The sequence below is a fragment of the Amphiura filiformis genome, chromosome 3 (genome assembly GCF_039555335.1).
Source record: "Amphiura filiformis chromosome 3, Afil_fr2py, whole genome shotgun sequence".
In the NCBI taxonomy this organism is placed as follows: Eukaryota; Metazoa; Echinodermata; class Ophiuroidea; order Amphilepidida; family Amphiuridae; genus Amphiura; species Amphiura filiformis.
Genome location: NC_092630.1, coordinates 45,054,353 through 45,161,942, shown reverse-complemented (window position 1 = coordinate 45,161,942; position 107,590 = coordinate 45,054,353). Strand labels below are relative to the sequence as shown.

Below are 107,590 nucleotides of genomic sequence, written 5' to 3'. Positions count from 1 at the left end.
AACCCCCAAATTTCAGTGTAAAAGCTACGGAGCGTAAAACTGTCTCATTTGCATAACAAGGAATCATGTTAATAAGAGCCAACGCCCTTTAAGCAGTATGCAGACTCCGAGTATTAGACATACAATATTGTATGTAACATATCTACGTTATTTAATCTATTTGCCATTCTATTTCCAGTAATGTTTAAGTTCTAACGAATGTTTGATGACGTAAAATCGATAATATGTTACGTATAATATCTAGTAGAAATATATTATCGATTTTACGTCATCAAACATTACTGGAAATAGAATGGCAATAGATTAAATAACGTAGATATGTTACATACAATATTGTACGTCTAATAAAAAATCTGCATACTTTGAACTTGATTCTATTATTGACGAAAAGATTTATTTATAAATGTAGAGTTCAAGAAAGTAACCCTATCTTTAATGATTTTAAAAACTGGGTTTTCTTCATTGAAAAAGTAGAGAAGGAAATTGCAAATAAAAAAGATACTTATGGTTATCATGTAAAGAAATGGGAACCATTATTAATATTAAGATGCGTTCTGTCCAAAAGATGTCAGAAAAAAAGTTGTTTGTAATAATTTTGGTATCCTGTTTGATGGTTGTTTGTAAACTTGTGTGTTTTATTTTACTTTGTATGCAAATAGAAATATTAAGGTACATTGTATTTACTTTATGATATTATTGTATTTGCATTTTATGTAATGTTCTTTGTGAGTTAAAAAAAATAATAAAGACCCTCACGGGCTTTGAAAGACAAAAAAAAGTCTGCATACTGCTTTATATCAATTTAGTTGATTCCTGGTTTGTCATTATCTACTCATTGAATAGACATACTCTAATTTCACACTATTCATTTTTATGAAAAGAATCTGTACTCATTTATTTTTGATCCCTAACTATTCATTTTGATTAGGTATATTATCACTTTGAACCGACAAAATGAATAGTTATGGAGGCATTATGAAAGTGCTCTAAACATGTTTTAAACAGATTAATTGAGTAGAGCATAACACACTTATCTATATGCCTTTTGTTTGAAGCAGATCGGACATACGGTTTTCAAAATATATCAATTTATATTTTCTTTATATCTTATTGTTTTTATCTATAATCAATGTAGTTAATGAGCTAAAATGACTGGAGAAGCTCATTAACATATAATTTTTACCAATATTTTGCTAAAAATCCATGCATAAATGTTCAAGGTACTCTTATTTTGCATACTTTTGCCTTGAAACTTGATCAAAGTGTTCCTAATGTGTTCTAATGTTTTATATAATGAAGCCGCCCCCTAATTTGCATATTTGCTTAATTAATTAGCATTTATGCAAATTAGCTCATTAATTATGCAAATATGCAAATTAGAGGGCGGCTTCACTATATAATACATTAGAAACACTTTGACCAAGTTTCAGGGCAAAAGTATGCAAAATAAAAGTACCCTGAAAATTTATGCATTGATTTTTAGCAAAATATTGGCAAAAATTACATATTAATGAGCCTTTGAAATCCTTTTAGCTCATTAACTATATTGATTATTGACAAAAACAATAGGATACAAAGAATATATAAATTGATGTATTATGGAAACCGTATGTCCAATTTGCTCCAAACAAAAGGCATATTGATCAGTGTACTTTACCCTACTCAATTAATCTGTTTAAATGATGCTCAAAGCATTTCAAAAAAATCACTAAATTAAATCAATGTTTTTCATTTTCTTAACATTTTGGATAAATGTAAGTTCATTTCTTTTTGTTTTACTTCATTCCTAATGCTTCTACAACTTTTGGATACAAAATACTTCTATGATATAATTTTATCTAATGCTAAAAATTCATCTTCAAGGTGCAGAATTCAACAGATTTTTACCAAATATTTTATTTGGAATTTTCGCATGTAAAAACATGTTTTGATTTTTTGTAAATACCTGATAGCATTGCACATATGTCTAGCATATTCTACTGGTCTGATTTTTTTAATGATTTTTTTTTTTTTAAATCAGCAAGCCTGTAACAAAGACGTTAATAGAACAACGTAATTTCTTCTTCGGAACGACTCAGTTCTTTGAATTACTGGTTGAAAACTACTTATCTTATCTCTCTACATACCTGATAACTGGAAAACAGTTTGAACGTTTTTTTTTTATTTTTATTTTTTGCACTGCTGAACCTTGAAGACGACGATGCTACATGAGTGGGACTCCGAAAATAGATGATCAAGCTGGCTATTATAACAATTGTCTTTCGTGGCAGAATACAAACATGAATCCATGATGTATATACTTGCACAACAAACATAAGCAGTTGTCTGGAAATTGTAATCAGCGCAGACTTCAGTTTAATAATGTTTCTTTTTGCTTTCCTTTTATGATGTTTAAAAAGGAATTTAGAAACAATGGATTTTGTAACCAGCTAAAACAACGACTGACCGGATATGTTATATACTTCATGTGCTTTAACTTTAAAAATAGTAAAATAAAGTTTTTTGTGCCAAAAAGAAAGTTTTGCTTGCGTCAATAAGGACGCCACAATCACAATATTTTTTATTACGCTTGGTGATCATTTATCCCTATTATACAAAGGAATTCATCCGTTAAAATTTCAATAGTGCATGAACAATGAATGAAAGCAATGCATTGAGTACCCTGGCAACAACCATAAACATTTTGCTTAACAATGGGTGAACCCTAGCCTAGTGAACCTGCTGAATAATAGTTGGAAGTTCCCGGTTTCAAAAACAATCAAGCTAAACAAGAACCAGACAAGTCAATTGCAGAATAACTTTTGTTATGGCAACGTTGGGCATTGTCAGGTAAGACATGTAAGAAGAAAGGTAAAGTTCAGTTTCACTGACTCTAAAATAATCTTCGTATCTCAATGACCGTTGGAAATTGACATAAGGAAGAAAGTTTGAATAAGGAAGAAAGTTTGAATTACCGATGATTAAATTCTGAAATAAGTAAAACGTAGAACTAAGAGTTTAGAAAGTAGACTAATCGGAACAATTCAAAATGTATGTAGAAATAAGATGTTAGAAAGTAGACTAATCGAACGAACGCGAAACGCATAGTATTAAGACAATAGACTAATATAATAAAAGCAAAATGTAGTACTAACATTTTCGAGCAAGAGCAGCATGTCACTAGAACTAGGATCTTAAAAAATAGACTAATCGAGCAAAAGGGGAAAAATAGTACTGTATAAGATTTTACAAAGTAGACTAAACGAGCAAAGGCTAAGCGTTGAACTACAATTAGATTTCAGAAAGTAGATTAAAACGGACAAAACCAACATGTAGTAAGATTTTTAAAAGTAGATTTGGAAAAAACAAACGCAAAACGTAGTAGTATTCAGATGTTAGAAAGTTGACTCGGACAAAAGCAAAATATTAGGAGTGATAGTCCTAAGATCTTAGAAAGCAGACTAATCAAGCAAAGACAAAATTAACTAAGATTTTAGAACAAAACGAACAAAGGCAAATCGTATCAGTAAATAGACAAACAAAAAATGCAAAGCGTATAGTACTAAGATTAAGAAAGTAGACAAAACCACGAACAATAGCAAACTGAATACTAAGATTTTAGAAACCCTTTATGCGAAGTGGCATTGTGGCCTTTACTCTAAGGATTGTTCAAAAACAGAAACCCTGTGATACTGATCACTGAAAGCCAAACTGGAGTCAGTGTGACTCTAAAAGCAGAGTCCAGCCACTTTGTGACTCTATGTCTAAAATGACTCCATATTGGGAGTCATCTGACTCTCATGAAGAGTCATAAATTTCTTGACTCCACGGAAGAGTCATCGTTGATGACTCTACATAGGAGTCATTTTAGACATAGAGTCACGTTAGTGGTTTGACTCTGCTTCTAGAGTAACCCAGACTCCATTTACAGAGTCACCCTGACTCCATTACAGGGTCACTCCGACAGTTCGGAAAGAGCACAAAATAATGATACATATAGATGTACATCAAGATAAAAATTCAAAGTATATAGCTACCGGAATAGGATACTTCACTTTGAGTTTCGCACCATATAGGCGATCGTCAGACAATAGGATGAAGAAATTTAGGCTGAACCACCATCCCTTAGGAATGGGAGAATATACATTCCATGGTGTCAACAGCCAAACTATTACAGAGTCTGACCCCTTGAAGAGTCATACATTTCTTGACTCCGTCGACGACTCTGAATGTAGAGTCAATTGACTCTACGGGTAGAGTCAACCGACTCTCTTGTGGCAGTCAGGTGCTAGTTGAGAGTCAGTGCTAGTTTACTCCACTTAGAGAGTCACTCTATTCTGACTATCAGTGATGATGAATAATACTAAAAGGTTAAAAACGATAGCAAATGATAATTCCAAACAAACCAAAAGGGAGGAGAAGAATGGAAATGCTCAGTAGGAACTCATGGACAACTGGCCGTATTTGGAACTGGAGACATAAGAGAGTGGAAAAGATTGGAACTGCGGTCCTGCCTGATATGACTAATGGCAAAATACCAAGCAAGCAAGAAAGCCGTAAAGCAAACAAGCAAGCAACAATAATTTTTAGCCGGAAGAGGAACGTCTTAAAAGTGGTGTCCAAATTAGTTGGGGCTGAAAGATTTCCAACATTCTTACTTGACTTTTTTTGTTAATTCCTCTCACCAAAAGCTTTTGGTCACTTCCATAATTATTCGTTTACGTATTATTACCCCCATACCAGGGTATAAATGCGTGTTTTCTGGCATGGTTAGTACAATCTTAGGAGTACATGACAGATCTTAGGAGTATATGAAATACTCTGTATTAAGTGGTGAATTTATGGTGATGAAGTTAAGCATTTTTTATCTTAATATAATTTTAGATTGTATGTGTAACGCTACAGATTTAGCTAAATTGGTTCACATTATATCATTTCATTGTCCTTTTTTTACCTTAAATGGTCAATATAATTTTACGAACCTGTGGACTCCAGGGTTATCAGTTATAAATATATTTTACCCGAATTACGTCAGAAGATCTCGGGCAAAGTTCATCTGTCAGACCACTAAGTTGCAGACTGGCCAGATCCGAAACTTCCTTTTAAAGTAAATAAAAATTGACAATAGGGATACAACGTCATACAATTCACGCTACAACGACAAAAAGCTGCATGTACTATACGACCTTTGGAGTCAGTCACACTATGGTCCCTGGGATATCCCCTGTACTGACGCACAGAGACCAAAATAGTTACCATGGAAGTACCTAGAAATAAACAGATTGTAAATAGAAACGTGTAAACAGAAAGAGTATATATTATATGAACTGTCATTTTGAGCTGTCAAATTACGACGCTGTCTGACTATAGAAGGAACATTAAATTATCTATCCTGGAACAAATTGGTACTTGTCCTATATCATTGACCATTAACCGTATGTGTTGACATTATTTTGACTACAAACAACTTGAAGATATTGGAGTGCGTTTTGGATTAATACAGCTGACTAGCGGTAACAAATCAATTATGACATCGTCAACGGTAAGCTTATCCTAAAGGACTAATGTAAAGTTTCGTATGTTCAGTTTATAATATAAATGATGATTTTGAGGAGATTTGTGTGCAATTAGCTTACCTGTAATTGTAATGGAACAATAACGTAATTGGGAAATCTACCTGGAGATTGTCTAATAGTGGAATTTTGAAGGTTTGGGAATATGCAAAATTGTAAAAATAAAATCTCTATCGCGGATCTTATGTAGACTTAGGAATTCTAAGAAATGTCTGCGTTGAGGATTTTTTTTAAAGAAATGTCTGCGTTGAGGATTTTTCTAAAGAAAGGAGATATATATATTATTTAATGGGACATTGAAAGACCGACGAAAGGTCTGATGGTTCTTGTAACAGATGGAATAAAATGTGAACGTGAAATAGATCCTACTATATAAAACATTTTTTGCAACGTTCCTCTCTTACCAGATAATATAATATTAGTATATTAACGTCAATTTGTGTGGTAATCTTAATGTTTCAGAACAACTACTCGTCTACACAAGATCAATTGAATCAACTATTAGAAGAAAATGAAAAGTTAACGTCACAATTAAAAGAAGTCGTTAAGATGAACACACATTGGCAGCGGTATGATGCACAGAGGGAAGACCATGTCCTTAAACTTACAACGACCATTCAAGATTTGAAATATCGTATCTCAGATCTGGAGCGCCAACTCCAAGAAAGCGCTACCAACAACAGAATCGAGGTTTCCAAGACTGATAAGATCTTAAAGCGGGTACATCTGAACGGCGAAAGCGCTGCCGAAGGTGGTGCTAGACCGAGAGAGTTAAAGGGGCCAGAGTCTTCTTACGAGGAGCAGGAAGATAAAATAAGTATTCTGACGCAACACATACATGAGTTGAAAGAAAAGAATAAAGCGTTGGAAAAGAGCAAGACCACAAAGGGAGTTCATAAAGAAGACGAATTGGCAATTCTTAGAGAACAGATTAACGTCTGCGTTGAAGACTTCAAACAGGAAAGAAGAGACAGGGAACGGATTCACGCAGAGAATGGGAGATTGAAAGAACGATTGGCAGGGGTTGAAACCCAGATTATGACCAATGAAGAACAGGTATGTGTCGTTGTAAATCTAATGGATTGGGCTTTTCAAGTTGAAATCCATATGAAAGGTCATCATGACCTTAACCTCCCACAAAGAGTGTGAATTTCAAATGGGGTTACGTGTATGGGTGACTTCATTTGAAATATATACCACTTGTGTGGGAGATTAAGGTCTTGTCTTATGGATTTCAAATTGAACAGCCCATTCATCTTATTGAATTGAAATGCGGGGTGTTTGGCAGGTGGAATTGAAAATGAAATGAACGCTATTGGAAGCCACAATGATGGTCATCATTTAGCTTTTGGAATTCGACTCGTGCTGTAACCATTCAGCTGCAATTTTATTTTCGACTGTGCTCTCCATCATATCTCACTTGTGTGTGAAATTAATGTGGAATGGTCCATTCTCAAAAAAATATTGCTGATTCCATTCATACTAAATTTATTATTAAAATGCTTGGGTCTTCGCTTCAGCCCGTGGTTGTATTTACCATTATAATCACGACTGTTTGTTTTGATGTTTTTGTTTATGTTAAGAAAAAAAACAATTGAAAAGTAAAAAATTACAATAACTTCGAATGAACACGTACACCGTGTACAATAATTATTGTTACATAGAGTATTAAGCAATCTGTAGAAGTAATAGCTTTGTTTTAAATCAATTGAGCAATGGTGCGTTATTTACTTTACTTACTTTGTTGTTTACCTGCAGGTTTTTATATATCAAGAGCAGATAAAACGTCTTCAAGAACGTTTGAGGCATCAGCCATCTTCAAATGGAGCAAGACTATCCTATGATGAACCGTGCTGTTACCCCGAAGATCGACCAAGACACATGGTAAGAGCAAATGATCACTTTGATTAGAAGGCATAATTAAACCAAATCCTGATAATAAATTCAAGGGAGTGATTCTTGCAATCATATACAAATTACCTAAATTTATCAATTGCATCTACTGATCATTTCAGAATACTAGTATTTTTAGCATTAAAAATTGTTCTTCGCGTGCGTTTGTTCGAAGCTTTAGACATTTTACCTTGACTGTAAGTTTTTGCGCGCGTTTGTTTCAAGAAAGTTATTCTGGTCTGCCAACAAAAACGTCAAAACGTTGTTGGTGTTGGGGCAACGTTGTCGGATTGGTTTATTTTGGATTTAAGAGAGTGTTTTATTTTAATTGAAGTCCGAGATGCATTTAAATTGCATATATTTGTAAATCCCAAAGCCAGCTAACACCCTCCGACTCATTATTGATAGATTGTGATTTCGCCTCCACTACATCAGTAGGATCAGATGTGTTGTATATCAGTACTTTCGCCAACTGTGGTACATTCAAGCTGATCAGCTATGTGATTTATCTTGAGTCCAAAGTGGCAGGCAACATATTCATATCTATCACTGTTCTTACGCGTTAGGAGAAGGAATTCAGGTACTTGGTGTCTCGCCCTAGTTCTGGTCTCAATTGACAATTATGCCATCCTTGTTGATCATGTTGATGCAGTCGATTGGTTCTGAATTGTACGGTCTTTGATACCCTACTTCGTCAGTTGCTCTTAGTCTTTTAAGCAGGCCGCTTTTAATCTGGCTGCTTTCCACTGGATTTTCTCATTCCTTTGTTACCTCCAGTTGTTTCCTCGCCTCGTGTTTACGTGCATATTTTATCCATTTATTTCATTCCATAGATCTCACAATCTCAACCCAGGACTGCCCATCATCGTCCATTACATTATAGTAATGATTTCACCGAACTACCAGGAGATGTGGAGATAGATGGTGACATCGATGAACCTGATGCGAAGAAAGGATTATATCCCAGGAATATACCCGCAGAAACCGGCCATAAACATGATAAATCTCCGCACGGTAAAGAAGAACCATTGGAATGCCCCAGATGCCTTGCCTCCTACCCAATCAGCAGACACGCAGATCTTCTCACTCATATAAATGTATGCTTAATCTAGCATACAGGTGTGTAATATAAAGTCAAATCTATTTATTTTGTGAATTGTATTGTTTGTTTTTTTGTTGCTATAAATCACAACTTGTAAGTAACATTTGTTTATTTATTTATTGACGTAATGTCATTTTATAAATAGTATATCCTTAATTTATTTTCTATGCAGATTAAAATGTATTCTTAAGATTATAATATATTTTTATATAGATACACCTCATACCGAACAGTAGGGGATGTGCGTGCGAGCTGTACTTCTGAGCTTGGATTTAAGATGTCATTCGTTGACATCGGTAAAATAAATAAAGACACGGTGATCCAAAGTCTCAAGGAAGATGCAAATTCGAAAGTTCCATTGTTCCATTGGATGTCCTTACGCGTATATTGATTTGTACACTAAGCGTTCTCAAACAAGAGAACTAGCTGCTCTGCATTAATTTATAGAACATTAAAATGCAACTTTTGATTTCGTTCCTTCGTTGGGATTTCGATCACCGTGCCTTAATCATTTGTTAATTCTAATCCGATTTCAACAAATGAGATCTTGAATCCGAGCTATACCGGTATTGGCTGCAGGTTTTAATATTTTGTTTGTTTTTAAACCGGTCGGTCCGGGCGGACATACGGGTCCTGATGGGATATTTGTCTTCGTTTAGGATTATACGAGGGTGAAAATAACTGGTACCTTAATTATTTTGCTGTCTGTTTTAAGCGTTCCTTGCTTAGATATGTATCGAAATGTTTAATATCCAAAACAACAAAGAGTGCAATATTTTGACTTATTTTGACAAATTTCCACTAATATCAATGCAACTTATCCATTATTTATTTTAACGTGTAAAAAGAATTTCAGGAATTTAGTTTGCTCTTAAAGCCATATTATAACATTTGCAGCGGAAGACGTCCTCAATATCAAAATTCTGTGTTTTTAATAATTATAATGTACTTTATTAAACTATCATACCCTACAAAAATGTAGTTTAGTCACAATCCGAGATTTTGAATTAAACGCAGGAACCGTCGTTTTATTATTACGATGGAAATATTAGTTGAACGCATACGCGATGTTATAAGTACTATATACCGTACGACACACATAGAGGATCGTGTCGTAACACAACCGAATGGAGTGACACGCATTGACGACATCGGCACTGGTAGTAAATTCCAATTTTCTTTGCTTTACCTCAGTTGTTCAGCTTAAAATTAAAAGGGACATATCTGACAGTAAAAGCTAACATTTTATGGAAAAGAAATACTTACTCTATTTTTTATGGAAATGTTATATCATGGCTTTAATGACTTTATTGCATTATGTAAATAATATTACCCTAATTTATTGACTACTCAGACATTCCGTATTTTATTAGATTACAAATAGCATAAGTTCGTGCAAGTGTCGGGGTGTGTGTGGGGGTGGGTGGGGGTGTGTGTGTGACGGGGGGGGGGGGTCATTTATGCAAGTTTTGTAACACGGGACAGACGTAAATTCGTCATGATTACAATAATTCTGTCATAAATATAGTAATTCTTTACGTAAAGGCAGGCAATGGTGGGTCGTTGGAAGCTGACGGCGTATCAATAAAAGGGGGTCTTTCGGAGCTGCGAACTGTCAAAATTAAAGATCTTTCTTAACTTTCTGATTGAAATACGCCTAAAGACAGGAGTGAGAAGAATGAGCAATTTGAGGGTGTGTTAGAGGTTCATTTATTTATTGACGTAATCATCATAATGTCATTTTGTAAATTATATATTCGTAAAACATTTATATTTCCTATGTAGATTAAAATGTATTCTTAAGATTATGATATATCTTGATATACACGGACTTGAGGTGTGAGCAAGCCAAATTTGTGTATGAGTGAAAGTCCTGTGTAGATGTGTCACAAAGGTTTTTTTTTGACAAAATACTTGACGCAGCAAATGGCACAAGGACAACCTATGCGTGTAAATCCATTGCAGAGGTACATGTATATCAAACTAAATCTGTTAACCCAAACTTGAAACCACACACGAGAAAATGACAATTTCTCATGCAGGAATTCGATTTCTCTGATCATGCTGATTCTGACTTACAATGTGGAAGTTAGTTTTTGGCAATGATCTTTCAAAGCAGCAGTGAGAATTGATATGTAATACACATAGATCTTATTGCAGAGAGTATAAGGAATTCACTTACTATAGCACTCATTGCTCAACAGATGTGTGTCAAAATGTTTGAAAATCGCTGGGTAGTTCTTGACTTTGACTTCAAAAACTACAAGTCCAAAAAACCAAGATTGCAATATTTTGATTTTATTGTGTAATCACCCTAATTTATTGACTGCTCACGTTGTGTGCTTTATGCTTGTATACACGTGTAAATCCGTGCATGTATCATTTTGCGAGAGAAAAGAGGTGCGTTTGTGCAAGTTTGGTAACCAAATTAATCTACTGATTTGTTAATGCTTGATGTATAGCACACGTAAAATCGTCATGAATACAATGGGCTATTCCATTTCAAATCCACACTACCCCTGTAGAAGATTTTGGAAATATCTTCCATAGAGGGAGTTTGTTTTCAAAATGTAATTGGTCAGGGTCAATCATTTTGATACCCATATTCCCCCTGTATTATGGCTTTACCTATATCTTCCACAACTGGAGTGAGTGTTTCAAATGGAAGGTTACCCAAATGTCTATTATATTTGAAACTCATACTCCTTCTATGGAAGAGTTTCGCTAAATGTTCCACAGGGGTAGTGTAGATTTTAAATAGAACAGCCTAATTATTTCGTCATAATATAATTCAAACAGAAAGGCAGACACTTTTGGGTATACTTTTCCAGCATTCACTAACACGATACGGTAATGCATTGACACGTATAATTATTATACTCAACAAATCATTTGGATTTGTGAAAATTTAAAAACAAATGTGAACTCTACAATGTTTTGCCTTAATACCTTAAAGGCCAATTCAGCAATTTACTTAAGTAGAGATATTAGCTACGTGTATTTGAATATAGCGTCAACTTTGTCGATACTGCTGTTTTCTTCGGATTTTTTTTGCCAAATTTTCATTTCAAAAATACTCATTGAAGACTTATCCTTCCCATTTATGTAATTTAGACACAATTTTAATTAAAATGGTACCCAGAAGTGAGTGCAACTAATTTGAAATTGGCACTGCACACGAGAAAAATGAAAATTTCTGATGCAGAAATTCGATTTCTCTGACAACATGTTAGTGTCACTTGGTTTTTTTCACAAGCTGACAAACACCTAAGTGAATTTGCGATATGGTGTATATACTTGTGTAGAGTCTAATGACCTCAAATATTTCGTTCCAAGTTCAAGTTCAAGCGGTAGGTACTTTTTTTGCCACAAGTCAAGAACCAATGTTCATCGACAGATTTCCACTAAGACGGATGGGTTGTGTTTTAAAACTCAAGACTATTGTTTTTGAATAATCATTACTCTAAGTATTTGTCAAAACGCCGTCAAAATCGCACTATGTAAATAATATTAGCTTATTTTTGATTGCCTATGCAAATATTCAGAAATGCAAGTTGCGTTATAAAATGATGTTGGGGTATGTTCGTGTGTGTAAGTATTTATATTGCGAGATGGGGGGGGGGGTGCGTTGATGTATGTGTGGAAGTTTTTTAGAACAAATTTGTATGTTAAATAAATATTTGACATCATGTCAATTATCTAACGCATGAATACAATTGTGTCTATTATACAATGTTGATCAGTTTGATAAGGCAGCTTTCTAGGATTGCTATAAACTTGACACATCTTGTGATTTTTAAGAAAAGATGTGGATGTTATTTTTTGCCTTGATGGCTTTAGTAGTACCATAAGCGAGCACAATGTTACGTTGCAGATCCTTCACACAATTTGTCACATTTTACCAACGTTTTAGCTGAGGGGTAAATAACGCATTTATACCCACACTCGCCAAAATGTTTCCAGCGCGACACATGTGACTCTCAACAATTGACAACTAATTACCTCAGGCGACGGTCACTGTCTGGAAAGCTGGACTGAACATGGTCGTCAGATGTAACTAGCTCCAAATATGTGTCATAACTACGGTCATCTTAGATTCAGGTCAATTTATTTGTAAACTAAAGCTATATAACGTAATGAGATGCCCACTGTGATGAACGTAGACGTACTACAATAATATAATAAGATAATGCTAAATGTAAAACGCAGTGAAAGGAATGCGAATCTGATAAGTATTATGATTCGGGAAAATGCCAATCTGTCATGCAGGAATTTGATTTCTATAACGTCATGCAAAATACCCCAGTTGAAATAATGCATGCGCATGACATCAATGTACAGTTCAATAGACGTGATTGATAGATTATGTATTCGACTTTAATCAACCAGGAAAATGAATTTCATTTGTTCATCACAATCGTATGATGTATAAAGATGCATATATACTCCATCGCCGAGCGACGAGCGATTGGTATTTAACTATTGAGCAGCAGATTAACCAGCCTTTTAGTGTGAAGGGGCAAATCCATTTGTAAATTAATTTTTCGCGTCCCATTTTCAGTTATTTTAATGATACTTTACCCTTTGCCGTCCCCATTTTCACCCCTGAAACTTACTGTGGTGGCAGTTTAACACCCCTGGCTCCCCCGGGCTACGTCTAAGTGAGGTATAGCGCACTTTTCTCAAAGCCACAAGAAGCGCCCTACCTCATTAAAAAGAGACCAATCCCTTGTCGCTTAGCGATGGAGTATAAATTCAGCTTAAAGGGTAATGATTTTCATGAGAACACTTTGACATTTAATTGCTAAATATTTATTTGAAAAGAAGCTGTATTCATATACGTAAACATTGAGGAAGTACTAAGCACTTTGTTGTGTTTCATTTCGTCAGTTGACTTCCATCATTATCATGTACAATCGCTACATTCCATTTTTATCTACCTGAAAAGGGAAATCCACAAGGAAACAAATTGGGTATTTACCAAAAGGATAACACAGGGAAACGTTTACACGGAAACGATTGAATGCTATTTCGTAATTACTGGGCAAATACGTTTGAAAGAGTACGGGTTTACATTTAGAATAAATTTGGTACCAATTGGTACCTCTCAGGCTAGAGATCAGGTTTGAGTTGAACAAATCCTATGTAAGTTGTAAGTAGTATTACAAGTAAATTATGGAAGTACTAGCATTATAATTAAAACCGTGTCATTTGCATGTTATTTGTATTCCTTTTTTGGAGGTGGGAATTTATATAAGAATATATCATGCCACCAAGTGCAATAAACCAATCTAAATAACAAGAGAGAAATAAAATTATTTTTTCAGAAACAGAACCACGACGTATCGACTATTGTCTTTTCTTCTAACAAAGTTAACTGTATTTGGGTTAGGTAAAGTATTTTCACTGTAAACATGGTAAAGCAACAAGCTCAAGTATCATCAACTGATTCCCATTTGTGTTTAGTATCCAATGCTTTAGAAATAATGGTATCTCTTTATTACTGCTAACAACTAACTAGTGATTTTCTGTCAATTCGAGCTCCGGCATACGCCTTATCCACATGATAAATGCGACTCATCTTTGACTTAACGCTTGCTGTACAAATTCCAAAATGAAGATGGACGAGTCCCGGTGAAGAGAATGATATTTACTCAGATGATGAATTGTTTCCTCACCTCAAATCAATGTAAATTACTTCTAAGACAACACAATTTGTCACATTTATATTTCCTCAACAAACAGTTTGACCACTCTCCTTTCCCATCTATCTTTCAACATCCATTTTTAATATTCTAATAACAATGACAAGCAATCTTTCAAATGTACTTCATACAGATAAGTACTTTGAAATAATACAAACTAGTTCAATCAGAATACTGCTTTTACAACTAACTGTACCTTATGCGTTCACACTCGTTAACGTTATTTATCTGTTCATGGTCTATATTTGCATTTATCGCGTTTACTATTTATCTGTTTAATCACCCGAAGTCGAAGATTGCCTTCGTTTTGCTTGCAACACTTTTTCGTGCCTTATTTGGAACATCTTGGAGATGTGTTGTGCTTATATAACATTTACCATGTTTACAATGAAAGCCGTTTTCTATACGTTTTAATGAACTACGTCTGCAAACTACGTCATATAAAAAGATAATAAACGACTATGTGCACTTTGATAGTACCATGTAATGTGAATATCAACAAAGTCAAATATATTTGAGCTAATCCTTGTACTGCTTTAAATATGCAATAGGGATTCATTCATATATTTTTATGACTATTCGCTGTCGTAGTGCACGTTAGTAACCATTGATTACTGCTCCAAGCCTAGACTCATACACCTATTCCGAATTTTGATCTGCCATAGGCTTTGTGTTGTGATCATTTCGATCGGTGGTTCGTAACAAAGAAAGCGTGATCCAGTTGACCTAGCAACAATCATATTCTAACGTCATGTTCTAATGTACAAGATGTATACATACCAGAACATCTTGTGATTCTTATTTCATCAAAAATAATAACAATAAAATAACAAATAACATTATTAATCTAGATACGTCGCGTTTTCAAGGCATCGATCTTAATGTTTATGCCCCGCTTTCGACCAATAGCGCGTGTAAGTAGATTAGTATAAATATACGCGGTGCGTAAAATGTGTGCCCGCCGTTTTCGGACTTACTATAACATATTTGCAAATTTACCTCAAGTGACCCTAAGATGACTTTTGACTTCACATCTGTTGATATCACACATGTCAATGCACCCAATGGTTACTGTGTCCAATGAAATCAATTTATCAAAGGATGCGGGGAAATCAACACAATAAGCCAAGGGTTTTTATTTTGCACACACAGCTCAGACAAAAAAATATATCGGAGCTAATTTTATAGTCCCCCTTTCCAAACTTCGTTTGGCTGCGGGGACAAATTGAAAATAATAGTCCAGTATGATAATGGACTTCAAGAATAGTCTGTCACAAACTTCACATATCACTTTATCAAGACGATTATTTCACTATTGATATAATAATACCTAATTAATAATACACAATTTTCATATTACTTATCCTGTGGCTTATGCCCAGTAATGGACATCGGTGGTGAAAACATTTAGTAAGTATTACTCACGCTTAATTACTAACACGCATTTTGTTGTTTGCATATTATGGACATTAACGTTTATTAGTATTTGAATAACGCCACTAGAACCACATTAAAAGCAATAATCAAAGTGCATTACCAAGGAGGATTAACATGATTAAACTGATATATAAATACTCCGGCCATCAGCGATGGGCGATTGAAATATGACCGATGCAATGATAGCATTGATTTCCAAAAGATCAAGAAACGATGCAGTTGATTGGTCAGTTTAAATCGCTCACCACTCACGTTTGAGACATAGTAAAGCAGAGCATAAGTGATAACCAGTAACATCATCTGAAAATAAGAGAATTTCCCCGGAGAATTTCTTTCAAATTAGGCATTGTGTACCTGTTCACTTAAGACTCACTTTAACCGCGCCTGTATGTCAAGGTTGATCATTACGTGACGTTATTTGAAAACTTTCAGGAAAATTTGAAAGGAAATGGAAGAGTTGTGAGATGCTATCACCTTGGTCGATTGCTTCTCTTTATGTCAATATTTGATTTGTCTATAAATAAAACACTTTGCTCTCAGACCACGTATTCTTCACGGTGGTGATACCATCTACTATTCTACAGGATGAATACTCGCCCCATCTCCTATTTTGTAGTATTCTGTGCCTGGATTCTGTGTTGACAGTGTTGAAGTGAACGGAAGCAATTTGGGTATCTAATGTGATCGAATTTACTTATTCAGCTTCATTTTATTACAAATTCTTTGAAATTCAAAACTTGTGATTGAACTGACTTATAAGTATTTGATTTTGGTCGTTGGATGAATTGCTATTGGTTGCGAGTATCTCATCACAACAGGATTACGGTTAGCATGGAATTGGAGTATTGGACTACACATTATTTAGATTATCGCCGATTTTGTTCTAAGTGTAATTTTGGGTCCGAACATGCTGCTTCGAAATGTTGTAACTGAATTTCACTGCTGATATCATGGCAATTACGGATTTGAATCATACTTCACCTGTTGGTAAGTTTCTTTGCGTTATGTATTAGTTCTTTTAGATGTTCATAATTTCAGAGTACTGATAACAAGTACACCAGGTTATTCATCTAAGGTTTGATTAAAACATATACAATACAGTACATGTAGGTAATCAAGTATACATTGTGTCATCTGTCATCAAAAACTACAATAGCAAAACATTTATTTCTAGCTTATAACAGTACCTTTTTTCAATTTCTTTCTCTTGCTTAGATAACGGAGGATGTCGGTCTGGATTCTGGTATGATAACAAAACCAACATTTGTCGAAGGAAAGAATACGAATATCTTGACTGGGACGATGTGGCGTCAACAATGTTTATCATAGTATCCTTCCTATGCATTCTCATAGATCTCTTAGTATTAGGTATCTTCATACGCAATCGTAAGACACCTGTTGTGAAAGCTGCAAATAGAGAACTCAGTTGCCTCCTCCTGGTTTTACTTCTATTTGCTTTTCTTGTACCTCTTACTCATATTGGATACCCTACTGTACCTCAATGCATCGCTCATATTGCGATCCAGGGACCACTCTTGACAGGAATTCTATCAATTTTTTTAGTCAAGACGCATCGAGTTCTCATCATATTTCACGCCAGACAACCCGGAGTGACTTCGCGACAATGGTATCTTGGACAACGTCTGCAAGTTTTGGTTGTCTTTACCTTGGTTGTTGTTCAAATTATACTTGTAACAGTTTATATAAATCTGAATCCACCAACTGTCTATGAATATGGCAAAGATGATATTACGACCAAATATGTGTACATTGAATGTAAATATGGTGGTGCAATAACGTTTGGTTTAACATATGCTTATGTAATAAGCATAGCGGGACTTGGTTTCATTTTTGCTCTACGCTCGAGACATCTTCCAAGTAACTTTCGCGAGTCACGCCACATTGCAGCTTCTTTGGCGACTACACTGCTGGTGTACGCTGCCTTGCTACCAGCAGCTCCGTTGACACACGGTCGTGTAAACGCCATCCTGACAATCATCTCTCTAACAATATCACCATTGGGCCAGCTTACTTTCTTATTCTTTCCCAAATGTTATATAATACTGTTTTGTCCACAAAGAAACACTATCCATGAACTTCGTCGAATGACGTTGGCCCATATGCAACGCAGATCACAACATAGTTTGAACTGTCAGCCATCCATGCCACACTTTAATACAATTGACAGAATTTCTGAAGAGGACACGAATGACGGTATGCAATGCCCACCTTATGCTGCTTATGATTCACATAGACATGAAAGGCAACATGGTGATCCAAACAGGTCTGTTGGTTTCATTGACAACGAATACGCAGCTGCAACGGACGACTCTTCTAATACTGATTCGCGTGAAATTGTGAACATAACACTCCATGCGCAGGCAACATTTGAAGGTATTAGTGGGTATGGCATTCACGGTGTTGATAATCTTGCCTTCATGCATGATGCTCCTGATATTGGTACTGAATCTAATTTTTCCAACAGGACAATCAAACAGCAGATGCGTCCAAGGTCAATTTCTGCTGAAGAATCATCCCAACTCAAAGAGAAACATCAGCCAGAACATGAAAGTGTAAGTAAAAGGAGAAGTGAGCCTTCTTTAAATAACCTGTCTGCACAGCCTTCTACTCACGAACTTTGTGTTTTTTCAGTAACTGGAACTCTTTCAGCATCTGCTACATTCACGCGCACGCCACCACAAACCCGCTCTGTTGGTAAGACAATGCATTCACAAAAATCTAGAACAAATGCCGTAATCATGTCTTCTCCTAAATCAACAACAAAAAGTGCCAGTGTACCTTCTCCAAAAACCGCAACAAAAGTTATATCTATAACCTCTCCGAAAACTTCAACCAAAGTTTTAAGTTTTCCTTCACCAAAAACACAGAGGGTTGTAGAAGCTAATCCTACTGATTTAGAAGAACACAGAAAGACTTCTTTTGAGGGACGAAGCTTGCAAGAAAATATTGACGAAACTATTGCAGCTTCTCACATAAAAAATTCGACTGCGAATGATAATCATGATAAAACAGTCAATGAAAATATTAACAATGAACAACTAGATAAAGGTTAACGTACATATTAAACTAATGCGTCTGAAGGATGTAAGGTAGAAGACAACAGTAATAGTCGTAGTGACCCTACAGACTTTTTATTCGACGTAAAATATGATGTAACATATCTACGTTATTTAATCTAGTCCCATTCTATTTCCAGTAATGAGTTCTAACGAATGTTTGATGGCGTAAAATCGATAATATATTTCTACCAGATATTTTGCGTAACATATTATCGATTTTACGTCATCAAACATTCGTTAGAACTTACTAGAAACAGACTAGATTAAATAACGTAGATAATCGGCATGTTACATCAAATATTCTACGTTGAATACTCGCAAGTCTGTAGCGGCCCTAATACTAGTAGAAGGCATATCATGACACGAGCTGTATTCTGTTTGATATTTTGTTATCTTTGGCTTTATTCAAAGTGATTGCGTGCATGAATATATCTTCAGTCATGTCAGTAATCATGGCAATGATTGATTGGTTATCATTCTCAGTAAATATTAGTTATTACCACAATGGGTGCAACAACCTATAAGCACTCAGATTGTTAGTCACTTGCTGGCTGTTGAAATGATCTACACCTTTTCAATTTGAAATAAATTTTCTCGGCCAAATATCATGAATATAAAAAGCAATAATTTTCATTCTTTCAGTAAATATCAGAAGAAAACCATAATGCTTGATACTATACTTTTATTTTGTTCGCCCATGAGCTTTTTTTTTTTTTTTTTGGTCAACTTTTTAGCTTGTCAAAAAATATAATTCGCTAATGAAAGACATTTCACAAGTTTTGTCAGAATTTCGGTTGTGATTGCACCATTTTTCACTTGCGAATTTGGTTCGAGATAGATGCGTAAAATAAGGACGTAATATCTAGCAAATTCTACTAGCATTTGGATGTCTGTTGAACCCTTCGATGTTTTCATCTCTTATAAAACGTGTTTTATTTTGTTTTGAAGTCCCAAGGCATGTCAGGGAGCTAAAATAGTACAACTTATTAATCATGAGTAAGCAGTTGGACAACCGCATCTTAAAAACATTTTTATGGAGATTATCCAAAGCTACAATATGATGCTTACTAAACTATTGTACCAAAACTAAACCGACGTACCAAATCTGTATTCGCTTTAACCAACATAACTAAACAACCAAAAATCACAGTTTCATCAAATAACATTTTATTTTGTAGCTTAGCTTCAAGAGAAAAATCATGGGTAATTTCAATATTCTGACACTTACAGAGATGTGGTGATGGATGTAGAACTTTTTTTGAACGACCCTCGTATATTAGTTTGAAATGCTAAAATGTTAAACCCAAAAACAGCTCATGGGCGAACTTGAGGTCTGTAAAAATGAAAAATCTTACCGTAAAAGACACAATTTTATGCCTAATTTTAACACCGGGATTTTCTAAAGATACATCCAAGCACTATTTTGTTATCAGACATTACTGAAAAAATTATTGTTTTTATTTGACCGAGAAAATTAATTTCAAAAGGTGTATCTCTGAATTTTGTCGATTTCAAAAAGTATCGATCGACTTTTAGCACGACTATGCATAACAATAGAGTATGGTCAAGTAGCGTTCTGAGTGTAATTAAAAATTATTATGCAATGTCTATCCCATCTACTCATTGAGCATGTAATGGTCACAACTTGACCGATCGAACTCGTATACAAGACGACTAAATACATTTCATTTCAACGTATCCGGAAAAATTCTTTCGATTTATGAATGAAATAAAAATAATAATTTCGGTAATAAAAACAAAACACCTTTAAAACGATTACATTTATATTTTGTGTGTCAAATTTCTAGTGTGGTCTAATATTTTTAATGTGAACATGGTGATGGCTAATAACAGCGCTTATCTATTAGATAGTGTCGATGGATTGGTGCCAGGGTAATAGGCCGGGGTAATAGGTTTACCTCATCCCGCTTGTTCTGCTCTGGAAACGACATACCATAGTCGGCAGAAATGGGGGTAAATTAACTCTTTGTCATGCTTTGGAGCTCTTTGGCTGACCAGATTACGCCAACGGAACGCCAACGCGTTGGCGTTGCAACGGCGCGTGCATCAACGTGCAATTGCATGAAGCTCTGGGTGGCAGTTGCTTGTATGATAGATCCCGTGCTTACTGCAGTTACTGTTCATACAAACAGTGTATGTTAGAGGTATAGGGCATTCCTAGTTAACGTCACTGTGTGAAAAATAACCGGCCAATATTTATTGTACTCTCTAAAATTCTAGAAAATATAGTTTTGTAACATGTCCTAAATTTTTAGCTAATATAGATATTTGGAAATATTCGGACTTTGGTGTTTTAGTTAGGAAGGCACAGCATGGCCTGCAAAATTCCCTGTGTAAATCGAATGCAACTTTTAGTGACTATCACTCACTTGTAGACGCTCTCTTCCGAAGGGCATTAAAGCTAAACCACTTGACGGATATTTTTTGTACTTGCTGTCAATCAAGAATAATGTATACATTACATGTAGGCTAAAAACTGAGTACGTGGAGTATCTGCAAACAGCTCCCATATCTGTCCATAACTTTGGTCAGTGCAGCGAGTCAGGGGATTTCAAGAGTTTGATTATTGATTGGCGAGTGCCATATTTGGGCATAAGTGCAGTCCACCATTCAATGTGGAGGATAGACTAGACTTTATCGATTGATTTTGCTGGAGTAGTTTCCTGTTACCCAGGTTTAAGTACGGCAAAGGTCGAATTATGTTTGCTGTGCAGCATGACTGCACTATGATCCGATCGAAAAGGGTAGATGTTCATACTAGTATGCGATAGCAGAATGGTTGAATGCAGTGCGAGCTGAGGCCATCCTTAAGAATACCTATAATGCAAATGGCCCTCCTTTGGATTGCATCAAGTTGTGAAAGTGACGTGTGCGCTCCATGATTCACATACAGCTTGCATATTCCATGTTGGAACATAACATGCAAGTATATCAATCCCTTTGAGTTGGTTCGAGGTAGATGCATTTCGACAAAGCAGTCCAAGATGCTGGCTTGCTGTTTTTGTCACTTTAACCAAAGGTGTCCATCCGAGGACTTTGCCAACAGTAATTCCAAGTTGACACCGTTGGTCTCTTCTATCGGTTGTTTCAAAGACGAGCTTTGGTATAAACCATGGGTATATCCTATTTAGCACTTGGCAGAACCAAATATCACATTCCACAATGATCAATCTTCTGATGAAAAACAGTTAGTCTGTCTTCTTTGGCCTTACTGAAAGTCATTAGAGTGACATCGTCAGCATATATGAAGGGTGGGTTCATTATAAGTCCTAGTATAATGCCATATGTGAAGATGATGAACAAGGAAGGACCAAGGATCGGGATACCTTCCGATTGTGGAATATTTTCAAGGAGCGATCCAAGAGATAATCCTGTAGCCATTTTTGAAGCAAGAGCTTTCAAATACAATAAATATAAATTAAAAACTTGCCAAAAGAAGCTCATTTCAATTCCCGGGACATTGGTTAGGCCTGCTTAGTTTTGTGCTATACTTTTGTAGACATAACGTTTTAAAAAATCCTGCTAAATGCAATCCTGCACGTTCCCTATTTCCTCCGGCCATTTAAAGGGCTGTGAGCTAATCAACAGCCTCATCACTCATTTTGGTATCAGGAGACAGCATATTGTTCTCATTATCCCAGCAAATTTGTTTAGACGGTGCGAACAAAGCCGGAACGAATTGTGGTGACCAATCAGGGGTAGCACTAGAACTAAACACTCCAGTGTCCGCAGGGACCCCCGAACTTGCAGAAAATTAAAAGTTGGGGGTCCGGAATAGAGTTTGGTGAGTCCGAGTTGCACAAATGCAGCATAAATTGTATGTCTGCAATAGTGCTAGATTGAAAAACTGGGAGTCTCTATTTTGGTGGGTCCGGGACCCCAAAACACAAAAATGTTTTTCAAACGTAATAAACAGGTTATAAACCGTTTTGGTAACATTTGAATGTTGGGTTATATAAAGGTCAGGAACACGTTTTTAAAACGTTTTATATAAAAAACACTACATTTTAAACATGTTTTGATAATGTTATTGTAAAAAAATGTGGCACACGTTTTAGCAAAATATTTTTTTAGAATGTTTGCATTAAGTTTTCAAAAACATGTTTTGAACTTTGAACGTTATTAAAACATTAAATTTTTATACCCTTGATATAACCCCACTTTTAAACGTTTTGTAAATTTTCCACACCGGAAGTGTAGTGTACTGTCCTATGGGGCATTGTTATTCACGTATTTGCTTCGTAAATCAAAACCGCTAAAGAATACAACTCAAAATCTGAAAACAAATAGTTTAATGGTATGACGTATGACTCAATATAATGTAAGCTAGAAAACAGAACATGAAAAGATTGACCACATCCATTTAATTAAGTAACACAATTTGGTGTGCTACATATCAATTAATCTCTGTAAATGTAAAAGAATGAAATTTCACTCTTTTGAGTAAAATTTTGAGAGGCACGTCATATTCACTTTTTTAGAGAGACTGTCACTCTTTTTATTAGACTATCGGTAATTTTCTACTCTATTTCCACTAAAATATTTCAATCAATTGGAGTTCAGTACTGTAGACACTTCAGAGTGAAATTCGTAAGTGTTAGAGTGAAATTGTCTCCTTTCTGCTCTTTTACATTTATATAAGCATTTCATAGATTAACATGTTGTCTTATCATGTGGGTTTTCAGTGGTCCAAAGAGTGCCAGAGATTAGTTCGGGGTGCTGTGACTTCACAGACTCTGCTGAATTCATACACCCGTCTGTGAAATCACATACTGTAACTCTTAGTCAGTTTAGTTGACACAGAATTTAATCATAATGGAAAACGGATTATGAAGAAAAACCCTGCAGATCAGTCTAAGGACAGAATTTGATACAACATGCCCCAATTTCCGGTTGTCCTATGCTCTTTTCATTAATTCATGGATAATATAACTTGGGGTTTAAAAAAATCGGCAACGTCAGAGTTTTCACTGAAATGACACATTTCCTTTAAAACGACGGACGAAAGGCTTAGCAAACATTTATTAATATCATAATTGCAAAATCTTTCAAACATATATCATTGTAACCTAAGTCTAAGACAACACAACCATTTGCTGTAGACTTAACTTGACACTATTGACAGAGGAGTAATACTATATTAATATTTAACTTTTATTGATCCAACACTGACATAGGTGGTTACAAAAATAGATTTCTTATATAATTGGTAATCTTGATAGCATAATGATGATATCTTCATCACTGTACAAACAGCGGTTCCATCAAATGTAATATCGGTGGCTAATGAGAATTTTATGGTATACAAAACCGCAAATTTGATAACATGTCCGTAAGTTTAATGAACATGGTGAATTTGTACTTACAAATGTACATATGGTTTCAGTATGCTTTCTGATTTGATTTGCACAAAATTTCAAATACGCAAAAGGCACAACTCTGACCTCTATTCCGGTTGTGTTAATATTGCACATGTGATGTAAAAGATGGAGGAAAATTGGTGTCTATGTTACCAAAGTTTGAATATCTGGAACTGTAACATTGAAGAACACAATCTTGAGTTGGAGTAAGGGGTGCAAGCCAATAATAGAGTCAGGAGTTCTACTTCAGTACCATTTTCGATGTAATTAGCATCACTCCCCTAATATAGTTAGAAGTACCCCTACATAATGTTGCAAGTGCCCTCATTATGTACCTGTACAACTTTAAAATCCATCAAAATATCTTAATAAAAGTTATCTTTTAAACCTTCTAGCTTAGAATTGCATTCTCATTTGTTTCTTTAATTGTAAAATTTTAACAAGTGCCTAAGCTCTAATTTACATACCTGGTATATGTATACAAAACATCATCAACTTGATAAGAAATGTAAATAACACTATTTAATACACTCTACCATGCAGCAGCCAGAAAATGTATTACAAAAATACCTGGAGTGTATTGCACTGCAGTGTTTTCAAAGGCATCCCTGTTTATGCAGGGGCCTGGCAATAAGCGGGTCGAGCCGGGACTTGGCGGGATGTAACAGCTCAATGTGTCGTCAATGGAACGTAGTGGGGGAGTGTACAGGGATGTAATGCCTCTCAAACAGGCCGGGATCTACCCCGGGAGTGTACCCGGGACGTAATAGAAGAGTACTCACAACTGTGCCAGGTCGAATGCGGGGGAAACACTCGCGGGGACTTCGAATATGGTGCCTGGGGCTAGGGGGCAGGGACTTGGCCAGGGATGTACCCTGGGATGTACACAGAAATAGTGCCCTGCCCTGCGGGGACTAAGCCGGGACTGTAACATATGCATGTTTGTAACAGTTTCCAAAATTACATCCCCGGGTAGGTCCCCCGCTATCCCCGGCCCCCCGGGACTACAATTGATTTGTGCATTATTTGTGAAGGATCGATTCATTTTCCTTGGTGGATGCATATGTGATGCGATCAAGCAAAATCAGTCGGAACTCAAAAATATTAAATTTTCAGTTTCTAATAGGATAGTAAAAAGCATTTACAATGCTGGATTTTGCAGAAACCCCATTGAAATTGAATAACCAGTTCCAAAGATATGAGCAATTAAAGAGTCTCCAAAACAATAGGAAACAAACCGATATAGTTCCTTTGTTTGGCTATATCTCAAAATCAATATTTCCGAGTTCCGACTGATTTTGCTTGATCGAGTCACATATGTTGCTTATATTTTCCAGCATTTTCAAGAGAATATTTTGCAGTAATAATTTACAAAATTTCTGTATTTCTTTGCTGTGTATTGCACTATTGATAAGATAAGACTACTTATTACTTGATACCAAATACTAGACAAAAGAATGAATTTAAACCAAACATCTTAGCTCAGAGACCTCAGCTTGGCTGTAATGATTTCTAAAATTTCTTTTTCAGTAAGTACAGTACAGTGGGAAATTCTCAACAGCTTTTTATTTTTGAGCAAAATTCAATGTGTGTAGCAGTTTCAAGCCGTGAATATAAGAAATATCAAAACTGCTCAGAACAGGTAAAATCACACAAAAAGTGAATACCGCTAAAATATATTGCTATACAGTAATATACAGTTATTAACCTTAATTATAAATTTAGGTTGATATCACCTATCATTATAGTAAGTTTTAAAAACAAAGTATGTTTTCTCTTTATCTGGATCAAAATTCAGTGTACAGCACAAACCACATTCCTCCACAGGCAACATGCAAACAATGGGACCAATCCTCAGTCTTTGTGTCCTTATGAAGCCAATGCATCAGTGCATGATAAAAGTACCATATCAAGTCTGAATTATGAGTTATAACTTTAAAATATATCATCAAGAAAAGATAAATCTGGTCCTGTTGTCTTTCCTACAGCCGTGTCTGAATGTTTTTCACCACTCTTTAGCTGTACATTGCTTTGTTCCAAGCTGCCTTTAAATGCAGACGTGGTAGCCTGAAACCCTTCTGTCTCAGGAATCGTTGTGATTGTTTCAGGTACAACATGGTGCTGCTTAACTTGAGTACTGGACGTTTTTGTACATGTACGTGAATGGGAAGATTTGTTTGTAGCTTCTTCTTGATTCTTTCCTTTAGTTGTATCTATAGAATCATAGCGGATTGATTCAACAGGCTTCAAATTAGGAGATGTTTTTGTCAGGTTTACTGGTGAGGAGGCAGTTATACCATTCTGGGGAAAATGAAAAAACACAAATCAAATCACATGCACAAATTTATGCATGTATCAGAATGCATTATTGATACACATACTTATTGTGATATCATTAACATGTTCATTACATATATGTGACTGATGTATACCGGCATTTATGTAATCCTCACAAATGGGGGAATTTCTTCACTTTCCTCATACAGCTATGGCCCTGATCATTATTACTTCTTTAAAGGAATGAATGAATGATTTGTATTTAAATCATATTTCTGAATGCAACTGTTGTTACTTTTAGCAACTTAGATCCACCACCCCCATCCAAGCTCCATTCTTTAGGCTTCTAATTCTGATTTTAATCTTAACCCTTAAACCATACCACTAATCATTGATGTTGGGATTACAAACAGCAGACCTTAACCCTAACCTCATAAAATCTTACTAAAACCACTGCGCATGCATGCCACGTGATGCCATAATGCAATGCAATCACCCTAAGTCATATACATGCACCGAAACCCCCATGGCATAATGTTGGTGATCGTCTGCGTGGCCCTAGAAGGTTCCCAGGGTCAATTCCTGGGGTACCAAGTGAAATCTTTTGTTCATCTTCTATCCTTTTTTGTTCCTTTTCTGCCTTCCCATAGCACAAAACCAGGGTCCGTGTTAGGGTTAATATTATGCTTACCTCCACATTATTACATAGATTATATACTCAAGCTCAATGTGAAACAGCTAACAAATCACCTAATGATCATGTGACTACATTATATACTATATTGTAATTTGCCAGTATCAAGATATAAGCCAAAACTTCATGTGATTATCTCACCTCCAATAACACAAGCTGTGCGGTTTCAAGCAACTCCAGCACATTCATACAGTAAATAGTTGACGGTTGAGTCACAGTTTTTTTCTTTCTGCAATAGATCATGGATAGAGCAGAATCATTATGGATGTCATGAAAATATCAGTATATGATAAATACCTTGGGAAATAGAGTCAATGTGGGTATGATAATTCCCTCCCCAATTCACTGTCGTAGTGCACGTTACAATATGACCGTTGCCAGGTCAACTGGATCACGCTTTCTTTGTTACGAACCACTGATCAAAATGATTACAACACAAATCCTATGGCATATCAAATTCGGAACAGGTGGTTACTAAGGTGCACTACGAGAGCGAATAGACCTTTTCATATTGTGTGAATCGGCATCAGAATTCTTTGCAAAATAATCACACGGACGCAAGCGTCTTTACACGCTCACGTAAACACACATAAATGCTCCTCAACTGCGTGCATTAACGCAACACACAACTGGCGTAAGTGCACACCCAAGAACTCCATATGATGTCATCAATTCGGAAATCTTCGATATGAAAAGGTCTATAATGTCAATGAAAATGCACTTTATCTGTCATGGGTTACAAAAACACATTACGTGATTCAAGGGTACTGTACTCATAATACTAAAGAATCATTTGATTGGCTTAAAATGGACAATGTCTACTAAAGTTGTTGAAATTTCGTTAAAAGGTTGATGTAATATTTGGAGGGTAATAAGGTCATGTATTGCAATTGGATATCTTCTGATGGGTATGTTTGCACATACAGGGCTACATGTTTCAGGATGTAGTCATGAAATGAGAGATGTTACCCATCTCTATATGAACCTGGCCTCATTGTTGAACACTTACGTATCAAAACATTTAAGAATTTGATCATTTCAACCCAGAGTATATAATAAAGTGTATAAATTTGGTATGATAAATTAGAACATTATAAATAGATTGGTTTTGCAAGTGTTTCATCTGGCTTGAAAACAAAACTTTAGAAAACTATTTGGACAATATATTTCTTTGGCACTAATAAGAAACATTAAGATTGCTAACAAAAAAAAAAATTGTGTAGCCTACATTACAGGAAACGAAGTGTAGTTCCCACATTACTCTGAAAGTATCTAAACTCACATGAAAAGATGCAATTCATAACTATTTTATTTTCTGGACAAGAACTAACCATACACATTATAAAACCAAGCAATGCCTAATTCACAATTTCTTTGTGTCTTCCTGTGGTTCACATGACTACCAAGTTACTTGTTCATAACTCCCTCCCTATTGAAATATCAGCTTAGGCAATAGAAACAAATTACTTTGATCTTTCGATCGCCCATTGATGCTTGGTCGATCCTGTGTATTTATGAAAGACAATTAATTGTGTTATCATATAAATCTTTGCCTGTATTGAAAATGAAAAGTATAAATTAAGCATTAATTCTGTTTAATTAGTTGTTAGTTCATTAATAACAAGCATCAAAGCAGCATCGACGGTCGATCCAAAGATTGAACAAATTTGTTTCTGGTGCCTTATAGATATACTTACTTTGTTACTGGCTCATCTAATGAACTATCCAGAGAAGGTGGACCCGCTTGTAAGAAATCATCCACATCCTTCTGTTGCTTGCAATTCTTGGACACTAGCCATGATGGAATGGCCCTGTTACCTCTTCTTGACTGACTTGTGGCAGGTTGGTTTGCAGCTTTCTCTGTTGTGACACTTGATGATTGCACTGAGGCTTCTGGTTCAGGATCTTGAGGCTTAACTTCAGCTGGAGGGGGACTTATCATTCTACTACCTGGTTCTGATAGACGAGATGCCGTATCTGCATAGAGTTGCTGATATCTGTGATACAAACGAAATAACAAGATAAAAAAATGTGCAGTGATTTATAGTGTGCTACGCACAGGCACAACTCCTAGACGTTGATCCACAAGCCTCAGCACATTTTACAGGTTGTTGCTGACCACTACAGCCCACATCATTCCATACCATTAAACAACAATTCAGGGACTTTGCTGCTTCAAGAGCACACATCCTAGACATTCCACAAATAACCTTCGCAACCAGGGTCAGCTCCCCGAGTATCGTACAGGTTACAACGAGACAAATTAGCAGTAAGTTCCTTGTCCAGGGGAATTTCAAGATAACTCAATTTTTCCACGAGAGCATACTATAGGCACCACCAGGGTTCGAACCCGCAATCTCTCGCATCATAGTCGAAAACCTTATCGATTGAGTTAACTTGACTCCAATTATATTATTATTAACTTTAGTTCTCCTGGGAATTGAATTCTACTGAGGAACTCAATTTGACATTTGCATGGTAAAAGTAATGATACTTACACACCTCCAATAATTATATACATGTAAGACCTGACCAATGGATGAACCCAGGGAACAGAGACACTATTGGAACCCCAGGTGACTTTCTAAAAGTGTCAAGATCCTATATTTGTGGCTGCAACCAGCACTTTTAAATGAATTAACCATTGTTGTGTACATACAGATCCCTTCATTCCAGAAATTCAAATCAGACTAACAAAACTTGGGTGGCATGTTAGTGACTGAAGCCTGCATGTGCATATTTGTACCGCATATTAATTTGATTTCCATCAGGCAAGGCTTGCAAAATATGTCCTACAATTTCATTCTAGTTAGGCCAAACAAACAAAATAATAAGTCTCAAAGCACCCGCACACATTTATTTTCTTAGCGTCCAAATCTTGTTTTCTTTCTTTCTTTTTTTTTTGTTATTTTTCATAAAATCATGAAAAAGATATATTTGGAAGAAAATTACTTGATTCAATAATATTAATAGGTATAAAACAATTGATATTTGTTCATGAAAGTTCAGATCACGACCTGATACAGTCACTTGCTGATGAAAGATGGAGTACCATCTGAAAATTCTGAGGTACTTGTGTTTGGATCAAAAGTTTAAATCAAAATCATAATTGATATTTGAACTTCAATTGTGAAGATGAACCACAATTTTATGCTGTTTACATTTGAACACTCGTAAATGACATCTTTATTTAAATGAAGTTTTAAAATCTTTAAGGGGGTACTACACCCATTGATTTTTTTTTTGCATTTTTTTGCATTTTGTGAAGAAATTACAAAAAAAAATTGGGCAAAGTGGTATGCAAAATGAAGGGGCAAATCTTCTCGTTTTATTGGTGGCATCGGTATCAATGTAGCTTACATGCTTTTGAAGATAGAAGCCAAAAGGAGGTACATCACTGATGATTTAAATTCACTTCATTTTGGAAAGCTTACTATCAACGGATTTCGTTAAAATTTTGGATATGTGTTGCTAACACATTAGGGAAATAATGTTGATATGTAAAATGGGAATAAGTGGTCCCTGATTTCTTTTATGACTTCATGAACTTGGTGCTCCACAACTATCAAAAAACGAACCAGTTAAAATGCTTCTATTTTCAATGTCGAGCTATATTTTGTATTTTGAACTTGCGACACTATGTCACTGAAACTTAATTACGCCATAGGTAACAGGTTACCACAACCACACTACAGCAATGTTGAAAAAGATTGTATTTTTGTCACCTATACCACCATATTAGGTAGTTTTCCGTAAGCTTCATTTTTGTGATTTTGGTAACTATTTTATATTTATTTGCCCAATCCATCTCAACTAGGCAATCTAAATTGTACTCACCATTTACATCCCAAGGTATTTTAGTATATCCACCTCACACATTTCCATTATATATCCAGTAACAGACAAAATATCAAAACTGAATCAATTGACCTATAACCTGACCTTTGATGACCCTATAGCCTTTTTTAATCTCTTTTCCTAACAACACATTATATAAGATACATACATGGTGTAGTATTAAATTGTCTATGTGGAAGAGATTAGCCGGGGGAGATTAGGCCTATTTAATTTATTCAGTGTTATAACCAGTGAGTACATTTCTATAGATAGTATAACAAAGGATTTAATGTATTCTATTCATGTATTCTACTTGGACATGTTCAATAGAATAAATTATAGTTTGTTATGAAACACACATCTCAGTTACCAGGATACAGTAAACAAAAAAATATATAGGACTAAAATGATTTTCTAAAATGGTTTAAAACCACTTTTTATGTAGAGATATTTTATAAGTTCAGGACATGAGATGATAAACATATTTATATACTTCATAAATTTGCAACAAAAAAAGAAGATGGGTACTGATGAAAATCAGGGTGTTATATCGCCTTAAAACATTTAAAAATAAAAACATACATTCTGCATTCATTTTGAAACTGTCAAGGGCTTTGAGACATATTTTTGTGTGTGTGGCCATATACATTGTATATAATCAAGTTTTGACATCAATAAAACTTACCTTTCAACTGTGCTCAAATCATGGAAACAAATTCCATGCATATATTTCCAAGGTAATAATTCTTCATAATACCCCCACTGTCCATCAAATGTGCTTTCTTTTGTCTTTGTAAACAATGGTACATGTAAATCTGGTGATGAACTGTGGGTATGATAATTCCCTCCCCAATTCACTGTCGTAGTGCACGTTACAATATGACCGTTGCCAGGTCAACTGGATCACGCTTTCTTTGTTACGAACCACTGATCAAAATGATTACAACACAAATCCTATGGCATATCAAATTCGGAACAGGTGGTTACTAAGGTGCACTACGAGAGCGAATAGACCTTTTCATATTGTGTGAATCGGCATCAGAATTCTTTGCAAAATAATCACACGGACGCAAAGCGTCTTTACACGCTCACGTCAACACACATAAATGCTCCTCAACTGCGTGCATTAACGCAACACACAACTGGCGTAAGTGCACACCCAAGAACTCCATATGATGTCATCAATTCGGAAATCTTCGATATGAAAAGGTCTATAATGTCAATGAAAATGCACTTTATCTGTCATGGGTTACAAAAACACATTACGTGATTCAAGGGTACTGTACTCATAATACTAAAGAATCATTTGATTGGCTTAAAATGGACAATGTCTACTAAAGTTGTTGAAATTTCGTTAAAAGGTTGATGTAATATTTGGAGGGTAATAAGGTCATGTATTGCAATTGGATATCTTCTGATGGGTATGTTTGCACATACAGGGCTACATGTTTCAGGATGTAGTCATGAAATGAGAGATGTTACCCATCTCTATATGAACCTGGCCTCATTGTTGAACACTTACGTATCAAAACATTTAAGAATTTGATCATTTCAACCCAGAGTATATAATAAAGTGTATAAATTTGGTATGATAAATTAGAACATTATAAATAGATTGGTTTTGCAAGTGTTTCATCTGGCTTGAAAACAAAACTTTAGAAAACTATTTGGACAATATATTTCTTTGGCACTAATAAGAAACATTAAGATTGCTAACCCAAAGAAAAAATTGTGTAGCCTACATTACAGGAAACGAAGTGTAGTTCCCACATTACTCTGAAAGTATCTAAACTCACATGAAAAGATGCAATTCATAACTATTTTATTTTCTGGACAAGAACTAACCATACACATTATAAAACCAAGCAATGCCTAATTCACAATTTCTTTGTGTCTTCCTGTGGTTCACATGACTACCAAGTTACTTGTTCATAACTCCCTCCCTATTGAAATATCAGCTTAGGCAATAGAAACAAATTACTTTGATCTTTCGATCGCCCATTGATGCTTGGTCGATCCTGTGTATTTATGAAAGACAATTAATTGTGTTATCATATAAATCTTTGCCTGTATTGAAAATGAAAAGTATAAATTAAGCATTAATTCTGTTTAATTAGTTGTTAGTTCATTAATAACAAGCATCAAAGCAGCATCGACGGTCGATCCAAAGATTGAACAAATTTGTTTCTGGTGCCTTATAGATATACTTACTTTGTTACTGGCTCATCTAATGAACTATCCAGAGAAGGTGGACCCGCTTGTAAGAAATCATCCACATCCTTCTGTTGCTTGCAATTCTTGGACACTAGCCATGATGGAATGGCCCTGTTACCTCTTCTTGACTGACTTGTGGCAGGTTGGTTTGCAGCTTTCTCTGTTGTGACACTTGATGATTGCACTGAGGCTTCTGGTTCAGGATCTTGAGGCTTAACTTCAGCTGGAGGGGTACTTATCATTCTACTACCTGGTTCTGATAGACGAGATGCCGTATCTGCATAGAGTTGCTGATATCTGTGATACACACGAAATAACAAGATAAAAGGATGTGCAGTGATTTATAGTGTGCTACGCACAGGCACAACTCCTAGACGTTGATCCACAAGCCTCAGCACATTTTACAGGTTGTTGCTGACCACTACAGCCCACATCATTCCATACCATTAAACAACAATTCAGGGACTTTGCTGCTTCAAGAGCACACATCCTAGACATTCCACAAATAACCTTCGCAACCAGGGTCAGCTCCCCGAGTATCGTACAGGTTACAACGAGACAAATTAGCAGTAAGTTCCTTGTCCAGGGAATTTCAAGATAACTCAATTTTTCCACGAGAGCATACTATAGGCACCACCAGGGTTCGAACCCGCAATCTCTCGCATCATAGTCGAAAACCTTATCGATTGAGTTAACTTGACTCAATTATATTATTATTAACTTTAGTTCTCCTGGGAATTGAATTCTACTGAGGAACTCAATTTGACATTTGCATGGTAAAAGTAATGATACTTACACACCTCCAATAATTATATACATGTAAGACCTGACCAATGGATGAACCCAGGGAACAGAGACACTATTGGAACCCCAGGTGACTTTCTAAAAGTGTCAAGATCCTATATTTGTGGCTGCAACCAGCACTTTTAAATGAATTAACCATTGTTGTGTACATACAGATCCCTTCATTCCAGAAATTCAAATCAGACTAACAAAACTTGGGTGGCATGTTAGTGACTGAAGCCTGCATGTGCATATTTGTACCGCATATTAATTTGATTTCCATCAGGCAAGGCTTGCAAAATATGTCCTACAATTTCATTCTAGTTAGGCCAAACAAACAAAATAATAAGTCTCAAAGCACCCGCACACATTTATTTTCTTAGCGTCCAAATCTTGTTTTCTTTCTTTCTTTTTTTTTGGTTATTTTCCATAAAATCATGAAAAAGATATATTTGGAAGAAAATTACTTGATTCAATAATATTAATAGGTATAAAACAATTGATATTTGTTCATGAAAGTTCAGATCACGACCTGATACAGTCACTTGCTGATGAAAGATGGAGTACCATCTGAAAATTCTGAGGTACTTGTGTTTGGATCAAAAGTTTAAATCAAAATCATAATTGATATTTGAACTTCAATTGTGAAGATGAACCACAATTTTATGCTGTTTACATTTGAACACTCGTAAATGACATCTTTATTTAAATGAAGTTTTAAAATCTTTAAGGGGTACTACACCCATTGATTTTTTTGCATTTTTTGCATTTTGTGAAGAAATTACAAAAAAAATTGGGCAAAAGTGGTATGCAAAATGAAGGGCAAATCTTCTCGTTTTATTGGTGGCATCGGTATCAATGTAGCTTACATGCTTTTGAAGATAGAAGCCAAAAGGAGGTACATCACTGATGATTTAAATTCACTTCATTTTGGAAAGCTTACTATCAACGGATTTCGTTAAAATTTTGGATATGTGTTGCTAACACATTAGGGAAATAATGTTGATATGTAAAATGGGAATAAGTGGTCCCTGATTTCTTTTATGACTTCATGAACTTGGTGCTCCACAACTATCAAAAAACGAACCAGTTAAAATGCTTCTATTTTCAATGTCGAGCTATATTTTGTATTTTGAACTTGCGACACTATGTCACTGAAACTTAATTACGCCATAGGTAACAGGTTACCACAACCACACTACAGCAATGTTGAAAAAGATTGTATTTTTGTCACCTATACCACCATATTAGGTAGTTTTCCGTAAGCTTCATTTTTGTGATTTTGGTAACTATTTTATATTTATTTGCCCAATCCATCTCAACTAGGCAATCTAAATTGTACTCACCATTTACATCCCAAGGTATTTTAGTATATCCACCTCACACATTTCCATTATATATCCAGTAACAGACAAAATATCAAAACTGAATCAATTGACCTATAACCTGACCTTTGATGACCCTATAGCCTTTTTTAATCTCTTTTCCTAACAACACATTATATAAGATACATACATGGTGTAGTATTAAATTGTCTATGTGGAAGAGATTAGCCGGGGGAGATTAGGCCTATTTAATTTATTCAGTGTTATAACCAGTGAGTACATTTCTATAGATAGTATAACAAAGGATTTAATGTATTCTATTCATGTATTCTACTTGGACATGTTCAATAGAATAAATTATAGTTTGTTATGAAACACACATCTCAGTTACCAGGATACAGTAAACAAAAAAATATATAGGACTAAAATGATTTTCTAAAATGGTTTAAAACCACTTTTTATGTAGAGATATTTTATAAGTTCAGGACATGAGATGATAAACATATTTATATACTTCATAAATTTGCAACAAAAAAAAGAAGATGGGTACTGATGAAAATCAGGGTGTTATATCGCCTTAAAACATTTAAAAATAAAAACATACATTCTGCATTCATTTTTGAAACTGTCAAGGGCTTTGAGACATATTTTTGTGTGTGTGGCCATATACATTGTATATAATCAAGTTTTGACATCAATAAAACTTACCTTTCAACCGTGCTCAAATCATGGAAACAAATTCCATGCATATATTTCCAAGGTAATAATTCTTCATAATACCCCCACTGTCCATCAAATGTGCTTTCTTTTGTCTTTGTAAACAATGGTACATGTAAATCTGGTGATGAACTTTGACCCGTGACCCTTGGTTTGAAATTGATGTCTTTCAATTCATGTTTCACTGCTACTTTAGTTGCACATTTTGAACTGACTACCATCAGAGGCTTGCATAAAACAGTCTTTGCTGGTGCATGTCTCACTCCTGCCCCATCTGCCATTTTGTAATGGTCATTAGTACCATACAGGTACAAGGTATGTCTGTGGAAGAGATGCAAGTGGTGAAGTCTTTGAAGGAATGCCAAAATGCCTGGCTGAGGAGGGCAACAGAACTTCTGGTCACTCACTGGACTTTGTATTTGGAACATGTAGACAGGAACTGTAATGTCGTTGCATAATCTACTCAGAAGCGGTTTATAAGATTCAACAGATAAGTCCTCTGATGAGTCAGAATTTACAGAATCTGTGGACAAAAAATACTACTATCAAGTTCAGATTGTAACATAAAACTCTAATTTTTTGTTAAAGTCCCATTCAGTGATCGCAGTGCAAGTGTAAAAATTGTTTATAAGTTGCTTTAATAAAAGTGAAGGATAAGTCATTCAAATTGGCATTTGGTATTTTTGAAATGAAAAATTTGGTAAAAAAATGTAGAAAACAGGAGTATTGATGAAGTTGAAGCCCCATTCAAATACATGTAGCTAATAAATTACAGATCAATGTAAATGCCTTATTTTGTCTTAAATACATGACTTTCGGCCCAACCACTAGCAGGCTATATTAGCACATGATCATAATCTCCACATATAATGCACACCATTTTATGTGAATTCCAAGCAGCAATCCTATAATGTAATAATCATTTTACAGAATACCAAAAATTGTTCATATGGAAAAAAAACCTTGTTGTAGGCTCTTACCTCTCTTGGTAGTCATGCTATCAAATATAATGATAACTCTTCCCCATGGGTTGGTAGCCAACCAGCAGTTTATCACATCTATCAGTCTTGTATGTATTGAATTACTACCATTGGAACTTACAATTACAGCTTCCCACTGCAGAAAGAGGGCAGGCACTTCAAACTACAAAATGAGAAAACAACATTACGTATAAAATACAATGAGTTGTAACAGTTGTAAAATGTGTGTCACACACAGAATTGCCTGGACAATTGAAGAGTGGAGTGGCTCAGCCAGCATGTACAATTGTATTTAGTCATTCTTGCAAGTACATCTTAAAGGTGCTGAGATATGTCCGAGTCATGAACTGTTTATATGAGAACACTCCTCCTCATTAGTGTAGCCATTCATTGTGACGGGGAAAAGTGCACAAATTCAGTTACCATCCAAGAACATTTTTATACTCTTGGACAGTACAAAAAGAAAACAAATAAGAAGGGAAAACAAGCCTTCAGATTCAAGAAAATATTTGTCAGATAAATGCTTACATATCATTGAGCTTTAGCACCAATACCATTTACAAAAAATATATTTTCTTCAAATTGCGATTCTGACCATTTTACTTACCTTATAATCCACTTGTGCTAGTAATTTTGGTTTAACCACTTTGATAGTCATTCTTTCTTCTTGTCTTGGCTCCTCCAGTTTTAGAACAGAACTCTCATCCCTATAATTGCCATACCAATGATGAAGCTTCCTAGAGGCCTTTTTGAGATCACATATGTGAGACAAGTCATGTTGTAACACCTTTTCAGCAAGATACCATTCCATGGACCAATAAGACACCAGCTCTTCTGGATTGAACTTAAGACAGAGGAACTTGCATTTCGGAAACTAGTTGAAACAAAATGAAAACGGCATAAAAACCAAGATGAAGTGGGCAATAGGCCTAGTTCACTACACAATATCCACAAGACGTAATCACACTTATTATTGTAAGCAAGAGGTTCTGAGGGGATCTACATATTGTCAACCCTGCCTCACTTTAGCACGAGGCACCCCAGGTGTTGGCTAATCAAGTTCCAAAGAAAATTTGACCCATTTTTATACCCAACTGGACCCCATAAAATTTGGACCTATTTAACATGAACATGATCCCCTGCAACATGTGCTCTGGATCCACTACTGTTTTTTTTTTATTATTATATAACCGTACCTTTGCAGACAGTGTCTTCACATAGGATGTCCTTAATGCTTTGGTCCAATTCTCATCATCTATCACAACTTTTTTACCATCTCTCAGCAACGAGGCAATTTTCAAAATGACCTGCCTCAGTCCGATGTCTGGGTTTTCCTGAAAGAGTTCTGCAGCCGACACCCGTTGATGGGTTTCACGTAGAATATGATAGAAATAAGCAGTTTTCCCCTTTAACAACAACAAAAGGATCATTGCAATTAACTTTTGTTCATCCTGGAAATTCATTGGGTGGATCCCATTTTGGCATTACTTGTAATCGTAATATGTTGATAATATAGAAAATACATCAACTTGAAAATTAAAATCTGTTCAACTGGACTTTTGAACTGGCAACCAGTACTGGTATGTGGTAAGCTAGAAATTGAGGTTTACCTGTCATTTGAATAAAATTGCCTGTCCTAATTTGACCTTTAAAACATTTACCGGGGGGGGGGGTGTTCAAACAGTTCAAATTTTCTATCCCAGGAGCAAACTCCCTGTCTAAAAATAAATGACATCAATGTCAGGATTTGGGAAAAAAATTGATATATTGGCCACTCAATATCGATATCTTTTGAAAGTCGAAAAGTCACATTTGGTTCTAGTTTTTCCAAAATTCAAAAAAAAAGAAAAAAGATATGTGGGCATAGAATCAGAAAATTTGATACCCCTTTGAAGACTAGATGAAGGTATAGAATTTGATATCCCCAGCGCAACTAGAACTTGAATTTGATACCCCTAGTGGGAGTCTCGAGACTACCGCTTAAGTTTGTTCAGATTATAATACTAAATAGGCGAATATACTCTCATAATGATGTATTGATATTTGTAGTAACGTTCAACCAAAGCCAGGCAAAGTGATGCCAACCACCGTTTTTCAGTTTACAATAGCCTGCTTATCTTTAACAGATCCCATACATGATGTTTCATGATCACACCGTTAAATCATTGCAATAAATTAAAAGCGTCATAGGGGCACATTCCCCCCAATCGATTGTAAAAATTAGAAAATCCCATAGGAAACTGGCCGAAAAACGGCTTGTGCCCCCAATCATAGTCGGTGCGGTGCGGTGCCCCCCCCAATATGATGATCCACGCCAGTGTACAAATTAAGTGGTCATCCGGTCATCCTGAAGCCCAGATTTGCTGGCGGATTTTGCTGAACCATGAAATGGTATCAGCCTATATTAGTGTATGTTACTTACTTGCTTACTTACTTCCTTACTTACTTACCAACCATTTGGTCTGAAATGGACATATCTTTAAATGCCACGAAGGTATGAACCCTCAAGTGGTGTCAAATAAAAGAGAAAGAAGTAAAGAATATAATAAAAATATTTCCTAAAGTCAGAGGTCATCCAAGGGGTCACAGGGGTCAAAAAAGGTCATTTTAACTGAAAATGCTCCAATCGAGCCGAAATTTATATGCAATGATCCTTATGACATTCTAAACATGTTTAAAATATTTTATTATTCATTTAAGGTCATTAAGGGGTAACAAAGGGGTCAAAGGTCAAGTTGTCAAAAATGCTCCAATTGAGCTGATATTTAAATGCAATGATCTTTAAGACATTCTAAACATGTTTAAAATATTCTAATATTCATTTAAGGTCATTCAGGGGTCATAACGGGGTCAAAGGTCAAGTTTTCAAAAATGCTCCAATTGAGCTGATATTTAAATGCAATGATCTTTATGACATTCTAAACATGTTTAAAATATTTTAATATTCATTTAAGGGCATTAAGGGGTTATAAAGGGGTGATGTATGCATATACCACAATATACTGCCAAATCCCCATGGTTCAGCTATGGTGCACGTGCGGTAACCGCTCTAGTTTTTAAATATTTTCCCTTTTGGAGTGTTACATGACCTAAAGCTAATTGCTAGGATCATTCATGGTTGATTTTTAACAAAATGTTTTTTTAATGCAAAGTTCGAATTTTAAATTTTAAATAATATACATTGTACGGATGACCAAAAAATATGGCGGATGACCTGATTTTTTTTTTCTTAAATAAGGGTTTTTTTTTTCTACAATGCGGGGCAGCGCGGGCCTGTGTTAAGTGTATCAAAATCAGGGACAGACTTAGGTTTCAGTTTTCTACTGGCCCTCCGGGCCAGTGAAATGGCAGATCTAGTGGCCCTGCAATAAATTTACTGGCCCAGCCTTTTCAATATATGTTCTACTGCAAAAAAAAAATAACCTTGGTGTTTTGGGGGAAAAATCTATATGCCATAATGCAACTCTGATCTGTGCTCTCAGGTCCCACAAAAAATATGTGGAAACGTCGCTATCCGAGCCCTTAAAGTCAAGCAAACCTTAACGTTTGTTTTGTACTGAATGTACTCAATGTAGAGAGTGTAGTAGTCACTAAGACGAGTTCAGTCAGTAGTCCTGGACTCCTGCCTCTTTTAGTTCCAAAAGTTCACAAAGGTTCAAATATGCGGTATTTGCGGTATCGCTATCATCATCAGATAGAGCACGAAAGAGCTTGGAAGTAGTAGGCTATGTAGGCCTACTATCGCCGTAAAAAGTGGCCGTATATATCCAACTTGCTAGAAATGCAAGAATAAGAATATAAATATACGAAAAATCATTAAATAAAGATATAAATTACAGGTGACAGGCGGAGCAGAAACTGTGTAAATAATGTCCATGACTGATTATGTCCAAAATCCAAAATCAACACCTCACAGGGGTACGAACTATCTCCAGTTTACAACAGCTTGCTGAAATCAGTGAAACCAACTGGCAACTCTAGTAGAAGATCTTCTAGAAACACTGATTTCAGCAACATCTCACACACCATCACCCACTGAGGAAGGAACCAGTTGGTTCTGAAATATTTGGGAAAATAACCTGGTGAGTGCAGTTGAAAGTTTTAATCTTTTTACTTCTTGATTATATCTTGTCTCAATATGTGTTGGCTCAAAAATCTAGTGGCCCGCCGGGCCAGCATTGTTGGAAGTTTACTGGCCCGACGCAAAATCCACTGGCCCCGGGCCACTGCTTAAATCCGTCCCTGATCAAAATCATTTATTACAGCAAATAAGGGTGTCCTTTTTGACACCATGTGTCCATGCTAATGGTAGTTAAATCCAATCACATTCTTACCCCCGCAATCATCATAATAAGATAATACTATTCTAATAGTAGTAATAATGCCGGCCATAACTATGAGAAAACATCAGAGATTGATTAAAAAAGATCGCTAAAACAGTATCTATAATAGGACAGTGGTCTTTCCCAGGCATTGCAGTTAATGCAGTATATAAAGTATTGGACTTTATTGGCCCAATACTGCATTGTTTGCTAGGCAGATCAGCATGAGACTTTGAGCTGATGGGCACCGGTCCGGCCCCCGCACTCCGTTCATCCGCGGGTATTCATGCTCGTCGAAAATTTCGCGAAATAAGGGGTGTTTTCAGATGAAGAAACGCGATTCGCGAAACACACAAAAAAGGGGTGTTTTTTCAAACCATGTGTTCGCGAAAATTGACAAAAAGGCTATTTTCATCGAGCAGCCTACGCGTTTCTGCTAAAAAATGATTATTAGAAATATCGTTCGCGTTTTAGGGAAAATAGGGGTATTGTCGAAGGGCAAATAATTAGCGAAATCGCTAAAAAAAGGGGTGTTTTTCCCCTAAAAACTTCGCAAAATGAGATGCAAAAGGGGGTGTTTTTAAACTTCACCGACAAGCAGGGTTTTCTTTAAGCATTTTGCTGAAGGGGTATTTTCAATTTGTTTTGACCCTTTCAATTGTGAATTTTTCCTCTGAAGGAGTCAAAAACATTGCCCAAGGGGTATTTTTATAATATTATTTTTGAAGACATTTTTAACAATATGTTTGTTTTTGGAGCCATAGGCGTAGATCCGGGGGGGAGAAATCTCCCCAATATTTTGCCAGGGGATGGTCCATACAATCATCCCCCAATGTTGACGCCTGTATGTGAGTTTCTCCCTATATCGCCCGGTAGTCTCATGTTTCTGACCAAATTAACCTCATATTTGGTCATTTTAGCCCCAAAAGTGCACATTTTTTTGGCGCTTAGCAATTTATTCCACTCTTGAACCATATTTCAACAGTGGCAACATTTTTTGTACCATAAACTTATTCTTTCGCCAAAAGGTGCTGGATTCACTATACTTCAAGACATTTTTTCACCCCCACCACCCCCACCCCCCAAGTCAAAAACAAATCTACGTCACTGTTTGGAGCAGTGGGCGATCTAAAGCAGTCAGAAGGGTGGGGGCAATTTTAAAAGAAAATAATACTATTTAAAAATGCCCCTGAGAAGTAAGAAACTTTTGCAAAATGAAGACCTAATTGAAGCAATTTGGTGGATCATTTTGGCACTATTAATGTCTAAAATTTTAGTTTAAAAAAGCAGAACATTTGTGAAATGAGCAGTCCATGGACATGATCATGATGGAGCCTTCGGACGGCAAGTTTTCCCTATTATGGTAGGCCTATAAATTGTGTTAAACATTATTGGCAAATGCCGAAAGCAGAAGTGAAAGTGGCCATTTGTTTATCAAATCACGAGGGTGATGTTCCCCCCTCAGAACGTGGAAAATTTTGCTAAATGAAGACCTAATTGAAGCGATTTGGTGGACCATTTTGGCACTATTAGGCCTACTGTGTAAAATTTAAGATGAAAAGCCGAAAATGACGGTCCATGAAGCCTTTCTTTGTCACGTTTTCCCTATTAGGCTTATAAATTGTGTTAAAAATAGGGCCTAAATTGGCAAATGTCGAAAGCAGAAGCGAAAATGGTCACTTGTTTATCCACTACGCATGGGGGTGTCTGAGGGGGATGTTCACCCCTGAGAGGGAAAATTTTGTAAAATTAAAGTCCAAATGAAGACATTTGGTGCATCATTTAAACAGAAAAAATGACCCGAACCCAATTTGCAAGATTTCAAACTGACACTCTACATTACTCGCAATCACTAAAACATGCATGGATTAATGCTGACAAAATGTGATGGACCCTACATATGGGGAGTAGATCCTAAATGCCAAAAGCCGAGAATAAATGCACAATATCGGGTGTTTCTCTATTCAAATTTTGCAATATCTGAGCGCGTGACGTTTTCAAGATTTTTATGCAGCGTTGGACTTGGGACTTTGGATTTGAAGGAGTCAGCAAAGTGCCAGAACGCGTAAATACGCGTGTTTTGTGCGTTAAAGAAAACCCTGCCGACAAGCATGAATACCTGCGGATGCACCAGGGGGGACCGGCCAAGATTGGCTCAATTTTGACGTTGTCATTGGTTTTACACGTAAACACAAAAATGTCTCAAATTATTCCAAAACTGTGCACGTATGTTATTAAGCACTATTTTATCAGTCTAAATCCGTTGAGGTTCGCCAGTGAACCTCATTGTAAGTACTGTTTTTTGATTTTTTGTATGAATAACGCATACGATATGTTACGATATATACTGAAAATTTCCCCACGTGTATCAATGAGTCCACGTGGTGTAGTGATTACGGATCTCGCCGCATACGCATAAAGGGTCCCGAGATCGATTCCCATCCCGGCGATGATCAAAAAATTTTCTTCTTCTTTTTTCTTTGAATTTAAAATTATTTATTTTCATGTGAAAATGTATATATTGCACTGGGATATATATTTTGTGCATTTTTTTTCTGTAATGGGGCCACCCGGCCAATAGAGCTAAGACACGGATCTTGGCTCCGGGAAAAAATAATTGCGTCCATCGTGCAGACAGTGTTGCCGTCATATTGTCTGTTTTGTTTACGCTTTTGGCTGTTGCCACATTGAATAATGTAGTCCACCATCGTCTGGGATGCACTGAGACTGAGTAACCCCCCCTTACAATCAGAATCAGATACAAGAAATCAACATAGGGCTGGGCCGCTGGGCCCTGTACTAAGCCCCACCCCTCCCACCCCCACTCTTCAGCCTCATCATTTTCCAAAAATCACAATGCACCCACAATTTATATAACTGAATACAAGACTATTTCATGGAGTGCAAAATTTTGAACCTTCCATGCATGTGCATGATGATGCATATTACGTTGATTCTGGATCTGGATCTGGTTGTATACTGGTCAACGCTCCAAGTGGAGCCAGACGACCAGGGTTGTTGTGCGCTGATCCCGGGGGCGCTGATGGTGCTAATTAGTCGAACTTCTGGAGGTGGTTGAGTACTTGGGTCTTAAAGTTCATGATTGTTAGCTATTGTTGTCATTCACGTTCAATTCAGCTGCCTAAACGTAAGCCTACTGTCTCATTTAATTTATTCCACTTACCCCAAACGGTGGCCCGTAAAACATTATGACATCGTAGCTTTTATCCATGCTTAGACTTAGATATAAACCGCGGTTACCCGTGCAACATTAATTCATCATGATCAGGTGTCAACAAACAGCATGCATCGGCAGCCAACAATCGCAGCGCTGGTACTAAATCAAAACAAAAGCGATATTAACACTCTATCGCTCAGTATTGAGCGATTGCCTTTACCCAATGAGATGGCGCACTTTTCCACAAAAGCGAGCTACCTGGCTACTGCATTGGGCAAAAATATATCGCTTGTTACTGAACAATCGAGTGTAAACTCAGCTAGATGTCAAAGTTTACTATAGTTAAGCTGCTTAGCCAAATAATTGTGCACTTTTTGATAGAAGCATGATCATAATTATTTATTTTCCACCAAAAATAGGGTTATAAAACTATTTTAAAGGGATCTGATATTAATTTTTTGTGGAAGCTGAGAGTACACCACCCCGGGGGTACACATAATTATTGCACCAGCCCTAACAGAGCCTGCGAGTGGTTCAGCCGAAAGCCGTGTATTTAAGACAAAACTAGACATTTTACACGAATCTGTAATTTAGATAGTGACAGTATCTAAATTAGCTATTTGAATGGGGCTTCAACTTCGTCAGTAGGCCTACTGCTGTTTTCTACGTTTTTTGCCAAATTTGTCATTTCAAAAATACCGTAATGAATTTGAATGACTTATCCATCCTTCACTTTTAAGCAATTTATAAACAATTTTAATTTTTTTACACTTGCGTTGGGATCACTGAAATAAAGTTTACTTCAAAATTTTAAAAAATATCAAATTGTCATAAAAGTTGTAGGCCTATTTAATAGCCTACCCCGGTATCAGCTTAAAATTATTTGATATCAGAAGGGCATTCGGCAAAGATTTTTGGCAGGCCAAAAGGGGAGGGGGGCAAGCATTTTTATGGCAGGTCGAAAGGGGGTCAAGCAATTTTTGGAAGGTCGACTCGTGAGGGGGGGGCAAGCGATTTTGGCACAGGTATTTTGGGCATCGTTTCTAATTTACGCCCCTAAAAAGATGTAGGAAAACATTAGGAACACGTTCAAATATGCAAAATTTCCTGCTCGCTACGCTCGCATTTTTAATAGGCCTATATATATGATCCCGTATATGTAAGACAATTTAAGGTTATAAATTAGGGTTCCCCAAAATCTTAGTGTGTAAAGGGGGGCAAAGATTTTTGGCACGTCGAAAGGGGGGCAAAGGTTTTTGGCACGTCGAAAGGGCCAGGGGGCAAAGATTTTTGGCACATCGAAAGGGGGGCAAACGATTTTGGCAGACCACTTTGAGAATTCACCACCCCGGGGGTAGGCCTACCACATAATTATTGCACAGCCCCTTAAGCTCCCTTAGCACTGCATCCCGGCGTACCGCGACCGTGGCCGCTCCTACCCCGGGGGCTGAAGAAAATTCAATTTTGCCGCCCCTTCCTCATCAGCCCGAAAAGGTTGACCCAATGTTTTTTTCGGTGGTTTGAAAAAGTGAATTTTTCCGCCCTTTTTGCTTTACTAATTCTTTCCGCCCCTTCGTTTTGGCCGCCCTGTTTTGGCCGCCCTTCGTTTTGGCCGCTCCTGCTTTTACCCAGCCCGGGGGCTCGCGCCCCAAAGCCCCGAAAAAATACGCGCATGACATCTGTGACAATGACAAAGGTGCCAAAATCTGAATGATGATTTACGATCGTCCGGATGAGCAAATCACTGAATGCGCCTTTAAAGTGTATGTAGCTGGGATGAAAAGCCGACGATCAACTGAAAATTTTAACCCCATATTGAAGATACACATTTTTTTCCCAAAAAGGCCAACATTTTTTTGGTGTTTTTGGAATAAAATCAATAATTTCAATACGAAAGGTCAAAATATTTTTAGTTTAGCGCCTTTGTTCCAGCAATGAATAATTTGTCTTGGGTCTCATGGTGTGGGCGGAAGAGGGAAAATTTTTAAAACCCAAGATGGGGGTCATAAAAAATTGATGACCCCCCTCCAAAGAAAATTCCACCCCCCCCCCTTTTGGATTTGATCGCTAGAGGTCATGAAAAGGGTAAAAAATAAAAATTTCTCCATTGAATGATACATCAAATTATTTGTCTGACCATCATAAAGGGGATGTGCAAAAATTGAAACCCAATACCGTTATGTGGTAACTTCGGTCAGCGGGATAACTTTGGTCGGTCAAATAAGTTTTCTTAAATGGTCATATTTTTGTACAGCAATATTGTTTTTAGTCATATTTGGTGTCAATTTGTTAAGAAATATATTTTGAAGAAACAATAGTCGCTCAATATTCGCAGGATTTTTGACCAAAAATGAGCGTTTTTTTACATTTTTTTCAGAAAAATTAAAAATCGATATTTGTGAGCAAGGATGTGTGCTTGATTAATTTTGCAAGGGGTCAAATGTCACAAAAAATAACAACTTGCCCATATACAGCGAAGATCAATTTTTAGATTTTTTTTCCTTCATAGAATGTAATACTCTGACCAAAGTTGCCCCAAATGTGGGGTAACTTTGGTCAGGCTATTTAAAAAAAACCAGGGCACCCTTACAAAATTATTTAAAAAATCCTTTTCAAATTCAAGGTGTAGAAGGGAACCCAAATGTCATAAAAAAGAGTTAATTAGAATTATAATTGGTTTTGTTTGGAAGCAGTGGTTTAAAAACTCTGAAAAGTGCCCAAAGTTACCCCGTTTTACGGCTGAGACGAATATACCTGTATATTCGTCTCAGTTTTACAGTAGGCCTACATCAAAACCAAAATCCTCATCTTAAAATAAGATTTGGACAAAGTATGCCATGTGTGGAAACTCTCATGCTTCTATCAGAAAGTGCACAACTGAACCAAATTTGGGAGCATAATACACTTAACTATAAAGACTTGTTCCATAGCTAGGTTCTTTTGTAATTAGTTAATTAAAAAATATCATAATTATTACTGCAGATAAGAATTAAACAAAATATTTCAAGCATGAAAAATATTTTTCTAGCTTTATATGACATTTAAAAACAATTTAATACAATTAAACGTTTGATAATGGTTTTACATTGGTTTTCTCCAGGGTTGTTAATTGGCGAGTCTGAGCTGCATGGTCGCGTCAGGTCAAGCCAGTTTGCTATGCTCTCTATACTGAAATTTACTGTGTGAGCCAGCCAACATCGAGACAAAGCGAATCAGCTCAGCTCGGCTCTCTGTTCTGGTGATTTTCCCAGTAAATTTTGATTCTGATTTTTAATGTATTAAATTTAGAAAATAAAAATCAAATAAATAAAGCTACAAGCGTTCCAGAAAGATAAAACAGAGACTTGAGGAAGCAAGATTTACACGGAAATTTGGTGATTTTAGGGTGAGTGCTTTGTCTGAATTTTAGAGTGTCAGGTCTTTTCATTAAAAATGCTTTTTTTTGTGTGTGGCTGTCAATGCAATGCATTTTTGCAGATGCTCGTACGATGCTTCATTTATTTGCAAAATTTGTTTTTCTTTTCATTTTGGGTTTTAGCAATTTATCCCAATTTATACTATTTTTATTCAGTTGGTAAAATGCATTTGTGGTATATTTTGCCTCCATTTAAATTAACCATGCATGTGTTATTTTTGTATTTAAAATATTTACAATGAGACCAGACTGAACTGGTTTTTAAAGGGCTGCACGTGCACATGATCGCGTTTGGCGGCAAATTTAAAAATTTAGGTCTGCCTATGTTTGCAGCTTCATGCCTTTTAGGTATTTTTTTTTCAATATTTTTTTGAAAGCTTTTTAGTACTTGAGTGAGGTGAGGAATCCAAAACAGACCTAGTCCTACAGTATAAAATAAAATAGGATATATATGCCCTGAAGGGAATTTCCAAAATTTAAGTTCTAACAAACTTGTCATGAACATGCTAATTTTTTCATACCCTGTTTATCTTGGTCAGTCATACCAAAATAGCTCTCCAAAATATTTATTTTTGAAAGTCTGCTGGTTTGAATTGAAGAGCCATTTTTTTAGAGAATAGGGCCTAGTTATTTTTTTTGGCTTGAAGACTTCAGCCAATCATAGGCCCCGGTCATAGGCTATTTAGGGCCTAGCCCTAGGCAAAGTGGCGGCACCAGGAATTTTTTCGGGGGGGTCAACCATTTGCACTTAATTGCTGCAAAAAGTGGACATTTGTATGATTTGGGGGTTTTTGCCTCAAAAGTAGGGGGGCAAGGAAAATATTTTGGGAGGGATATGTCACTCTTGCAAAATCTCCCTTTTCTACAGGCCCCCCGGTAGGAGCGGCCACTGCTCCTCACTCACTGGGATCAGTCCATATGTTTTATTTTCTAATTTTCATATATAAATATGTTAGGCCAAATAAAAAAATAAACATGTTTCACGTCCCCTCCCGCTTCCTTTTTTTGAGGTTTCTTCAATTTTATTTTTATTTTATTAGAAATATTAATGCTGATATAAAAGCAGTATCAGTATCTTCATGACCCCCACATTCTGAAGCTAAAATTACAGCCCCTTCTAAAGGGGCTGTGCAGTAAATCAGTGGCGTAGCATCATAGCATGTGCCCCCATCGATTGCAAAATTTTGAAAATCCCATAGGAAAATTGCTAAAAATGGCTTGTACCCCCCATCAGACAGACCCGGTTCCACCCATCATGGTCGGTGCCCCCCACCCCCACCCCAATATGATGACCCCGCCACGCCACTGCAGTAAATTACCACCAGGCAGCTTTAGATTGACCTGGCGTAGCAGAGGAAAATGCTCCCATTTTGGACAACCTGCCACACAAATATCAGCTTGTAAGTTGTATAGCAATTTTTGACAATTTAAACATACTAAATATCATAACATAATATAATGTTTTCACTAAAAATTGCTTTTTGCAATTATTCCGAAGTAAATCTAACCCTGCCACGGTACCTGGATGATAAATTCTCAAAGTGGTCTGCCAGAAATCCCTTTCAACATGCCAAAAATCTGTACCCATTCCCCCCCTCCCCGGACATGCAAAAATTGACATGCCAAAAATGCCACCCCCCCCTTTTACACTTGCCAGATTTTAAGGAACCCCAATTTAAAACCTGCAATTTTCTAATCATGTGATGCAAGCACAAAATGTTGCATATATGTTAACGTTTCCTAACCTTTTTAGGGGGTAATATCAAATCAGTGTCCAAATATGTGCCAAAAATCCCCCCCCACCCTTTGGGCCTGTCAAAACATTTTTGTCCCCTCCTATAATTTGCCACTCTGGGGTACAAATAATTATTACAACACCCCATTAATAACCTATCTGTAGGCTTTTACCAGCTTGACATGATTTTAATAGCAGATGAGATCAGTTAATTCTTTGGAATAAAGCTTTCAGATAATGTCTTGAACACATTTTGTAACATTTTTGTGTATCAAGAAAGTAAAATTTTAAAGTTCTCACAAACTTGCTGTTTGCTGGGTATGCGACTATGCGTAACTCACTAATTCAATGTCCGAATCAACTGTAATTTTGGAAATAAACTTTCAAATATTTTCAGCATTAGGCTCCATTCAGTAAATAATTGAGTTACCAAAACAAATTACAGACCCTTCTAAAGATTTTGAAAATCCCATAGGAAAATTGCTAAAAATCTCCCCCCCTTTGGGCCTGTCAAAACATTTTTTTTCCCTCCTATAATTTGCCACTCTGGGGTACAAATAATAATTACAACACCCCATTAATAACCTATCTGTAGGCTTTCACCAGCTTGACATGATTTTAATAACAGATCAGTTAATTCTTTGGAATAAAGCTTTCAGATAATGTCTTGAACACATTTTGTAACATTTTTGTGTATCAAGAAAGTAAAATTTTAAAGTTATCACAAACTTGCTGTTTGCTGGGTATGCGACTATGCGTAACTCACTAATTCAATGTCCGAATCAACTGTAATTTTGGAAATAAACTTTCAAATATTTTCAGCATTAGGCTCCATTCGTAAATAATTGAGTTACCAAAACACATAAAAATAATGGAATTTAAAAAACCTGCTTACTTTTCTTTTCTAATTCTCAGGTAATTGTCACCAAATTATTGGATACACAATGAGCAAACGCAAGGAGGACCAACCAGAGACCAACGATGGTGCTGATGTAGCCGATGCTGAACCCCCAGCAAAGAGGTCAAGAGGACGCCCAAGAACCAAACCACCAGCTCCAGCGAAAGATCCCAATGCACCAAAACGGGGACGTGGAAGACCACCAAAGAAGGACGGAGGTGGTGATGCCGCAAAACCAGCAGCCAAGAAAGCCGCCGCCAAGAAATCCCCATCAAAGAAAGGTCGCGGCAGACCTAAGGGGAGCACCAAAGGCAAAGGTCGTGGTCGCCCACCAAAGGCTGCAGCAGCCGAGGTTGAAGACGAACCTCCAGCAGAGGATGCTGAAGATGCAGAAGAGTCAAGCTGAGTGGTGACAAGTGGTAGTCACCAACAGGAACTTATTGTTTAAGAGACTTTGATCAGAAAAGCTGTACCATAGCCAGTTAGCTGTATTTCTACTAAAGGTCATAACACATAAACATTCAGGGTGAAAAAGAAAGTATGCATAGCACCCATGCTTTCTTTGATTAATAGTTTTGTTATATCTTTTAAACTTTGTATTTCTCTAGCTTGAAGTTTATACAAGACACCCAACATCACCAAAAGTATTTCATGCTGCAAACTCATGTTGGCGTGACCTGTATATTCAAGTGATATCACCTTTAGCTAGAAATCTTTGTAAGCAAAAAAAAACCCCTCAAGGTGAGAGTTTCTCAAACAATTAAACATGCAATGAATATTTAGTAGAAACAAACCCTTTTCTATGTCATAGACTGGTCTGAATTGTTATGTCATTTTAGATAGTAACGTAGTAAAACGTGAAAAGGATGTTTTGTAGATTGTCTTTGTACATGTAGAATGTGGAGATCCGATGGGAAGGTGAAAATCGTGAAATTAAGATTGATCAATGTTCATTGGCAAAATGGAAAACATGTTAAAGATCAGACAACTCAGTTACAACGATGGTGCTACACTAAAGACAATGAAACAAATGAAAACAAAGTTATGACTTAAAAAATGTTTTATTAAATACCGGTACCATCTTAAGGCTAATGGAAATGAATTGCAAGTTTCAAATGCCTGTCCACATCAAATTCTCATTTTTGTCAAAATATTTTTCATTCTTTTGAATAACATGCACTTTTCCTTGAAAAGGATTTGAATCCAAACGCAACAGGAACGCCCCTCTTATCATTCTAATGATTTTAGGACCGTTTCAAGTTGGCTAGGGTAGGTTATTGGTTTAATATTGAATTATTTAGCATCCCTCGTCATATTGTGGATTCACTTGGTGCAGAACTGATGTTTTGCAAAAAGTTTTGTAAAGACTTGTTTTAACAATCCCACATGATTTCTAACTGCGTTCAGATAATATTGCGGGTATATTATTTTAAGCAAATACAACACCTTAGACCAGTGCAATATAAAGTTTCACATAATGATAAGTGACCTCATCCTTTTAGGTATCCATTTTGAAACTATAATGATCCATTTCCATCAGCCTAAGTGTTTTAGATTCAAGTAAAAATTATATGTTAACGATCATAGAAATGTAATGTAAGACTTTGTGAATAGATTTTAATGATAGCTAAACAGTAAGCTGCGATCTTACTGTTCTTATAATTGTTTTGATATTCCAGTAGTTAAAAAACCGCGCAACATTTTTACTGTGTCTTTATTTGCAGTTTACATAAATAAAAATAATGTAAACACTTTAACGCCATGCACATTTCTCATAAGTGCAATAGTTGCATCTACATGGCGCTTGTGTGTTTGAAAAGTACATAATTATAATGACACATCTAAAAATGTGCCTGCGGTGAAAAAGAACAAAATGCATATTGTTACTTTTAATATAATTTTTAAACTGTCTCATGCAGCTTAAATTAAGAAACAGTACAAAGTTAATGTTTAAGTTGGTGCCAAAGAACAAAAGACAAATCTGTTTTATTTAAAATATAAAAATATGTTTGCCATGCTATACGTGGGCTCAACATGAAGTGAACACTGCCAAGTACGATGTAAAAAAAACCTACCGACAGTATTTTTGTTACTTTATCTTTCATGTTTTAAAGCCCGTTATCAGTGCATATAATCATTTCCTGCCATAATGTATGTGTGTTATTGTTAAATTTTTTATAGTTTTATCTTCCTGCTGCTAAAAGTTATTTTATAGTACTTAGTTACGCTCTAAGTAAAAGTTCCTAAAGGACTCTAAAGTGCCCTCACACTTGAACCCTAAAAATTTCCTGAAAATGAATAACTATTTCAGGTTCGTCAGGCTGTTTAGAGAACCACAAAGGTTTCCAGATATCCTGTTTATATGGTTCCTTAAAGATAGAACCATATGACTGTTTAACCTGAGGGCAAATGAAGTACCTTTTTGAACCTTTCGAGTGACTTGTTATCAGTATCACAGTAAGATTGTCTCGTATTAACGTCACATCATTTTAGAAGCGTTGCCTTTGTGTGATGGTTTGTGTATTGTAAGATCAATGGATACCCTTTAAGTCGACGTACATATCATGACTTAACATTGACATCCAGTTCATTTTCAGCGGATGTTCAGCTCTGATATGATGGTTCTTCAAAACGTAGCTTCGCATGCGTACGTTCCGTAGTTGGAAAGTATAATAATTTGAATATAGCTTACGAACATGTGTCTTGTCTCAATGCAGGACAAAACAAAACTATCTCCGCCCTTTCATCAGTTGTAGTAACATTCAATATTACGTCGCGGCCGAAACATACCGCGGTAACAATCTCTCCAAAACTTCAAAGTAACACAAATTCAGGGACCAATTTACAGCTAAGCTTTACAGAATAGATGTTAATCTGAATAATTCTAATTACCTCTGATGAAACCGGCGATTATTTGTTAATAGTTGTTTTTTCCTTCATAATCGTATACTTCTATATATTTGTATCAAGAGCATGATTATAATTGATAGTATCGTATAGCAGTGATTAAGAGGCCTGTATTCCTTAACTATAGCCCAACTTCAGATGAACGTCTTCCTTGACCTTAACTGCGTACGAAATGGTTTTTCTCTAGATATAAAACAAAACCGACAGCAATGGGGGAAAAACATCAAATATAATCATGAATAAATTTCTGCGATCAGAAAAAAACATTTCTTGTTTAACATACCAGACAATCAACAATGTCATTGGTCCTGTAATACTTCAGAAAACAACTATTAACAAAGCGTAGCAAGCACGGGTTCAAGGCGATGTTAGTGATGATTTTACTGTAATGGTATTTGTACATGTAGGACGATTTGACTGAATTTTTAAGAAAATCATTATTGTAGTCTTTTGATGTTTTGCTGTGGTCATGTTTTCAATAATTAAAACAGAAAAATGTTAAATATCTTGTTGTCTTTATATGTTGTAATTTATAAAAAGCAAGAGGTACTTCATCAATTACGTGATCATCATAATACATTTGTTATTTCGTTGGTCATAAAAGGTATTGCAACCTGCAAAATGTGAGAAAACATCCATTATTCAACAAAACATAACGTTGATTATGTATACATAAAAATAACCGTATACATCGGATGCATGCCACGTAAACATTTTAGAACGCTACGAGCGGTCAAGGCGTTGCGCTGTCGGCCGGGAGAATACCATCGGCGAGGGTTCGAGCCTTGGGTGAGAATTCTTTTCATCTCAGGCATGCGAATATCTGCTTTTGCAGGATTTCCTGCTTTTTTGTGGCCCAAATTTCCCAAATGATTATTCTCATGCCTGTCTCCCAAAATGTTCCTATAAGGTCGGAAATCCTACAATTAGTTACTTTACAGAATAAAATTTTCAAATGTCTTCTCACCCCCCTACACTGCTTAGCACGTGCAGAGAGTGTGTATGACGTCTCGTCGTTCGGAAGTCACGTAAAGCTGTTGGTCCCGTGCACCGGAAAAGTCAAATCCTGTGCACGTTAACCATCCCCGGTTTTCCAGTGATATCTGCAATCAATCCTATGTTCATAAAGCAGTGCGAGTTATCTTTTTAGATGTGATAATAACATTTTATGCATTCAGGATAAACAAACATTTACATTGTTAACTGATACAGGCTGTTCTCTCTCTCTGTATGGTGTTAGATGGAGTGCTGCTGCCACTGAGTGCACCATCTCACTCGACCTATAATGCCAAATGATTTTCTCCAAACGTTCCTTGATTAGAGACGGATCAGCTTCACGTCATTTGGCAAAGATGTTGAAGTAGCTGGGTGGAAAAGGTCTTGGGGTGTATATCTTTAATACAAAAGGTCACAATTTTAAATTATCATCGGCTTTTCCTCCCAGCTACATACACTTTAAGTACGGTAGATTTATAAATGTCTAGAAAATAAATTACCGGTCAAGCACGAATCACGTGGTTTTATTTTAAACTCATATTGCGCGATATTCAAAATTGTCCAGTGCAACGACGTCCCAATGTAGGCTGTCAGCAATTGAGCACAATAACCATGGCGTCATTGCACTGGACAAATTCGGCGCAGGAAATTTGAATATCGCTTGTTGAGGAGCCGGCTGTTTTTATTCATTTTTATGGTCAATATGAGTTTGTTTTACATAAAACCATGTGATTCGTGCTTAATTATTTTTCTAACATATAAGGCATAATGTTGTGATTGCCAGAGATAATTCTTAATCCTGCGCTTGCTTCAAGTTCCGAATCAGTGCAGTGTGTATTATGTAACGGGCACCATTGGTTAACTCGGTGAAAAATATTCAGCAAGTGACATTCAGAACTAAACAAGATCTCGCGACATCCCAAGTTATATTTCTGATGATTGGGAAAAAGGTGATGTATTGTAAAGGAAATACTGTTGGAGATCTTGATACAGTGGTTGGGTAATGGCGCTTGGCAAAGTTGTCAATCGTGATTTGTGGATACGAGGTGCTTATTTCGAACGCTACTTCAAAGACAAATACTTTTGAATAGATATTTTAAAGTAGCTAACTTTTGTTTTACTTTTCTATATGGACCACCACCACCGTTGGCTTGACACACTCTTTGCAATAAAATAAATACGCAATAAACTGAATAACAACAGATGGCGCTATCACTGCACTAATGTGCTCAGTACTAGCATTTTAAGATTTGATACCCTAATAATAAAAAAAAGCCCAGTGATTTATAGTGCGCTACGCACAGGCACAACGCCTAGACGTTGATCCACAAGCCTCAGCACACTTTACAGGTTGTCGCTGACCACTACGGCCCCACATTCCATAAACCATTTAACAACAAATCAGGGACTTTGCTGCTACAAGAGCGCACACCCTATTATAGACATTCCACATATAACCATCGCAACCAGGATCAGCTCCCCGAGTTTCGTAAGGGTTACAACGAGACAATTAGCAGTAAGTTCCTTGTCCAGGGGAATTTCAAGCTAACTCAATTTTCCACGAGAGCATACTAGGCACCGCTAGGGTTCGAACCAGCAACCTCTCGCACCATAGTCGAACGCCTTAACGATTGAGCTAACTTGACTGGTAATAATGGCGTAATAACTTGACTGGTAATAATGGCGTAATAACACTTAAAATAGACTTGATGAGGAAAAAAACCCGTATTTTAACACCATTGAACACTGGGTATTTCGTTGACATAACCAAAAAGGGCCACTCAACGCAGGCGGTGGTGGAAGCGATATCGCCATTTTTGACGTCGCCATTGGATTAACACATAATCATGAAATCTTCACAAACAATTCTAAATTTGTTATGTGGTGTCAAAGCAAAATTATCTTACTCTAAAACCGCCGGGGTACGATAAAGTACCGCACGGCAAGTATGATAATTTTCCATTTGTAATTGCTAACCGTGTATTTTGAATGGGGCTGCCAGCCCTGTATCTTCGCCAGCCTCGTACGTCACGTGTTGCGTGTCCTATGCCGCCTGACTCAACGGCAACATGGTCAAAATGGACCCCTATATAAAATAGGCGTCGATAGGCCTACTCTATATTCAAATTCCGACCCTTTTCCAAGTTATTAATGAGGAAGCGTAGCTTTTTATATTCAAGTGACTCCGCGAGTAACAGCAATTGGAGGTGTTGACAAATTTGAGGTGAAAGGTCATTTCCGGTCCAAGACCAAATGCCTTTAAAGTGTATCTTCTGCCACAAATAACATAGCACAGTGATGTCACTTACACATGTGTACGTGTATCAACAATAACCAGTGTCTATAACATATTTGGGGTCAAAGGTCATACAGCGGAATCATTTCTGATCTAAGACCAAAATACCTTCAAAATAATTATATCTTAATCTTCTATAATAACAGATTTGAAGTATAAAGTCACTATAGGACGAATGATATCATCAAAATGCTTAGAGGAGATCTCCCACAAAAATAACAGTAAAAAATACGTGTTGACAGATTGGTGTGAAAGGTCATTAATTGTCTTTTCTGGTCCGAGACTCAAATGTTTCTTCTGCCACAAATAACATAACATAATAATGCCATTTGCACACATCCATTGCCATTAGCCTTTTATCTGGGTATTGGGATAGGTATTTCCAGTTTCTTATCTTTCGTCCCAAGGAAATAAGAGCAAATTGTTTATTGATTGTTAGGGTGGCCTTCTTTTAGTTCTTTTCTTTCTATTTCTTGTCATTTTACTTCTTTTTTAACTATATGTATGTATGGACCAGTTAGCCCGGTTTGCGCATCCCCCGGTACCGGTCTGGAGAATGTATAAGTCATGGACCTAAGCATGATGTGTCCCGTAATGAAAACAAATTAGTGTCTATGGGGTGTTCACAGATTTGAGGTCAAAGTTCATCAAAGGGTCGTTTCCGATCTGAGATCAAAAACAGCCAAAATGTCTCGTCTGCCACAAATAACATAGCACAGTGATGTCACCTACACACATTCATGTCAATGTCTATGGGGATGTTCACAGATTTGGGTCATAAAGTGTTTTGGGAGTACGTTTAAATCAATGTAAGTTAAGAATAGGCTATACAATATATTTTTTTCACTGAAATACTGAAAGATTGTTCCAACAACATTTTTTCTTTTTTACTTACTTTAATTTCATAACATTTTGCCAATTCTATGCGTACTTCCGCAAACTGTAGTTGAAGAATGATCCAATATCCAGTCGATTTCATAATGACGGACTACATGGACATATTCTTTGCATGAAATAAGTAAGATGAGGCTAATAAATGGGATGGAAGGTGTTACTAGTGGTAACATCATGCGCTCATATAAAAGGCGGAAAGACGGGAATCCATTTGAATGCAGAGACAAAGAAACTTTAGTCCACAAAATGTCCAGATGCCTTTGAAATGGTCGCCAAACGGTTGAATCAGTTTCTGCCAGGGTTCGGGAAAAGGTTGCATGGAAGTGGTGATTGGACGAAAATAACAGTCAAAGATGGCTGACGTATTGCAAAGGTTGTTGGACTCACGTGGTTACTCCATAAAAGGACATAATGGCATTTAAACACGTAATGAACACACAAGACAATATTTTCAAGGACATCCGATGTCTTATGGGCTAGTGATATTTCCTTCTTCTGAGTACTCCAGACCTTGAAGGAAATTTGTTTTCTTAGGCTGGGAATTTAGTCCACCCGACACATCAATTAATCATTCTCCCACCACCATTTTCCTGAAACCTTGTTAAAACCAATCATTTGTTTAATCGGGACATTTTGTGGACTAAAGTTTCTTCATCTCTGCATTTGGCAGCTGATTCGGGTTTTCGTCTTTCCGCCATTGTAAGCACTTGAATAAGCGCATGATGTCACCGCATGTGACACATTCCATCCCATTCATGAGCCCAATCTTACTTATTTCATGGAAGAAAGAGATAAGAAGGAACCACAACGAACGCATTCACTTTGTCCACTCCCTTTACCGACATTTAATTGACATTGTTATTCATGAGGATTTACTTTGATCAATACCCCGCGTTAAATAGGTGATTGGTATTGTATTCCATGTATTTGCATGTCTTCTGGAGTGTGTGTGAAGGATGATTTGAACTAATGACCTTCCGTGCAAGCACCCTATAGGATTTTCTTTGGTGACGTGATCATCGGTCATTGATGGCCTACATCTTTTTCTTCCATTTTGCCCAATTTTTCCGAACTTTGATGACTTTTTTCTCAGAGTTGGCAGTCTTTGGCACTGAAACGAGTTAGCTAGTTACGATTATACACATATAAACTATTAAATTAAACAGGTTTTATGTACCGGACTCAACCGGAACATTGTGCATTATTTAAGAACATTTTACATCTATTTTTCATCGAAAAGTCACCAAAATCTTACCTTATTTGCTAAAGATGAAACTCAGCAAAAAACGGCCGATTTTGATTACCTTTTCGATGTTTTATAGGACATTTTCTACACAACACGATCAAGAAAACAGTTTGACTGTAGATCCCAAAACAAAGCTACTATACATGTTCAGAGCATCAGTGAAATTCCATAATCTTACTTCTGGGTAGCGTTTGTTTGTTCGTGGATGGGTTTGTTATAAATTTTTCCAGTAATGATTTTGCCAAGCATCGATCGCGGTAAATGGATCATACATGAAAGTAAGTACCATTGATAGCTTTTCTTTTCATGCGTCAATAGATAAGCGGATTAAAACTTGGCCGATCGAAGTCGTTGTGGTTCCTTCTCATCTCTTTCTTCCATGCTTATTTCAGTAAAGAACATTTCCGTGTCATGTGAAATCGCCAGATATTGGATCAATATTCAACTTCTTTTTACAGCAATGTTGCAATACTTTGGTGTAGTGTGTGTACAGGAATGGGAGCTTAATTTGTTTATTTTTATTTAATGAAAATACTCGTTTTGGTTTTCTGACGCCAATGGAATACAAAAGAATGTACCTTGTCTTTTTGGCTGTAACTCAATATCGATTTTATTTTTCCAAATACGACTCATTCTACTGTTCTTTGTTAAGTTCTTTAAAAGTTCAGAAATTTCCCAATTGTCCAAAGTCGAAATAGAAAAAAATGTCCACAATCACAGTTCGCAGCATGCATTACAGATAGCTTTCACGAGGTCATCCCTTGAATGGGTGAAGAGGATGGTGTTGTGCACTGAAAGATATTAAAGTAAAAATATGTTTTAAAGATATACAGGTATTACTTGTTACGTTAGTACTGATTCCAATTTTTTCTAACAAAAATGTAGTTATAGTAATTTCAGGTTTCTTATCTCATTTTATCCCACGAAATGTTATTGTGTTGGGAAAAAATTCGATATGCTTGGATGATTTTAAAATTATGTCTTAAAAGTAGGCTCCCATAGAAGTAAACTCATAATTCAGGCCTCATCGACCTCGTTGCATTTCAATATTTTTCTACTAATACCAAATTCCCTTCATAAATTTTTATCAGCTCACATGAATTGTCCATGATTCAAACATAGGTCTAGTAAATTGTTGACTTATACTTACGGTGGGAACGTTACAAAACGACAATTTCTACTTATCTGAAGTAGTTGATTAAGTTCAGATTCCGTGAGTTCAAAATCCAAAGTCTGTAAGGTAAAAAATACCGCAAATATTTTTATCAAATTTAACTAAAATGTTTGATCCTCGTTACGTGACATACTATACATTTTGAAACATAATCCTGCAATATTTGGCATACGTGTGCACAAATGTTCAAATGCGTGCCGCATCAAATTGGGATAAAAGTGAATAAGCACGTATATCTCACATTAATTGAAGTAGAGGCTCTTTACCATGTTCACTTTGCTCTTCCCCATTCCTCTTCAGTTGCTGACATAGTGGCTCATTCCTCAGTACGGTCAGATTCAAGTGTGCCATCGGGGTGTGCCAACACTTTTTCCTTGTTAGTAGAATAACTTGGCACGGCAACGTTCATTACCATGATTACGAGCGTTCACTATACATGTCATATACCGGCACATTACACATCAATCAATGGAAAACAAATTATATGCACTATGTGTTGACCAATTACAACCATTTTGTAGACAAAAGGTTTAGAACGTACTATCAATAATAATGATTTAATGAATTTATTATTTCATGATTACAAACCTCGTAATTGCTTTGTATTCTGGATGGCGTAACACTTTTAGGAATGCAAATGAGTCCACGTTGAAGATTAAACTTGACTAAAATTTGAGCGGGACTCTTTCCTTTGCTTTCTGCTATCGCCTTGACAACTGGATCCTCCATTAACACTGGGTCTTCTTTAGTTCGTCTGAAAGGAGAAAAACAGTCGTATGTACAAGTCATACTCATAGTAAAAACATCTTCCGTATAATCTTTTCACTATCTGAGTAGTCTAAATCGTAGCGTAGAGTGATCAGAGCTCTAAACCTAACACACATCGTATGGAAGTAACTAAGAGCCAAACGGTTCGCTTTGTAACTCACGAAGTCAAGATCTTGCGATCACGAATCCCAACTTCTTGTGTTCGTGACTTAGCCAGTGTGAAATAAAGAAAAAGTAAAGATATAAAAATAAAGAAATAGTAAGACAACTCGGGATCTCAAGAACTCATAAAATTTGTTCAATTTTCACAAAATCCCAGTATTATGAATTACTAGTAATTCATTGTATTGTGGGCTGTGCAATAATAATGATCTCTCCCTTTTTTTTTTTTTTTTTTGCAATTTTCCCTTCCCCAGGGATCATATCTATTGTTCAGGCCCTTAATAGATATCATGCAAGCCACTTACGTTGGTCTATCTGGTGAGCCCAGAGGACTATATGCAGTGACGGTAATGCCCTTTTTCTTACAGAAATCCACCAATTCATGTTGAGGTAGGTATGGATGTGCTTCTACCTAAACAAATAAAATACAACGTTTATATTATGTATTGGAGCATCTGCATGCATTCACAAATTGGGACGTTTTGGTTGAACGGGGATCCTCTAATTTACTCTTGGTTATTGTCGGGACGGTCTTGCACCTGTTTGTCCTTACCTTTCACTGGTATTTCAAAATCTATCATATTATTCTTCCATTTTGATGCTTTTATATCCTTCATGTGCAATATTTTGTTTTGTAAAGATTTGATCTAAACATAAGAAAATATAATAGAATAATTTCTGCAAATCTGCCACCCAATGACTCCTCACTTACACTGAATGCATGGAAGCTACAATGACCACTTTTATCCTCCTTTAAGCTCAAAAACGCCATCTTTGCGGCCAAAATGAGGTAAAATATCAAGATTTGCGCACTCTTTGCGCACTGGGTCAGTACATGCCCATATTCACTATTTTGAACTAAAATAGTATGAAATTGAAATATTGAATACCTTTGACAAATTGAAAATACCACCTAATGACCCCAATGTTTAGCAGCCCACGCCGAACGATACCTTATTTTCGGGAAAAACCATAAAGCCCTAAAGTCGTACTCCAGGAGTAAGTCACTTTCAATTTCATATGAGAGTGCATCTGTGAACATTACCATTTTCATTGATAAAGATTTACACAAAATTTTCTTCCACATCGATGGTATATGGTAGATAATCCTTGCAACCAAATAATTTGTAATCATAAACTATCACTTGGGGACCGGCACCAGGCGCCCGCCCCTTTTCCTTTGGCTATACCACTGCGTATAAGGGGTACATAGCACCCAGGGGTGGCAGGGAAAGGCCCTTGGAGAAGATATTTAAGTGAAATCGGAACGGAAAATTGATATATAAATCAGAACTTTGGGAATCATGTTTCGCCTCCAACCTTACCTATTTTCTCAATGCCTAGACATCTGACCCCTTATGCCGACCAGAATGAGTCTCTCCACAAGTGATAGTTATAAAACGTTATAAGTACCATGCGCAGTGAATGCGCAGTAAAATTTACTGTTGCATAAAACAATTGTCAGAAACCCACCTGCAAGTTGGATACGGGCACTTTGTTGATGTTCAAGATGCGTTTCATAAATTCGATAGGAAAATTGGATACACCGATTGCCTTACACAAACCCTTTTCAACGAGGGGTTCCATTGCCTGTTAAGAAATAAAACGATTATAAAACAAAAATTATAGAAGAAGAAGCTCATGATATGATGCAATCCATTCGCCATGATTGCAATAATGATACAATTGTCGTGACCATTTATCATGTTATTGACCACGATGGCAGCAGAAAGAATGCTGATTGATCAGTGTAGGGTAGATTATGTTAGACTAACGGGATCTGACAAAATGATAATTCATAGACGGTCAATACAAATACTTCCAACATCAGACTTCATAATATTTATTGGCAATGGTCACGGGTTCAACCATCTCTAAATTCAACCCACTGATTTATCGTTCAAACGTACATCACAAAGTCAGTCCACTTTGAAAGATGTGTGCGACAAGAAATTCAATAGTTGGTATGTATTTTAATTTCAACTGATTTAGTTTCCTGATCCTGCTTGTTTATGATGAGTTTCTGATCCTCGAACCACAACAGCACGCCATATCCTTCTGCCCTACATGGCCGTTCACATTACACCCAGAACTAGTCTGTTTCATTACATTCATGTATATTAAAGGAGGATTTCGTGATCCTAGCATCCTCTTTTTATGACATTTTTCAGTAGATATTCACGAAAAAGCTTATTCCCAAAATTTCAGTTGATTCCGATTTTGCGTTTGCGAGTTATGCATGATTATGTGTATTACACTGCTCCATAGGCCACTGTGTGTAATTTCGTTCTGGTGCACCAGAACGAAATTCAAATTTGACGATATTTTTTGCTAAACGAATTAATCTGCAAGAAATTTTTGGTACATAAACATTATGTAGCCAGAGGTTTCCAGTGGTATAAAAAATCTTTGAAAAAAGTGGGGATGAGGCTGTGGATCACGAAATGCCCCTTTAATAGGAGGTCTACCGGAGTTTCTGTTTCTTGCAATAGCAGTCCGGTGAGTTCAATGAACTACGCCGTGAAACCGATAGAGTTTTTTACGGTTGTTTCATAGCATGTAAAACTGCGTCTTTTTAAAGAAAAGGTGACCATTGATGGCGCTCTTTATTTTAAATCGTGTTTTCATCTTTACAAGGGGTAGACACTGGTATAAGGGAATTAAAATATCAGAAAAAGAGAACAAATAACCACGAAATTTTCATGAAATGTTCGGAATAACTTATATTTATATTTGGCTAAATTCAATTTGAAATATATGTAAAGAGCGCCTCCATTTTCACACAAATATAGAGGGAGCAGAACCAAACTAGCTGCGGATGCAGGGTGTACGGATGAGAATAAATGCAGAGGTAATTTTGCCATGCAAATGAGACATTGTTGGTGGTCTGTATACCTTCGCACTCGTGCTATACACAAGTTATTTGCTCCATGTCTTGGAAACGCTTTTCAAAAACATGCGTAAAAATCTTGTGGCTATTGATTAATAAAAGCCATGGACACTAAAAATATATGGGAATTGCTATTATTAGATTTGAGCTAGCCGCACTAAATGATCTGAGTTCCCCTTTTTCCTCGAATAGATTCCTTACAAAAGTCCAAATGTATGATGATGCATTATGTATGAGCAAGTAAAACAATCCTTTCTGATAGACATTGATTGCTATACACAGAAATTCTAGAACTGGCACGTGTCTATTTCAATTTCTTATTCTACTGTATTTCCTTGTTTCCGAAAGCATTGCAAAAACTTGCTTTCAAAATGAAATATATTATTTAACGACTTTGGTATGTACTAGCAGTAAATGCAACACCAAGTGGTAAACTGTTGTAAACTATGTAAAGAAATATGACCAAGATATTCACTATCTCCCATTTAAATTTGAACTATTTTTGTCAACTGTATGAATAATTCTGATTTCCTCTGGAGTTCCTAGCGAAAAGTCACTTTTACAAATCAATTGAATGATTCAAGGTACTTTTATAATAGATGAAGTAATATATATATATAGTCATATTTGCCCATTTTAGACCCCAAAGTGCAAATTTTCGCTCGCTTTGCGCGCACTTATTCCACTTTGGCACCATATTTCATCAGTTTAGCTTCAAAATAGCACAATTTTTCGCGCGCATTTGCACCATAAACTTATTCTGTGGCCAAAAGGTCAAAATGAAATCTACGCCACTAGCAGGAAATCATTATTTCCCGCATTATTTGCGTTCCAAACATTGCAATGCAGGCATAACTTACCAAAAATATATAAGGGTCTATGTAATTATACCCCGCCCATAGCAATTGTTTATTAGTCGATGCAGTGGCGCGGCGTTACAAGACAAATCTGCCACCAGGGAATTCCAAATGGGAAGGGGTCGAAATACCAATCATCCTTTTATGACATCCTTCATTGGGAGACAAGGGCACCTTTGTTTCATACCACTAAAGTATAGGACTGTGTTTTAGCTATAGCTCCCTCTCCAGATTATTATTATTTTTTTTTTTTTATTTGCTCAAGTAGCATTCGATGCGAATTTTGTTACACAATTCGATGCGGTTCTTTTTTATGAGCTTTTTAGTGCATAAAGCGGCCTAAAATGAGGCTATATCGCCCTTTCCAGCCTTCTATAATATCAATCGCTAGCCATAGACGTTACAATGTGCAATGAAAAGGTCAATAAAAAGAAAGGCATCGAATTGTGTAACAAAATTTGCACAAAATGCTAATTTAGCAAGTACGTATGTAATGCACTCGTTTTTCAGAGGGGCTATACGAATTTTTTTTGTCACTGGTATGTATCACAGTGGGTATGTATGATCATTTCAAAAATAAAATGTTCATAAGGGGGCAAAGGTTCCCATTTTGTTTTTTGGATTGTACAAATTTTTTAGGTCACGGCATCCTCCTTAATTCTAAACTCCATAGTGATCAGTAGATGTGCTACAATGCTAAGTGATAGGAATTTTTCAGACAAATACCATCAAAATTGTTGAAAATTTAATAGGCAAAATAATTATATATGGCAGTCAGAATTAATAGGTAAATTTTCACGGGAAAATTTTCTGGACACGTGACACCCATGGGCGCAGACATATTAGCATTATGGAATGTGACCCCGAGCACAGCGGGTGTTCTTCCAATGTATTTGAATAGGAAGAATTCTTCCTTTGAGGCAAAATAAGTTACTTATCGCAAGTTAATAATGTTATGGTAAGAGTTTCCGTAGATAAATATTTTTTTCCGTAGATAGATATTTTTGAAATAACGTTTTGATGATATTGTGAAAAAATTAAGATAACATAATATTCAATAAATTTGCAATGCACAAATTTCTATCAAAATTGCGGTCAAAAATACTATTCCAATTCAAAATTACTAAGACTTGAATAGCGAGGTCACCGCCGGGGGTCAGAGATCAGGCTCGAGGTTACACTCACATTGATACGCATTGGTCACGTGTCCAGAAAATTTTCCCGTGAAAATTTACCTATTAATGTTGACTGTATGGGGGGATTCTGTTTTTTAGTATGTTTTCAAGAACTAAATTTTGAAAGTTTTGGTCGACGGAAAAAAAAGTTATCGACGGAAACACTTACAAAAAAATAAGTTGCAATAAAATGACAAATTTGCAAGAAAATTTGAACATGCATCCCGCATTTCCAATTGAAATACACAGGAAAGCCACCCGCTGTGCCAAAGGTCATTTTTTCATCCTGTCTAGACGCTGTAATGTCAGCGCCCATCTGGTCACGTGGGCATTAAATTAAGTGCCTTTATTTAAATGCCCTAAGACGACTGGTTATTCAAAGGACCTTTTGTATGGATTGATGGTTCTTTCAAGAATCTAAAAAGAAGTACTAAAGTATTTGATAGTTGGCATGTGCAATATTCCCTTTAAAATCATAATCAAATTCTATTTATTTGGTATATGAAAAATTAGGAAAGTAAAATCTTGTGGCTATTAATAATAACTCAATACTAGCCATCGTACACTAAAGATGTATGACAAAGAAACCGAGTTGCTGTTATTTCTAAGGTTTGATCTAACCGCGCTATATGATCTGAGTTTCCTCTTTTCCCAGAATAGATTCCTTACAAAAGTCAAAATGTATATGATCCATATAATTATATATGAGCAATTAAAACAGTCCTTTCTGAATGCCATTAATTGCTTTAATACATTTATATAATACCCAGAAATTCTAGAATGTAACGTGTCTATTCCAATTTCTTATTCCATTTTATTTCCTTATTTTCGAAAACATTTCAAAAATTCGCTTTCAAAATGAAAAGTATTATTTAATGGCTTTGGTATGTACTAGTAGGTAATGCAACACCAAGTGGCAAAGTATTGACTATGTAAAGTAATATAGCTAAAATATTCACTATCTCCCATGTGGACTATTTTTATCAACTGTATGAATAATGTTCACTTCCCCGATTCCGGAGATTCTAGCAAAAATTCGATTATAAAAATCAATTGAACGATTCGATGTACTTCCTAGCAAACACAAAAACGTTTTAAAAACGTTTTAAATAAGTTATATTTTGGCTTTTGGTTTAGGTAAAAACGTTTTAATAACATTAAAATGTCGGGTTATATAAAGGTCATGATAACGTTTTGTATGAAAACAAACTACAACAATATTTTTAAATGTTTTCAACAAATGTTATTGTAAACTATTTTTGCAAACATTTTTTTCTTTTTTTTTGTCAATACTTAAATAACATTATGTTGAAACCAACAAATACAGAAATGTTCTTAAAATGTTTTTTTTTTTTTCAAAACATTTTAATAACATTTAAATGTCGGGTTTTATAAAAGTCATGAAAACGTTTTTAAAAGGTTATTGCAAATATTTTGGGCAAACATTTTTCGCAAAATATTTTTTCAACTCCCAAAATAACATTCTGTTTAGAATGTTTTGTATCAAGTTTTCAAGAATGTTTTTGGAATGTTATTAAAACGTTTTTATACCCTTTATATAACCCGACATTTAAACGTTTTCTGTAAAACATTTTGTTTGCTGAGTAGTAGATTATCAAAAAATGTTGTTTAAGGTTATGAAACCGTTTTATACTCTTAATATACCCTTTATATAACCCGACATTTAAACGTTTTCTGACAACCTTTTATAACCTTTTGCGAATGATGTCGAAAACGTTTTGTGTTTGCTGGGTTACTGTATAAATAGAGTAAGATCGTATATAAGCGTCGATTATTTGTCGAACATCAATCCCAGAATCAAAGTTAAATCATTTTGAGTGTTGCAATTATTCAATATTTTGTAATGCAGGCATCAAAGTCGGAATCAATAACGACATACTGTAAGCTTCAATTATGCTAAACTCTTGTAAGATATGAATTTTTGCAATAGGACACCCAATGCGATACGTTGTGCTGAATAGCAAAGAAGTATCATGTATCTCAGTAAGCAGAAAAGCATATACATTGAGACCATACTGTTCTAGTTTACAATTTCACTGATATATTTAAAGCACAGGTGCATACTAAATTAAATGTTCGATAATGTTCACTCCGAGCTTATTATTTAGTACAGCGCGCTTGCCCAAAATATGCCAGCTCGGCAATATACGTCTTCAAGGAGCAAGGCATAATGATGGGATGTCGACTTCCAACATATTACACATATCAAGACTGAGTGAGTACACTCCCGCTATACCGTACCATCTGAGACGTAAAAACATTGATGGGATACTAATCCGGGCAGGTGCTGTACTCCAGAGTATAGAATACCGTCCCATGGCAAATACTTATTTATTTATTGTCTGCTATCTATGTTGGGTGACATCTTACCTTCCACGTATCTACATAGTCAATATCCTCGAAGATTAATTTACCATCATCTCCTAGTGGCCAAAAGTTATCTCCACTCTGAAAACACAAAAGATGTATTTGCAAATGTTTAATTTATACGACGAAGATGTTTTGTACAAATCGATATATTTATACGACAAAGATGTTTCGATATATTCCTATGGTGGTTACCGATTCTAGACATTAATCTGTATTAAAATAGCTGATAATGCACATGTTGAGAATGATATTGAAACATGGACATTATAATTGAAGAACTCTGTATCTTAACCAAATATATTTGATCCATAAACTGCGACGCAGTTGTATGTAATGAAATCAGTTTACAATTTGGTTGCAAACAATAAGACAGGGAAATCATTAGGGTTATTTAGCGATAGAATGTTGATAATGTTGAAATTTTGAAATTGATCATTTCATTTATTTTTGTCTTTCGCATTTATCTTGTTTTGAAATGAAAAGATCGCATTACTTCTTTACAGATCATCAGATCATGTTTTTCACGATCTTTGCTTCTTCGAAGTCTATGGGTTTCGGTTATTTTTGTATTATGTATAATGTGCATATGATAATTGGTTATCTGCACTTTAAATGTTTTTGGTTATTGTTAAAATTCAATTCTTGCTTGTGTCTTAATTTTTATATTCGTATTTGCTTACATTTGGTTTTTATATTGTAATGCATTTGGCAATTATTTACCACGATTTATGTGCAAATGATTTTAGATTTGGAATTCTCTTATAGTGAAATAAAAATCAATTGATGTATTACATATTTTAAAGAGATGGATTTATTATTAGAAACATTTAGCAAATCACATGTTAAATTGGTCAAGATCTTAATTACAGATGCTTTGAAATTAATAGTAAATTACCTTGAACGCCATTGGCCAGTGCATTAAGTAGAGGTCAAAATATTCCAGCTGCATCACGTCAAGAGCACTGCGGCACGCTTTCTCAACATCATCTGGATGGTGATGTATGTTCCATAGCTTATAAAGATATAAATATACCGTCAGAGTAGTGAAAATACATGAATAGCAAATCAATCTAAAATTGATTTGACATCAGCGGCTGTTACACAGTAGTGTGACAATTTGAGTAAGAGTGTACTGAATGATACTACTATCATTGTTTCAGGTTCTAATGTTGTTGACAAGGTTATTCATCAAACCATAATGTACGATTTACATCATATTTTAATTTTTACTCAAACTGCTTAAATAATATCAGTTCTAACTGTTAGTAAAATTATCTGTCCATTTTAAGCCAAAATAACCCGATAACGTGAGAGAAATCAAGCTGGCTATTTTAGCTGTTTATCATGAAGCTCTATGGGGCTTTAATGTGTGAAATATGCCTTATGTAAAAATTGATCTATTTAAGGCGACGAAAAAAACCCAGGCCCGACCGACCCAGAATTTGCGTGTTGGAGAATTTTTTAATCAGCCATTTTGGGGCCAAAATTTATTAATTTTGGCTGCAAATCTTTAGCAAATATGTTTGCAAAAAATCTTCAGATTTGGTGACTTGGTCATTTTGGCCTCGTTCTTATCACGGGCGTACAACAGAATGTTTTCCAAAAATTCAAAAAATACAAAAAATTCGTTTAGTTCTACAGTCATTTTACATATGATCCAGCAGCTGAACAGCACATATCATATAATATTCAGAAAAAGCAAATTCAGTAATTGGTCAAAGTTTTGTTTTTACAGGTAGAATACACTTTTCACACATTGGATATTCAACTGGCCAGGTTGTTTTATACTTACGTTTAGTTTTATTAATATAATTATACCACATTTTAGACTTGTGCCCATTACAAGGACTACCAATGATAGGCTGATTACAAGATTTTTAAAAAGTGATGTGCAAACGAAACAGTAGGTCTATGAAAGTGCATCAGATAGCATAATAAGAAAAACCTTTGATGGTTCTCTCATATCTTGCAGATCACCCGTATCGATTGTAAATTGCATTTGCGTATCTTTTCAGATGCCGAAATCACAGATGATATATTGATTTTGAGATAAAGCCAATACAAGTATTCCACTTCCTTTGTATTTTATTGTTCTGAGCAACAGTAAATTCACACCACTCTTCGCCATACATACATTCTCCCAGCCACATTTCCCTAACATAATATGAAATTTAAAAAATAAATGAAATTTATTTTGTCAGAGGCGCCGGCGGGTTCGAACCCACGCTGCACTCAGCCGCTATAATGTACTCCTATACGATATTGACATAACACCAGCGCCTTAGACCGCTCGGCTATCAGGCTTGATGGTGTCATGATGAAAATTTTAAAATATAATCGCAACTTCATTACTTCAACATACCAAGTGACAAGCAAAGACAGAAAACGTACCATATTTTATTTGTTTAAAACATTAATGTGTATTAATAGCGCTCAATTGTTGATAACTACGTGTTATAAATGAGGCTATACACGCACAATAGTCGGGACAATACATATCGATTTTGATTCACACGTGCGCTACGAACTCGCCGTATACTAAAAGCATAGATTATCAATGTGACGTGGCCTACCATTTTTCTTGTAGCTTCTTTTATACACGTCGATGTTTTCATCAATTATACAATTAACCCACATTAGACCCATAATTTTATTTCAGGATATAAAAGATTAGATTACCATAAAAACGAAACAGTAATCATTTGTTGGGTCTAATGTCATTTATACATGGAATTTTCAACGTTTTTTCTATCGCCATTCTCGCTCAATTAGAAAAATATTTTGGCGTATATAAAATTGAAATAAAATTCTCTGCCTCTTAAACGACATCAAATGTGCCACAATTGGGTATCACGAATCGTTATATATGATGTGCAGTTAATATTCATATTTTCTTTTATACAGAGGATGCTTCAGTTTTGACAGGAAAAATATTTTCTTGAAAACCCTCTCACTCGGTTATTTTAAAAGGTAACCACGCTTCCCTAGAATGTGCAATAAATTAGCATTAAAATTTATCTTATTCTATCAGCAAGCGTTTCTAGAATGCATTATGGCGAAATGTGGTGTACAGTAAATTGGTCATATCTCTGGAACCGTAAGTCTAACTAGGATGGGTTTTTAGCAAAATAAAGCTCTGAGAATGGCTTATTTAATGAAATTGAAAACTGAATTTCGATTTTTATCAACATCAGACTCATTTTGCTTGATCGCATCACAGATGATGATTCGACTCGAGCCAATATGCATAGTATATTAAAGCCATACTGTAACATTTGCTGAGGAGGACACCCTCAATGTTCTCATTCTGTTTTTGCACGATTGTAATGTACTTTAGTAAACTAATATAACCTGCAAAAATTAGGTGCTGTAGTTGTGACAAAATCCGAGATTTTGAAAACAACGTATGAAACGAGGTTTAATTGTTACGATGGAAATATTAGTCGAACGCGTACGCACCTATTCCAAGCCACGTGCATGACGGTCATAACACATCAAAAGAACCGACCCGACTCACGTTTGACTGAGTGGATCGCATTTGCGACATATGCGCTGGTATTTTCTTTGTTATTGTCTCATCTGTAATGACTGTTTAGGCCAAAATTAAAAGAAGGCAATTAAAAGCGGAAAAATTATATTTCTTATGGATATAGCGCTTTAATATAGCTACAATACCCATAGGATTGAAGGGTAGCTGATAAATTGCAGATTTCCACAATAGACAAAAATACAAATACAAAACCCTCAATATAGAATTAACCTTACTGCACATTTATTAATACACATGTAGCATCCTAATATTAAGTTTGCTATCACACATGATATCTAACAGGCTACAACAAACGTGTTATCAGATACAATAAACACAGTAAATATAACTCATACCTTACTAGTGTAGAAAATATCTTCACGTGTGATTTTTCCTTCATTGATCTTAGTTTGAATAGCATCGCCAACCTCGTGTTCATTTTGATATGCAAAAGCCCCATCGATGTGCCGATAGCCTGAGTCAATGGCCGCCATAACTGCATCCTTGACTTGGCCAGGTTTGGACTGAATTAAAATAAAACCCGATTTTTTAAATAAAAACAAGATTAAATCTGTGTTTTTTGGTGATATGGTGAAAATGTGTAGGCATATTAATATCTTTTTCAGATTTCCAGATTTTTTCCCGCGATAGCGGATATATTTTAAAATTTGAAACAAATACCTAGGTACCGTATAATTCAAAATACCTCCGCAATCTGATGTACAAATAAACTTTAATACATAAATTGGTAGGAGATATGTAATAAGTCACCTTCATTTACAATTTAATTCACCCAACCAGGCATTTTCTACAGGGTGATTCACCCAGGCCGCCTCTAGAGGGGGTATGGGGGATCTGACGCCCCACACACCCCCAATTCATAATTTTGTCGAAACCAAAAGCCCCGGCCAAAAGCACTCTGCAAATGTTCGTGGTACGATAGAAACAACCGTCGTTATCTTACGGGGCACCACTACCCGGGCACCAATATCGCTATATGACCAATGAGTTGTTGTGCCTTACATTGTTGGGGTTTGGATGATAAAACATATGAAGCCACAGTATCTATTGTTGATGATGAAGCGGTAGTTGATGAAGAAGCAGTCATAGTAGCTGTAGGTAGAGGGGTTGGCCTTGGTTTGTCAGGTACAGATTCGTGTTTAGAGACTACCTTGGTTTGGAGTTTGGTAGCCCGGGGTGGGGAATATGTGGTTCCTTTCTATAAAGATAGGAATTGTTAAAATAGCCATTGGGAAAACTTTTTATTCCAAAAATAAATTCCACTCAAAACTTACTTGTCATGTTTTATTGTGCATCTCCTCAATAGATAAGCTAATTGATAAACACAAACATATAATTTTTAATAATTTTATAATTCCTGATCCAGGCCAACAAGGAGGCTGCTGAAAGAGTAAAACTACCAAAGAAACAACAAAAAGTATTTTGCTTTGACTCAAGAGTAGAAAGAGCAAGACAGCACTTAACAGAAGTCAACAACAAGAGACACGTCAAAGAGAATACCAAAGATACTCATTTAGAATTTGAGCAGGGCAAGGAGGAACTTATACACCAGGCATATGAAAAGGCAAACAGGAAGTTCACAGAGAACATGTTGAAGGAATATGAAGAGGCCAACCTGAACTACAGACATATATGAGCATGAAGTATCATCAATTGTGTTAGTGGAAGGAAAAAGGCAAGGAGTGGAAGATTAAAGGATGACACTAAAGGAGAAAGACTGAAGAAATGACATGACCATTTCAAGAACCTACTAGGGAATCCACAAAGTTACAAAGGAAGGCGAGAATATCCATCAGAACAGGTGCCTTTGACATGGAGGAATACCAGAAAGCAAAGATGGCAATTAAGGAAGGCAGGCATTATGGAGAAGATGGTATTCCACCAGAGGTGATCAAGAGATGTAATATTGACATAATCATACTTGATATTTGCAATCAAGTACTACTAAACCAACAGAAACCTAACCAGTGGTCCATCTTGAACCTCATCCGCCGGTCTTAAAAGAGCGGCGATTTCAGCCTAACAGTCAACTGCAGGGGAATCAGCCTAAGCTCAATAGTTGCCAAAACATTTAATAGGATTGTATTGAATAGGGTCAGACCACAACTTGATGATAAGCTCAGACAGAATCAATGTGGCTTTAGAGAAAAGAAATCCACCACTGAGCAGATTCTTGCTTTGAGAATAATCATTGAAGAAAAGAACCTCTCTGCAGTGGTACGTTTATCGATTTCAAAACGGCTTTTGATACAGGTCACAGAGGCAAAATGATGACAATCATGAAAGCTTTTGGCATCCCAGATATCATCGTGAATGCAACTGAAGACACCTACCAGGGTGTGCTAACGTGATCACCCCAGATGGCACAGATGAATTTGAAGTTTTAGCAGTTGTGCTACAAAGTAATATACGCTGGCACCATATCTGTTAATCATCATCCTAGACTGTTGCCTCAGATCTGCAATAGACGACATGGAGGAGCGATTAGGCTTCACAATAAAACCTAGACGTCGACGTGTTGGTCCTCTGAAAATAACTGATCTTGACGACATTGCGCTACTGTCTGATACTGCCAACCAAACAAAATGCTGCACTTGGCGTGGGTTTACACAATCATGAATGCGAAGAAAACACAATTCATAGTGTACAACCATTCAACAGAGGTTGAAATCTAAACCGAGGATGGCAGGTTACTGGAAGACGTTAAACACTTCAAGTACTTGGGGTCGTGGGTTAGGAATACTGAGCAAGACATCAAGGTAAGAAAGGCAATGACATGGTGGAAAGCTTGTAATAAGCTCAATAACATTTGGGTATCTACCTTACCCAGATACCTCAAATGCACATGTTCCAAGCCACTATAAAAAGCGGTCTGCTGTATGGCTGTGAAACCTGGACCATCACCAAGAATGTTACGATCAGCACTAAATGTGAGCTGGAAAATGCATATGACCAATAGAGCCAAAGGGAGGATTGCATCTGATCTGGTTACTTGGAAACCCACACAAGGAAAAAGAAGGACGTCTAAGGAAGACCTTTGTGGACCTGCTTTAAGAAGACACATGATATACAGTAACAGAAATTGAGACCAGCATGCAGGACAGGCGGATATGGCGATCCGTCATTGATGTCCTACAGCAAGAATTGACGGAGTAAATACACCATAAAAAGAATGAGTGCTGGGCGATAATTTACAAGCTTTGCCCTGGGACCTGTTAATAGACACGAATGATTTAAGGGTACATGAATGTTATAGCAAACACTTCAATGAAATTATTAAAAGCAAACAAAATGATATTTAGCACACACATCCAATTGCCCTGACTTCATATTTCGTGGGAGTGTTCCCCTCAGTGCTGCCCTGCTTGGTGCTTAACCATTTTCATGCTTCAATCTTTAGACCAGGTATAAGTGCCACCTTGGGGTGTCACTAACCTGTGGCACTTCCCTGATCAGACTTTCTGTTTGTCTGAGAAATGAATAATTAACCCATCCACATTCATGTTGCACCCCTAATGCCAGGGCAGGTATTATTTCTGTTGAGTGGTTCAAATGCCATGAGTGCAGACCTATGAACTTGTGAAGTGGTAATTGTGTTTACTTGATTATTAAGCCATGGTAATTGCCCAAGACTACACAAGCATTTTACACAATACCAATAGAACTCCTCTCTAAACTGAGAAGTTTAAATACTGCCCTGTGAAAAATAAAACAAGTTTGACTTCATTATTTCAATTTTATGTCACTTAACATCCATGGTACAACATTATTGTGCAAATTGTAAAGATAAGAAAACAACAAAATAAATGGTCAAAAAAGATGGTCAGAAAAGTTGGTCAGGTTATGGAAATTCACCAAGTTGACATCCAGACAGAACATACCTCTCATAGACGTGGTGCGAATGCCATGTTGAGGAGAGTTGATATCTGCATGCAGAGGAATGGTGGCCATGTTCTGGTGGCCACATAGAAGACTAAGACTGTCAATTACTATAAAGAAAGTGGTAGTGAACATGTGATATTCATGTTGATTTGATTTTAATTGACTTCGCGCAACTGCTTATTAATGGTCACACGCCAGTGATTTTGTAGTTGTGGGAAGAAAAGAAATTGATTCAGCTATCAACTATAGCATTTTAACCAAATGCCTCATTCGGGGTGTCCCAAAAAAAACCGGGCGAATGAATTTGGCCATAAGTCGAGAATTAGACATCATAATCCAAAAATCCAAACATCAGCGTGTAGTCCATCTTATTCTGCATCTTATAATCTTAATTTTACTGGAATCGGTTGACTGATTGCGAGAACAATGTCTAGTTTCTATTGTGTTATTCATTTCTTCCTCACTTCAATGGACATGGTGAATAGAAATGATGATCATCGAGGTCGTGTCACTGAAGTCATGAATAGAATACCCGGGTTTTCTATGGCACCCTAGCTGAAATACAACACGATATATAATGTAAGATCATAGTTAATGTAGACCTGTATTTTAGATACAGTTAGTTCTCTCGGTCCATTATAGTTAATAATTAATGAGCTATCACTTGCCTTCCAAGTTCCTAGTCCTAGAATAGGTATTTTCTGCCCATTAGGAAGTTCAGTACGTGGTCCGCCGGTACTAGTCATTCTGAAGCTTGTTGAGAAACTCCTAACGTCACGTCCAATATACGTCGCCAAATTATAAAGCTTCCCCACAGCTTCGTTGGTTTTTAAGAACCTCAAACCTAGTGCCACCCACATGTGAATTACCTATTGAAGGTCACTATAATTGCAACGGTTGACCACTTGAATTAATATATATGCATCATGTTATCATGGTTATGTAACACAAAGGTTATCTCTTTTGGTTATGATAGTACTGGTTAATTGGCAATAGTAAGTAAACACAATCACTGTCGTGAGTTGTGGACATTCAGGTTAAAATTGAAATAAAGCTCGTCTTGTTAATTGATTTTTTCTTTTTTTTGTTTAACATTACATTACCAATCAAAGTCCGGTGTAATTTGGTTGTAATGTTTAAGTACAAAGATAAACATAACAGCCAAAGTATATATGATTCTGAATTCAAATTTCTTTGCTGATACAATTATTCAATCTTCCGAATCCCCCCCCCCCCTCGCCATTGGATGAAGAGGTTGTAGAAAAAATACATGTACTACCCTTCAGGTTTCGCAGTTTTGTTTTGTTTAATTAATTAATTAATTAATTAATCAATTAATTAATTGATTGATTTCCAGATCCAATATTGAAAAGACAATAAATTGAAGGATTGTCAAAACTATGCAAGGACTTTGATGAGAATAACCACGGGGCCCGGGCCACGGGGCTTAGCCATCTTGATTATAGTTTTTCCAGGAAATAAAAAGCATGAGAATGTTGGTATTAATTTAAATAGGTTGCAAGTCTACTAGTCAAGCTCAGGAGCGTCTTTAGACCAATCGGATTTGGAGGGGGTGGTCACGGTGGTGTACTGCATATTTTGCCGACGGAAATATTTGTTTCCGTACATGTAATAAAATTGTGAATTGTAGACCCAAATAACTTTTAGCCAGGACGGCGCTCAAGAATCTAAAACTGGGGGTGGGAGGGTAGGGTGAAAATTATTCCTCAAAATTATTTTTCATTAGTGACTACTTTTACATTAACAATATAACAAAACAGCACAATTTGGTAACACATTTTTTATATGAATTTTGAAATTTGCCGACAATCAAATGGATATAAAAGAAAACAGTCAATTTTTCCGGACAAAATCAAGAATTGGGAATGTCTCATCTCCAAAACCCCCTCTAGCGATGATCCTGACATTACAAGGCTAGTTGTGTCAGTAGCGGGATGTTTGCTTGAGAGCATGGAAAACACCAAGTATGGAAAACACAAGACAAGGAGGAATTGATCATTCTGGTGATGGCGGGGAGGCACACTAAGTGGGTCCATGGCAGTGACCATGACTTGATGCTGATTTGATGGCTTTCAGAACATCATTACTCATGGGATATGATAGTCTGAGTTGACTAATCGAAAGATCGTTGATCGCATTCAGCAATCTGGTTACTGTGATAATCCACAGTGGCTTTCGCCATCGGGCCAAAGTGTTTTTAAAATGCGTAAAAACAACTTGGTTTTAATGCTAATTATTACATTTTCTAGGAAAGTCTGATTTATATCTTTATAAAATAGCCGAGTGGGCGGGTTTTCGCTGAAATATTGTGTGTAAAAACTGAAGCATCCTATGTATAAAGGAATATATGAACATTAACTGCACAACATGTAGAAAGATTCGTGATACCCAATTGTGGTAGAGTTGGTGTTGTTTAGGAGGGAGAATTTTATTTCAATTTTTTATACGTCAAAATATTTTTTGAATTTAGTGAAAATAAACCTCAAAAAATGATGAAAAATCTATGTAATTTTTACATAGAACCCCGATAAAGATTACTGTATCGTTTTTATGGTAATCTAATCCCAACGTCTATACCCCGGGGACTACAGGCCTTGAAGAAAATGGCAGACTCCCTATACATACGGACCGATATACCATGCTCGATGCAGTCAAAGTCGATATTATGTACAATACACGTATTATTGTATTTCTATTCTATACCCGAGAAATGTTGGAGTTGCCTATAGCCTATGTTTAAAATTCGATCTGGCTACCAACAACTCATGTACACGGTCCAATGGATTAGCGCGCTGGACTTGGGTATTCTGTCGGTGTGGGTTCCAGGCCCACCTCTGCCAAACTGAAATTCGCTTGTTTTTTTTTAATTTCATATTTGGGAAATGGGACTGGGCGAATTTATATATGGCGAAAGCCGCTGTGGTGATAATCTGCAAGGAGAGTATTGTATTTCTCACACTGTTCTTTGAAGGATTTCTTGTCTACTGTGACTCCAGTCTAGAAAATTGGCGATGACGTTTACAGCATATGAATGACGATGGTGCATATGATGGTGAAGAACAACAGTTCGATTGAACCAGTGGAGCATGATCAGCAAAATTGTTATCGTAATCACTGATAAGAAAATCAGAGTTGGCATCTGAAGGCACACTAGCGACAGATCATTTATCTAAGCAGAAGACGTTATTTTGATGTTATGGATTCTTCGAGTCTTCATACAAGTAGTACTCGGTCCTTGAAATAAGATCCCGAGTTCAGTTGTCTGTATGAGTTGGGCCCTAAATATGTTGTCTTAAGGGATCTGAAATGAGCGTTTTGAGCGTTTCGACAGTATTTTTGTGGGACATGAGAGCACATCAGACATATCGAATTGCATTCTGAATACGAAGAATGTCTTTCTGATATCAAATAATTTTCATTTTGTTTTAATTCACGATATAATACAAATTTTATGACAAATTATGAAAATTTGATATTTTTCACATTTTTGATATATAACAGTACTCGAAGTAAACTTTATAAATCTAATGATATATTCTTAAAGTGTATGTAGCAGGGAGGAAAAGCCGACGGTCAATTGAAAATTTTGACCTTTCATATTGAAGATATGGATTTTTTTCCCAAAAAGACCTAATTTTTGTTGGTGTTTTGGGAAAAAAATCCATATGAAATCTCGGACCAGAGGGTATGCATCAATTTTAAAACCACAATATCATAAAATCACACAGGAGAGCTCAAATAGGATGCAGCAGAATAGTAAGATAAATACCCGCGACAACGATCAATATAAGGTAAGGTAAATATCAAAGTGATCAAAGATACAAATAACCTTACAGCCACAATTTATGTCACTGGAACATGTTGCGAAGTAATGAGCTTTTATAAAACCAACTTTCTTAATGTATTGTATTGCTTGAAGATGTTATTCTTATTTTAAGATATTATAGTATGTGTAAAATTCTTTGTCAAACAGTGCCACTACATTGTAACCATTGCAGTTAGATGCACATTAGCAAATTAATTTATCAAACGTGTGTGACCACATCAACAGCCTCATCCCCATTGTTCCTCATCAAAACTGAGATTTTGGTATTGGGTTCTCATTACCCTGTAAAATTTAACGACCGAGATTTGTTTTGTTCAGGCGGTTTGAACAAAACTGGGGAACAAATAGTGGTAAAAAGTGGCAACCACAGAAGTATGTATCAGAATGCATTGTTATACCCTGGTTATACACGTTTTAACAACGTTTTTGCTTCTCATATCAAAACCGCTGGACCAATATGACTTAGAAAATGGAAACAGGTTGTTTTAATTGTAGGTCTTAATGTAAGGTAATAACAAACCACAATACGAATAAATCTAACCACTCACCTTTGAATTATTCCTGATCCTGTTATCGTTTTTGATCAAAATTAGTAACATTTCCTAAAATCGATTTTGTTTTTACCCAAAACTTTTCTGCGATATCGTAGGCATATTTTGATGCTAAAAGAAGCTTTTCATCTTTGTCACGATCAAGTCATTTTTCCCAGCAAATTACAGTCGTCATGGTTTCTGCAATTATCATGAGTATACAGGTGGTATTGATGGTCCTGTTTATGGTATTAATATTGCAAATAATGTTTAATTGCAGGAATATCGCATCAGTCATCCAACCGGCTCGTTGGTCTAGTGGTATGATTCTCGCTTCGGGTGCGAGAGGCCCCGGGTTCAACTCCCGGACGAGCCCATGTTTTACTTTTATAATAATTTTTGCCAATTAAAGTCACGCGATAGCTTGACCATGGCTTGACAATGGTATTCCCTCGTTTCAAGTTCTCAGTTTTAGTTTCTCTTTCGTTCAGAAACCAAAAATCAAGAGATTAAAAGGAGGAGCATATCTTGTCAGCAATCATAACACCGAGAGCTGAATAATAATACACTTCATCATTGAGCGATTGCGATTAGCCAATGAGGTAGAGCGCTTTTTGTTGTTGCGTTAGGAAAAGCACCGCTACTTCATTAGTCAAATACCAAACGCTTGTCGCTCAGCAATGGAGTAATATAGTGTATTGTACCAAGTAAGTAAATCTACCAAAAAAAACGTTTCAAAACGTAAAAAGGGGCCAAAGTTTAAAAAATCTTTCCTGTGTGGCTTTTCATCCGTTTTTAAACTTGGTCCCATTGAGTAAAGTAGTAATAACATGACGAATGAGTCCTAATTTTTACATGCAACAATTATTTGCTCTTATAGGTTTAAGGGTAGACGAGGTATTGTTGGTCGAAGCAACCAAAAAATCGATTTCCATTGTCTGAATCAATATATTATTGAAAAATAACACTTTGATGTTTTGCAACAGTTCATTCTACGAATCATATACTTTGAAAACTTGCTTGATTTATTGTTGTTAATGAGTTATGCACATTTTACAAAAGTGTTGTTGTTTCAGCCCTCTTTACAACATAACTCAAGAACCACAGACCTACAAAAGTGTATATGTGATATTTGAATTCTTCTATACGCTCGCAAGGAAATAAGCAATGCAATTTTTGCCAAAGCTCACTACCATTCGCAAGATGCTGTGAACTACCAAATCGCAACAGTTTAAAATAGTGTCTAACCTTAAGACTGTTCGAAAGCAGTGCAATATGACGTAGGCTATGTATTATCAAAAACATTTGAAGGTTTATTTTTTATTATATTGCGTGTTCATAAAGAGTAGTAGAGTATTATTTTACTTAGCAAATTGACTGTCTGTCAACCTGCTACATATAGGCCCTACATCTGTACATAAGGCGCAGAATCGCACATGCCGATGAAGAATTTAACAAAGTGAGTATTTGCTACTTTTTCTTAAATCAAAATACATTATAACGTCTTTACGGAAAAACTTCAATCACGCACGAACATTAATTCATTTACTCTAAAAAATAAACACTGACAACTAAGAAAACAAACAAGTTGCCTATTGATGACTTCGAATGGGTCTTTAGAAACTTTCATATATGGGACCAAGTTTAAAAAAGGGTGAAAAGCCACACAGGAAAGATTTGTTAAACTTTGGCCCCTTTTTACGTTTTGAAACGTTTTTTTGGTAGATATTGATTCTTTTTTTTTTTTTAGGTAAAATATTGCGCGGTAAATGGTTCTTTGTGGCCATACGAGGCGAACTAGTTGGATATCCATATTTCGAGGTTAATGGTTCTTTGTGGATTTGCGGGCAAACTGGTTGGATATCCATATTTCGCGATGAGTGGTTTTTTGAAGCTTCGAGGGGCAAACTAGTTGGATATATTTTGCGGTTAGCAGTTCTTTGTAGCCCTGCGGGGCAAAATAGTTGCATGTCCATATTTCGCGGTTAGTGGTTTTAACGACCCGTAACCACCCCCAATCAGCTGCACACCGCATCCAGCTATTTTAATTATCAAAATACTAGTTTCTTAATGCTATGGGGTAAAAGAATTATTAAAAAAATTAATAGCTGAACCCAATAGTTCAGCCAGGGACTGGAAACGACATATTGATAACTATATATAGAGTGTATTCAATAAACCCAAGCGGAACGAGAGTTGCTAAATAACCGCTATCCGAACCATAAACACATGCATAATCAGACAACGAGTGTTCAATTTCTTCATAGCTTCCCACGTTGTACACACGTCAGTCGAATTTGGCGGTGTTGGTTTGTTAGCCCTCCAAGTTATAACATCATTCACTCTGTGTTGACCATTGTATGTGGGCCTCACTGTAATAACATAAAGATTAGTCTGATCAGTGTTATATCATTTCAAGAGGTCACTTCCCGATTCAACTAAACAGCCTATGTGGAGGAATTTTATGCATGAGCAACCACATCAATGATGTAGTAATGAATACCCTCTAGTGTTATCGGATTAACTTTTACGACCTTCGATTACATGGGAGTAGCGCCGAGGACACGGTGTTTGATTTCACTCATGTAATAGATCAATATGACCTTCATCCAGCAAGGATCAGCCAAGCACGAAAGGTTTCTTGTTTAGAGCATTATTTATCTCTTCAAGTATTTTTACCGTAGGTCTATAATCATAATGCAGGCCTAAATCCTGGGCCTAAATCAAGTGTACTGTTCGAGTAGGAGGATTTGTTTGATATTATTCTTAATTTTGATTAATATTATAGTACCTGTTTGTTTCCTCAGCATATATCGGTTATTAAAATTACAATTCTCCGCATACACATTCCAGTTTGCAAGAGGTGTATAATGAATAAAGGAATAGTTGTTATTATTTCGAATTCACATAATGGTGTTTGATACACGCCCGCATTTGTGATACTTACGTCGGGGAGTAATATAATAGAGACATTGCGATTTTCCAAACGCAGCACGTAGCACGTACGTTTGCGCGTACGTTTTCGCGTACGTTAATACGGTGTTAATGTCTCTAATATTAGAGACATTGCGATTTCCAAACGTAGACATCGGACGTACGTTGATCTATTCAAAACCACTCTCCTGTATAGAAGCGAGGTCACGTATTTATCTATTTTTGAAGATATTCCACGTGCGAAATCGACGTAGTTACATCGTTGAAAATGCACAAACTTTATCCATTTCACAATATGTTAAAGGCAGTCAAATATAATGAACATACGAAGGAAAGTCTAATTATTATTATGATCCTTTTTGTTTGTAACAAATCATTATAATAAAGGTACAGCGATGTGATAAAAATGGACTAAATTTAAACGCAATATTCATACGCAGAGATTGCCCATTGAAATGTGTGTGATACTTTGCGAAAAAAAAATGACATTGCGATGTCCCATTTTGGATTCCAACGTAGAATAAAACGCAGATGCTACGTTGAAATAGGCTGATTTTACCTCATGTCTAAGTCCATGCAACGCGCCCAATTTTCAGGACGAAAAAGTCCCATTTTGAAAGTAAAGTCATGATGTATGGATGAAGTGATCTTTAATCTACCAAAATATATGTTTTTGGGCAACTATAATATTTGGGGAGCACAAAAAAACAATTAAATTTAATCAGCATGTGGGTCAAAATTTTAGTCAAAATCAAAAGCGGCCTGTTTGAACTAGGCAGAGACTCAGCTTACTGTTATTTTTTCAATCACTATGCCCTCTATCGACCTAGATCAGATTAGATCAAATATTGTAGTCTTTTTTCCAGCTGAATTGTTCTCCTTCGTGACGAATGAGCACAATCCAGTTTGGAACCGAGACTAGCAATATTTAACACCGTATTAACGAACGTAAAAATGTACGTGAAAACGTACGTTTCACGTGCTGCGTTTGGAAATCGCAATGTCTCTATTCTGTGTGCGTGGCCTAAAAAGGCTCTGTAGTACAAAGCTGTCTTTTTATCCAGTGTTACAATATTTTACTCAACCATTGCTATCAAAAGACTGTGGATTCTGGATTGTAATCCGAGTATTTAATGGCATTGTATCATAATATCCCTACTGCGGACGAAGTTACAAACCATAATTCTCCACTGATGCAGAGAACATCATTCACAAACTTTCACACTTCTCGGACCTAAAGATTATAAGGGATTAAACACTTGAATGGTGTTGCATTCATACTTTGTAAAGCAGTAAATCATACATGGTTTGGTCATGGTGAGGATGTTGCCATTTTTGACGACTTCCAACTTTTGGTAAGCCCAAAATGAATCAATAAAGTCGTGTATAAGATATTTGCGGGGATATTTGGGCGCGATTACAACAATTTAGAAAATAAATGGGCACTTCTGACTTGGGTATCTATAGATTCTATAGAATTCAAAGTTTGTAGTTTTCATAATTGCAATTTCTGAATATTATATAAAAAGCACGAATAAGTCTATAAATGTAAGAGTATCGGATCATTTTGAATGTTAATAAATGCGAAACGCCGGCGGTAGACACCAGCAATATCAGGGATTGCCGCGATTCTTGCAGTATGAAGTTTTTATGAATATAATACAATAGCAGATACAATAGCGGATACAATAGCGGATACAATAGCGGATACAATAGAACACTGTTACGAGCAAATAAACCTCGTCGCGTTGCTAAATTTCACTTCTTGTTTTTCATTAACTAACCGTTATTTCATTAACTAACCGGTTTTTTTTAAACTTTGGAAAACCTCGACCGAGGTTTTTAATAATATCATATTGCCATGATTGTGCTAAGTATATTATCGGCTATCCGCCTTTGTGTTATGTTATGTTGAAGTAAACAAAATGTGACGTCCCACATCGATGGGGCTTTAATTACATATCAAAATGAACATGAGGTTGGCGATGCTATTCGAACTAAGATCAATGAAGGGAAAATCGATCCTTTGGTGGATGGTATGACGTCAGCTGAAGGTGATGATGCCCTCTGAATCAATTGGTCATAAACGTTACTCAGTTGGTAGGCCCCCTCGTCGCCGTTCATTAGGTTCTCTTTCATACTTGGCTGCGATTTCTCATAATCCGACTCCCTATCCATCTGGTGTTTCTGGTGTCGTCCATGACAAGGATTTTTGGATTGTCCCAATTTATGATATGATTTTCTTTGCTAGCGTGTTCGGCAATTGATGATTTCATTTCAATCGACTGAGAGTCCTTACGTGTCGCTCTTTGAGCCATCATTTTTTCGGATTCAACTCTGTGCTCTTTTTTTTACGAGTACCGAAACGGCGGCCCGTTTCGCCTACATAAGTTTTTTGGCAATTGTGGCAAGGAATTTCATATATGACGCCAGTTTTGTCGTCCGTAGCAACCTTGTCCTTAGGATGGACCAAAAGCCGTCTTAAACTAGTGTGAGGTTTCACTGACGACGCGATGTTGTAGGTGCGTAAGATTCGTTGAACACGCTCTGTGGTCCCCTCAACTAGGGGAGGGTAACATTGGCCCTAGTTTTGATCTCAGGAGTCTTATTGGTGGTCTTTTTCTTGGGTTGCTGTTTTTCTTTTTTAACCGTATCAATCGACCAGTTAGGGTAGTCACGTGTGTTAAGCGCTTTTCTTATGTGGTCTTCCTCTATTTTCTTGACCTCCTGTTCAGTTACAATTTTGTCTTTTCTGTCCAATAAAGTCCTCACAATCCTTAGTTGTTGATGTAATGGGTGGGCGGAATTGAAGTTCAGATACTGATCTGTGTGCGTCGCTTTTATGTAAACCAGGAGTTTGACACTGCCGTCTGGCTTACGCACTATAAGGGTGTCCAGAAATGGTATAGACCCGCTTTCCTCCATTTCATACGTGAACTTGAGATTACCCGTTTCATCCACTTGATGAGATGCTCAGTGAGTTGTTTCTCTGAGTCTTTCTTGACAATCTCTAAAATATCATGTACATATCTCTTGAATAGTCTCGGTTTACAATTTAGCTGTTACTAACGCTATCTGTTCTAAGTGTTCCATGAACCTAATGAACGGCGACGAGGGGCCTACCAACTGAGTCACGTTTATGACCAATTGATTCAGAGGGCGTCATCACCTTCCGATGACGTTATACCATCCACCAAAGGATCGATTGGCATATACACCATTGATAAAGACAACATACTGGATTGCCGAAATTGTCTGGAAAACGTGAGTTTTTTATTGGAATTTTGCTAAGAAAAACTTTGAAATCTGAATATGTATTCCTGATGAATCTCTTCAATAATTGTCACATTTTGATCTTGGTGCTTCATCATCAGTGTGATCGGGCAAGGGTTGAAACTACTATTTGACTGTATAACCATTGATAGTATGGACATTCAATGAAGAAATGATTTAAATCTATTATCATCAACCATATCATAACCTGATAACAAAAGAAAATAAGATTTTTCATCGAAATTTTACTAGAAATGAAGGTGAAGAGCGAAGTCTAAATATCGGTTTCATAATTCTCAACGAGAAACGCACATTTTTGGTTACCAGTATTGACATGTCACATTTTAGTTAGGTGTATTGTTCAAAGTTCATTGGTCATGTCTTATTAACGAAGGCAAATGTATCATGTTTGGTATCCAAATAATTACCCTTTCCAAATATGTACTTTGATTTCCCCTCGGCCAATCCTAATGAAAGATATGACAGTTCAAAATGGTATCGAGACTGTAAACGGGACACCTGTATTAGTATAATAGCTATAGTATAGTATAGTATAGTATAGTATAGTATAGTATAGTATAGTATAGTATAGTATAGTATAGTATAGTATAGTATAGTATATAGTATATTTTAATTACACACAAATCGTACCCTCAGGCCAAATTACAAGTGGTTTACAATATAAAACAGTCAGAATATGCAAAACAGTTAAGGGAACTTAGTTATTCAATAAATTGATGAAGTATGGAATTGCACTGTTTTTGAAAAGATCGGTCCTCGCATAAAGTTGAAAATTTGATTTGCATTGCGAATTCTGTCATAGACTATTTTAATAGGCTCACGGCCTATTTTTATTGTATGCTCATTGTATGCTTTTTTTCTAATTCCACATTAGGTAATCTTATCTACAAAGTAGGTAATGGTGCCTCCAACGGACAAGGTACAAAACACACCAAGGATCAAAGGATGATACAAGAGGATACCTAGAATATATAATAACAGAAAGATTCGAGCCAGGTATACCAACTTGGTGTGGGGAACAAAGACAAGATAAAAACTAATGCAGTATGTAAACCAGAATGGTGTACATGCACTGTTACGTCTGCATTAGAAAAAATCCAAAACCACAGGGATGGTAGACAAAGTTAACAAAAATACAACCGACGTTTCGAGCAGATAAACTGCTCTTCTTCAGGGACAGACAACAAAATATAAAAGCAAACAACGAAAACTACATACTGTAACTGTAACTGTAGTTTAAAAAAAAAATTAAATAAAATTCAAGTCAAAAACTGAAGGCAAGTTCAAATAGAACTCAGTAGCAAACAAAGCTCAGAGCAAATAACCACGTCTTACCTCTATGAAAGACGGTTCACTACAATGAGAAACTGGAAAGCAATATAATTATGTAAATGAGCAACACCACAGGACAATAGGGTATTGTCCTAATTGACAGGAAGTAAATGTTAAGAGGGGTCGCAGTCAATAGAAGAGGAAGAGAATGAATAGAGAGAGATAAGTGGACAAATATCACTCAATCTAAAAGAGAGAAGAGTAATATGCATATTACAACCCAAGTATTGTAAGCCTACAAAATACATGTGTTAAAAAATAAAAATTAAAAATTAAAAAATTTAATTTTGTTTTTTGTTTAAGTTAAAAAATGCTGAATAAAACAATAAAGTCGAGGAAGTACTCAAATATTAAAGTGTAGCATGCATACAGAAAAAGAGTGGGTGGGGTAGACAAACAGAGAAAAAGTAAAATATGCAAAAGGTCCACACATGATTAAAATTAACTTCAGAGCATGTGGATAGGCCATGTGGTTTTGGATTTTTTCTAATGCAGACGTAACAGTGCATGTACACCATTCTGGTTTACATACTGCATTAGTTTTTATCTTGTCTTTGTTTTTGTTCCCCACACCAAGTTGGTATACCTGGCTCGAATCTTTCTAATCTTATCTAGCTAAAATTGTACTTCTTTTGTAACTGTTTTGGGTTTAATACACAAATAATTGTTGCTTCTTGATTCGATATTCATAATACTAGTAACTTGTTTGCATGAAAATAACTTTCTTATCTTAAGGAATATGTTTATTTACGGCTCGTATTTTATTGCACTGAACTGAGTCATTCTTTTCACAGTGCAAACAATAGAACTGGAGTGTTAATGGCTGTATTTACTTCCAATAATACGGGTCAACAGTGAATTTCTATCAGGTTTTGACCCGCTCTTAAATTCCCACTTTGAATGGAAGTCAGCCGATGGCTATTGTTATACAAGACCCACTCAATCACTTAGGGGCTGTGCAATAGTTATGTGTAACCCCAGGGTGGTGAATTCTCAAAGTGGTGCCAAAAAATCTTTGCCCACCCCCGCCTTTCTGACGTGCCAAACCCCCCTTTGACGTGCCAAAAATCTTTTGCCCCCCTTACACACAGTCTGTAAGATTTGGGGGAACCAGAATTTGAACGTGTTCCTAATGTTTTTGTACACCTTTTTAGGGCGTAATATAGAAACGGTGCCAAAAATATCTGTGCCAAAAATCGCTTGCTCCCCCCTTTCGACCTGCCAAAAATCGCTTGAACCCCCTTTTCGACATGCCAATACTTGCCCCCCGCCCTCCTCCTTTTGGCCTGACAATAAATCTTTGCCCCCCCCTCCCTATAATTATGTAGTACACATAATTATTGCACCATCCCTTAATTAGGCACTGGAAACGATCGAATTCGGTGTTGAAATTAGCAAAAATTTTAGTTACACCATTTCACTTCATAAGTATTTTTCTCGGTCAAATGAAAAGCAATAATTTTCATTTCTTCGGTAAATGTGGGGAAAACCCATAAGGCTAAAAAAATGTTATGTCTCAAAGCCCACGCGCGCGTTCGTTTTTCGTAGCGCGTCCATGTCAGCTGAAACGGCAAAGTCATTTTTTATTTTTTCGTTTTTTGCATTAAAATCATGAAATCATGGTATTAACATATATGATTAAACAATTGTGTAAATCAACCACAATTTCATATTGTGTACTTTTGAACACTAGAAAATGACATCTTAATTCATAATTTTGTTTAAAAAATCTATTTTAAAAAAATCTTTAAAAAAAACCTCATTCCGCATTCGTTTTTGAAACTGCCATGGGCTTTGAGACATATCATTTTTTTTAGCCTAATGCTGGGTACTATATATTTTTTTCAAACCCTGATGTTAAACTTAGGTGTGAAATTTTGGCTTCTATTGTAAGATTTTCGATTTTCACAGGCTTCAATTTGCCCCTTGAGCTTTTTTTGGATCAACGTGTTTGCTTTTCAAAGTAACATTCGCTAATGAAAGATATTTCCCAACTTTCTAAAGCATCATATATGGCAATATAATTATCATAGTTTTTTCAGAATTTCCGTTTTGATTGCACCATTTTTCAATTCCGACTACCAATTTTGTCAAAATCAACTCGCGAATGTACTAATGGGTGCATGGGTGAATAATTTTGCAAGCCAGAATAGAAATATCGATTATTTCTGCTGGTTATATTAGAAATGAAGTCCTGACCGTCGTTTTATCTTTTCAGTTTCTGTTTCCGTATCCGTAATAGTTTTTGTAAGTCATTGTTATTCTGAAGTGGTAGTCTCCCAGGTATGACCAATCTTTTATTCTAGCCTTTTGTTAGTTACTGAAAATTTGAAGCTCGTGAATTTCAGTTTTCGTTTTGGTAAGTTATATTGATTTTTACATAAAACCTCGAGATGTGCGGTTGGGTGCTAATCTAGACAAAAGAAGAGTCTAAATTTTACGGTCCTAAATTCGCGGGAAATTGTACGGCTTCAATTGACTTGTGTTTGGTGTATATGCACTTACGCCTAGACGTAAGTGCCTCGTAAAAATTGTCTTGCATTGAAATATATACTAACCATATTGCCATGTTATAAGCAAAAGTTTTTCATATTGGCGATGAAACGAGCGTCTAAAATAGTCAAATATCTCCCAATGAGGCGCGTACAAGTGGTGAGTTGGTAATCATGTTTTATATTGAAATGCAATACAAAGGAATTGCATTGGAGCAAAGATAATGTATTCTATTCATTCGTACCAATGGTAAGCTAATCTGATAATTGGTTGGGTCTATATGCAAGGCTCGGGTTTATTTTAAATGTTTATATTTTTGCAGAGCTTATTTTCAGTCATTGTTCATACTGATAAATTTCGCACTTGAAGGGATGGAGAGGGAGAGAGGGAGGGAGGGAGGGAGGGAAATACTTGAGACTGAACAAGTGAGAAGTGAGAGGGAGAGACTGAAAGACTAGAAAGAGAAGAACTCGAGAGGAGTGAGTAGGGACTGGGGAGGGAGTGGGGAGACTGATCATGGGGGGGAGGGGGCAGGAGGAACAAAATAGGGAGATAGACATTGATGGAAGGGCGACACTGTGGCCATGCATAAGTGCTTTGGGGTTCGACAGGCTCATAAGCGGACCTTTTGTGATTTTAGGGCTTATTTGCAACGTTTTTACAGAAAAAAGTGGATTTTGTTATTCGGATTGGCATGCATTTTGTGAGATTAATGTAGATCAATTAACCAATGTTAAAGAGAGAGGGCGCTAGGCCATTAAAAACACCGGTGTTAACATAATCTTTTCTCGCGGTTTTATTGACATAAGGCTAAGTTCACATAGAAGTATACGGTATACGGTATTCGCTATACGAAATACGTTCATTCGATCAGGCTGAGTTCATATAGGCGTATACTATGTGAACTCAGCCTGATCGAATGAGCGTATTTCGTATAGTGAATAGCGAGTAGGTCAATTTACCAATTTTCTTCGTCTAATTAAATGCTTGTAACTTTACTTCTTGAGGTCACATTGCATTCAATGAGGTGTCATAATGTGCAGAATTAGATAGTGCACCTATTTAAAAAATATGAATTTACCCACATATGGTTTAGTTTTAAAATTAGGACGGTATACGCTGCACTAAAATCGAACACGCACGATTCCCACTATACTATACTATACGCAGGTATACGGCCTTTCGAATAGTGCCCTATGTGACCCGGTACTATGAAATAACCTTGCTCGATTTAAGCTATACGCGTACACCTGCAAAACGTGCACCGTATACCCGAATAGTATACTTCTATGTGATCGTAGCCTTATGTGACCCGGTACTATGAAATTGCCTTGCTCGATTTAAGCTATACGCGTGTACCTGCAAAACGTGCACCGTATACCCGAATAGTATACTTCTATGTGAACGCAGCCTAAGCAATCACCTGTATTGAAATAAGCTGATTGGTACTACATCTTCTCTATTCAGAGTTAACAATGAAGTCAGATTACAGTAACTTACTGAATCCCTTGCGTTTTCGTATCTGAACAAAAGACTTACGGAAACTGAAAAGATAAAAAGACCCTGAGTTGGACAATTTGACAGTCGCAAGTGAAATCAAAACGGATATACTCGTACGATGTGCTTGGGAATAATCTTTCTTTAGGCTGAGCATACTGCAGTTACTGTCCGTTTTCCTATACACAATACACAGTGCTCTCACCATTGACGCGTGACCCCTACAAATGATGTACGTTGCAAGAATGGGCACTTGCCTAGTTAACATCACTGTGTGAAAAATAACCAGCCAATATGTTAGCTATTCTCCAAACTTCTAGCAAATATATTTCTCTAACATGACCTAAAATTACAGCTAGGTTAGATGTTCAGAAATAGTCGCACTTTTGTAAAATATGAGTGAGGGCAAGGCATAGCTAGCCAACTCCCCGTGTTAATTGAATGGAGATTTGACCGAAAATATTGGTATCGGACCGCTCACTTCTGAAGGATGCCACAAAAAACGGTACAAGCTACATCTTAACTATTCTCTGGCAATCATCATGATGAGTTTCTTATATAGTATGCCGAAATTGGGTACTGTAGGTGATTGACAAAGGGTCGCACTTTTCTGATAAATAAGTGACAGTGAACATGAAATATCAGCGCCCATAAACCCAAGTTAGTAGCTAGTTAGTGGAGGCCGTCACGGGACTGATTATTGATTATTGAAGTGCCTTATTAATAGATACGCACGATTTAGGGCAAGCAAAACAAACCGGGACACTTTTGGAGACATCATCATCATCATCATCATCATCATCATCATCATCATCATCATCATCGACATCATCATCATCATCACTTTCTACATTTTTTCTAAACAACATAGGGCCTACCGTTTTAATAAGATTTTTTTCTTGAAATGCATGTAACTATAATTATTGTCACGATTTTCATCACAAAACAAATATAATGCATAAGAAATCGTTTGTTTTAGAGCGTGATGATGAAATAAAACATCACGATTTTCATCCCGAAACAAAGTAATACATAAGAAATCAATTTTTCGTGAGTGATGAAATAAAACATCAAAATTGTCATCACGAAACAAAGCAATACATGAGAAATCGTTTGTTTTAAAGCGTGATGAAATAAAACATCACGGTTTTCATCACAAAACAAAGTAATAGGCCTACAAAAGAAATACATTTTTCGAGAGTGATTTAATAAAACATCACGATTTTCATCACGGAACAAAGTAATACATAAGACATCGTTTGTTTGATTGCAATCAACCGCGACAGTTCGTCTCACACACATAACAATGCACTGCGATCAAATAGGTTGATGACAACATTTGATTGAATGGACTGCACTGCGCCATGATTACGTGCACCGGTTCAAATCCTTTGTTTGGAGCCAATCAATAATTTCACGTACAGCCTCTATGCAAATTAGAGTTTACACACGCTGCAGCTGGGGTAATCGACCGAAGCTGGTTGCCGTTAGTGATCGAATGCATGAGCTTATTTGCTTTACTGAATCGATTTACTGGATTAATTTCCTGTTAACTGGGTTTAATGCCACAAAGGTCGAATCGCCTTTGCCATGGACCATGACTGCATCATGGTTCACATAGAAGTATACAGTATACGGTATTCGCTATACGAAATACGCTCATTCGATCAGGCTGAGTTCATATAGGAGTATACTATGTGAACTCAGCCTGATCGAATGAGCGTATTTCGTATAGCGATTAGCGAGTCTAGGCATGATAGGTCAGTTTACCAATTTTCCTCGTCTAATCAAATGCTTGTAAGTTTACTTCTTGAGGTCACATTGCATTCAATGAGGTGTCATAATGTGCAGAATTATATAGTGCATCTATTTAAAAATAAATAAATTATGGTTTAGTTTTAAAATTAGGACGGTATACGCTGCACTAAAATCGAACACGCACGATTCACACTATACTACTATACGCAGGTACGGCCTTTTCGAATAGTGCCTTCTTATGTGACCCGGTACTATGAAATAACCTTGCTCGATTTAAGCTATCCTTGCTCGATTCAAGCTATACGCATGTACATGCAAAACGTGCACCGTATACCCGAATAGTATACTTCTATGTGAACGCAGCCTTAGCGAACTATAATTATTAGTTTGAAACGTTAAGGGAGGTGTAATGAGCGTGAACCTGGTTTGGATGCAGAGGGAGTGTGCCTGTAACAGACACAGCCACCAGAAAAGGACCAGCTCAGATCGCGCGCCAAATAAGTTTGCAGTCCAGAAATTTCATTTTTTCTCAGCCTTGCAAAAAATAGGCAGAGGTGGGAATCGAACCCGGGACCTCGGTGTTGTAAAACCTACTGCGTTACCACTGAGCCAACTTACAATCAGCTATGAGAAGTTTGATAGTAATCCTTGATATTGCTGAATAGAATAAATCAATACTGATAGGTCTATTTATCTAATGTACGATGTTATTCAAATTGGCCTATAAACTAGGAATATAATGTGAAATGACTATCAATCGATCAATCAATCAAGTTGTCAAGTTATCAACAATCAATAATAAACCGACGTAGGCCTATCATGGAATATTACTAACTAGGCCTACTAACTAATATACCAAATAAATAAAATTAATAAATAAGTCAGTAAATAAATAAATAGGCATAGGCCTAAATAAATAAATAAATACATAATGCAGAATGCAGTTTAGTATTTTAGTTGCAAAATTCCAAACATTCTATTCACACATTCTATTATAATTTTCTGCTATACACGCAAAGGACCTGTGCCTTTAATATGCCCGCGCCTAATCAATAATGAGTCTTTCACCATGCTCACACACCATGTTAAACTATTGTATCCCTGCAAGTATAAGCTAGTATAGTACTGACCAAGTCCTAACACCTCAATGAAATGGATGCTATAACGTACCCAATCAAGCGAACATATCAAGGTCATATCAGGGCGTTATACAAAGAATGGTCAAAGGTCAACGTTTCCAAAGAAGTATAGTAATAGATGTAGACACAAGCTTTCGTGCGGGAAACATAAACACATAGTCGTCAGTCGTGTGTGTTTTTATGAGATTTGATACGGCGCTGAAGTCTATTGGCTGTCCCAAAATCAGTACCAGACCCGGTTTCCAGACGGCAATGTGTGTGTTGTTACAAGGAATGCAAACTCATTTTATCAATGAGTGAACCACATAGAGGAATACGACATCTATCGTGAGCCAATCTGTATTCTGTTGCCTGCAAAAGCCGACGATCAGGTAAAATTTCTAAAAGCAGCGTGACTAGATATTTGCGTTAATTTCATGATACGTGTAAAACGCATTGAAAACGCCAAATTGCAGTCATAAAATATATAATATTAGTAAATCACCCAATCGAATGTTAACGTAGGTATGTGGAAAAGAACTGCAATAACAATAACAAACTATGTGCCCAAAGAGTTGTCTTTGGCATGTCGCTTTTTTGAAATATGACCAAAAATATCAAATTTTGGAAAAACGCCCCAAAATTTAAAACAAACACGAACCTTCCAAAATAAATATATATTAGCACTCGGCGGCCCAGTCACTACCGCTGTGATTTGGGGTAACTCATTGCTTCCCCTCTCCAGATACCGGAACTTCAAGGTCGCTCATACCCCAGCCCTTAAAAAGTTAAATACAAAAAAAAGCTCAGGGGCGAAGTTCAGGTCTGTAAAAATCAAAATTATTACCGTAAAAGACACAATTTCATGCTTAATTTTACCAGGATTTTTTAAAGGGTATCCAAGCACTTTACTTTCATCTGACATAACTGTAAACTAGAGCGGTTACCGCACCAAAGCTGAACCATGGGGATTCGGCAGTATATTGTGGTATACCATTGTCACCCGGCGGTTTATACCTTCTAGGTATATATGAAAAGGACCCAAAATAGGAATTCTCTTTCATTTGACACCACTCGGGGGTACATACTTTCTTGGCATTTTGAGATATGAAACGGACCCATATGAATATTGACCCAGGGCTTATTATGAGTGCCACCTCCGGGTATTTTTTTCTCTTTCATTTGACACCACTCGGGGGGTCTTACCTTCGTGGCATTTCGAGACATACCCATTTTTAGACCAAGAGTTTAGACAGTGTGTAGTAAGTAAACAAGTAAGGAAGTAAGACACACTTATATGTGACCGTCCACCACAAACCAGCCATAATGTCAGCAAATTGCATTCTGAGTTACAGTGTAAAATGTGCATGAAGATCGTATTCATAGGTACCTCAAGTTGGTGCTACATGTATCTCATTTTGCTAGTGCCAGTCAAACAACTTTTAAACCAATCAATAATCCTATTGTTGTAGAGGATAATAAGCTTCTATCTATCCCTCGTTTCATCTTTTCTGTTTCGGGAGCTCTATTGTTCAGAAACGAAAACGGAAGGGATTAAGTAGGATGGTGTGTAAGTTGACTTCATTGTTACGTTTGGGGCATCATGCTTCTCATTTGAAGAGGTAATAATAGGTGCTGTCAATCACACTTATGTCTGTCAATAAAGGTTGGATAAGTCAATTATATGCAACACTGGCGTCTCAAGTGGGCAATCTTACTCATGTCAGTCATTTGATAGGCCTACATCAGGTCCGAACGCAAATTTGGTGTCATTATGGTCCATATTACTAATACTATGACATTTAAAAAAAGAACCCCTGCCTCTTCTCCTCTCGCTTTCTTCTCTTTCTAGTCTGTCTGTCTCTCCCCCTCCCCAACTCTCACCTGTGCCATCTTTTGAATTTTGTGGATATCTGAATTATATTGGATGTTGTATTTCCTTCTCCCCCTCTCACTGTTTTAGCAGTAGGCCTATGATCAACGTGGAAAAATCAAAATAAACGGAATAAACTCCTCCCTGCTCTGCTCGCCCCTCTCTTCTCTCGATCTCCTCTCTCCCTTCAATCCTCTCCTCTCCTCTCCTCCACCAGATCATCTCCTCGTCTCATCATCCCCACTCTCTCAAATATTATACATTTAAAATAGATTTGAGTCTGGCAATTTTGCCTGAAGCAATTATCAGATTACCAATTCCAATGAAAGAAATCCTATTAGTTTCACTTCAACGCACTTCTCTGGTGTTGCATATTACCAAGTTTTAATGTGTATTGGGACGAAAATAATTCCTCGTTTAATCGCTACATAATCATAATATGACCGATTTTTGCGCGATTGCACGAACAAGTATACGTAATTCTTGGCAACACTGATTACTATTGATTAATTTATATTAGATAGATAGATAGATAACAATCTTTATTCAGGGTATTTCATTCAGTTTACAAAAACTGGTCTCCCATGAGACCCTGATAATAATTAAATAATATAAGATTTTAACAATTTACATATCAAGAGATAAATTACATAATACAAAAAGAAAAGCAAAATTGAAAAATGTGTACATATATGTACATGTAGGTAATATTTACAAATCAAGATGATAAAATGCATTTTATAAGACATGAATTTTAACAAACAGGAAGTGAAATTTAATACTAACAGAGGTGAAAAGGTGTGAATTATATGCTTATCTGTGATTTTAACATATTCACATTCATTGATGTAAGATTAATTCGAACATCAGAAGACAGTTTGTTCCACACTGAGGCACCTCTGTAAGAAAAAGTTCGTTTCCCTGAATTATTATTCCAAGATGGCAAGACAAGTGTATTACAAGATTGACTTCTGGTACATTTTGAATGAATTGAAGAAGTAAAATAAATTGCCATGAGAGGTAAGAAGGAGCATCATGATGAAGACATTTAAAAACAGTTACAAGGAGCTGTTTATCCCATCTTTCATTTAATCTGTCCCAGGAAAGAGTGTGCATCATATCAGAAATGGGTGTTCTAATGTCAGCAGACAAAAGAACACGAGCAAGTTTGTTTTGAAGAATTTGGAGAGAATTACAATGTTCAGAAATGCAGTTTGACCAAACAGGACTGCAATAATCAAAATGTGGGAAGACCAATGCATTGGCAAGTAAATTTAATGTGGCTGGAGGAAGATAGAACTTAACTCTGCGAATGACACCAATACGTTTAGAAATAACTGAAGAAATATAATTGATATGTTCATTCCAAGTTAAGATTGGATCAAATATGACCCCAAATACTTAAATTTATCAACCTTTTCGATAGACTCATTACCATAGATAAGTGAAATGTCATCAAAATTTTTCAAAGTATGATTTGTTCCAAAAAGCATGTACTTAGTTTTCTTAATGTTAAGAGTAAGCTTGTTGATTTCGAACCACCGAGCAATTTTTAACAAGCTATCATTCATCTGAGACTGAAGAGCATATGGGTCTGACGATTTGAAAAGCAAAGTTGTATCATCAGCATACATAACACATTTACAATCAATACATTCAGGAAGAGAATTAACATAAATTATAAACAACAGTGGACCTAAGATCGAACCCTGTGGAATGCCGATGTTTACATTCTTAAAATCAGAGAGTGTAGAGTTAACATTGACTGATTGTATTCTACCACTTAAGTACGACCTAAGCCAATTTAAAGTATTACCAGTGACACCATAGCTATGAAGCTTTTGAAGAAGAATTTTGTGATTTACAGTATCAAAAGCTTTTTGAGGTCCAGGAACAATGCTCCTGTGACAACACCCTGATTCATGTTATTTAAAATGTAATCGGAAACATCAATAAGAGTAGTAGCAGTAGAGTGATTACGTCTGAAGCCAGACTGACAAGGGTTTAAAATGCTATTTTCAGTGAAGAAATTGTAAAGTTGATCGTGAATAGCTCGCTCAATAATCTTAGAAAGGACAGGAAGCACAGAAATTGGTCTATAATTATTTACATCATACTTATCACCTTCCTTATGAATAGGAGTAATTTTGGCTTGCTTCCAGTCATTTGGAAAACAAGATGTATAAAGCGAAAGATTACAAATATAAGCCAGAGATTTACAAATAACTGGAGCAGCCAATTTTAAAAGCCTTACATCGAAATTACTAATACCAGGTGATTTGCTGTTATTCATCTTACAAATTTCATCAAAGACAAATTCAGGTGTAATATAATCAAAACAAAATTGAGCATTAACACGATTACCCAGAGCACATTCTTTGTCATCATAATCATTACTGTTAAATTTAGTGGCGAGACTGTTTCCAATTGATGCAAAAAACTCATTGAATTTGTCCGCAGTTTCTTTATCATTAGCTGTGATTCCCTCATTAGATTTGACAGCATGAACGGAAGACTTATTGTCAGGAATCAACTTTTTAATAGTAGACCACAACTTTTTAGAATTATTTACATTTTCATTAATAGCATTACAGCAGTAAGTCTTTTTCAAAGACTTATTCATATTATTAACCTTATTTCTTAACACTTTAGCAGTCTTCCAATCTTCAGGATTGTTGGTTTTGTGTGCTTTCTTGAAGTGGTAATCTCTATCTTTAGTTAATTGAATGAAGTCCCTAGTAATCCATTCAGGAAGTGGTGATCCTTTCACAAGCTTTTCTTTTATAGGTGCATGATCATCACAAACATCATTGAATAGTTCTTTCCAAACACTTAATGCATCATTAACATTATTACAATTTAAAACCTTATCCCAATTTTTACCCTTAATAGAGTTAACAAAATCATTATCATTAAATTTTTTCATTGAGCGATACTTAATTGTTTTTGAAGGAGCTTTTGGTTTTTTATTTTTCCGTATTAAGTATAATAAGGAGTGATTGCTGATACCAAAACTATGAACACCCGTGTCAGAAACTCGATTAGGATTAGAAACAAAAGCAAGATCTAATTTTGTTTTGGTTGTTTCAGTAATTCTTGTATAATCATCAATAAGTTGCTTCATGTTACAATGAGAAGCAACTTTATTTATTTTACTACTGTTACATTTTTTACATAAATCCAAATTAAAATCACCAACTATTACAACATCATCATAAATAGAAGTACAGTTTTGAAAGACTAAATCTAATTTGTCTAAATAGGCAGCCTTTGAATCAGGAACTCTGTATACAGTTCCAAGGAGAATTGGCCTAGTGTGAGGAAGATTGATCTCAACCCAGAGGGCTTCAACTTCATCATCATGCAAATCAGATTTCTCTTTGAAAACAATACCATCTTTTACATAACATAATAATCCACCATGCTCCATTGTTGTTCTATCAAGTCTACAAAATTTAAATCCTTCAATTGCAATATTACTATCATTATCATCATTATTCAGCCAAGTACCATTAATCATGCTAATGTATATTTCTACGCTGGGCTATATTCACTTCTTTTGTCTAGATTAGCATCAACCCTCTCATCTCACGTTTTCATGTCAGAAATTAACATAACTCCCGAAACCGAAACAGAACTTATCTTCGTTCAACTTTTCTGAAGTCAACAAAAGACTAGAATAAAAGGATTGTTCACACGTACCATGCTAACACTTCAAAATAACAATGAGATCCGAAACCGAAAACTGAAACCGAAACCGAAACAGAAAAGATGAAAAGAGGGATGTCTATAGAATTCTTAAATAGCTCTAGTCTTTGGGTCTTTTTATCTTTTCAGTTTCCGTAAGTCTATTGTTCAGATACGAAAACGCAAGTGATTCAGTAAGTTTACTGTAATCTGACTTCATTGTTAACTTTGAAGTACCAGTTAGCTTATTTCAATAGCGGCAGATGCCTATGTCAATAAAAGCGGTAGAGACAAGACCGATGTTTTTAATGGTCTAGCGCCCTCTCGTCTTTGCATTGCTAAATTGATCTATATTAATTTGACAAAATGTATGCCAATCCGAATGATAATGTCCACTTTTTTTCTGTAAAAACGTTGAAAATAAGCCCTTAAATCACAAAAGGTCCGCTTATGAGCCTGTCGCGCCCCAATGCACTGTGCAGTGTCGCCCTTCCCTCGTATCAATGTCTATCTCCCTATTTTGCTTCCTCCTGCCCCCCCCTGATCAGGATCCCCACTCACTCCCCGGTCCCTACTCTCTCCTCATGTCGAGCTTTCTCTTTCTAGTCTTTCCGTCTCTCCCTCTCCTCTCTTTCTTCCTCCCCCCTCCCACTCTCACTTGTTCAGTCTCAAGTATCTCCCTCCCTCCCTCCCCCTCCCTTGCGAAATTTATCAGTATGATGCATGACTGAAAATAAGCTCTGCAAAAATAAACATTTAAAATAAACCCGAGTCTTGCATATAGGCCCAACCAATTATCAGATTAGCTTGCCATTGGTACGAATGAATAGAATACATTATCTTTGCTCCAATGCTATTCTTTTGTATTGCATTTCAATATAAAACATGATTACCAAATCACCACTTGTACGCGCCTATTTCAGACGCTCGTTTCATCGCCAATATGAAAGACTTTTGCTTATAACTTGGCAACATGGTTAGTATATATTTCAATGCAAGACAATTTTTACGAGCCACTTACGTCTAGGCGTAAGTGCATATACACCAAACACAAGTCAATTGAAGCCGTACAATTTACCGCGAATTTAGGACCGTAAAATTTAGACTCTTCTTTTGTCTAGATTAGCACCCAACCGCACATCTCAAGGTTTTATGTAAAAAATCAATATAACTTACCAAAACGAAAACTGAAATTCACGAGCTTCAAATTTTCAGTAACTAACAAAAGGCTAGAATAAAAGATTGGTCACACCTGGGAGACTACCACTTCAGAATAACAATGACTTACAAAAACTATTACGGATACGGAAACAGAAACTGAGAAAAAATAAAACGACGGTTTGTTTGCTTTGGCTAAATCCTGTTAAAGTGGTGGGTTACAAAGCATTTGGGGTTTTTTTTGTGTCTAGGTATGAATAACCAACAATTAACAATGAGAGGACATTCCTGAACCTCGTTGACTTGGGGATGATTTGAAATGACCGCCAATTATGACTGTTTGATATTTATTACCAGCAATGTGGAAAAAGAGACACATGTAGAACCGAAACAAACCATAACACCGCTTCTGGTTATCGTTTGAAGTCAAATGATATACCATTTTAAAGCTCATGATATTTATTTTCTAATCATGAAATAAAACAAAATTGACCGGAGTCGACTTTACGGCTGGTTTGTGGTGGACGGTCAATGCTATCATTTCATGGTTCAGCAAAAAATAAAGTTATTGCTTTTTATTTGACCAAGAAAATTAAATTCAAAGCAAAAAGGTGTGTACCTGAATTTTGTGGATTTCAAAATGTATCGATCGAACAATAGTCATAACGTTCTGAGTGTTCCTAGGTTGAACAAATTGACCCGGGTCGTTTTTGTTTAGGTTTTTTCTGTTCACAACCCGGGTATAACCCGGATTGTACCCGGGACCCAAGGCAAAACAGGCATAGTGGATACGCTCTAAATGTTCAAATATTTTTAATGTTTCCTGTAAATATTTTCTGTGTCTGTGACAAATCGTCAGCCTGGTATGATAATTGCCTAAATCATTTTTTGTAATTATGAGAACATTAAGTACAACATATGGTTCAAATATAGATTTAAATATTTATTAACTAATCTTTGCACAAGAACAAATGATAATGAGACAAATCAAAAGGAATAATCAGAAATAAATAGGGTGATTATGTAACTGATGCATTCTTGAACCACCTTTTGCACTTTGTCCTCAAAATTACAAAAAATGATTCAGGTAATTATCGTAGCTGGGGATGAAATGGAATATATTGGAGACTTAGAGACTTTAAATTTCCATTGGATGTAACAAAATCCCTTTCAGGTTCACCCAAGTATTTCAACAAAACTTATCAGCAAATTCTTACTCCAAAATGTTTTGATCGAACTGTGCATATTTAATACCAATGTGGATATTATTTTTGTCAGCACAATTCCGTTACCCGATAGAAGTGTCTTTGATGAACCAATGCTTTAAGCTGCTTTACAAATAAAATTTATCGAAATGATCACAACGCAAAGCCTATGGCATATCAAAATTCGGAACAGGTGAATGAGCCCAAACTTGAACCAGTAACCAATGATTACTAACGTGCACTACGACAGCGATATCGCTGTCGTAGTGCACCTGTTCCGAAGTGCACCTGTTCCGAATTTTGATATGCCATAGGCTTTCCGTCGTTTTATCTTTTCTGTTTCGGTTTCAGTTTTCGGTTTCGGATCTCATTGTTATTTTGAAGTGTTAGCATGGTACGTGTGAACAATCCTTTTATTCTAGTCTTTCTAGTGGGCCACGTTCAAAACATAAAAAAATGAAGAAGAAAGTAAAAAAGAAAAAAGAAAGGAGGGAAGAATGACATGAAAAGAAGAAAATAATGCAATTTAACTACACAGGGACTCGAACCCAGGTTTTCAATCTCAAACGGGTTTCATAGCCCACCGCGCTAGTCGATTGAGCTATGCACGTAGCGACTATTAGTATTATTGTATACAATAGTGTACATACAACCACGTCCGCATTTCAAGCTATAATGATAAACAAACTTGTCGGCGAAGAATTTAGGATACAACAATGGCAAAATCTGGCGGTTTTAGCAATAGTGGGATAGCGAGTGGCAAAAAGTTGACAAATAATGTAGGTAGATGTCTACAATCAAGATATCGATGCTATAATAAAACAATTTTTGTCGTTTTGTTTGGTTTTTTTGTCATGCAAAGTTTGCTAATCGGTACTGCATTTTGTTCTGAAAAATGGCGGCAATATTTCTGTGATCGGTTTGTAGCACAATACAAAAAAGGAAAAAAAGCAATCACTCGACGCAGTTTTTAAGGGGCACATGGTACATATTTTTGAACCGTTTTTAATTTAGAGTTCATAGAAATGTTTGTGTTTTGGCGGCTTTCTTTGACGCTTTCTGAATTCCAATCCGATTTGTTGACAGTGTTCGCATAATAATTATAAGGTCAAATTTTATAAATGTGTACGCATTTATTGGGTAAGATTGAAATTTCAACATGGTCTGAAAAATCACTGAAAATCACCAAAATGGATCAAACTTGAAATAAAACCCCTACAATTGGGTACCAATGGTTAGGAAATGTGAATATCTTTTATATGACACCTTACCTTATCATCCAAAATAGGCTAAGAGTACAAAACGGCGGGCATTTTGGACGCCATCTTGGATTGCTATCACTAAGCTTGGATTGCTATCACTAGTTGCATATCAAAACACAACCAGATTCATAAAAAATAAATAATTGTAGTTCAAATACTATAGGTAGGTTTATACTTTGAAATGTTACCTACCGTATTTGCATTGCACTAGTTTTTCAGGATTTCACACATACGGATCAGTGCATTTTGACGCATCACAAATTCAAAATGAATCGAGTTCCAAACTAATTTTTAGACCAAATGATCACATAGTTGCCGTTTTATTTTGTATTTTCATTGCTTAGTGATATATCAACAGAGAAATCGCCGATCTCCTTGTAGTCCTGAGGTTGAGCGGTAATGACTAATTGACATTCCTCATGAAATAATCATTTGAATTAGACGATCTTTGTTTTCGTTGTTTAATGAGATTGAATCAAGTTTCGCCGTTGTTCATCACCGTTTAACAATTCGTGTCCGGCGCGTTTGCGTGGTTTACTTCGCTCGGGCTCGCAAAGTAAACAATGCAGACGGCGCGGACGCATATGGCAAGCCAAGGGGGCCAAAAGCGTGGAACAGCTACGCGTAGCTTCTTTCTCGTTACGAGCAGCTGTTTGACCAATCAAAATAGTCAAATTTAATCACGTGGTTGGGTCGTTAGCTGCGCGTAGTATAGTTATAGGTATCCTCTTTCACAATTATTATCTTGTAATTAATTTACGGAATTAGCATATAGATAACGAACGGGTAAAGGAGGCCAAATCACAGCACGTGTCAAGAGAACATGTTGCCTGGCTAAAATGACACAAAGCATATTTATTTAGTGTTTCCAAGTTTACACCGTGTTTAATAGCAAGTAACTTTATACTCGTGCTGTATTAGCGGTACAGGGGATATGAAGGTCAAACAACAACTAGGCCTACTACTGATGTAAAGCGCTGTGTAAAGATATTGCAGGGAAAGCGATATCACATGCCACTGTGTAAATATGGAGAGAGTAACATGGGTCATCATTTTTTCGGAACAGGGGGGTCCTAAATTTACAAAAAGACGGCGTCAATAAATTGCGGCCCTCACTATTTCGGCATCAAAATGTTATGACCCCCGACTCCCACCGTGCACCACCGATACACCTTACCCCTAGACAGGCTAAAATTGTATTGAAATCAGTCTTTTGAATACAATAAACACACTATCTGTAGTCATCTTGTGACTCCCTACATTTTGTCATTATCAATTTATGACCCCCTCCCCCTTATTTTTCTTTCCAAAAAAGTATGACCCCCTATATTTGGGATCCCTTCTGAAGAAAATGATAGCCCCCTAAATATAGAACAATCATCATTCTGTTCAGATATTACTTTAATAGCACCTATACCATTTTTTGCTGATATACTACAGATATTTTCATTTACAAAAATTAACAACGTAATATTTGTGAGAGAGGATGTTTACATCAGCTCCACGTGTTTAAAACCGCGAATCTGATTGGTTAATAAGCTGCACGTAACGAGAAAGAAGCTGCGCGTAGCTATCCCACGTTCTGAGCCGCTTAGCTTGCCATAGACGCATCGTTGTTAAACAGTGATGAACAACGTTGAAACATGATTGAATCCCCATATCAGTATCCATTTGATGGGCATTGACTCTTTATGCCAAATTTTCCGACATTAGGGTCACGTTGGGGAATGATGCAAGGAGCGTTACGGAAAGATGTTGTGTGGAAAATCACATAGAAAATGAAAAGCAGTCCATGTTTGATGAATAAAAATAAAAATAGCAATACGTTTGAGTAAACTGTGTTCTATATATAGTAGGTTCAGTCTATCTAAAAAGGTTTGGGCCAAAAACCACTAATTACTCACGAATTGATAATTACATCTCCTGATCAGATTCACAGCTTGAGTAATCTCCAGCACATTGTTAATATGATAAATCAAATATTCTGCAGAGTTAACTATTGCCTTGTATGTCAAAGGGGGATTGTTAATTGGCAAGAGCGTCCAGGGGGTGCTTGTGGATTTGTGGTTGGGCATTCAAAACAGGATTCTCATCTCTCTTGATAAGGCAAAGATAAGAGTATTATATGTTTAGATAGCCTGAACCTACTATACTTAGCTAATTATGTTAGCTGACAAATATCACTATTTATCCAAAAATATTTATCCCCATTTTTTTATCCCATAATTTGTATTGCAAGGTCACATTACAAAATTTAGCACTTAATGTTAGCCATAGTATGTAACATAACAACTATCGCCATCTATCAAGAAATAACCATTAGCGTTTTTATTTTATTGTAAATTTTACAAAATCCTTGCAATCCATGAATTCTTTAACGCGTTGAAGAACGATGCAAGGGGCTTTGCGGGGCAAATGTCACTTACAATGATTAAGGCAATGCTGAAACCACAATTACTGTAAAGATAGTTCTTTGCAATGTATTTTAGAATGTTTAGAACCCAACATTGTGTAGAACTTTTTCAAACTAGTATATCATAAATTGGGTGCAATTTTAATTTTAATTCCACTTTTTGACAAATATTTTTGTTTCATTGGATAAGGGTGAATAAATTTACTTTGCATTCTAGTTTTAATGAAAATCATCAACCTTATTTGAAAATGGCAGTGCTAATAAAATGATACTTTTGCGTTGTGGAATGTTGCTTTTAATCGTAAATTTGGTTATCAAACATGTTGACGAAGATACACGTTATAAAATATTAAAATTTCTGGTGTTGACAGATACTTTTAAACTTCATATTCACACGCATAATTTTTTCAATTTTACAGTACAGAGCGGCTGCTGTGTTTTAGTTTTGTTGCTATTAGCATTGAAGAATGTGCAAATTTATGCAAATTAGGATGTTTTGAAAACAATGAACACCATTTCCTCAGGAAAAAAGGATGAAAATATAGCCTTTTAGCTATAATATGAGACCAAAATCACATACTTGACATAACTTTGATAATTTGATAATTTTGGGCTTGCTTGGGATTGCCCATATGCAGGAAAAGAAAATTGAGAAAAAACTAGTAAATAGAATAATGTTCAACATGTTGGTGTGATTTTGATTTAATGAGAATAAATGAGTTATTTTTCATACATACCTCTGTTTATTTCGTTATACTACATACATCATTATCATTTAGTCATTTCAATGTAGATTTTGCTACTACAGTATTCCTACTAGGTATTGAGAAAACAAAACGAAATACTTAAACAGGTATTTTTACCGCGACGCTATAAAAAAATATCTCATAATAAATACAAATACACAAACATTAGTACTTTCTTTCAATAAATTAATAATTGATAATAAATAATTAACGATATATTTGTTAAATAATATAAAGGATCCTATGATAGCTCATTTAGTTGCGTTTGTTTGCTATGTAGTGTTGCAATACAAATATAACAAAAGTGAAACCTTTTACACTTTTAAACATTCTTTATCGACAAATAAGTGCCGAGAAATTCGGCGTGTTAACACGTGCCCCTTAACACAAAAGAAGTTTACCAGACTGTACATCCTGCCAAAAAAAACCTACACATATAATATTATTGCCCTGTATAAAGATGCATACAATAGTTATATTTGAAATGGGCAAATTGTCATTAGACACAATCATGTTTTACCAAATCGTTAGTCTAAAAGCTGTTACCAAATATTTTGTCTAAATAAAGAATTGATACTCTGGCACACTGGCACTGCTATGACACATCAGATAGGCCGCCCCTCTCTTTATACGTAAAAATTTTTTCTAAACAAAAATAGTATACAGCAAATAATTGATTTAAATTTTCCACACATTCCACGAACTCGCCATTCAAACTATGCCGATAGAA

At 36.2% G+C, this 107,590-nt stretch overlaps 5 protein-coding genes and 1 non-coding gene across 7 annotated transcripts in view; 3 read left to right on the top strand and 3 right to left on the bottom strand.

Moving 5' to 3' along the window:
• The first annotated feature begins 5,377 nt into the window (after positions 1-5,377).
• Positions 5,378-9,984, top strand: LOC140148589 (uncharacterized). Its single transcript, XM_072170597.1, has 4 exons — positions 5,378-5,521; positions 6,015-6,608; positions 7,311-7,436; positions 8,279-9,984. Exons 1-4 carry the CDS (start codon positions 5,507-5,509, stop codon positions 8,555-8,557), a joined length of 1,014 nt encoding a protein of 337 aa, XP_072026698.1. The 5' UTR covers positions 5,378-5,506; the 3' UTR covers positions 8,558-9,984.
• Positions 9,985-24,795: 14,811 nt separating this feature from the next.
• Positions 24,796-44,730, bottom strand: LOC140147282 (uncharacterized). Its single transcript, XM_072169060.1, has 10 exons — positions 44,484-44,730; positions 38,174-38,383; positions 37,585-37,851; positions 36,978-37,140; positions 35,989-36,520; positions 33,167-33,469; positions 31,644-31,784; positions 28,819-29,118; positions 27,263-27,350; positions 24,796-26,451 (listed from the first exon to the last, which is right to left on the bottom strand). The coding sequence occupies exons 1-10, from the start codon at positions 44,529-44,531 to the stop codon at positions 26,086-26,088; spliced, it is 2,418 nt and encodes an 805-aa protein (XP_072025161.1). The 5' UTR covers positions 44,532-44,730; the 3' UTR covers positions 24,796-26,085.
• A 2,994-nt stretch (positions 44,731-47,724) lies between these two features.
• LOC140148588 (uncharacterized) lies at positions 47,725-51,067 on the top strand. Its single transcript, XM_072170596.1, has 2 exons — positions 47,725-47,862; positions 50,543-51,067. The coding sequence occupies exon 2, from the start codon at positions 50,572-50,574 to the stop codon at positions 50,929-50,931; it is 360 nt and encodes a 119-aa protein (XP_072026697.1). The 5' UTR covers positions 47,725-47,862; positions 50,543-50,571; the 3' UTR covers positions 50,932-51,067.
• Positions 51,068-60,010: 8,943 nt separating this feature from the next.
• Positions 60,011-72,304, bottom strand: LOC140147281 (aldo-keto reductase 1B-like). The gene is made up of 6 exons (XM_072169059.1): positions 72,167-72,304; positions 68,282-68,359; positions 62,442-62,558; positions 61,274-61,380; positions 60,627-60,792; positions 60,011-60,097 (listed from the first exon to the last, which is right to left on the bottom strand). Exons 1-6 carry the CDS (start codon positions 72,302-72,304, stop codon positions 60,011-60,013), a joined length of 693 nt encoding a protein of 230 aa, XP_072025160.1.
• Positions 72,305-80,394: 8,090 nt separating this feature from the next.
• On the top strand, positions 80,395-80,466 carry Trnap-cgg (transfer RNA proline (anticodon CGG)). The gene has a single exon. It is a non-coding gene; the product is annotated as a tRNA-Pro (tRNA).
• Positions 80,467-106,786: 26,320 nt separating this feature from the next.
• The window catches only part of LOC140148587 (uncharacterized), a 13,436-nt gene continuing 12,632 nt past the window's right edge, over positions 106,787-107,590 (bottom strand). For both annotated transcript variants that reach the window (XM_072170594.1, XM_072170593.1), the window contains exon 6: positions 106,787-107,590. This exon is cut by the window's right edge and continues 3,882 nt beyond it. The gene's annotated coding sequence lies outside the window, so the exon portion shown is untranslated.

Bases quoted from the DNA above. Each gene is read 5' to 3' on its own strand.
- LOC140148589 (XM_072170597.1), top strand. The intron at 6,609-7,310 runs GTATGTGTCGTT...GTTTACCTGCAG, and splicing joins TTATGACCAATGAAGAACAG to GTTTTTATATATCAAGAGCA. The intron at 7,437-8,278 runs GTAAGAGCAAAT...TTCATTCCATAG, and splicing joins AAGATCGACCAAGACACATG to ATCTCACAATCTCAACCCAG.
- LOC140147282 (XM_072169060.1), bottom strand. From the start codon at position 44,531: ATGGATAAAAGCTACGATGTCATAATGTTTTACGGGCCACCGTTTGGG. The intron at 37,141-37,584 runs GTAAGTAAAATG...CTCATTTTGTAG, and splicing joins TAGCACAAGTGGATTATAAG to TTTGAAGTGCCTGCCCTCTT. The intron at 33,470-35,988 runs GTAAGTTTTATT...TGTGTATCACAG, and splicing joins GATTTGAGCACGGTTGAAAG to ATATCAGCAACTCTATGCAG.
- LOC140148588 (XM_072170596.1), top strand. From the start codon at position 50,572: ATGAGCAAACGCAAGGAGGACCAACCAGAGACCAACGATGGTGCTGAT.
- LOC140147281 (XM_072169059.1), bottom strand. From the start codon at position 72,304: ATGGCGGCCATTGACTCAGGCTATCGGCACATCGATGGGGCTTTTGCA. The intron at 61,381-62,441 runs GTGGGTTTCTGA...TTATTTGTTTAG, and splicing joins TGCCCGTATCCAACTTGCAG to GTAGAAGCACATCCATACCT. The intron at 60,793-61,273 runs GTAAGTGGCTTG...TTCTCCTTTCAG, and splicing joins GGCTCACCAGATAGACCAAC to ACGAACTAAAGAAGACCCAG.